The sequence below is a fragment of the Ylistrum balloti genome, unplaced genomic scaffold (assembly GCF_031769215.1).
Source record: "Ylistrum balloti isolate Yb309-2 unplaced genomic scaffold, AGI_CSIRO_Ybal_v1 Utg370120, whole genome shotgun sequence".
NCBI lineage: Eukaryota > Metazoa > Mollusca > Bivalvia > Pectinida > Pectinidae > Ylistrum > Ylistrum balloti.
Genome location: NW_026782137.1, coordinates 528,432 through 672,610, shown reverse-complemented (window position 1 = coordinate 672,610; position 144,179 = coordinate 528,432). Strand labels below are relative to the sequence as shown.

General features: G+C 34.2%; 7 protein-coding genes and 1 long non-coding RNA gene across 8 annotated transcripts; 2 read left to right on the top strand and 6 right to left on the bottom strand.

The window, feature by feature from the left end:
- The first annotated feature begins 38,587 nt into the window (after nt 1-38,587).
- On the top strand, nt 38,588-54,578 carry LOC132550360 (uncharacterized). Its single transcript, XM_060214410.1, has 6 exons — nt 38,588-38,665; nt 42,087-42,131; nt 49,481-49,638; nt 50,979-51,219; nt 51,793-51,863; nt 52,120-54,578. The coding sequence occupies exons 2-6, from the start codon at nt 42,092-42,094 to the stop codon at nt 52,345-52,347; spliced, it is 738 nt and encodes a 245-aa protein (XP_060070393.1). The 5' UTR covers nt 38,588-38,665; nt 42,087-42,091; the 3' UTR covers nt 52,348-54,578.
- Nucleotides 54,579-56,919: 2,341 nt separating this feature from the next.
- On the bottom strand, nt 56,920-59,468 carry LOC132550316 (uncharacterized). The gene is made up of 5 exons (XM_060214361.1): nt 59,444-59,468; nt 58,651-58,793; nt 58,037-58,274; nt 57,680-57,750; nt 56,920-57,189 (listed from the first exon to the last, which is right to left on the bottom strand). The coding sequence occupies exons 1-5, from the start codon at nt 59,466-59,468 to the stop codon at nt 56,920-56,922; spliced, it is 747 nt and encodes a 248-aa protein (XP_060070344.1).
- Nucleotides 59,469-66,157: 6,689 nt separating this feature from the next.
- Nucleotides 66,158-66,519, bottom strand: LOC132550356 (uncharacterized). Its single transcript, XR_009554216.1, has 2 exons — nt 66,486-66,519; nt 66,158-66,216 (listed from the first exon to the last, which is right to left on the bottom strand). It is a non-coding gene; the product is annotated as an uncharacterized LOC132550356 (long non-coding RNA).
- Nucleotides 66,520-69,131: 2,612 nt separating this feature from the next.
- Nucleotides 69,132-75,595, top strand: LOC132550354 (NADH dehydrogenase [ubiquinone] 1 alpha subcomplex subunit 7-like). Its single transcript, XM_060214405.1, has 5 exons — nt 69,132-69,183; nt 69,634-69,783; nt 73,901-73,950; nt 74,692-74,856; nt 75,409-75,595. The coding sequence occupies exons 1-5, from the start codon at nt 69,157-69,159 to the stop codon at nt 75,515-75,517; spliced, it is 501 nt and encodes a 166-aa protein (XP_060070388.1). The 5' UTR covers nt 69,132-69,156; the 3' UTR covers nt 75,518-75,595.
- A 1,217-nt stretch (nt 75,596-76,812) lies between these two features.
- On the bottom strand, nt 76,813-89,924 carry LOC132550362 (cysteine-rich protein 2-binding protein-like). The gene is made up of 18 exons (XM_060214412.1): nt 89,857-89,924; nt 88,733-88,836; nt 88,225-88,339; nt 87,590-87,724; nt 86,647-86,789; nt 86,324-86,481; nt 85,589-86,045; nt 85,119-85,289; nt 84,186-84,588; nt 83,672-83,792; nt 83,052-83,138; nt 82,535-82,615; nt 81,859-81,971; nt 79,289-79,375; nt 79,036-79,154; nt 78,585-78,633; nt 78,161-78,293; nt 76,813-77,224 (listed from the first exon to the last, which is right to left on the bottom strand). The coding sequence occupies exons 2-18, from the start codon at nt 88,833-88,835 to the stop codon at nt 77,051-77,053; spliced, it is 2,649 nt and encodes an 882-aa protein (XP_060070395.1). The 5' UTR covers nt 88,836; nt 89,857-89,924; the 3' UTR covers nt 76,813-77,050.
- Nucleotides 89,925-92,787: 2,863 nt separating this feature from the next.
- On the bottom strand, nt 92,788-93,852 carry LOC132550315 (galactose-3-O-sulfotransferase 3-like). The gene has a single exon (XM_060214360.1). It carries the CDS (start codon nt 93,850-93,852, stop codon nt 92,788-92,790), a length of 1,065 nt encoding a protein of 354 aa, XP_060070343.1.
- A 3,956-nt stretch (nt 93,853-97,808) lies between these two features.
- LOC132550313 (receptor-type tyrosine-protein phosphatase gamma-like) lies at nt 97,809-122,576 on the bottom strand. Its single transcript, XM_060214359.1, has 23 exons — nt 122,492-122,576; nt 121,487-121,561; nt 112,776-112,985; nt 110,314-110,577; nt 109,802-109,936; nt 109,141-109,275; nt 108,003-108,137; nt 107,641-107,775; nt 106,286-106,300; nt 104,648-104,895; nt 104,322-104,409; nt 103,999-104,072; nt 103,770-103,806; nt 103,486-103,583; nt 102,446-102,577; nt 101,759-101,914; nt 101,102-101,233; nt 100,553-100,646; nt 100,169-100,233; nt 99,404-99,538; nt 98,941-99,092; nt 98,180-98,315; nt 97,809-97,880 (listed from the first exon to the last, which is right to left on the bottom strand). Exons 1-23 carry the CDS (start codon nt 122,574-122,576, stop codon nt 97,809-97,811), a joined length of 2,808 nt encoding a protein of 935 aa, XP_060070342.1.
- Nucleotides 122,577-126,310: 3,734 nt separating this feature from the next.
- On the bottom strand, nt 126,311-143,578 carry LOC132550312 (multiple epidermal growth factor-like domains protein 10). Its single transcript, XM_060214358.1, has 13 exons — nt 143,491-143,578; nt 139,166-139,384; nt 134,983-135,246; nt 133,374-133,508; nt 132,999-133,133; nt 130,222-130,356; nt 129,175-129,309; nt 128,393-128,527; nt 128,032-128,166; nt 127,842-127,867; nt 127,486-127,583; nt 126,646-126,701; nt 126,311-126,396 (listed from the first exon to the last, which is right to left on the bottom strand). Exons 1-13 carry the CDS (start codon nt 143,576-143,578, stop codon nt 126,311-126,313), a joined length of 1,647 nt encoding a protein of 548 aa, XP_060070341.1.
- Nucleotides 143,579-144,179: the final 601 nt, after the last annotated feature.

The following is a 144,179-nucleotide window of genomic DNA, read 5'->3' as shown; positions in this document are numbered from 1 at the left end:
ACTCCCCATGTTACGTGGTGAGCCGTGAGGACAGACTCACGGAAGCACAAAACCATTACCGGTAAAAACAGGAGTCTGCCGTCTTAACCACCCTGGTTTATGGACATTACATCTCTTAAACCTGTTTTAAAACACAAAATCATTTTCTGGTGATGATCAATCAATTTTCTGATTATTTTAAAGGAACAGGCATTCACATGGCCTTTCGGCCCCTAATTTGGTTAATTCTTTATTTGGAGATTTAATATTTCAATTTCACTTTTCTGACAATAATTATAATCTTTCACCTTTAAACAGGATTACTGAAAAAGGAATTTTGTTAGACTTGTTTTAAAAATCTAATTATATCATTTAAAAAAACTACTAAGACTTGAATTACTATTACTGAAATACTGTCAGTATCTGGTAGTACTATTAAGTTACCTAGCAATAAACCCTAGGGGCCATGGCAACACATGACCTTGGAGTTGAGCTTAATACAGAACATTGAAAGAATATTTTTTACAAATTTTACTGAATTGCAAAACTATGAGTGAGCTTATTGCTGAGCTTGAGCTAATTACTGAAGGAGTATAGTTTTACAAATTAATAAAAAAAATGTTACTCTTTCTAAATTACATTTTCTTTTTACCATGATATCAGAGGCCTTTTGCATCTTGAGGAAATTGCTCCCTTGAATACAGTGGATGAATTTATAAGCCTATACCACATAAAATGTGTCTGATAGTGAATTAATATCACAGTCCAAGACAAGCCAGACTCTTTGGTCAGTCTCACCTCATCTGGAGGGACCAGTCAATCAGACTTACTTAATGTCAGTTTTCTGAAGCAATCTGTTTTCACAGCAGCATTTGATCCATTCAGGGTGATATTGATTAGACCGTGGTCTCCAGAGTTTAAAACCTACGATTAGTTAAAAGGAAACATAGGCTCATAAGAAAGACTAATGTCAATCCATTAATATGTCGATACCTTTGGGACAGCTCCGGGTCAACACGCAGACCATCACATGTCAGGTACATTATATTCTTGCAGATAAATTACCACCACCGGACAAAATTTATATTACAGGTGTGATGACGTGACGTCTATTTCCGTAACAAAATATTGCCTCCATAATAAATTGTGTTTTCAGTTTTAATGGTGAAGAAGTTAAAGTGTTGACAGTCTCCTTGACTCTCGAGTATTGACCAATAGAGTTTTGTTTGTCGTTTCATTATTGTTCCCGTTGGTGCAAACTTTTGTAGGATATGAGGAGAGAATTCACAGTATTGTATTGTAGACAGCACTGTTAGCTAACTTCCAAGCCCACGCTTACAATTTCCTTATCAGAGTGTAAAAACATATATCGACCAAATGCAAAGTTTAGGATCAGTGCTTACAAGGTTAAACAAAAGCTGCAAATTTTCTTACAAATAGTCAATTTTTTATAACATAGAGTGCAAATATTGTTCTCTGTGCTTTAAGGTATGCTTACTAGGCACTAAATAAACCATTCTTGTCAAACACAATGAATTAACAATCTACTCAAGCCATACACTTCATGTTGTGGCTTTGGCTGATAATTATTGATCAGAAATTAGATTCCATTACTGGATTTTTTTCGGAATGAATACATTCAGATATCTTGTATGGAAAGTCAATAGATATCTGACAATTCATTTATAATAATATTTATCTCCTGTTTTATTTCTGTTTACTGAAAGAATGATGATTACCACAGAACATCCATCACAGATTCCATATATTGTTACTATGACAATGATGTGGACAATTATTGCAGACGAAATGTCTGAAGTTTTCCACAGCACTTCTATAACAGTTCCAGAAACGTATTCTTAGAAAACTGACAATAATTATTTCGAGGGCATAGATATATGATAAAAAACATTGATGCTAGTCAAACAGGGTATGATATAATGAACTCTACTAATCCTTACTGTCCCTTTAATTCAAGGCAGTTCATTATTTCCAAAGTCATTTACAGAGAAGTTTCTTTAATCCAACCAAATAACCTGTATTATGCAGTTTCCTTGCTAACAAAGGTATTTTTGTAAGGAAAGAATTGTCCTTTTTGTACAAAACTCCCCGAGTAAATCCTTCCATATTTCAATCTCAAAGGCTCCTGTTGTTGCATTTGAAATAGAAGTTTAAGAAATCCCTTCAGTTGTTTTTACATTAGACACAAAGCAACAGAACCATGAACCATCTTACACATGAATCTCGTCATGTTCTTTAACAGCATTCAAGAGTCAATTATTTAATAGAGTGTAGAAGCTTAAACCAACCTCACATCTGATTGACTGATTAGCTTGATTTTCTCCATGAAGGTGTTCCTAAAGTTAATTCTACAACAAAAGATATTTCAGTTTTTAGACAAACACATTTGTAGAAACTTCCTTAGCAGCAAGATCAGGGAGAAGTGGGGACAAATTCATTAGGGAACAGTTATCCTATTGATTCTTTTTTTCCAAATCATTTCATTCTCCATTTGGCAAGTTTGAATTAGTGATAATAGAAGTCAGTATGGTGTCAAAATTTTCAGCCAAGAAAACCTCATGTACATATTTCTGTTTAAATTTTTTGAATATCTGGTCTACGATATTCCTACCCTTGATATAGCCTGCTCTTGACATACTTGTGCAAAGTATTAAGAATGTCATATAAAAATGCAAATTTGGATTTTCAACCGATCATTTCCATTCTCTATGGTACGATCATTACCAATGAAAATGTGAAATTCTTGACTGACCTATTTTCAGAAGCTGAAACCTTCATTATACTGCCGGTAAACAACTGAGACCTGTATCCTGGAGTAATCAGAGCTCCCAGGGGACTCTTGTTTTACATGCCTATCAAAATGGAATAGCTACAATTCTAAGAGTAATGTCAAAGCATTTCAACAGTCTAGATGCCAGTATGGTAAATAATTAATGAATCGCCAGATCATAGAAAAAAACGATCGATCTCTCTTGAATACTGTTTCGCAAAGTTAATGTACTGTATGGCTTCTTTGTAATATGGTAGGCGTGATTGTGTTACATTTATTGGGCGTACATTTTACACTTGCCTTCTCTCACCCAACATGCCTAGTATTAATGTAATGACAGTATGCTAACGCCAGGGAGCAGTGCAGCAGAATATTAGAATTTAAGGCCAAATAAATAAGATCTGCCACTATAATGATGTCTATGGAAATGCCGGAGTACAACATTTTGCCATTTAAAGTCAATGAATTGGATACCGTCAGCATCAGGCCAAATCTAAACAATTCTTGGTGTCCGTAGATATGGCCATGTGACTGGTAGTGTTACATAAGTAAAACTTCAAGTAAAATGCTTATTACCATAGTGACAGAATATTAAAACTGAAAGCAAAGGACAATTAACATAAGATGGGTAATGGATTGTAAAATGAATTTTTTCCACAAAAAATTCTGAAGATTTTAGATGACATGGGCGGAGAACAAGGAGAAATAAATTGAAAATCACAGTTTGTACCACTTAATATAAAACAAATCTAAAGAAAATTCTGTACAGGTGCTTCGGTAGAGCACACCATTTTGTAGATCTTTCTCATTAAACTTGGAGAATTTTTCTCCATCAAAGAAAAACGAAAAAATGATAAATTCTTAAATATTCAAAAATAATAATAATGAAAATGACACAGATGAAGTTTTATGTTTAATATCTCATCAAGACATTATACCTATAATATATTATTATACTTCTAATTTATCTGCCGTCAAAAATCCAGGACTGGTGATAAAAAATTAATCTGTTTGTCCTGGTGATTGGTACATTTTGAAACAGATCCTACCTGTTTGTTGTTAATTAGTGATGAGTGGTATCATTGTTCATCTCCACCATGACTCGGGTGATTGATTTGTACCTGGTGATCTTGACTGTCTACCCTGGTACAAAGTGTAGGGGGTATTGTTATCAAAACACCACTACACTCTATAACCTTCCTTCACAACTTCCTCATTAAAAATGTATTTAATAGCTCTTCTCTCACCTATCTTCCCTAAAGTAATAATTTACAAAAAAAAAAAAAAAAAAAAGAACTGACTAGGCTTATATTGGGTTATCTATAGGTGTTTTCCATAGGTAATAACAATTTCCAATAAACAGACATGCAAATATTGTCAATACTACATCGCTATAATCAAAAATTTCAAATTATGATTATGAATGCTCCCTGAAAACAGCTTTTTAAATATAAAATTTTAAAAACAAAGGGCAATAACTCTGTTTGTGGGCCCTGGATGTGGTACACTGCTCATTGTCTTTGTATGACTAAAGTATAAGCTTAATTATTCAAATTTAGAAAGCAAGCAAAGTTATGCTCTGGACATGAAATGACAATAACTCTGTAATCATGGAGTTGTGGGCCATGGATTTAGTACACCATGCATTGTCCAATGACCAATTAACACACTAAGACAAAGTGGCAACTATATGCTCCCAAAACAATTTAGGGAACATAATAACAATCTACATATGATGATTTCATTCTAAAATCATCAAAAATTTGAAATAAGCATGCAAGCATATAACAGTGACAAATATATGAAAGTTTTAAAATTTCAACTGATGGCATTTCCAAAAAAATACTTCTATCAATAATAATTTATTAGGGCTTTTCACTAACTAGTGAAAAGACCTATTGTTTTTGTTCGGTTTCTTATTATTAGGGCTTTTCACTAACTGGTGAAAAGACCTATTGTTTTTGTTCGGTTTCTTATTATTAGGGCTTTTCACTAACTGGTGAAAAGACCTATTGTTTTTGTTCGGTTTCTTATTATTAGGGCTTTTCACTAAGTGGTGAAAAGACCTATTGTTTTTGTTCGGTTTCTTATTATTCTTATTATTATTCTTCTTCCAATATTGTGGGTTCGTAATCTTTTAAATTGTAAATGCTAGACATACAGTCTATTTACCTATTTGTAGATACATATATGAAGTTGTTGATGTCATTTGTTTCAGTAGGTCAAAAACCCAATATGGCCGCCATGACGTCATAAGTTAAAAACTTCAAAATGGCAATATCTCGAAAACCATTGATTATACAGAGTTTGTGCAATAATATTATTTGTAGAGAATTTCCTTATCTAAATTTTTGTCATGACATGTTATCAGAAAATATGTCGAATAAAAAAGCTCGCTGTTGGGTAAAGTCTGTCCGATATCCAAGATTGTCCCCAAAGAAGTGAAAAGCCCGCAAAATTGTTAGCAACAATTTCTAGTATTAATTATCAGATTGACTGAAGTATCCCAGTAGGGGATTTGGTTATTCACAGAGAAAAGTAACATTACCCTTAAATGATAATGTTGCTAGTAATGCCAGTCTATGTAGATCTAGCAGCATGATGTGGCTGGACATCTCTTTATAGGTATTTCTTTTGAAAACAGTAACCATTTAGATTAATAACTAAAGACACCTATATCAGTATTCTATAAGATTCTGTTTGTGTTATACTCTGGTTCCTATGCACTAGAGAACTCATGAAATATATTTAACAAAATATAATACAGCATCTAAGTACATTTAAGTACTTTAGTCCTGAAAACTGTACTTGTCTATAGGAAATTACAGACAAGTTTTAGAAATTTTACATCAATGTACTTAGTTCATTTTCAGTGTACATTTATGGAGTATTGTTATTTATTGAGTTTTAAAAAACAATGTTAGTGAAATGAGCCATTTACCTTTAACCTAAATACAAAGGATACAGAATACAAAGTTGATTAGACATATCAGAATATACTGAAAAACCTTTTTTGAAATTAAAGTCCAAATTTAGATAAATACATTATTAGCCAAAATCAACCTGCATGTCACCAATGCATCACTTTAAAGAAAACCCACTAGAATGTTAAATCAGTAATGAGACTGTTTCAAACAAAAAAGACACTTGTGTTGTTTCAGGAACTGAATGCAGATATTGATATTGATAACTTGTAAAACAAAATGGAATTTAATTATGTATGGCAATTACCTGACAGTGTTTTTCAATTAAACTTTAATGTATAATGTTTAATACAATAAAACTACAATGAAAACGTACAACATTATAAACATGTGACAGTACTGTTGTGTAATGGTGCAATGTCACTTTTTCTCTTATTAAATTACACTTTACCAAATATCAAACATATGGAAATAAGCTGAACAAAAATCTATTTAACATAATCTGCTAAAGTCACATTGAAAGGTGTTACATATCATTAGTTTGATTTAATGTTATAATATACTTAAACATCTTACATTTGTCCTTGACTTAATCTCATATAACGACTAGTAATTATTATTATAATCTCTACAACAATTCAGCAATTAACAATAAAAGTTTCAATATAATCTGCCTAGGTTTCCAAGACGCTGACTTCCGCAACTATTATGATATAGAAAGCATACCTCTGTGTACTTAACGTCTCACACAGAAGTAAGTGTCAACAGAATTTATCACATAAGTAGCTAACATGCTTATACATCGAACACATGATGAAATTTTCCTGGTAGAGTTCAGACAGCGTTGAACTTGTAACTTCACAGATGTGGGCTACCCGTATCAAGGTGATCACCACTGAGTCAAAGATGTGCATTTCAGATAAATTACAATATCTGGGAAATGGAATTAACCACGACATTTGCACTTTCTTCGCCTTTATTGTATAATATGAAGTCTTTTATAGCTAAATATAGCAAAATGTTCAGGGTGCACTTTAAGTGTTAAATGTCAATTAATTAATTTAAATGTCAATAATGTTCACAATTCACAATTATTGACTAATCAGATTTTAGGAAAATTAAGGAATTCATATGTCAGGAACATCGTATTCATTCACAGGGGGCAGGAATGGTTTTGATTATCACAAAGTATATATTCATCTCATTTTTTTGGTACAGATCTCGAGGGAAATGAAAACAGCTATGATATCTCTTTTATCCAAGAACCTCTCGCCAAAGGAATGTAAATAATTCAACTGATCAGAAAATCAATATAAAAGATAATCAGCCTTATGTAATGTAGATATCAGACAAAGTCCACTTTACAACTACACCAGATTATGAATCCTCATTCTTACCACACGGAAGGAAAGCCGCTAATACATGGCTTTCATCATGTAGCATGAAATCTCCATTAAACTCTCAGACATAATTAGCAAACCAAATTTTCCCATCCTCAAAAGTGTATACTTTCAGAAATATGTTATTCTTTCCCTAGACAGAATAATCCACAATATGATACATCAATTACCTCAATAGTAAAATTCTGATCTATTATTGCAAGTTTCTTCAATAGATATTGTAACAGCCAGTGCTCAACAATACACCATTTCCTCTATTTTATAAATTTAATTCAATGGGTTTTATTTTCAACAATTAGCTCCACAGACAATTTTTAATGAACAATTAAAGGGCATTGAAGCATACAATGAATGGTTAGTTATCACTCATTGGAAACCACATTCCAAAGCTATCGCTACATTAGCAATCTGCCCTGTGTGAAATGTTTTCCATTCTGTGTATTGATCTGCCCTGAAATCTTGCTATGAAAATCATCTCTTGCTAATGTTGTTTCACCTGCTATAAACTCATTCATTAGCTGACTATAGCTTGCCTCCATTTTCAGAAGTTTGTTATATCGACCTTGAATGACGGGAAGATCAAACACAGAGAGAATGGAATCTATTGGTTATTGCTGCTTCCAAGGGTAATGTTATCAAATTGAACTAAAAAATAAAAGAAAAATGGATCAAATCAGTATCATGCTGATTTCCTATATGGCCATAAAAACCACTGACCTTCCATTAAATGTTTTTTCTGATCTTTACTAGAACTGACATATGATAAACATATCAACAACTATGCAAGCTGTGAAACAACTTAATGCTCTGAATGACATTGTCCTGTTGTCATTTTATCATTGTTACAAAGAATCTTTATTGTATCTAATTCTGCAACAAACCTGATTTTTTTTCATTTTACATTCTGTATACGCTTAAAAAATATCACAATTCAGAAATGTGGAAAAAAAATCAAGAAATATTACCAAATTTAAAAACAATTTTATTCAATATTTCAAAAAATCTCTTAAAAGTACACGAATTCCTATTTGTAACATATGTTGTGAAGCCCATAATCCTATGAGAAAATGTACTTGTATTATGTACAAAAACAGGAACTATATATTACTACTCTCACGAGGATGTCTTCTTATCTGAAACTGTTTGGGGCATTCTGACAGTATTTCTGCACAATAAGCCCTTGCCTGGTTATAAACCCATCCCATATCTAATGCAGTTCAGCAGAAAAAAAGGAAAGATTGCATCATTAACCCATATTACATTTCTGCCCATGTGTACCTTTGAGTTAGATATTATTTGTTGGTTCCCTGAGCTTGCAGGATTTAATAAGTAATGCTACACGTCAGTATAAATATCTATATATGATCAATGCACTGGAAAAAAATCTGCATTTCAATCCATACACATAGAATATACCGATAATGAATTCCAATCCGAGATGATTGCACAAGGCATCATTTTAGAGACAGCGAGTAGGTGCCAAAGGCAATTTCAAAATCTCAAATTCTCATTGAAAATTCAATGAAGCCTGAACAGTTTCTCTTTCTTGGGGATACTACATTTGGCATTCTGTGACTTGATATTTCAGATTTAATTATTCAAACCGTCTACCCTTCAAACACATAACAGACTCTTCCATCTTTTCTTCTGAACGATACCAGAGAGTCTGGTGGGGATAAAAGGTTGAATGGTTCATGGCAATGCACGTCTAACATTTGTAAATATGTATAAATCTAAATCATGTGAGGTACATGCAATGCTGTGGCTGGAATTCATTTTAAAACCCGCTAAAATGAAACAGACTGTGTATTGACATAATACTCATGAATAGGAAACATATTGCTTTAATTCTATCAATTTCATTAATGTGATTTAATTCACAGTCTTTCTGTAATGATGACATTCAGAATATATCATTTAACATTAGCATTAATTGCTTTTAACATTTTATATTGCAGTGATCTATCTATTAGCTGTATCATTTGATTCATTAATGTTTTGTACTTCATTCTATACTTCCTGCAGAATGTGATCATAGGGAGGAGTTCAGTATTGACCATGTTCTGCACTACTGTCATTGATTTTAAGAATATTGTTGTGATTGACAAACTTGTTGTATCCATGCATGTCCACTGTAGCATTAGGGTACTATGTCATCAAAATATGATCAGTATCAGTTTTGGTGTATTACACATAGCCTTTAATATCAGGATAACAAGTAAGGGCATTAACTCTTTGTATACATATCGATATTGGGTACTCAAAGAAGTTTATAAAGGTCTGACTTTGATTAGCGCAAAGACAAAAATGACAGACGTATACTTATCCAATCAGGATAGCAACACAAAAGGCTAAAACTGATATTAAGCAGATTTCCACAATTATAGAATATCCCTTTTCAGTTTTATACAGTTTTATGGACTCTTGAACTTTTATTTTCATACTCATCCTTGCCAGAGTATAAATGCTTGCATGTAAATGTGGTGTTGGAAATTATGACTAGGCATGTTATCATATCTTGATAAACACTGTAAACCCTGAATTTCCAGTGACCGATAAATGGAGGATTGCATTTCCACGGTAATATAACTAAACCTGGCACCAATAAAACTGAAACCTTTAAATCATTGTTTTCTGAAAAATGCCATAAGTCCTGCACTTTAATTCTCCAAATGTTGACAACAGTAAACAGTTTCCTGACAGACAATTAGGTTGTAAAGCAGGTGATGACTAATAACCTGTGTTAATCAAATAAGGTTTCTAGACATCTCCTGTTCTAAAAGATCCTCACAGGTTCTGTGTGATAGTGCAATTGTACCATAATGTGAAAAAGCTTTGCGGTCATATAACCTGCACTACATGTGACAGCTTATAGCATTGCTGTGACTGATCTGTAACAATCTGATTTAGTGTTTAGCATGATTAAAGAAACATTAACATCAGTGTTATCAGAGGTTGATAGTTAGGTCTGTGAAGAAGACAAGATATCAAGACATGGTCAACATTAGTCTGGTAAAGTATATTTAAATCAAGTAGTCTTCCATAAAACTGATGATTCTTTCAATTTATGAAAGTATCTTATCTGTTGCACTTTTTAAATATTTCAATGCTTAGGCAAAATGCTGAAACAGAATAAATGTGTCAAGCCGCCATTTTGAAATAGAGTAGGATATTGATAAAGAACTGAAATTGAACAGGTACTTCAGTCATTATGTCATAGTTATCATTCCTCCTCCCCTGAAACAATTTCCGTATATATCCTATAGTAAGTATTGCCTGGTAATAAGCCCACCTACAGCTGTTCTATGCAGCCCTGGGCAGATGCTTACCATCATGGTGAAGGGAAATTCCCACCAGCAGAGACTGGTGAGGGGACTTGTACTTTCAACTTCTACACACCAATCAATACTTGATTAATATTCTTTCTTGGTTAGATTTTTTCATCCTTTTTTCAGCAGAAAATTGCCAGCTGGTAGAGAAATATCTGGTACAACTATAGCAACATGCTTGGAGTAAGTCAATATCTATTACGTATCGTCGACCAGGTTTCACCCAGAATTGTGAGCTTCATCACAATGTATGTTTGCCCACATTTTGAGTACTTCAGGGGAAAATTTTCTACCTTGAGTATGCTGATGAAGCCCACAGTTCTGGAGGAAACCTGTTGACAGTATAAGTAGTAACTTACTCCAAGCTTGCTGCAATTGTCATCCTAGTAAGCTTGTCCCTGTTTTCCAATTGCCCTGCATACCATGTAGGTATCCAAGCGAGGAGTAACAAGAACGTCCTGAACCAGTATGATAGCAACAGCATTGTCTCCATTTCTTGGGTTGTATGGTACTATAGACATACAAATGAAAGCCTAATAGATATATTTCTGTAGTTTCCTGTAGAAGTTTCCTGAAAACATTTGTAGTTGAGATTACTTAGCGTTGAAGTACTGGTTGAATATAAATACTTATTGTTATTGATCTTTAGTAATGAATAAATTATACGTTTTGAATAGAATGCAGTTTAATTCACAAAAAAGAAACAAGGCTAGTTCTGCGTTGAGCCGTTGGGATCAGGAAATTTGTCAGTCGATCGTAACACGGCATATTCTGGTTTTGTTGGATGCTAATGCTTTGTTGGGCATGATGACATAATCGTCACTACTGACACATAATAAATGAGAGATCAGTGATTCAGCCAGCAGACGCAGGACATGATGAGATTGAATGACAATACAAAGAAAATGGAAATCTTCCAGTCATAAAAAATACAGCATTTTGAATCACCATCCTGTCCCTAATGAGTTAAAGACTCTATTATGAAACAAGTCTGACAAAGCGAAATTAGAAAACTTCACAAAGAACCCTAACCTTGGTCCTTCATTTATATCTATGATACCTCTCCTAAAACTTCAATTTCTTTTTTATGTGTCATTCAAAATACTTTTGGTAAGAAAGTTAAATTTCCTGTATGTCATTAAATAATAAACAAGAGTGAAAGACTCACAATGCTATTGCCTTTTTTTTTTGTTCTATTCACATTCTGTGTTTCTGTTCCTGAATATTAATTGGTGAACATAACTTACCTCCCTTTTGATGAATATTTATTTACATTGGAAAATTAAACCTGTGTCAGTAATCTATATCAATCTACTGTCCTTCCTCTCCTGGGTACAACAAGCAACCCCTCTAAAACAAACATGTCTCTTCATCATCATTATTTTTCAGCTGCTACAGACAGTGTTTCAGCAGTAGTCTTCCAAGTCCTTTGTTATACAACGCAACAGGACATTTATCTAAAACCGTCCTCTGATATATAACATACAGGACATTTATCTCAAATCTTAGCCATGATTTACAGACCAGTTCCATCTGCGCCCCTAGTTACGGTCCAGGCCCTATATCGTCTGGTATCAGCTGCTATCAGAAATGTATCGCAAACAGCAGCCATAGTGACCCATGATTGGATGAATGTTTGGTCGGCCATTACCATGATAAGAAAACAGATGTGTTGGTCTTCTTTTCCTAATCTATCAGAAAGATAGCGATCCCCTTTCCATATCACAGACGGAAGGTGTCACTAGATACTTGAAGAGTGTCCATGAGGTCTTTCCAAGAACTTATAGTACCATTTTTACAGACATTCTTACATTATTTGAACGGCAATATCACCCAGACGTCAGAATGATGTAACAGAAGTGTCAGATGTATAGCCAATGGATTCAAACATTACATATCTTTTTAGCTCATAGATATCTGTAGTGAACCATAAATCATTAACCAAATATGGTAATACCGCATAAGGCTCAATAGAATGTTTATAAAACATACTGGTATGACCAAACTCCTGCTTTGATGCAAGAAGGGCTACATGCATACTGCCTTAATCAAAACTTCTGCCTGGAGATTTGGCTCTAAAGGGTTCAGTTTTCTATACCAAAACCTAAAAGCTGTAAACTATCAACAGAGCTGAGAACCAAGCTGAATACAAAGTCTATTACCAGTTGAGTGATTGGGCCTGTCATGGGAATAGCCAAGGCACAATTTTGTCATCCATTGCAAAGTTTAACTGACGTTATAATAACAGAATCCTTGCTGTGGACACATACAATAAAACTTATAACTAAAACATTATCAGGTATAAGCATGACTGACAAAATGAAAGATGGCTAAAAGTGTTTGATACTGATAATGTTTTCTCACTGATATTGTATAGTCTACATTCTTGTAAATCCTTGATCCTAGTTCAGACCGACATTCCTGATTTCTGAATGCAACTTCAAGTTATATAATGACAAGCAGAACATATAATCAGTCAGAATAAAGAATCTATTTATTCTATTCTTAAGAACAACTTAAATGTTTTATTTTATGATACAAGAGATTCCAATGCGATCTTAATTCAGGTTACCATCATCAACTGATCTTTACTCTTTTTTCCCCAGTTTTTGATCTTCGATACAAGAAATTTAAAAATCCTAAACTGTCAAATACAAGATAGATGCTACTGACCATTTTATTTTTTGGATCAGGCCCAATATCAAAGGGGCACAACTAGGTCTAAGGGGAAACCTACATTCTAAATTTGAGGCAGCCCCATCCAGCAAAAGAAATAGTGATACCAAACTTTCATAGTCAAAATCCAAGAAGGCCACTTGCAAGCCATTTTGTTTTTCTGATCAATCTGATAATCAAAAGGGTCCAACTAAGGACCAATACTACTCATGAAACAGAGAATACAACCTTACATTGTCAAAATTCAAGATGGCTGCCTGTCTGCCATCTTGTTTTTTAATCAGTCCAAAATTGGCATGGCATATCTACAGACAAAGGCAAACTTATATTTCAAATTTGAAAATGATCCATCCAGTGCTTCTCCAGGAATAACAATAACATAAAATACATAAGGATGAAAAGGTGATGGCAAAGGGCGATCTCATCAGCCCTCTATCTGATCATGGTGGGCTAATAAATATAAAAAATGCATCATCAAGAAAATTAAGCAATAAATGTAGATGACCAATATCATAGCAGATTTTCATTTAGCAGCTCAATACCCCCAAAACTTTACTTATGATATAAAAAGTGCACAATTATTTTTGTGTGTTTTAAGGGAAAAACAGTATGAAGTAAACTCTTATGAATTGAGTTCAGTTCCCTGCACAAATAATACAAAAAATATCATATTTTAAGGAATAAACTTGGGACATACAAAAAGCTCCTGACCAGATGTGCAATTGTATCTTCATTGATAAGACAGCACAGTTGTTTAAGTATGGCTAGTACACCTATATATGGTACACATTATGTACAATAAACAAAGATTTATGTGTTAAGTATGGATTTTTAGGTAAGAACGAGAGAAAACTGAGATGAGATATTGATATTCATTGACAATGAATTTCTGAGTACAAGTGTGTAAGACATGTGACCCCATACACAATGGAACATTTGTGTACCAAGCTATACCACACATTCAATATATTCTGTGGTATACTTTCATATATAAATACATTTTTATTTTTCCAAAGTCCTCCCGATCAATTTTTGTAACATGTGTATGTATAATCTTCCCATCAATCTGTTAAAGAAAACATGACACATGTATAAAATATTGAATGTCCATGAAAGTCTTTGTGACATTTAATATGAATTTTTGCTCTATTTTTCATAAAAAGGGTAAGATTTACTATATTCCGTTCTATCAAATAGTATAACATAATCCTTGGATTTGAAGTATATACACAAAGCTTTTGCTGATTTGAGACAAAGAAGTAGCTGATGTCCTGATGAAATGAGGAAACGCGATGGTCACTTTTGAAATTTGTAAGGGGTCCATGGACACTATATAGATAACTATGCAACAGTTCTCCTAATCTCGACATGCTTGCCTGTACAACATAATGTTACTCTGAAGGTCAAATTCTGACAAGTTGTAGTCAGGGCATGAAAAAGGAAGAGCTGCGACTCCACAAATAAGGAGGCAAGGGGCACTGCTTTTTATATGCAATGTGAACAAACTTAGTAATAGTGAGTCATGAACTGATACAGTTATTAATTTCATGACCCAATCAAAACGGGAACCATAACTGTTAAACTGATCTAGTAAGGTTTGTAACTGCCTTATAATAAACAAGTACATGATTCTATCTACCAAAATTATCAGTAGTCCTATCATAGATAGATATTTAAGAATGAGACTAAAAATGAGTTCAGCAAGTATTGAAGACAAGGGCCAGTCAAAATAATTTCAAAATTAGCCATTTTTTATTTAATTCAAATTTGCACTGGGTACAAAAATAAAGTCAAACTGAATATCACCAATTACTTGTTTCTGTTGTCTCAAAGCTATTTCAATTTCCTGTTCTGAGCTGGTAAGTCTATATATGTATGTAGCATGGAAAATACTATTTTTTTAAAGCTTGTAATATTATCTAGGATATCATTTTTTCTGTGGATATTTTATTCTCCTATAAAGATCAACACTTCACAAATATAATTTCAATTTTGAGGCAAAATTAAAAGCAACTTACAAAAACAGTAGTTGCAGCATTGTTGTCTGCATAGAGAAATCCAAACCTTACCAACAGTTTTATATTCCAAAATAATCCACAATTAAAATAACATTAAAACTTGAATAATGACACTCAAATCTAGACCAAACATCAATGCATCATAACAATAACAAAAACCGATCCTAAAGAATTTAAACCATTCAAAATATTTTAATAACGATAATGATGAAACACAAATCTGTCTCTCTATAACATATAACTCAATTTGTCTCTATCCTTTTAATGTTAATAAATAAATTCCTTTCATCTTTTGCAAGCATCAGCTGAGTGGTAACTGATTGAGAGAGATGGAAATGCTGTTTTATGATTTTGCGTCTGATAAAATATTGATGTGGTTAAAACAGAGAGGGTCATATAAATTGCACTGTTAATTTTAATTTCAAGGAAAGCCAATTTAATTACAGTGTACACAGTACAAAAGAATTATATCAAATAAAAAGATGGACTATACCTAACTGAAAAAAGATCATCGTCAAGTGACAAACATAAATACTGAATGCACCACGTTGAATGAAAAGGAGATTAAACTTAATCTTAAATTATTGATCAATGTTAACTTTATACATACTGGTATCTATGAGAGATAACTCTAATATAAAATGTGCAATACCAGAAAAAGCACACATACACCCTTTATAATTAAAAATATTTAAGACAATAGTTTAATGTATTGATGGAATGGACTACAATGGTTTACACTGACTGTGTTGATGGAATGGACTACAATGGTTTACACTGACTGTGTTGATGGAATGGACGACAATGGTTTACACTGACTGTGCTGATGGAATGGACTACAATGGTTTACACTGACTGTGTTGATGGAATGGACTACAATGGTTTACACTGACTGTGTTGATGGAATGGACTACAATGGTTTACACTGACTGTGTTGATGGAATGGACTACAATGGTTTACACTGACTGTGTTGATGGAATGGACTACAATGGTTTACACTGACTGTGTTGATGGAATGGACTACAATGGTTTACACTGACTGTGTTGATGGAATGGACTACAATGGTTTACACTGACTGTGTTGATGGAATGGACTACAATGGTTTACACTGACAGTGTTGATAGAATGGACTACAATGGTTTACACTGACTGTGCTGATGGAATGGACTACAATGGTTTACACTGACTGTGTTGATGGAATGGACTACAATGGTTTACACTGACTGTGTTGATGGAATGGACTACAATGGTTTACACTGACTGTGTTGATGGAATGGACAACAATGGTTTACACTGACTGTGCTGATGGAATGGATTACAATGGTTTACACTGACTGTGTTGATGGAATGGACTACAATGGTTTACACTGACTGTGTTGATGGAATGGACTACAATGGTTTACACTGACTGTGTTGATGGAATGGACTACAATGGTTTACACTGACTGTGTTGATGGAATGGACGACAATGATATACACTGACTGTGTTGATGGAATGGACTACAATGGTTTACACTGACTGTGTTGATGGAATGGACTACAATGGTTTACACTGACTGTGTTGATGGAATGGACTACAATGGTTTACACTGACTGTGTTGATGGAATGGACTACAATGGTTTACACTGACTGTGCTGATGGAATGGACTACAATGGTTTACACTGACAGTGTTGATGGAATGGACTACAATGATTTACACTGACTGTGTTGATGGAATGGACTACAATGGTTTACACTGACTGTGTTGATGGAATGGACTACAATGGTTTACACTGACTGTGTTGATGGAATGGACTACAATGGTTTACACTGACTGTGTTGATGGAATGGACTACAATGGTTTACACTGACAGTGTTGATGGAATGGATTACAATGGTTTACACTGACTGTGTTGATGGAATGGACAACAATGGTTTACACTGACTGTGTTGATGGAATGGACTACAATGGTTTACACTGACTGTGCTGATGGAATGGACTACAATGGTTTACACTGACAGTGTTGATGGAATGGATTACAATGGTTTACACTGACTGTGTTGATGGAATGGACAACAATGGTTTACACTGACTGTGTTGATGGAATGGACTACAATGGTTTACACTGACTGTGCTGATGGAATGGACTACAATGGTTTACACTGACTGTGTTAATGGAATGGACTACAATGGTTTACACTGACTGTGTTGATGGAATGGACTACAAAGGTAAAAGGGCATATTCCCAAGGTCCAAAGTTAAATTGGTGACTTGGTGTACAGCAGCAGACATCCTGACATTTTGAAAGATTAAGATGGATCCAGAGGAGGACCAGACATTGTATTGACCAACTTATAGTAGGTTTGTTTTTATCATTCTAGGCATTAGCTTTTCATAAATCAGCCTGACCTCAGATACAGGCCACTCAAACATACACCATCTGTAACATTTTTAATGATCTATACTGTTGCAAAAGGAAGTTGGAGTATAGCAGTGTGTTTTTCTGAAGCTCACAATCATCCTTTTGGTGACATAGGCATGGTTTGTTCATAACCATATTTACACAAATAGAAATGTTAATTCCTTCCAGGATAACATCAGTTGGTGAAACATAGTAGTTTAACCAATGAATTTAATGCCATGCTCAATATATGACTGATGAGAATTATGAAATATTTCAAATTATTGCTTAATAACTGGCAAGATCATTTCCTGTCATGTGATTTCCATAACAAAAAACAAAAACACCAAAAGTTTGAATTGAAAAAATAAGAATACATTATGTCCAAGAGTTTTAGCAAGTAGGGGTTGTACTAAGTATAGTAGCATGTCAGTCTCTGATTTGAGACACCAGACCATTGGAATTAACATTGTACAGATGTTTTAGAAAATCGTTAAATTCAAATATATAGTATGTTTTATTTGAATAGATTTCCTTTATCATAACCTTAACCTTAAGACATTGAGAAAGCTGAATCATTCTCGCTGAATTCTTCTTTATAATAATGAAACAAAAAATAATCAATTTGATGATTTTTAGAGTAAAATAACACATTCATGTGATATGAAGGATGATGATGTATATATTGTTTATAATATGAAGTATAAGATCTAACAAAGGATCTTTAAATATTCCCATCTGACAGACAAACATGTCTGATACATACCTCCAACTCCTGCACTCTTCAGGTGTAAGCAAATTTCGCTGCCACTTTAAATTAATCAGATCTTAATCCATATACAGGGCAAGTGTCCAGTCTCACTGAAATAGTCACATTCAGTGTTTCCCTATTCGATCAGTGATGTCTGATCATCAAGCCGCTTTCCTTTGAAAGATATCCTCCTTAAACAGCCATTAACTGTCCACTGCCTCCACAAAGAAAATTAAGTGACACGGCAGTAGTTTCATCCACTTAGTCCACCGTGTACAGCTGAAACACAAAACCTAGATTAAGGATTGGGTGTCACAATCTAGCAGTTACAATCAGTCTATAGTACAGAGCTTGTATGCATTCCATTTGACTTGACTACCAAAGTCGAACATTCCATCAAAACAGCAAAAGTCAATGCAAATTATTTACATGTATCAAATATGTAGGTGTATACTTGTCCATAGGCGCTAATTAATATCTGTGTTAGGAATATACAACAGAAATCAGCTATCAAAAATTGTCTGGTCTTCAGCAGAATATAAAAAAGTGTCAGTTGAATACAAAAAGTAACGGATGATTTCTACATGTTACAGAGTGTATAGTTACTACAATAGGATACACACAAGCTTGCTACATGCTTTACAAACAACTTCTGTCCATGAATAGCCAATACCAGTTTGTCAATACAGATTACTGCAGACAAGTCCGAGTCAGCGAGTTTGAATAAAGCGACCCCCTTTAGTAACTAGACCATGTGAGAAGCACTGTCTCTGTGGCTGATCGCTTGTCACTGTTGTTGTAGATCATGACAGTTTCTATACAGGCTCACCAGAAACATGGAATAATCTTTACTACCCTAAATTTACTGAAAAATTTTGTTTGAATTCTTAAACCTCAACCCCAACTATATGATTTTTCTTGATGTAATGTTAGACTGATCTGCAATAATATGAACAGTTTTAATTTTTAATTATTTCAAACATACCATAGGTTTCCTACAGCTATAACAAAACCATCAGGCATGTAATTGGCAAAAGACATAAATAAATACATATTACATCAAAGCAATTGATCTTTCCTTCATTTATCTAGCTTTTCAATCAGTAGTTAATCTCTAAATCCACTGAACACATTTCAGGGATGAATTATTAGAACTACTATTAAACCACTGATACAGCAAGATAAGACTGTAAATCAACTCACAAACCCTTATCCCAGTAAAAGGTAGAAATCTGTATAATCCAGACCTATATTCTAATAGAAATCCAGAAACCTGTATAATACAACCTTACCCCAGTACAAATTCCGGAACCTGTATAAGCCAGACCTTTTTCCTAGTACAAACCTGTATAAGCCAGACCTTTTTCCTAATACAAACCTGTATAATCCAGACCTTTTTCCTAATACAAACCTGTATAATCCAGACCTTTTCCCTAATACAAACCTGTATAATCCAGACCTTTTCCCTAATACAAACCTGTATAATCCAGACCTTTTCCCTAATACAAACCTGTATAATCCAGACCTTTTTCCTAATACAAACCTGTGTAATCCAGACCTTTTTCCTAATACAAACCTGTGTAATCTAGACCTTTTTCCTAATACAAACCTGTGTAATCCAGACCTTTTTCCTAATACAAACCTGTGTAATCCAGACCTTTTTCCTAGTACAAACCTGTATAAGCCAGACCTTTTTCCTAATACAAACCTGTGTAATCCAGACCTTTTCCCTAATACAAACCTGTATAATCCAGACCTTTTCCCTAATACAAACCTGTGTAATCCAGACCTTTTTCCTAATACAAACCTGTGTAATCCAGACCTTTTCCCTAATACAAACCTGTATAAGCCAGACCTTTTTCCTAATACAAACCTGTGTAATCCAGACCTTTTCCCTAATACAAACCTGTATAAGCCAGACCTTTTTCCTAATACAAACCTGTGTAATCCAGACCTTTTTACTAATACAAACCTGTATAAGTCAGGCCAGACCTTTATCCTAATACAAACCTGTATAAGCCAGACCTTTTTCCTAATACAAACCTGTGTAATCCAGACCTTTTTCCTAATACAAACCTGTATAATCTAGACCTTTTTCCTAATACAAACCTGTATAATCCAGACCTTTTTCCTAATACAAACCTGTATAAGCCAGACCTTTTTCCTAGTACAAACCTGTATAATCCAGACCTTTTTCCTAATACAAACCTGTATAATCCAGACCTTTTTCCTAATACAAACCTGTGTAATCCAGACCTTTTTCCTAGTACAAACCTGTATAATCCAGACCTTTTTCCTAATACAAACCTGTATAATCTAGACCTTTTTCCTAATACAAACCTGTATAATCCAGACCTTTTTCCTAATACAAACCTGTATAATCTAGACCTTTTTCCTAGTACAAACCTGTGTAATCCAGGCCTTTTTACTAATACAAACCTGTGTAATCCAGACCTTTTTCCTAATATAAACCTGTATAATCCAGACCTTTTTCCTAATACAAACCTGTGTAATCCAGACCTTTTTCCTAGTACAAACCTGTGTAATCCAGACCTTTTTCCTAGTACAAACCTGTGTAATCTAGACCTTTTTCCTAATACAAACCTGACCTTTTTCCTAATACAAACCTGTATAATCCAGACCTTTTTCCTAGTACAAACCTGTATAATCTAGACCTTTTTCCTAATACAAACCTGTATAATCCAGACCTTTTTCCTAATACAAACCTGTATAATCTAGACCTTTTTCCTAGTACAAACCTGTGTAATCTAGACCTTTTTCCTAATACAAACCTGTGTAATCCAGACCTTTTTCCTAGTACAAACCTGTGTAATCCAGACCTTTTTCCTAGTACAAACCTGTATAATCCAGACCTTTTTCCTAATACAAACCTGTATAATCCAGACCTTCAACTTTGCGTGAACCCAGGAACCTATATAAACTTTCAATATGACATAACCATAGAAATCGCATACTCTGAAAATTGAATAAAAAAAGTAAAATATTATAATATTCAGGGATTAACATACCTAAGATCACCATAAAGAACAACATTTGATATTTCACAGTAACTCATCCATTTCATTGGAAGAGATCTCTTATATTAAGGCAATTTATGAACACTAAAATCCTACAGTGGCGACAGTTGACCGAGATTTGACAGCCACTTTTGTGATGAAAATCATATCTCACCTACAATACACCCACCTGTGGTTTGAAGTGACCACAACAGCTTTTGTGATTCTGATGTTAACTTGTCTTTATTTCTATCAACAAAAGGGGTTACATTTCACTAACCTAGCCAATGCCTTTAGTTTGCTAAATGGACAGTCATGTCCAGCATGTGGACAATGATGTTGGTCAGTCTGAATACATTATTCTGATCATTATCATAAATTAATACACACACATCAACAATATATTCATGAAAACATGAAAACAGTCAAGGTTGAATGAATATAATTTACAACATCAGTAAACACCAGTTGACCATGACCAGTAGATCGATGCCTGTAAAAGTACATGTACCTGGTCACGTTTGATTGGAACCTAAGTGCCTAGCTGAATCTTAGGTAAATTACCCTTACATTCACCTACTGAATAAACTACCAGGCTATATACTAAGCCTTACATGTACTAACTGGTGTCATATCCCTGTCCTATTGATAGATACTGTTAGTATTAAATGCTATACATGTATGTAAGTGCTGTATTCTTGTCTTCCTGTTTTTCATCACCCAACAAACCCCAATGATAACTGTTTATTTAAATGGCAAAACAGGATGTGTTTTTGATACATAGTTTTGAATCCAATCAACAGTTGAGGACAGTAAGTCAATGAGTATATGTTGTTATTTGGCTCACTTATAATTAATGGGAACAAAATATATTGAATATATATGTAGATTTTTTGTAAATATATGTATACATGCAGGGTATGCAGCTTCATCGACGGCAATTCATTTATTTTATTTTTTTATTTTTTAAATCTCCTAATAGAGTGGGAAAGAACCAATGTCTGGTTGTCTTCAGTGGTAGATTGGATCATGAAGGAATATTTCTTTTTTTTTGTTTTCGTTTCAACATCTTTGCTACAGCAAATCATCTGGGATGACCTGTACATCATTTGACCTGGGAGATATTTTGGTCACCTTAACTCTACAACTGTCCTCTAGGATATGTTGTCTTTGATCATCTGGAATGTATAGATCAACTTTTCGCTAAATACGTGAATTTTCTAGACCCCAAGATATATGGATTATCTGTCCTTCATAATGTGTGCAGGTTTTTTTTCTACTTATTTGGAAAAGGGCCTTTTTATCTCATTTTTGGAAGAAATTTGATAAATTAAGAAGAAAATTTGGAGTGAACCATATATTTTGGGAATGTGACCATTTTATAGATAAATAGGGCCCCCAGTCAGTCCCTCAGAACCTTCAGAAAAGTCCTGATGCGGAGACATCTGCCCAATAGGATTTGTGAATAATCTGTTTCTTATGACATGTGGATTATTGTCAGTCTCTTGAGATCTCTGATGTAAACAATTTTTCAGAAATCTCTATCTCCTCAATAGAGATGCTTTCACTCGAGATATATGGTTTATCTGTGATCTGACACTACTGTCCTCCACCAACATTACTGTACATACAGAAATTACAATCATCAATGCTCCATACATCACCAGGGATCTACCAATGTTTGCTACAAAGATGGCAGCTGATATAAACATATTGATGCTTTCCTGTCTACCTAACAATCCACTCCTACTTGATCAGGTATATAATTAAAAGCCTACCTGTACCATATGTTACCTGACAATTTAAATTCCATCGACCTATACTTATAGAAAAGGCAAATCCTATGACCTCTCTCCTGGTATTAACAGGAAACCTTTGATATTTCAGGTCTATTAATGGTATTCTAGCACAAATGGTTTATATCTTTTAGCAAAAAATGATATCAATCAGACATTCAAAGTTCCCTGAATATACAAATATGTTGATTCAACCTACTGTTTAGTTGAAGATTAACCAAATTTTGCAAAGTACTGGTAAAGAGACAACTTCTATGAACAGAAAATCATGATGTTAAACAACAGAATAGCCAACAGGCTGTCAACATGCAGAAAGGAAAGTGTCTCTGGACATCAACATAGGATTTTATTCCCCTCAACAAGAACGATCATTTTCTTATCAAGTAAATCATCTAATCAGATTGAAAAGGACAAAAAAAAATGTTAATAAGTTATCGACATGGATAGAAATGCATAGAAAATTGAGGGTATTGACCAGGGGGAAATCAACAAGAGAAAAACCTGTGTGGGGACAGGAATTATTATCAAAACCAAAGATACCTTATCTGGCAGTAAGCCCATACCTTACATGCAAACTGGTATCAGAGTTGGTGTTCAGATGTGAATCTATCATCCTGTTATCAATCTTTGTTCCAGTTTGAATCAGAGAAACAATACTTTCCTCTCGGCTAATTACTGGATAGATAAGGAAATCCTAACCAACCTACCTAAATGATACAGGCAGAACTTAATACTGACAATGGGTCAGCATCAGTTTGAATAAGTATTGGCATGTAATTGAAATTTTTAACACAGATATTTCTCGGTTAGCCAACCTCATTTGTAATGTGAAAATATGCAAAAACTTAGGTTACACAAAGGAAAACCCATTGAACCCATGCATTAGGGATCCCAAAATAAAGTATATGAAAATACAGTATAGATAAATAGATATTTACCCACTTTACATCCATATTAGATGTAAGTTTAACTGAAAAGGATAGAGTCTGTACATTAGCTGAATGATAATTATGTAAATTACACGGTGACACTAAGCATATGGAAGTCAGTTCTAAATATTAAGCCATGACATGTTTGGGACAGCTGTCCATCCTTTGTCATGTATGTAGATACAGATGTGCACATTATGTAATATTTCCCTTTTTGTGTATAAAATCAAGCTTAAGCAATGTTGTTTAGTAAAACTAACAGCAATTTTTATTTTAAAAAGCAATAAGCCCAGTGCCTAGTAAAAAGCATAAATATTTATTGATGTTTAGTAGAATTAATAACATTTATTATCTTACTTAAAGTTAGGGGTTGGGCTTATCATTGGATTTTGAAGGGAGATAAATATAAGATAAAGGATGGAGTCACCAGATCAACATTGTACGTATAAGTAAGATCTACTGTATCATGTGTAATCAGAACAGAACATTAATTTACAGTTTCTCACAAATACCAGGTACAACAAACACAAAAGTTTGTACAACATATCTAATCATGGAAAAAGGCACAGGGCAAGTGTGCAGAAAAATATGGAAATATGCAAATGCCTATATATCATTTAAAATGTCTTCAAAATATTTTACAATTCAACGTATTCTATTTTGTTTAAGATATATCATTTTAAAATCACATTTGTTAACATGAGAAAAAAAATTACAATTATACAGAACAGGCTTTAAAAGGTAAGTTTTGAATTAAACATATATAAGGTAGTTATAAATGCAAATAATCATATGACACAATATTCTAAGAACTGTTTACCACATTATATATTAACTCACCAACAAGACAGTGGCAACCATCAATACAAATAACAATTTTGTTCATGAAATCATTTAGACATCAATTTATTTGCAGGAGAGATTTTTTTATTGACCAATTAAAACACCCATTACACCTTTCCATTAACTTCTGCTTCAATTTATCTCTACTACCTAATGTTACACATGAATGATATTGTCATATCAGTCATTTAGTTATTTGAATATCCCAGTTAATACATTCATTTGATATACTTTGTACCTTTATATGTCTATTTTTATTTAATCCAAGCATGGTTAGTTTCTTGAACTATCTGTAATTACTCAATATGTCATTAATATTTAATCTAAAGCATCTTTTTCCTCAAATCAGTGAATAGTTTCAATATAAAAGTAAACTATTTGAGACTTATTTCTAAATGAAAAATTTCATAATTAAGGTATCATTTAGCTAATAAAGCAGTGACTGTTCACTTAGTTGATATTTTGATGTTGTTGATAAAATCTCATTTACTTACTCCCACAAATTTATACATTTAAATGATGATGGAACAAGAGGCCCAATGTGCATGCATTGCTCACCTGGCATTCAATGTCAATCAAAAATAAAAATTGATGTTAAGTACATACAAATATGTTAACATTTATACTATTCAATTTAGGTACATCCAATCAATTTTAACCAAGAAACAACTTTTCTTCCATATCCCGCCATATTGGATAGAGTTTGCCCATGTAAGATAGCTATGTAAGAAAATTCTATCTTACATGGGCAAACACGTGCGCAGAGTAATCTGTGTTCAGGGGAGACAACTCTTACAGCGTCCGAAAATCCCTTGTACAAAAAATGACCGACAACCATGTACCCGATACCTTGCAGGTTTATGTCACGGGTCATAAAAACACACAGTCGCTGAATAATTACAGGACACTGAATGACAGACAGAAGTACATGATTTCCAATATGTTGTCGAACACAAAAAGCTCCAAATCAATTCCATCAAACCGAACACCATCCTCTGCCACCATTTCATCAACTTCAACAGTTACTAGGTCTACATCTGATGTCACAGTGTGTTTACCATCGTCATCACAACAAGAAAACACGGTTAACACCTACAATCCTGTATCACAAAAACAATCCGAAACTCGCATTGAATCCTTGTTTGCTGGTTCTCACATTGAAAATTGCCAAATCACCGTAAATATCACCATAAATGTTCCACCACCCAAATGTCGTCGAATCATGGTGATCGACAGCGACTCGGAATAGGAGATCGTGTGACATCACGCCTTGAAATTATGAATGGAATTTCTTTGACTATGGTGACGTCATGTCAGCATCACAGTATTTTGAAAAAATGTTAAAACAGTAGAAAGATACATTGATATATTTCTTAAAATGATCAAATATGTGATTTTGATGATAAAACTATATATTGAATTATAAAAATCCGTTCCTTGTTGATTTCTTTGAAGTATTTGATGGAACAATTTCTTTTCGCGGATGTTTACTTACACATACTATATGATCACTCAGAGATCATTTTTGGTTTTTTTCATCTGTGAAAAAAAAAAATAAAAATAATAACCTCGGATTAAAAAAATGCAAAAAATGAAGATAATTTCTGACCGACTGTCCTTTTCCCAAAATTTTGGTAAAGATATGTGAGAAAAAGACTCTTTCATTAGGTGTGTATGTAGGATAGGGATATTCTACCCTCCGGGTTACAAAATATGGTAAAACCCTTGGCAGAGCCTCGGGTTTCACCATATTTTGTGACCTTCGGGTGGAATATCCCTATCCTACATACACGCATATGAAAGAGTCTTATACTAATCTAAGCTCTAAACATTTATGACCTGTATTATAGGTAAATGCCATTTCTTTTTTCTACAAATTTGTTATCTTTAACCTAGAAACACCTTTCCACCAAATATCCTTCTTCTTGGACTCCTGGTGTACAGGATTAAGTCTTTAACAGGTTTCAATTAATTTGATCCTTATGACCTACAATGTAGGTTAAGGTTATTTCTTTTCACAAAGTTTATCAGGTGTCATCCTCAGAAGCTATCAGTTACATACCATGTTTCTATATCTTTTGGTTAGAAGTTTTGAAGTTTTAACAAATTTGACCCCTGTGACCTTGAATAAGGTCAAGGTAATATCTTTTTTTGACCGGCTTTATCCTTGGAATATATTACCCAAATACCATGCTTCAGTGCCTTTTAATTTGTCAGAAGAAGTGGTTTTAAGATTTTAACAAATTTGACCGCTGTGACCTTAAGAAAGTTTATTTCTTTTCAAAAACTTTGTCTAGAAACACATCACCCAGATACCTTGCTTTAGAAGAAATCATTTCACGGTTTTAATAAATTTGCCCCCTGTGACTGTGACTTCATCCCAACAACACACCAGCCAAATATCATGACATTTGGCTGCTGGTTATTGAGAAGAAGTTGTTTCATTGGAAAAGTTGACGCCAGCTGGACGGACGACAGACAGACACCACACCAAGGCATGATCTCACTTGGGCTTTCGGCCCAGGTGAGCTAAATGTTAGCAATTTTATCAAAAGAAATGATTGATTTTATTAATTAATAATGTTTGCTCCTGTTTTCAAGCAAACCTATTTCAGCTAATGGCAGCCACTGATAGTTAATTGGACTATACCACAAGACAGGAGTGGAGGGAGTTGGGCTTTTATAGCGCCATCACAGTGGAATAGAATGTGAATGACATCCCATCTGATCCCAAATTACAAATATCTTGGTTAAGCTTCAACTCAGGCAGAAATCAATAAGTATACATGTTGACTTTTTAACTTTTCCTAGGGAGAGAACCCATACCTTTTCTCGATTTTAGGGCAGACGTTGAAAATTAACAGAGAAGACAAAATTTTAAAAAAAGTCTATATGGATATAAAGTGAACAAAGAATAATACATTTCCAGAAATGCAAAGAATTACACAAGGAGAAAAAGATTCCTGTTATAGAGGATCTGTAGTTCAAGAAAGGAAGTTATGCCAGCCGAAAAAAAAGACATTGAAGATCGGTTCAAATTAACACAGAAATTCTGGAAGCTACCACATGAAAAGATTTTGAGAGCTGTGAGTAATTATGGACCATTTAAGTTGAATTAGCTAGTTTTTTGGCCTTTTGAATTCATGTTTCAGTTTCTTCCCATCACTTTACCTCAGCAAGTAATAATATGACAGTGGTGAATATATCAAGGAACTGAAGTGTTGATTCCTCCTGTATCACTGTGAACAATACTATAAGGGTTTACAAGCATACAGTTAGGGTTGTATGCAACACTCTTCCCCTGGCGTTAATTAAATTTTTAAGCAACATAGACCTTGATAGCATAAAACAGACGTCTCATTCTAATATTTGAAAGTCTTCCCTCCAAAAAACCAGCGTCTTGAAAGGAAGGACACAAAGAATCAGAAAATTACCCCCTAAAAAACTTTATATGCAATCCCATGTGCTTAATACTGTATGAAGTTTTTATGAAGTTTGTCATCCTTTATTCAATTAAGTGCTTATCTGTAAAACAAACTAAAACACTGACATGTCACAAAGGACCTAGTTTTATGTCTGACATTTAAGGATAAATTGAACCGTTCTAGTAACATTGTCAGCATACACATGAAAAGATGTAAAATTTGACCTTGACCTTTTGACATGGTGACCTTGAACATTGGTCAGTTGACTACTGGTGCTATTCGGACAAACTGCTTCCCATACCTTTGATGCAGGGCCCTAAAAGTTGTAATAAATGCCTATTGTAATAAGCGACCTCCACAGAATTCAGTCGACCTTTTGACCCCTTATTTCATCCCACCCTATATATTTTCAAATAATATTAGATTGCATCAGGTTTCAATACAATCAGTTAATCCTATCACAAGTTATCATCTCGAAGCCAACATATGACAATAAAAGTCTATTTTTAGTAACAGTGACCTTTACAGTTGACCTTTTGACCCTACAAATATTTCCACTTTGATTTACCTTATAAGCTAACACTGTATGAAGTTTCAACTAAATCCATACATCTGCTCTGAAGTTTTTATCTGGTACCAAAAATTGATGAAAAATATCTATTTTTAGCAAGAGTGACCTTTGCAGTTGACCTTTTGATCCCAAACTCTATCCCACTCTGTATTGCCTCATAAGCTAACATTGTATGAAGTTTCAAACAAATCAACCCATCCTTTCTCAAGTTATTATCTGGAAACCAACATCTGGGCAGACAGACAGACAGAAGACAGATGGACGGACAATCAGACAGATAAACACTACAGACCCATCTGGTTTCACTGGCAGGGAACTAACAACCATTGGAGTCATGAATGGAAGGTTGGAGTATGTTAACTGGCAAGTAATGCTATCAAGAAAAGATATAACCCACCAAGAGAAGTGCAACAAGCATGAAGAGATCCCAGTGGGATCTTGGCTATTTCCTTATTCTCTGGAGTCACACCTCTCTCCTCCTTTTTTTCTGCTTTCCTTTTGAGAATTTCTCTAAGAAATCAGCTGCAGTTATTTTTCAATGTCAAATCCAAGATGGTTGTTTGCTAGCCATTTCATGTTTATGATCAGTTCTAAAGAAGATATTACTTATACACAACCAAACAAAGGAACAAGCAGAATCTACAAATAAGATTTTCATATGATTCATCCACTGCTTCTCAAAAAAAGATGATCAATATTAACAGTCAAAATCAAAGTTAGAAGCCCATCAGCCACTTTTATATAGGTATCAAAATCGACAAGGTGATACAAGGGTGCCTTCATATGAAATTTAATAAAGATCCATCTACTACTTCTCAGACATACTGACAAAAATCTCCAATCATCAAATTATAACATGGACATGACCATGTATCTATATGGCAAAAGTGACTTGAACAGCCCACCATCTGATGATACTGGGCTAAAAATATCATATCAGTAATGCATGTCATGAAGCATTTAATCAAGCTGATGAAGATGACATCCTAGCTCAATATGTTTCCTATTTTGTCTTCTCGGGTTACAATTGTACTAACACTCAATTTGTTTCCTTATTTTGGACCCAATTTGACATCAAGGGAAAGCAAACTACCTATCTATGGTGCTATTAATATGCAAAAACATTTCGAATTAAATAAGAATTTCATGAAAGTCACCTGCTTATAAAGGGCACTTTACTCAGCTCCCTTGAATGACCTTTATAAAAGTCACCTGCCTATAAAGGTACTCTACTCAGCTCCCTTGAATGAAATTTATAAAAGTCACCTGCCTATAAAGGGCACTCTACTCAGCTCCCTTGAATGACCTTTATAAAAGTCACCTGCCTATAAAGGGCACTCTTCTCAGTTCCCTTGAACGACCTTTATAAATGTAACTTGTCTATAATGGGTACTTTGCTAAACAACTCTGTTTGAATTTTATAAAAGTTTCCTGCCTGTAAGGTCACTCATCACTGCTCACTTAAATTGCCCTTATCAGAGAGTTCTACTTAATTTCATGAAGAAGCATTGTAGAACTTAGTCCCTTACATCTGACCGGTTGATAAGGTTTTTAATCTCCAGGTTTTAGTATAGTAAAGTATTAACATTTCAAAGAGATATTATTTTTACTCCTTATTCAATATATCAGTCTTCATATGATCTACATTCAGCCAAAAGTGGAGGAATAGGAAGGTCAACAGGTCAGATGGACTTATTCACTTTGATGGTTTAAGTATTCTGATTCATTCAACAATTCAGTGAACTTAGAACATTAATTGTAATTAAATTCTAAAAAAATTGTTATTAGGAGTGTATCAAGAGAATACATCTTTAATACCCACTACAATATACATTACATGTAAGAAGATATCACCAAGTGATTTCATGTAGATTAGGCATTACCATTAATCTGGTTGCCATAGTAACATGACAGAGAAAATCCTTTCACTTCTTGGCGCAAAGTCTCCAGTACTTTTCGAAGAATTCATTTGTCAATATCGGAGATGAACTTGTCATAACCTAACAAGGATGAGAAACCACAAGATGTCTGATAGAATCATGAGTCTGGCATCACGACAGTAATTTCCCTGTGTCATCTTGTCTTTCATGTAAAATAATCTCTGATATGACGGTATTGCTTGCTTTGTCAAAGGTATCCATGGAAACATCATAACAATATACTATCTATATTCCTTTTGCAAATTAAAATCATTGTCTTTTCTTCCTATGACAACTAGCCCAGATCAAGCTGACTTCAATTAATCAGATTCACATATAAAGCCATTTTATACCGGCATATGTGTCCAACAAATAAACAACATCTAGGCCTTTTCCTTTGTTCCTCAAATATCTTTACAAATGCTGACATATTTGAAATACAGACCTGCATGTCATTATGTTCCAGTGCCTCCTGACAGACAATGTGCATACAAATCAAAATTCATTTAAAGTACATTTGTATCTATAAAGGAGATCTGCTTGCCCTGATCATTGTCGGTAACATTAAATAAGCTACTTAGTTCTCACTCAAATAATATCCGACAGCAATTTTTAATTTGTTCAATTTCTGTTCCCGTCAATAGTGAATGGTTCTACATTTCCTAAGACTGTTTTCACTGTTAACATTTCACAAATAGTCCTAAGATGGAATTGCTGGTCTAAGCAAATTTTAGCTATAGTTAAAGGTTTGAATCAATTAAGAGATTCCAGGTAAAAACATTTTTTACACAAATGTCAGGGTCAACACAGCTGCAGAAATGGGTATCAATGGAGTAAACCTGTGAAAGAATGGTGTTTTTCAGCAGGTACCCATTTTGACCTTCATTAGAGATCTTTATCAGAGTATACACTGACTAAAAAGTTAACTAAGCTTTCAATCATTGATGAAATCAAATATACAAGACAAGAGAAACAGAATTGTTCATACCTGGTAGGTCACATATCAGCTTGTCCATTACATTTCATTTTTCATTTACAAAACTCATTATGACTCCTCAAAATGTCAGCTGACATTGTTATCATTCAGAAGTTGTATCTTAAATACTTCCATCTTTCCCAATCATCCAAATAAAAAAAAAAAAAAATACTGAAAAAAAAGAAAATTGAAATATTAGTATTTTAAGTGATCTATCAATAAATGGTGGAGTTCAGGTATCAATACAGGGAGATGAAGTTCCATTTTGTCAGCAGGGATCATTCTACAATGGATTTATTAGTCAACAGTTATCATCAAAGAAGAATGATGAAAATATAAGTCAAAATTCACTAATCATTATTGGAAAATGATAGCTATAACCATGCATGTACGTTTTGCGAAAGAAAAAAAGCCTTCAGATTCATTCCTTACCAGATTTAATTGTATTTCAGATAGTGATCGTGTTTGTGGACTTGCAATAGATGTCCTCTTTTCGTACAGCAAACTCCCTTAATCATCTGGGTTCATGTTAAGAAAACAGATAATGTCAGTCAAGTTAAACCTCAAAATAATCTTTAAATACTGTGACAAAAAATATCCCAACAAATGAGATTTAAACTGCAATCCTTATAAAATATCAACAATCTTAAAATTTATTAGTCAAAAACAGTTTTGTCATTCCATGTTTAGAATGGTATGAGTCATGATAAATGTGTCAGTCTAAATTTTCAGTAATTAGGATTAGAGCTGTGTGGTTATCTGTTAGATAGCAGGGCCAACATTCTCCAGTCCTGCTTCCTAATCCCAGGGAGGAAATGGACCGTCAAACAAGAGAGGGAGCAAAGTTTGGAGAACATCTGTCGGCTCCACATCCATCACTAATTGCTACAGAGAAGATATTGATTGTGGACTTGCATTTTAGTGCAGAGTAGGACTAGAATTTCTTGAGACACACCGCTATTTCTTCTGGTTGACATCAATGATGTGACAACCTTATACATGCAAGATTCATCAATGACGCATGCTGTTCCTTTCAAATTTTCTATTATGATACACAATGGGATTGCTGGGTGCATCCTATTTATCCATTAGGTCAGCACAACTTTACACACAAAAGACAACTGGAAGGCTCTTTTCTAATCTCTGCAATTCTCAAAGAAAATTCTGAGCTAAATTGATATTACCATATTTGGGCAGGAAATTAAGACAGTGTTTTCATTCATTACACAATGCAAGGTTCTTCAGTAGGCATGAACAGGAAATTAACAGGAAGGTGTTTTTGTATCTGGATATAAAAAACAGCTAATTCAGACAGGAACTCAACTATTACATTATTTCTTTTTTAATAGGTCAATTATTTTTCTTTGTAAAACAAAAATATTAATGCTGCTTTAACATTTCAATTGCAGTAATATCACATAAATAAGAGAAACATAGATATATTCAGTCACAAACAAAATATGATTTCAATACTCAGTCACAAAGCAGTCAAGCCCATCAGAATTACAGGTAGCAATCACTGGATTTAATTGGTGATATATGTTCCTATATTGAATTGAATCATTTCTACAGTGCTTTTTCACCAAATATGGTAAATATAAAACAGTCAAAACACCATATATAGCAGCTTTTGTTTTTTAAATACTAGAATTTAATTATTGAAATCAACTGGATTTGAGATAATAAATGCTCACAATGTTCATTACGTGACAATCTAAATGATAAGATTTTTGATTTCACAAAATATTTATTACTTGTTGTATGTTCATTGTCCATACCTGGTTTTGTCAACAACAGACTAATGATTGGTATTGAGAAAAATGCTCTTATGACTGAAACTGACCTCTTGTAACTTCTAATACAAAACTGTATGATATTCCTGTAGAGTGACGATTGATTTTTATAGCGGGGTTTCATTAAATCATAAAGAAATTAATCCTGTCACAAAAAGACTTAAAGAGAATACTTAAGTCTTTTCATGGCTTCTGTGAAACAAAAATACACCCTTTTTGGTTCCAGATTGTGTAAAACCATGGTAACCCTTAATTACATGTATAGCATCCTTCACAATAATCTGTGTACAAATCAACACAGAAAAAAACAGAAAATCAGTTTGTGTGTAAATTAATCATCACATTTCTTGATTCTGATATAGATTAATTCATAGATGCATGTTTTTAATAAATGGCCCAGGCACCCTTAACAGGGTGACATAGTCCATTTTCAACCTACATGTATCTGTAATAATTTGGTCTACTTATTTACACAACAAACAGTTACATGTATTAATTACTACGTATAAACAGATAACTTGTACTGAACACAATTTACAATAAAACTCAGTGAAAGCTTATAACTAGATAAAAGATTGAATTCAAGTTCAAAATAAATTTACAATGTAGTTGAAATGTTGACCACCTGGTTTTTTTTTTTTTTTTTTAAAAAAAAGCAAATCAAAAGAATTTGTGTCCATGCTCAAAATAAAACAATTTCAAAATTCCAAAGATTCTGCTTTAATGACTGTGTATTTATTTGGTTTTCGAAATTGAGATGTTGGATGTTGGTTGATGCAAACATCTTAACGAGATGCTTCTAACTTTGTGCTGATAATGATAATATAATTTTACAAATATCTACTGATACAAGTATTGTGAAAATAATGAAATATACTGCATCATACAATTTTTTTGTTTTTCACACAGGACTTATTGATGATGCCTGATGGAAATGGCTTTTTATAATATACAATGTACAGAAATAAACTCACCCAGTAATTTAATGTTCCGTGAAATAAGAGATCCTGAGAGGAAGGGAAACGACTCTTACTGCTGAGGCATGGTATTTACTTTAGAGAGATGGTGTATTTCTCTAACGCTGGACAGGTAAAATCCATGCTTCTTCCCTGTGTGAGATTTCTTGGTCTTGCCCTGAGTTGAGACAAGTTACACATTCTGAAAATACTTTAAGTGATGTCTTCTCGAAGATTATTAAGCTGTCAAATATAAGGCTTGCCAAGTGTTTGACAACCTTATCATATTCCCCCTCATGTTGTGATCCCCTATCCCTGAAAGAAGAGAAATATTCTATAAATGATAATTAATTTTCACTGTTAGAAAAAAGCTCAAAAGGTTTAAAAAGTTTTGTTCCTATTTATCTGCTGTATTTGTTTGATGCCCACAGTTTGATTTTCTACTAATCCTGTTTTGTGTGTTAGCACTATGATAAATCTGTTTTGTGTGTTGGCACTATGATAAATCTGTTTTGTGTGTTAGCACTATGATAAATCTGTTTTGTGTGTTAGCACTATGATAAATCTGTTTTGTGTGTTAGCACTATGATAAATCTGTTTTGTATGTTAGCACTGTGATAAATCTGTTTTGTGTGTTAGCACTGTGATAAATCTGTTTTGTGTGTTAGCACTATGATAAATCTGTTTTGTGTGTTAGCATTATGATAAATCTGTTTTGTGTGTTAGCACTGTGATAAATCTGTTTTGTGTGTTAGCACTGTGATAAATCTGTTTTGTGTGTTAGCACTATGATAAATCTGTTTTGTGTGTTAGCACTATGATAAATCTGTTTTGTGTGTTAGCACTATGATAAATCTGTTTTGTGTGTTAGCACTGTGATAAATCTGTTTTGTGTGTTAGCACTATGATAAATCTGTTTTGTGTGTTAGCACTATGATAAATCTGTTTTGTGTGTTAGCATTATGATAAATCTGTTTTGTGTGTTAGCACTATGATAAATCTGTTTTGTGTGTTAGCACTGTGATAAATCTGTTTTGTGTGTTAGCACTATGATAAATCTGTTTTGTGTGTTTTAGCACTATGATAAATCTGTTTTGTGTGTTAGCATTATGATAAATCTGTTTTGTGTGTTAGCACTATGATAAATCTGTTTTGTGTGTTAGCATTATGATAAATCTGTTTTGTGTGTTAGCACTGTGATAAATCTGTTTTGTGTGTTAGCACTGTGATAAATCTGTTTTGTGTGTTAGCACTATGGTAAATCTGTTTTGTGTGTTAGCACTATGATAAATCTGTTTTGTGTTTTAGCACTATGATAAATCTGTTTTGTGTGTTAGCACTGTGATAAATCTGTTTTGTGTGTTAGCACTATGATAAATCTGTTTTGTGTGTTAGCACTGTGATAAATCTGTTTTGTGTGTTAGCGCTGTGATAAATCTGTTTTGTGTGTTAGCACTATGATAAATCTGTTTTGTGTTTTAGCACTATGGTATTCCATTTGTGGATTTGGATTTTCTCATCTTCTTTTTTAACACATACATACAAGGTAATAAACAATTACACAAACTTGGTTTTGGTCTGTGATATTTATCTTAATTTCAACATTCAGTATTCATGGAAAAATAGAAAACAAGTCAAGATATGCAAATATGAAGTTTTCACACCAAGCACAAGAACAAAACTGAAGTAATTTCTAGCTTACTTTTGATGGTCGGTGATGACTAGCTTTGTATAAATATACATGTAAATCATCTCAGTAGATTTGCCTCTGAGTACTGGTACTTCTGGATATTGTCAGCAAACATACCAATACCATCACTGAAATTTTTTGGGTAATTCTCTTTTCGGAAAAATTAGGGTCTGCAGCAAAAATAATGTTGCCTCCATGTCCCTATTAATATAACTATTTACCATTCCCATTTACTGTTTAGTTTACAACAAATGTGAAACAAACTGTCAATGTATAATTATCTCTCTCTGGATGAAAGTGTGTGAGGGGTCTTACTGAGAGAGGAATGAACCGGTGTCATCATGAAAAATGTGTCTAGAAGTGTAGACAGGACACACATTATTAAATTCAAATCCCTCAACTTCATTTTGTAAATCTATAACACATGAAATTCAGCATTCCATGAATTTATAGAACAAAATATCTCATACTAAATTTATGGCAAGAATGTTTCAATACTATTTGTACTTACCAATCAAACTGTATCAGATGAAACACAAATCCACAATGGTGGTCACCTGGCTTACACAAACCTCTAATTACAGCAAACAGCTTAAACTTGTGCAACTGGAGATTTTTAAAATTATTAACATTGCAGAATTCTTTCCAAAGAAGTAATTACATTTGGATATTAGGTCTCCTGAAATTAGAAAAAAAGAAAATGAACACAGGATAGGAATATCTTATCATAAAATACTCTTTACAATAAGTTAAACAGAAACAAGACTGTTCCGAATTCTTTTGAAACACTGGGTGAGTAGGTGTATGTGTCTACACTGGGCTTTATCACAGCCAAAGTTCATATAGCATCGGCCTCGATAATAACAAATAAGAGAGAATAGCTATGACTTAGGATGTCAATGGACAGCACACATACTTAATAGCACGCTCAGCTTTTGCAAGTGAAGCAGTAACGTAAATATTTTCCCGCTCCACGTGTTTTGGAAGGCGGGAAAACTCGAACATATAGTACAGAAAGGGACATAACTCTTATCAAGCATCGCCACATACAAATATTGGGGTGATGAGATTTACCAGATATTTTAAAACTCAAATATGTGTGTTTGACTATGATATAATGAAATTATTGACGCTGCCATCAAACATTTTTCCTCGCGATGCATACAGTATTATTTTATCAAACGATTACGATAACGCTTGCGGATTATGTCATATTTTAATGAAACAATATTCTAATTGGAATTTCTTTTTATGTTAAAACCCAATAACATTTAAAATAGAAATAAGATTAAAATCAATCCAATTCGTATTGTTGCATTTCATTAGTCAATACGGCGGTGTAAGAAATTATTAAAGAAAAAAGACCAGAATAAATGTCAGTACTCTATAAGTAAACGTTCAACATTTCGCAATAGTACAACAAATATCAACTTTATTGCTGTCAAACAAATATCAAGTTGATAATTTAAAGAAATGATTATTTGGAAATAACACAGATTATTTTTTACCTTTATTGTATTGCCCTTTGATATCCCGATTGATTAAAATATTGATGCACACTGAGTGTTTAACCCCCCCCCCCCTTTTTTTTTTTAAAATAACAACGTGTTTGTAATCATCCGATATTGAAATGAGGTTAGTACTCCTTCACTCTATATTTTCACATTTGTTTTGTGTGTAGATTCATTGACGTGTTACATGTGTATGTTACAGTGACATTTTATTTGGGATATACTGTAATTTTCATCGATGGTTTGTCATTAGTACGATCACAAGGATAATATAAAAATTTGACGAAGTTTAATTAGGTTTCTCCGTATATGCTTTCATCTAAAAAATACTCTGCTTAACTAAATCTCTTTAGAAAAACATTTCGTTTCGTGGCATTCTGTTTTGCAAAGTAAGTACATTGTGCGTTTACTTTTGTTTCGAGAAGAGGCCAATCGGGGGTACTTTTGTATTTTCTATATCTAAATAAAGGTAACCCAAATCACATAAACTGTGATGTTTGATGGCTCGTCTTCTCTTCATCAGACACACCATTGAACAGATGTACAACGTATACTCTAATAATTCTGACAGGGAAATATCTGTGATTGTGTACGTATCTAGCTCCATTGTGTAACATAAACGATACTCGCGGTGTCGTTCACATTATTTCTGTAGGTCAAATTTACCTGTAATATTAACAGTCTCAAGTGTCAAGCGACGAGTAAGCATGTGAACATATTTACGAATAACATGAAGAATATATGTACAAAAAAGGTCGTTTGTTCAAAACTAACTCTACCCATGTTACCGATGTGATAACCTATATTTTCAGGTTATAGGAAAAGAAGGGGAGTCCCCGTCTACGTCCAATTGAGGCCATTCGAAGGGGACATTTTGCAAGTAATTATTCTTTGTGGTTTTCGTTGTGGAATTATAATGAATTTTGTGCTAAATCAGCGTATTTCAGATGCATGACCTTTGGGCATTGACGCTCTTCATCAACCAGGTATATATATTGCAAATAATGCAAGCAGAATTTTCTATAACTATAAATTGCTGCAAATTACACAGATGTTGACCTCTACCCCCTTGCTTTGGTTTGGATTTCTTTGACGATGTTTTCTTTCAGCACGTTCTACACTGCTTATATATAATGATTTATATAATAAAATAAAGTGTACTTTATCTAAAAGTATCTTATACAGTAAAAACTTAGCATTCCGATGTCAAAATTTAATATTGGTTTGAATAGTCAGATATTAGATTTGACATTCACATTTCTGAGTGGAGACAGTGTTCATACGGAACAAACTGTTGATTAAGAATGATTTTATTTATTCTGATTACAAAGAAACTTTATACCTAATCGTGTTGACCATTATATTGCTCCATAAAGTGTTTCTGCTTATACATTCAGTAGTGTTTATATCATAAAAAAAAAGTTCATCGTTAATACTTTTCATTAAAAAAAACACTTACAACATAAGGGTTATAATACCAAAATTAAAAATATTTGCAGAATTAAAGTTTTGACGATACATATATGCATGTGTATTGATTCCTAATTTCTTACTTAATTCTTGTTACACAAACAACTGCCAACAGTTCCGATTTTTTTCAACACCAATTGTGAATCATAAATTAATATGTATCCATGTATATAAGATCGTGTATGTGCATAAGGCAATCTCGGTTGTGTCTGTCTTGCCTGATATGATAAATATTATTTTTAGTTCAGAACAACTGCTAAAACATAGAAGTCGCAGCATGTTACTTTAAAAAAGTTCAAAAGTTTGACCCAACTGAAAATGTGTTAATGACGTGTTTTTTATAGGTTTATATTTAGAACCGATAACGATCGTCGATAGCTGCCATTAGCCAGGATTAATGATATGCTATTGCAACTGTATATCTAACCTTCATAATTACCCTTATGTGGATAATAACCATTTGTGTATCAAAATGTGTACCGGACAGTTAGCAGAGGATTATCGTGTATCACGAAAGGATTCACAAGTAAAGAATATAAAAGTGAGTGTGCATGTAGCAGTGTATGTGATCTATAATCACGTTGTTAGTGCATGTGTTTGTCTCAATCTTTCATTTATAATTTTGTCTCGTGATAAACAAGCCTTTTACTAGATTTGAAATGTTCATTTGGTGGCAATAAGGACACTTGAATCAGCTGTCTTATTCTGTGTCATTTTTCTTTTGTTCACATTTTGCCCCGGTTTCGTTAGATTAGAGTTTGGATTAAGATTCTGTGAACATGTCTGTATTTTCTTTTTTTTTTTTTTTTTTTCTCGACTCTTCACTGATTCGTAAAGTATTATCTATGGAAGGGAAGTGAAACAAAATCAAAATAAATTAGTAAATCTTAAAATATTGAATAAGTAAGAAAATATTTGTTTTTTTAATGAAATATATATTTTTCCTCCAACTGGCGTCGCCATTGTCGGAGTACACATGCCACATATATTTTTGCTGTATTCGGCAGTGACGGAAAACGACTCATATTTTAGCACGTGCGGTAATTCGACAGAAATACTCCCTGAATTTACTTCAATATTACGTTTGGAAGCATAAATAGTTGTTGAAATAAGCGATTTCACATGTTGTAACAAGTTGATTTAATGAAAATTCATAAAATCGCTGTTATATACCGATGAAGTTTGGAACTAAGTTTCCGCGCGGAGCAATTATTTTGGCGTTCGTCATCAGGCAAAATACAGCGTAGCGTCAATGTCAGGTAGACACAGATTGAACAACAAATCTGTTTAAGTTTCAATTGCCTGATTTTCAATCAATGTAGCAGGATGAATAGATTATATGGTCAGCGTCTTCAAATATAAGCTATGTTTTGTCTCGCCACCGTTGTCTTTCTTCACTCTCGCCAAAATACAGCTTATATTTTAAGACACTGACCATGCATTCCCATCCCCGCTCGCCATCTCTCTGTATATCGGTAGTTCCATTGTTGTGTTTGTAAATGTTAATCATCCAGCAGCAGAGCAGTCGCGGTTGGTGTTGAATTGACACACGTGTTCAATCCTCAGATTAATTAGCAGACTTTTATATAATGGTCGTGTCTGGAAGTATTTCACATTGGAACATGCCATTGTTATAATGGAATAACATCGTATATGTAGGCTATATACATTTATTTTCTGGACGTATTCCGTCCAAATAAATCTGTCGTATTGTAAGTTACAGGGATACAAACTGACATAAAATTTATTTAAAATCTATAAATTCTCTTTTTCTCTTCGCTCTCCCCTTCCTTCTCATCTTTTCCTCATTTCGACAAAATGATTTAAACTTGCAATTGTATGTCTACAAATCACATATCTTCATATTTATAATATAAATATGCCATGTGCCATATAGTAATAATATGTCATTTTATTTATGGAGAAGAGTTCATAAGTTGCTAGAACTTGTCTGATCTGTTTATCTGCTATTAAAATATGTTTAAGTCAGTGATACAATATCCAAAATATACTATTCATAGAGCTGCGTAATTGCAGTTCAATTCATTGTTTGGCATATACAATGCACTTAAAATTTAAACGTGCGATTCACTGTGTGTCTTTGTGCAAGCCTAACACTATTATAATATTGATGTCCCGTTTTCTGAACAGAATTCATCCGGAAATAATAAAGAAACACTCACAAATACAATAGCGAATTATTATTTAAAGCACTTTATGTTGTATATTTATAGCAGCAACTCAAGCATTGGTTTTGTTGACATATTTTTTTAGATGAATTGATTCCAAACTGTTTGATGATTAATATACTTAAACTACTTACAAATTCATTTAAATCATCCTACACAAAAAGTAATTATTTTACAGTACAACGTGTCAGGAAACAGTCACTGACACACATTTCGATTTGTTGACCAAATATATTTTACTCTGCCAAGTTTTTCATTCCGACGTACTAAGTCTAGTTTTATTCCCAAGAAGAATGTCAAAATCAAATTCTAGGAGAGAAATCTTAATAGGAAAATCACAAAATATTTGAAAGCTATCTTAAGTATATTACAAATATCTTTTAATGAAATATGTTTGTCTTTAAACAAACATATCTATTTCTATAAAAAAAAATATGTATAAAAATCGAGATCACATGTTGAAATATATACAACAAAAAGAGATTGAGAGAATTTCTATTTCAAGGAAAGGAAATTGGTTTTTTTATGAAATTATACTCAATATCTGTGAAAGAAATAGATATTACATATACTTAGCGTCAATCCAAACTGAAAAATATATGTTACTGATTATAAGATAGTTTACGAAACAAAGATATATAAATAATATAACATGAACTTTTTTTTCTTTCGAATAATAAATGATGAATCGTTTGCCATATGTTGTGTTTTAATGTCCTGTCTCTTAACACGTTTCTTCCTGTTTCAGGGTAAATGTGTGTGTGTAAGCAGATGGCAGATGGTGGGGCGATAGGTAAACTAACGGATACGATTAATATCAATCATATATTTACTGATTTTGAAGCAGTCTTTTCCATGTAAGATATTTAAATATCTGGTATATAAAAATATATCTGTATATGTAATTCATGTATGACTTTCAACATAAAAGTTGAGCATCATTGTTATTTCACGTCTGAAATATGAAACGTTGTTAAAATTTATATGAATTAATATGTTTATGATGTGAACACTTGAGTTTATTCTGGAAATGAGCTGTCTTCTCAGTTGTTGTCAACGAGGTATCTTTTGAAAAAGGGAATTAGGAGTACCCTGGTGGTTTAAGTTTCTCTTGGTGGGTTAGTCAAACCTTTCCAACTAATACTCATTGATGGAACAAACGAAAGAGACAGAACACAAGGGTCATGACCATCAGACAATCGATGAATGGATGAACAAATCACAGAATTTGCAGATGGTGGTCTGAACAATCTGAATTCCCACGATGATATTTCAGACCACATTTGGTATAAATTCATTCCAGCGGTTAGTAAGAATTACGTTTTGAAGCAAAATCATTGGCTAACTTTCCCATTTGGAGCCTACTGCCAGATCCCTAGGGATAGAATAAATTTTCTGAATTTAAGAAATGATAACCCACCTGCAAAAATGATTCAGATCAAATTTGGTTGAAATCTACCAAGACATTAAGAAGTAGTACCGTTTTGAAGCAATCTATTGACTGACTTCCACATATGGAGCCCCGTCCCTAAGTCCCTTGAAGTTGAATCAACTTTCTGCATTAAAGAAATGATTCTCCACTCCCAATGAAGTCTCAGATCATATTTGGTTGAAATCCACCAAGGAGTTAAGCAGGAGTTGTGTTTAAAAGGAAAAGTTTGTGAACGGCGCAAGGCGCACGACGATGGACGCTGCACGATAGCAATAGGTCATCTTGACCTTTAGGGTCAGATGATCTAAAAACTTAATCTGATCAATTGATTCAGTCATGAACTTGATACAAATATTCGGTATCACCCGTGTCACGGAAGAAATATTGTCATACATGTTTGGATAATTAATAGGATAATATCTAATTAAAATCAATGATAATCATAATATTTTATTAATTGTTGCTACACGGACTTAAAAAAATCAATTTTATTGCAATAAAAGACAATAGGATTGGACAAAAGTTATAACTTACTTTAGTCCTTTCCATCACATATCGAAAAGAAATTAAGAAGGTACAATTGTGCAAGAAATCAGAAGTATTTCAGTTTTATTTGGATTAACGCTCCTGAGGCATTTCTGCGACCAAAGGTGAAGTTGTTCCACGGTTCCATGGTTGATTACTTGTTTAATATCATGTAAGGTTTTAGAAGAATGAGCCAGTGTGGTGTCGTCAGCAGAAGGTTTAGAGATTGATAGAAGTGAATTATAAATATCGTTAATATACACAAGAAGAAGAAGAAGTAGTGTCCTAAATCTGAGCCTTTAGGAACTCCGGCTTTGATAGACACTTCTGAAGATATAATGTTTTTAGTTCGACTGACTGACGTCTATTACTTAAGTCGTTTTTAATCTATGTTAAAAGTGTCCCTTTCATTCCGTATTTTTCTTACTTAATTATTAAACCTTTATGCCAGACACGATCTAAAGCTCTAGAAAAGTAACAGAAAACAAGGGCTGTATATTTACGATCTTCTAGTACTGTTAGTATACTATGATAGAGTTCAATTAGTTGGTGAGTTGTAGAGTGGTTAGGTAGAAAGTCAGACTGTAAATGATATAGAAGTATGTTGCCGAAAAAGTAGTTGTAAATGTGTTAATAATAACTCAATAGATTTGTAATTATTTGTTAATTCGGGGCCCCCTTTTTTGACAATAGGTGTGACATGGGCTAGATTCCATGGGTCAAGAAATACAGAAGACAGCATGGATTAATTGAATAGAAGTATTAGAGTTGCCGATATTTCACTGGATAGAAATTTCGATATTTTATAACTGATACCATCAGGACTAGCGGTTTTATGAGTCTCTAAAATATGAATTGTGTAAATTACTGTAAATTACACCAGTTTGGCAGGTAAAGTGGGAAGAATTGACACTTTTGACGAGGGTATTGAAAGGTGGGAGGCATATAAGGAGCGGCTAGACCAATATTTCATTGTAAACTCTATTGACGAAGATAAAAAAGTCCCCGCTCCTCAGCTTAATCGGCGGAAGGACATATGCGTGATTTGACCGCCCCTGAGCCCCCAGCCACCAAAACATACGCCGTGTTGACCAAGGTATTACAAGAACATTATTCTCCAAAACCGCTAGTGATAGCAGATAGGTTCAGATTTCACAAACGGGACCAGCGGGATGGGGAGAATATTAGGAATTACAACGCAGCCCTGAGAAAACTTTGTGAAAATTGTGCGTTTGGGGATAACCTCAATGATGCTCTGAGGGACCGGTTAGTTTGTGGACTGAAGGCAGAACACATACAGAAAAAGTTGTTAACCGAGTCTGATTTAACGTGCCAGAATGCGTTAGAGGTTGCTATCGCCACGGAAACAGCAACAAGGGATGCGGTAGAGCTACAGAAACAGCACGTGAAGGTCCCTGTTCATAAAATACGGAAAAGTAAGCCACAGACTGCAAGGAAACCATTTGTTCATAAAAATAATGGGACAGAGTGTTACCGTTGTGAGGGTGCACACAAAGCAGATGATTGTCGCTTCAAGGACGAATTTGTCACGCGTGTAATAAAAAGGGACATATCAAGAAGGCTTGCAGGTCTGGTAAGCCTAGAAATAGAAGTGCTCCTGTACACAAAGTGCGAGATGATAATGGGTCTGAGTCCGAACTTATCAGTTCACTGGAAATATTTAACATTTCTGACAGATCGGGTGGCTCAGATGTCATCTGGTTATACCCAAAGATAGACCAGGTGGAACTTGCCATGGAGTTAGACACTGGGTCAGCAGTGTCCGTCATCAGCAAATCTGCATTTGACAAGTACTTTCCCAAGAGAAAGCATGACCTCAAGGATACCTCAGTAATTCTTAAAACTTATGGTGGTGAGAAGTTGAGTCCAATTGGAATATGTAAAGTGGAAGTTGATCTAAATAATCAGCATAAGTGTCTGGACATGTATGTAGTGAATAGAGACTGGTTGCGCGAGATAAAATTGGATTGGCACGAGATAAAGTCTGTCGCAGTGGCCAGTGGTTCGAAACCCCCTCTGAGTGTGGCTCAGCAACTTCAGAAATTTCCAAGTGTATTTAAGGTTGAATTAGGCACTCTAAGAAACATCACTGCCAGGATCAAGGTTAAGGAGGGAGCCAATCCAAAATTCTGTAAACCACGGACCGTACCCTTTGCGATGAAAGAGAGGGTTGAGGCAGAACTAGACCGCCTAGTGAGCGCTGTCATATTGACCCAAGTTCAACATTCCGAATGGGCAACCCCCATTGTTCCCATACCAAAGCGGGATGGAAGCATCCGCATATGTGGGGATTTCAAGGTCACAATAAATCCGGTTCTGGATGTAGACCAGTACCCACTGCCCAAGATTGACGACATTTTCGCAACACTTGCTGGAGGCCAACATTTCACGAAGATTGATCTCAGGAATGCTTATCTGCAAATGGTTGTACGCGAAGAGGACCGACATTACCTGACAATCAACACACATCGTGGGTTATTTCAGTGCAATCGGTTGGTATTTGGAATTGCGTCGGCGCCAGCTATTTGGCAGAGATCCATTGACCAAGTTCTTCAAAGCATTCCGCGCGTGCAGTGTATCCTGGATGACATGATCATTACGGGCACGACCGACGAAGATCATTTGGCAAATCTAGAAACAGTACTTGAGCGTTTAGATCGTTTCGGCTTGCGCGTTAACAAGGTAAAGTGTGAGTTTTTCAAAGATTCTGTGGGCACATCATTGACAAAGATGGACTACACAAGATGCCTAGCAAGGTGGAAGCTGTTGTTAACGCACTGCGCCCAGAAAACGTCAACCAACTCAGATCATTTCTGGGACTAGTGAATTACTATGCAAAGTTCATTAAAAACTTGTCATCGATGGTAAACCCATTGAACTAGCTTCTGGAGGCAAACCGGAAGTGGGGGTGATCGGCAGAGTGCGATACTGCATTTCAGCGCGTAAAGGAAGCTGTGGCATCAGAACAAGTACTGACTCATTTTGATCCAGGCAAGAAAGTGCAATTGGCAACAGACGCATCTCCATACGGCATAGGCGCGGTAATATCGCATGTTATGGAAGACGGATCTGAGAGGCCGATAGCCTTCGCGTCACGCTCGCTCTCAAAATCTGAACACAACTATGCGCAGATTGACAAGGAAGCGCTTGCAATTGTCTAGGGTGTGAAGAAATTTTACCAATACTTCTATGGGCGTCATTTCATTTTACTGACGGATCATCAGCCCCTGACATTGATCTTTCACACAGAGAAAGGTATTCCAGTGACAACCGCGGCAAGACTCCAGCGTTATGCACTGTATTTAGCAGGCTTCCAATACGACATCAAGTACAAAAGTACAGCAAAACATACAAACACCGATGTATTATCGCGTCTACCCCTAGACATAAGGCCAGTACTGGAAGAAGATACTGTTGATGCCTTTATGGTGTCTTACATGAACACTCTCCCTGTGACCAGTAAGGAAATCGCACATGCAACGTTGAAGGACCAAACCTTATCAAGGGTGTACACCACCGTACATTAAGGGTGGACCGAGGGTGAAGACAAATGCCACGGTGTTTTCTACAATAAACGCACTGAAATAAGCATTCATCAGCATTGTTTGTTCTGGGGAATACGTGTTATCGTCCTCGAGGCGCTTAGAAGGAGAGTGTTAGACGAACTACATGAAGGGCATTTGGGCGTGGTTAAGATGAAGAGCCACGCCAGAAGCTACGTTTGGTGGCCTGGCATTGATGCTGACATCGAGCATGTTTGTAAGTCTTGTGTAGGATGCTAAGACATCAAGAATTCACCGCCAGCCGCACCTATCCATCCTTGGGAATGGCCATCCATTCCGTGGCAACGCATTCACATCGACTTTGCGGGACCATTTCTCGTACGTAGCTTTAGATGCTCATTCAAAGTGGCCGGAAGTGGTTGCTATGACTTCGACAACGGCAGAGCGAACTGTAGAGGTTCTGAGAGAAATATTCTGCAGGAACGGAGTTCCAGCTCAGGTTGTGAGTGATAACGGCCCACAGTTCAAATCTGAACATTTTGCCAATTTTATGAACCCTAACGGGATTAAACACACAACATCCGCCCCGTACCATCCGAGTACGAACGGTCTGGCGGAGCGCTTTGTCCAATCTTTCAAAAGCGCAATGAAAGCAAGTAAGAAAGACTCTGGGTCGATCCAGAAACGCTTGGCTAACTTCCTATTGGCATATAGGAACAGCAAACATATGGCTACAAATGAGAGCCCGGCAAAACCCTTCATGGGACGCAACTTACCGTCACGGCTGGATTTGATCAAACCTGATGTCCGACGACGCGTTAATGAACAACAATGGAAACAAGAGTCGAAACGACGAGTTCTCTGCAGGTCATTCTCCGTGGGAGAAAAGGTAGCTGTCCGTGATTGTAGAGACTCACAAAAATGGTGAAATCGCGGAAAAGACTGGACCCGTTTCTTATCGTGTTGAAATTGCTCCTGGTGTTCTCTGGCGCAGACACTTGGACCAGATTCGTTCCACCGAAGTAGACGAGAACACATTGGAAGTCTGTTCGTCCGTCATCTCCAAATGTCACTGAGTCAGGAAAGGTGTCAACACCTGAGCGTCGTTATCTGCGTCGCAACATTGTTCCTCCAAAGAGACTTCAAGATTTTGTTAGGATCTAAGGTTCTGTGTTTAGTAGCAGACTTTTAAGACATCTTGAGTTATAATGGTGAGCACACGGTCACAAGGGGCACAATAATCCCTGTGTGTATCACAGGAACCACTTAGGTTCCTTAGTTGTTTTATTTGTAATTAAGTATCAGGCAGATGCTTTGTCAGTCAACTTTTAAGCATTCACGGTGCTACTACTGTTAGTGAATTATATATGTTACACTAGTTTTGTTGTTATGTTAAAGTTCATACAAAACGCTGTTTTCAATTCAAAAGTGCCTTTACCATAATTTGGCATATATCTAAACTAAAAATATCGGTGAATTTAATTAATTAAAACTGATTTTGATGGACATGATTAAATCACTTCAAAATTGGTAAAGGAGAGATGTGATGTATTTTACTATATCATGCATGTAAATCCGGAATTCCCTTGTCCGGCTCCTGAAAATAGTCCCGCCCAGCGCAATAATAAAAAGTAGTTGTTTGTACCGCCATGATGTGTGATGTTTAGTTTGTTCTGTGAAAACCGTTTTGGGTCAAGACACGACAAATTGTATCTTTAACTTCTTGTTCAGTTATTACAACTATAGAAAGGGATTTGTCTGTTTGGTTGCGCACCAGTTTCCAGTATACTTTTGGGTTAGCTTGGCTGTCATTGATGAATTCATCTACATGTGCGTAGAAATGTGATCTTGCGTGTTTAAGCATATTATTAACCTTGTCGTGTGCCCGTTAGTTTCAGAGATTGGTGTTTTCACTCCAATGAAATGTTTTGTTAATCTGTTTCTACGTCTTATATCTCCGTTTACCCATGGTCATTCATTTCTATTTACAGTTTTTCTGGGAATGAGTTTTTCCAAAATAGAAATAAGATTATCGGTAAACAATTTACTGTTTTTGCTTACATCCATCGCACAAGAAAACCTGGCCAATTTACCTGCCCTAACTATGTTTTAAAACTTAAAATATCTGCTCTATTATATAACCAAATATTGGATTTTAGTAGACAGGTTGATAATAACAACAATATCCCTTATAGTTTCAAAAACCAGTACAACAATGGATAATTCGGAGGATATAGTATCATTGATGTAAAAAGGGTTCATAAGGGATTGTGTAGTGTTTGTTACTCTAATTGGATTTGTGATAAGGTTAGTTAGATCGTATTGTTGTTGTTGTTTCCTGTCAGGAAGTCTATGTTAGTATCTCCGTATACCTAGCATTGCACTATATATTTAAAATCATTTTTAAAATAAATGCTGTACAAAGTCCATATCAAAATATTTCAAGGGGCATATTAACTTAATATGAACATTTTAGCTCCCCAATTTTTACAATTAAAAGTTGAGATATAGTTATATATAGATATTTTCAAAACATTTAAGAGAGTTCATATGAGATAAATGTACGAGCTAAATGCATCTAGACGATTACATAGCTGTAGTAACTGTATCATTAATGCTTTAACATAACATGTATCTTCTCTTTAACCCTTGTTTGTCTAGAGGATACAGACCCCCCACCGGCCACACCCACAGACTGTATAAATTGTATGCTACAGAAGACACAGGTCCGCTATTGGAGAAAAGGACTATTTGGCATGTTGAGGTCTCATCAGGAACAACGTTCTTTGCGGGCGGATATTTCTTTCCTCATTTCTAATGTAATTAAGATACTTCGATTAGAGATTCATTGGAATGCAATCATGCTTTTGAAGCAATATATGAAACATGCATTGTTTTGTATCAGTTATAATCCCACCATCATCAGACGGTGAGCTATTTAAATCGCCCAGCGTCAGTGGTCCGTCTGTTCGTCCGTAAACATTTTTTGTTATTTTTTGATGGAACTTTCTCAGATTTCGTATGTAGGTACAATCTGATCTCTAATTGTTACCGTTTGATTTTGGGACTTACCAGAAAAACAAAATGGCTCATAGGTGGCCATCTTAGATTTTGACGGCAAGTTTGTTATCTCTGTTTCTTGAGAAATACTGCATATATCTTTCTCAAATTGCATGCATAGGTTCCTCTTGATTTTTCGTTGTGCATGTTTGAGTTGGGAGTGATCAGAAAAACAATATGGCCGACAGGCAGCCATCTTGGATTTAGCCAAGTAAAGATTATTATCCCTATTTTTTAAGAAGTACTGAATGGATCTCTAAAATTTCATACCTATGTTCCCTTTGGTCTCCACTTGTGTCCGTTTTATTTTGGGACTGATCAGAAAAAAACAAAATGGCTTCTGGGTGACCATTTTGGATTTGGCTGGTAAAGATAATCATTGCTATTTCTACAAAGGAATATTAAAATTACTTATCGTTAAAAGTAAAAACAGAGAGGAGGAGAACAGAAAAGAACAGGGAATGATCCAACTTTCAAAGTGCAAATAAAGATAAACCAATGGAGGACGCCAAGATCCCTCTTGGATCTCTTGTTGTCAATTGCTTCTGTCGTAATATTCAACTTCACTGCTAATGTACATCACAGACATGATATTTAGTTCGTAAAACAAGAGAAAGTATTGAAATCAAAAGTAATTATATACTATATGATAAAAAAACCCATTACAAATCATCTCATATTATGTATATAATCTATCGAGTTAAAGGGTCACTGCACCAAACGAACCAAATTTTGATAACACTTTCTACCCATTTCAGTCGCCTTATAGGTATCAGGATGTATGATGTAGTTACATTTGTTATTTCTATAACCAATTATCAATTTTGTTTCAAAGGGTTCTAATGTATCAATTTTTGTTACTTTCCATGATCATAGTTAATTTTTGTTGTACAATACATTTTGTTCAATACAAATATAATAGCAAATTCCAATGATGTATATCTTAAAAGAACTTCGATTTTGTGTAACGTTGTCGCACGTTTGGAATGGAATGAGTTGCATGTCCTTATGTAGTGGTAATATCTTGCAAATGTAATTATCTTGTGTTGCATTCCACAAGTGAGGCAAACTAATCATGAGAAAATATGTTTACTGGCAGATCCGAAACGCTATCACAACATATCAACGAGGAGGGAATCACTCTGTCATACCCATTAACTACGACCTCAAACCAGACAACATTGACCTTGTGAATTGGCGACGAGTTTTAGTGGGAATGACACTTGTTTTAGAGGAACCGGATACGAATTTTGAAATCCGGAGTATATCTGTCAGTATAGGAGAAACTACGGATTCTCAGTGCTTACATGGTATGCTGATTTTCCTAAAAGCATTACACGGTAAGTAAAAGCGAAGAATGAAACATGAGCTCTAAACAACAATACTTAATTTAAATGTTTGATACTGAATGTTAGTAACAAAAGCAACGGGGATTACAAATTCAATGATGCACATGTTAAGAAATCATCATTAGCAGGTTGCAAGTTTTCCAACATAGGTGCCTATTACCCTAAATTTGTCTGTTAACTCGCAACATACTGGTACCGCCATAGGTCGCTGTTAAAGATAGATGTGTTTAAGGTAGCTTTAATTAAAATGATTGACAAATTTGTTTTTTCGCTATATACATTACAAAACAAAAAGTGTTAAGCACATACATTGAACCTTTTTTTGAATTATGAAAAGTGTGAATGTTAATTTTAAACTTTAGTAGTTGAACGTCTTATACTCAACCTTACTCTATTGATATTAAATGTGATGGGTATTTAATTTATTATATTCAACCTGCCCGTACGAACTAACGAAACATAAACTTAAGCTGTGATACTGAAACATGACTTGAGTGTTCAGATTTGATATAGATGTAATTGTTATCTCGGTTAAAACTACATTTTAGTGACTTGATCTTTCAGAACTTCCATTGAACCTTGTACATTTGGTGCTAAATATTGATCAAACAAAGGGCAGCATTCTGTTCGAAACAGTACGTTATTTGTTTTTCTATTTTTATCCTTTAATACATTTGTCAAAAATGGTCGCTGTATGTAATCAATCATATAATTCTTCAGTATGTTAAACTCGATCGATTTTCGCTCTTAAATGTTTTTTTAGTAGTGGACGATATGTCCTGATCTCGTTCATTCTGTTCGTAACAAGACATTTGCATGAGATATATTGAGTTACTGAATTCGGTGCATTATTAAATCATTTCAGCGTTTGTTTCAATGTCTTCGTTTCAGCTAACTGACACTTCCATGAATTTTCCTATATCGTTGATGTATGTTCGGCATATTCGTGAACTGTATCAAGCAAACATGGAGATAATGCGAGCAATAGGATTTTATAGACGCTCTGAAGTAGAGGAAATAACATGGACGCGACCAGAACGTCGAGACTATACCAAGTCACTGCTGTATGTATTACGTGGACTTCTGAGGGGCCCATCAGGGGTGCAACCAACCAGTTAACAATCTTATCTAACATTTTTAGGGTATTTCTTATAGTAGCATATATAGATAGATATATTTTTTATATTTCCAAAATTTTCGTCACTTCTAATCCTTTAAATTTCATAAACATCGACATTTTTCAATTGTTGAAAGCTTTTTCAATTTAACATGTAATATTACGCAATATCGTCAGGCTATTGGTGATTTTGTGCTGTCTTGAACGAGTACAAGTCATCGCTTTGTATCGGAAATATGGGACAGTGCCATACCGAAACCTCCTTCTAGGATGCCGCAATAGTGAAATGCTTTTATCTGCAGGTTTACCTTTATCATATAACTAGGGAGGACTTCCCTAACACTGTCTTTCGTGCAGGATTGTGAAATTAACAAATATTCAATTTTATGTCATAACATCAGCATACCCTAGTACGACATGTCCTCCGTCATGTAAAACAACGATGCCATTTTACAGCAAACAGAAGTTTTTCAGTCAGGATTTGTTCTGACATTGCTAGTCATCAAAGGGCAGCAAAATATTGATATATAGTTATACATTATACATTTTATTGAAAGAAATGCATACATTATCAAGACGTCTATTGAGCTTGCATGTGCATTGCGTGTTCTTTTGAATGCCTCGAGGCCAGATAGATGTTCAGCAATTTATATTCTTATTAAATCTGTCAGTAAAATCCATACAAGAAGATCAAGATGATATATTAAAGGCACGTGTGTTTTAATCGTGAGTGTAAATGAGTTAACATGAAGTAAATTATTTGGAATGTTAAAAAAACAAAAACAAAAACAAAAAAAAACAGTTCAGTAAAGATGTTTATTTACCTCTTCCTAAATTGCTACCTTATTGTCTTTAACATCTCAAATGACGTTTCATTTCATATGGAATTTCATGATTCCTAGAAGTTAAATTTAATGTGAAATAAAAACATATTGAAGGTACTTTTTATCACATAAGACATTGTTCAGAATACGCTCGTGGTGTATGCGCAAAAACACTACATGGATAACAGCGGCTGATGTGATGAAATATTTCATTACAATTCTTAGAAAATTTAATGCCAAATGATCGATTCTCGATGCAATGTACTAATTAGATTGAAGCAATCTAATACGTATTTATTTATTAAATTATTTCAAAAATTCAGAGCAGACACAAAAAAGCAAAAATGATTGTTAGCAAATCAGGTATTGCTACAGACCAAGAAGAGAGTGAACTGGTTCGGGATCAATATCACATGTATTTGATTCCAATATGGAAACTGTTAATTTAGATAAGTTATGATCGAAACCATTACATTCTATTTACTCATGTACATTAATACGTGGTAAGGATATCTGCGGTATGTAAAGAGGTCTTAAAGAATAATGGTCTTTAGCTCACAGTAGCTTAGTTCCACATCATTTTTATTAGAATATTGTTAATATAAATATTGATATTTATTATATGGCTGTGACTATAATACACTTATACACTGAAAATAATGACATTCCTGAAAATCTCTACAAAGCAACCACTGCCTTTTAGCATTTTTCAGATTGTATTGTAAATGTACACCTGTTAACGATGAGAAAATATTTATAGAAATGACAGTATATATGCTATATTATGACGTATAAATGGTTTGGTATCACCAGCATTGACATAAATGATCACGAATGCTACATATCTTTTTCGTCGACATTAACCATGTAAAATATAACTTAATTAAGTTATGACAAATTTTCTACGAGCACACCTAAAATACATATGTTTATTGTTAATTTACCTACATCATTATACAAAACGTATTTTTATACAGTATATGGATAAAATTTCTCATATCATAATGATTTCTTCAACCAAACCCACCTATAACACGACGACACATCTGACTGTTCATTATTCAGGATCCTTATTTCACTTCCTTAGTATCTATGGCGCCAGTCCCGTGGAAGCGGGAACCGCAAGGTCGTTTAAACCAGAAGTGAGTTAATAGCAGTGTTCGTCGGTAACTATATAAATAATCCTATCATAGATAATACTGTATCATTTTAAATAAACACTAAATACGTCCATGTATAAGTTTTAGATAAGTAGTAGCATAACCTTCTGCATATAAATGGTATAAACGTTTTTCATGATTGTTTCCCCGAGTGTGCATATGAAATTTGCGGTATGCACCTTAATGTAATGATGCGTTGTCCGATTGTGTAATTTATGTATGAGGAAAGTGTATTAATATTATGAAATATACAAAGACAATTTGAAGAACTGCTTTGTTTTTGTTTTCTTTTTGTTTTTAGCTAACCAGGCCAGATGGTTTTTGGCCAAATTAGGTCTGAAGTATTATTGGTTAAGAGGAATCAGTTTTGCATAAAAGGTAGGTCTCGACCACCGTTGGTGGGAGGGGCAGGGTCTAATATTAGCAAATTGTTTGAAATCCTATTTCTTCTGTAGGAATGAGTTTGTCTGAAGTAGGAATGGTTTGGCTGACCCCTTAATGACACATGGTTGGTATCCAATAAGAAAAAATCAGTTTTCTGTTGTGTGCTTGGATATTTAGAATCCCTTTGCCTTTAGTTTTGATGAAGCGATTTCAGCTAAGCAATGCCAGGTGAGCGGTACAGGCCCTACGAGCCTCTTGTTTTTCACTAGTATATTTGTGACAGTTGAAACTCATACCGTACGGCGTTTCATAAAAATCCTTCTGTTGTATGGGATTATTACGGGTAAACTTTAGATGGCAATTATTACGAAAGACAGAAACGACCGAAGGAAGCAAACGTAACTCTAAACGAGGCTTTGTGACTGTTATTTAATAGTGTTTGGTCATAAAGTATGTAGAGTTTTATTGCTAAAAGCACACATTTTAACGGATAATCTTTTCGAAAAAGTGACAAAATTATAACATTTGTCATCATTGTAATCCTTGCGCTGGTATTCTTCACGTTTGAGAGCATGCAGAATAAAAAGCCTAAAACAAACGATTCTCACAGACAAGCTTATGATGTAGAATTGCGTTTTGTACATACGGCGTTTACATGTTGCAGTTCATTAGAAATTAAAGGTCCCGTTCCGATTATCAGGTTGTCAAATGGCGGTCAAACTCAGAAGACAGGGTTTCGAAAGATGCAGGTTGATGAAATTAATGGGAAAGTTTTATGACCGTAATACTACAGTGATCTCATTGAGAAATATTCTGTTTCTTTGTGCGATATGAAGTTGGATTTATTTGATGATCGTCAGTTTGCCTGTTGGTTCCGTTGTTTTATACTTTGTTCTCATCTGAGAACGTGGCATTACCCACTTGAATCGACCAAGATGTACATGGCGGGTGTCGTCGATGAAGCAGAAGACACCTCCTCTTTCGAAACACCTGGTCTTACTATCCCTGTACTTTTTCAGGATTATCCGTGTAAAGCTTCCTTTTGTTCATATTTTGCCCTAGTTTTATCGACTTTGAGTTTGGATTATGTTGACATGCTGGAGTTTTCTTGACGTCGTTTGTTAGGTTGTCGTAAATTTTAATTAAACTACATAGAACATAGCAATCTTGCTATCACTTCATATAATTAAAAGTGAATTTCCGCATACGTTTTTCACATTTTCTAGTTAAAATGTAAAGGCATTATCGTATCATTGGCTTTTCAAGGATATGGGTGATTCTGTTGACATGTTGGTAATTTCTTTGTTTTGTTGCCAACAATATACACCGCCAAACGAAATTTGTTGATATAATCGATAACCAATTTCTTTCTTTTTACATAATACGTATAAAGTTGAAGCAATCTTGTGGTTTTGTGCCTAAACAAATATTTAGAAATGCTCGGGAATCCAACCTTGAAATAATTAATGAAATTATGATAAAAAAAAACTTTGCTCTATCAAATAGTTTTTTTTTCAAATATCATTCTCATATACATTGATATACATGTACCTACAATGTATATAAATATCAAATTGAAGCAATGATGTATATACACAATATTAAATATGACATCTTTACAGAAATACAAAACACCTCTAAAATACACATTCATTAACAGTAATTCTTACTCTAGATAAATAAATATATGAAACACCTTTTATACGTGCGAGTTATCTCTCATCAAGTCGGCGGTACATGTAACACGTGAATAAGAATATAACAAGACGTTACAAACTAATGTCGATGTTCGTTGTAGGACTACAGTTATTTCAATACTTCAGCTAAAATGTCATCACTTTACATAAAAATAAATCAAAGGGAAATATTGCACTTATCCCTTAATATACACGTATAAACTTATATAAATATCAGCATATGAACGGAGATTTGTAAATAGATTTAAAAAAAACAAAATATCTTGAAATAGAATTGAAATATAATTCCTAATTGTATTGCATCCTTGAATAAATCAGGAGTTTCCTGTGCAATGTTATAACTGGAAACTGAGTCACAAGCCGAAAGTCTACGTATGAATTATATCAGAATGCACCCGGGTGAGGAACATGTTAATATATCGCACATCATCGCCAGGTTCGAGCAGCCATTACAACCAGGACGAAAACATATCCTATTTCACAGTATACTGTATATGAATAGCTTGTACCTATAAGTCGTAAGACTTTTGGTGAAATAAAGAACTTGAACTTGAACTACTACTTTCTTGCACACCAGACAGAGGTTTGCACAGGCCTTGTATAACCCCTATTACCGCTTGCATAGAGCCTCGTTGTGGTTGTGTCCATGTGATAAGCTCTCCTAATGATCTTCTATAAAACCCTAAACTCCTCATTTCAGACATATGGCATTCATACAATTTCGTTAGTGCTTTATAATACCAAGCCGGTATGGGAAATCCATTCACGGTGTCGGTCAGCTGAAATAGATAAAATACTTTTCTAATTTCATAAAATATTATATTAATTGTTAAATACTTGAGAACACTGATATCACATAGATCTGTCCAGTCATTTTTTTTCCTTATACGAAAGTTTTTATAAATTTGTTTCCTTTTTTATTGAGAAATGAAATTTCTTTTTTTCTGTTTAGTGGCGTGCATTTTTTTTTTACATAACTTTAAGTGTTTCTTTTATTTTCTATCTGACCGTTTTGTTTTTTTTAATATACGCTGTGACGAAACAGTCCGACAACTGCTGGAATAGTAATGCAGCTGATTTCGATTTGGCGGGAAATGTTGTCAGACGTGAAGATCTGTTTTATTGGCAAGGCCAATTACAGAATACACACCGGAAACATAAATATTTTAATATAAACAGAAGAGCTCTTATCGGTTCGTAATACAATGCGTTGAAAGTGTTCATTGATCATATACTTATATGTTTGTTATTATGTGCGAATTATCTTACCGTTTCATACAGTGTAGATGCGTCATGTTTACCAACACTGGCAAGGAATTCCACTATGTTCCAGGATAACACTGAAACACATTCAAAAAATTTCAACATGTAATGAAATAAAAGATTAATACAAAGCGGTGAAGTTTATTGATTCTATTTCAAAAGAAAGAAGTCACTCGGAAACGAACTTCGCTAGAAATGCAGTAGAGTGCATACAAAAGTCTTTGGTTGTTTTCTTTGAAATTCAAGTCAACCTTCGCTCGCAACTCATATTTTCTTTTACTTGATATAGATGCACCCTTTGCTTATTTTACTTTATATACGAGATCCGTTACACAAAACATGTAAAACGGTAGTAATGCTTACTTTTAACGAAATTCAATACTTCGATAAATCCTTGAAGACTGAGTACTTCCGTACTGTTTGTCACGCTTACACCAATCGAACGGAGGTTACGATTGGTATCCGGTTCTTCCAGTACAAGGTTCAGACCAATCATGATTCTTCTCCAGTTTACAAGATCGAGGTCATCAGGTACTTCCTGATAGTTAATTCTAACTAAGGTCTTCGTTCCAATTTTCCTTGCGGAGATAGCATTCGTTACCTGAAATAAAAAATACAGATTTCTTATTCGATTTGAACGCGCAAAAATACGTCTGGTATAGAAAATATATGAAAAAAAAAACTGATTAACATCTGGACACTACATGTTACTGGTTAACCTTAATTAAAAGTATTATATTGTTTAGAAAGAATGATTATCATCCCATGAATAAAGTTCTATCAAATAAAGTGAAAATCCTTAAATTATATCAGCCATATTGATTGTTAGTCTAAAACATCGGAGTAGTGTGCATACCTTCGCGGTATCTCTGTAAGAGCATCTAAATAATGTAATCAAGTCTATACTTGAATAGTGGCAAAGGAAAAGGTCAAAGACAAATATTATACCAAATTCAAAGTGGTTTTAAAACACATACGTTCGAAATCAGGAAAGTTATTAATTGCTCTTGGTTATCTCCCTTGGTTTGACTTCGTAACATCTCCACTAAACCTCTTCTCCAGTACTTCACATCAGTCCTTAGTAACAAGTAGTTGATACACTGTCGAGGCGAGGCTTCCTCTAGAGAGAAGATTTATAGACTAATTATACCAATAATTTAGACATTTACCACCATATGTGCTATTGGAAATAAAACCAATTAGAATGACATGCATGGAAGAGTCAGGAAAACCATTGCCAACAATGCAGGTTTTTGTCATAAAAAAATCTGCCATCATTGAATGAAAATTTTAAAAAATATTTGACTCATGTTAAGTATTTTCGGGGTAAAAAATGAATAATTAAAAGTTATTCTTACTATATCCAGAAGTATCCATCCGATATATTTTGGAAAGAAATAGAACCAATATCACATTAGACTAGAAATGAAAGTAGGTATTGTTTGATCTAAGGTCTTTGTTGACATTCAGGAGATTTTCTGTTCACATCAAATCCAATACGGCCTATGTGCGTTTCTACATAAATAATGTTTTATAACATTTTGTTTTATATTTTCAGAACATTATGAAAACAAAATTTTATTATAACATTAACAATAGTATATATATATATATATATATATATATATATATATCAAATCCCTTCTTAAACAAGTAAATATATTGACCAGAACAATCATTTCAGAATGATATTTAAAGCATTGAAAAAAAAAGATATATATTCTAACATTTCAAAAAAATGTAAAATATCTTATTGAAAAATAAGCTTACCATTACCACTTGTGAATTCGGGCATTTTGTGGTAATAAATTCGGGTCAGTAATAAGCAGTTGTATGCGTTATACATGTCATGGGAGTGTGTTTTATATTCTTGAATGACGAGTAAATACCAGTCTATTTATAGAAATTTCAATAGGGCTGTTCCTTTCTCCACTCAAATGATTTCATACAAACTGCAATTTCCGGCGGGACATTATGAAGTTAAATTTAATGTACACGTCACGAAAAACTTATTACTCATTTATCTGAATATACATTACGTACGCATGATAATGATATGATCACGTGGTTTATTCACTGGTGTATAAGTGACTTGGATCAGAACCAATTTATGTAGGATCAACATTGATGATTAATATGATCACCTGACTACAGATCAATACCATGGGGGGACACAAGATAAACTTATTTTATATTCTCCCTCACTTTGTTCGTCCGAATATAAAACGATAATTATCTAATAAAAAAAAACGACCCAAACACAGAAATGGAATAAGTACCACTTCATATCGAAATAAGAAGCAAATATTAATATAGATCGCATGTGAATACTATAACCGCATTAAATCACACTCCAGGTACAAGGCTACATGAAAATAAATATCGTTTAAACAAGCCTCAAATATCAAATATAAATCACGCGACCGCTTCTAGAAAAAAAATTATTTGAAATATTTATCAGTTGTACCTTTACGAAATTTGCAACTAAAACTTAGCTAACCCATAACATACACCCTGTACACCGAGACCTCGAATTACTCCATACCCGTGTACCACCCGTGATGATGTCACGAAACCGCCCAGCACATGTATCCTCGCCTTTACCTGGAAACGCCTGTACGGGCCATAATACACACGAAAATAATCTTATGTCTAAAATACCGAAAACACCTAACCTACGGATCGAGTCGGAAATCATATTATATACACCCACTATCTGGTCCTAAAATCATATTGTATACACCTACTGTCTGTTTTGGTCATAACTGATTCTTAGTCAACCTTTACCTGAGAAAATTACTACCCTACATGTGTATCGCAAAAAACAACTTAGTACATGGAACTGTTTATTAAGAAATATACAGCAGACTACAACTCTACAGACACGTCTGTCAATCTGGTTTTCTTGAGGAACCCGGATACTGACTAGACCAGTTGACCTGTTTGTGAACAATTATTTGTCCGAATTTTTTTTTTTTACAATTTTACGGTAGGTATGATTTTTTAAAATAATCCCCTACAAGTATGGAAATTACCAGTATGTAATGGAAATCCCATTATGAAAATAGTGTACACAACACGTAATAGCTGATATCAATTAAATAAAGGATGTATATACCAGTACTGTACTTCTATCCTCCTTCAATTAAAACAATTTGATACATTTTCCATTTCTTCATGACGATAATCAACACTTACATAGCTAACTCTGTCTCTGTTTACATTCTTCACCCCTGTAAATTTCCCATGTATTACCTGTTCTGTTTACCTTATGTTATTATCATTTATGGAATTTTACTTCCTGGTAATTTGTTTTCCTTCGTGATTTTAACGATGGAAAAATAGTTTGTCATTTGTGTGAATTACTTATTTTGAATGATTAATATATACTATATGTGTGAATTTCCCAAGGACCAACAAACTTACTGTCAACAGATCTCTTATAGTCGGCACAAGGTTCCCAAGTACTTGCTACCTGTACAAAGTTACTGTCAACAAATCTGTGATAGTCGGTACAAGGTTCCCAAATATTTCCCGTCTGTACAAACTTACTGTCAACAAATCTCTTATAGTCGGCACAAGGTTCCCAAATACTTGCTATCTGTACAAAGTTACTATCAACAAATCTCGGACAGTCGACACAAGGTTCCCAAATACTTGCTACCTATACAAAGTTACTATCAACAAATCTCGGACAGTCGACACAAGGTTCCCAAATACTTGCTATCTGTACAAACTTACTGTCAACAAATCTCAGACAGTTGGCACAAGATCCCCCAAATCTTTATGTCTGATAGTCGGCACAAGGTTCCCAAATATTTGCTGTCTGTACCAAGTAACTGTCAACAAATCTCTGATGGTTGGCATAAGATCCCCCAAATCTTTGTCTGATAATTGGCACAAGGTTCTCAAATCTTCATGCCTGATAGCTAGCACGATGTCCACAAATCTTTATGTCTGTACAATATTATCGTCCACAAATATTCGATAGATGGCACAAGGCCCACAAATCTTTGTCTGTACAACGTTATTTTCTTAACAAATCTACGACAGCTGGCACAAAGTCTTCAATTGTTTGATAGTCTGTGCGTTGTCTTTAAAAATCACAGGTAGTCGGTACAAGGTCTCTAAATCGTTGATAATCTGTACAAGGTGTACAAACCTTTGATAGTTTTCATTAAGTCTGCAAAAGTTTTCTGAAGTCTTTGACAGTCAATACAAGTCTTGATGTGCAAGGTGTCTCCAAATAAGACAGCCTCTACATTGTTTTAAAAAATGGGGCAAAGCCGACATTGGCCGGGTTGTGGGATGAGTGCAACGTTATATGGTATTTATAAGACAGTTAAGGGTGTTTCATTTGTTGAGTATGTAGAACATTTGTTATAAGAGAGAAAGTTTGGTTGTATTTTATGATTTGGGCATTTAAAGAAAGAAGTTTAAGCCATTTTTTTATTCGGAAATGTTAAAAAAATGAACCCATATTAGGTGCACATCTTCAACATATATATAAACATCCTACAACGTTTCAAGAGTCTACATCAAAACCTCTGGGAGGACTTGATGTTATATACAGGTAGTAGTAGTTTTCACCGTTATATACAGGTAGTAGTAGTTTTCGTGTTATATACAGGTAGTAGTAGTTTTCATGTTATATACAGGTAGTAGTAGTTTTCATGTTATATACAGGTAGTAGTAGAGGTTTCGTGTTATATACAGGTAGTAGTAGTTTTCGTGTTATATACAGGTAGTAGTAGTTTTCGTGTTATATACAGGTAGTAGTAGTTTTCGTGTTATATACAGGTAGTAGTAGTTTTCGTGTTATATACAGGTAGTAGTAGTTTTCATGTTATATACAGGTAGTAGTAGTTTTCATGTTATATACAGGTAGTAGTAGTGTTTTCGTGTTATATACAGGTAGTAGTAGTTTTCGTGTTATATACAGGTAGTAATAGTTTTCGTGTTATATACAGGTAGTAGTAGAGGTTTCGTGTTATATACAGGTAGTAGTAGTTTTATACAGGTGTTATATATATACAGGTAGTAGTAGTTTTCGTGTTATATACAGGTAGTAGTAGTTTTCGTGTTATATACAGGTAGTAGTATATATATACAGGTAGTAGCAGTTTTCGTGTTATATACAGGTAGTAGTAGTTTTCGTGTTATATACAGGTAGTAGTAGTTTTCGTGTTATATACAGGTAGTAGTAGTTTTCGTGTTATATACAGGTAGTAGTAGTTTTCGTGTTATATACAGGTAGTAGTAGTTTTCATGTTATATACAGGTAGTAGTAGTTTTCGTGTTATATACAGGTAGTAGTAGAGTTTTTATACAGGTAGTAGTAGTTTTCGTGTTATATACAGGTAGTAGTAGTATATACAGGTAGTAGTTTTTATATACGTGTTATATACAGGTAGTAGTAGTTTTCATGTTATATACAGGTAGTAGTAGTTTTCGTGTTATATACAGGTAGTAGTAGTTTTCGTGTTATATACAGGTAGTAGTAGTTTTCGTGTTATATACAGGTAGTAGTAGTTTTCATGTTATATACAGGTAGTAGTAGTTTTTATACAGATAGTAGTTTTCGTGTTATATACAGGTAGTAGAAGAGGTTTCGTGTTATATACAGATAGTAGTAGTGTTCATTTTATATACATGTAGTAGTATATGTATCGTGTTATATACAGGTAGTATATATATACAGGTAGTAGTTTATATACAGGTAGTTATTATATACAGGTAGTATACAGGTAGTAGTAGTTTTCGTGTTATATACAGGTAGTAGTAGAGGTTTCGTGTTATATACAGGTAGTAGTAGTTTTCATGTTATATACAGGTAGTAGTAGAGTTTTTATACAGGTAGTAGTAGTTTTCGTGTTATATACAGGTAGTAGTAGTTTTCGTGTTATATACAGGTAGTAGTAGAGGTTTCGTGTTATATACAGATAGTAGTAGTTTTCATGTTATATACAGGTAGTAGTAGAGGTTTCGTGTTATATACAGGTAGTAGTAGTTTTCGTGTTATATACAGGTAGTAGTAGTTTTCGTGTTATATACAGGTAGTAGTAGTTTTAGTGTTATATACAGGTAGTAGTAGTGTTTTCGTGTTATATACAGGTAGTAGTAGTTTTAGTGTTATATACAGGTAGTAGTAGAGGTTTCGCGTTATATACAGGTAGTAGTAGAGGTTTCGTGTTATATACAGGTAGTAGTAGTTTTCGTGTTATATACAGGTAGTAGTAGTTTTCGTGTTATATACAGGTAGTAGTAATTTTCGTGTTATATACAGGTAGTAGTAGTTTTCGTGTTATATACAGGTAGTAGTAGTTTTCGTGTTATATACACGGTAGTAGTAGTTATTAGTGTTATATACAGGTATATACAGGTAGTAGTAGTTTTCGTGTTATATACAGGTAGTAGTAGTTTTCGTGTTATATACAGGTAGTAGTAGTTTTCGTGTTATATACAGGTAGTAGTAGTTTTCATGTTATATACAGGTAGTAGTAGTTTTCATGTTATATACAGGTAGTAGTAGTTTTCATGTTATATACAGGTAGTAGTAGTTTTCGTGTTATATACAGGTAGTAGTAGTTTTCGTGTTATATACAGGTAGTAGTAGAGGTTTCGTGTTATATACAGGTAGTAGTAGTTTTCGTGTTATATACAGGTAGTAGTAGTTTTCATGTTATATACAGGTAGTAGTAGAGGTTTCGTGTTATATACAGGTAGTAGTAGTTTTCGTGTTATATACAGGTAGTAGTAGTTTTCATGTTATATACAGGTAGTAGTAGTTTTCGTGTTATATACAGGTAGTAGTAGTTTTCGTGTTATATACAGGTAGTAGTAGTTTTCGTGTTATATACAGGTAGTAGTAGTTTTCATGTTATATACAGGTAGTAGTAGAGTTTTTATACAGGTAGTAGTAGTTTTCATGTTATATACAGGTAGTGATAGTATTAGAAAACTAAACAGGTACAGTAAGAGTTTTGGATATATATACAGGTAGTAGTAGTTTTCGTGTTATATACAGGTAGTAGTAGTGTTTTCGTGTTATATACAGGTAGTAGTAGTTTTCATGTTATATACAGGTAGTAGTAGTGTTTTCGTGTTATATACAGGTAGTAGTAGTTTTCGTGTTATATACAGGTAGTAGTAGTTTTCATGTTAGTTTTCATGTTATATACAGGTAGTAGTAGTTTTCGTATTATATACAGGTAGTAGTAGTTTTCGTGTTATATACAGGTAGTAGTAGTTTTCGTGTTATATACAGGTAGTAGTAGTTTTCGTGTAGTAGTTTTCGTGTTATATACAGGTAGTAGTAGTTTTCGTGTTATATACAGGTAGTAGTAGTTTTCGTGTTATATACAGGTAGTAGTAGTTTTCGTGTTATATACAGGTAGTAGTAGTTTTCGTGTTATATACAGGTAGTAGTAGTTTTCATGTTATATACAGGTAGTAGTAGAGTTTTTATACAGGTAGTAGTAGTTTTCATGTTATATACAGGTAGTAGTTTTCGTGTTATATACAGGTAGTAGTAGTTTTCGTGTTATATACAGGTAGTAGTAGTGTGTTATATACAGGTAGTAGTAGTGTTTTCGTGTTATATACAGGTAGTAGTAGTTTTCGTGTTATATACAGGTAGTAGTAGAGGTTTCGTGTTATATACAGGTAGTAGCAGAGTTTTTATACAGGTAGTAGTAGTTTTCGTGTTATATACAGGTAGTAGTAGTTTTCGTGTTATATACAGGTAGTAGTAGAGTTATCGTGTTATATACAGGAAGAAGTAGAGTTTTTACAGGTAGTAGTAGTTTTCGTGTTATATACAGGTAGTAGCAGTTTTAGTGTTATATACAGGTAGTAGTAGAGGTTTCGTGTTATATACAGGTAGTAGTAGTTTTCATGTTATATACAGGTAGTAGTAGAGGTTTCGTGTTATATACAGGTAGTAGTAGTTTTCATGTTATATACAGGTAGTAGTAGAGGTTTCGTGTTATATACAGGTAGTAGTAGTTTTCATGTTATATACAGGTAGTAGTAGTTTTCATACAGGTAGTAGTAGTTTTCAAACAACAGAATATATACAGGTAGTAGTAGTTTTCGTGTTATATACAGGTAGTAGTAGTGTTTTCGTGTTATATACAGGTAGTAGTAGTTTTAAGACATGTTATATACAGGAATTGATTTGTCAGCAGTAGTTCCAAAGCACAATGACCAGATATGAATAATAATTAGACATCAGATCCATTATTATTCAGTATCAAGTATTTGACAGATGTTTTCAATAATTGGGCCTGAATCATAAGTACTTGTGAAATAGAAGATACTATAATGTATAGGAACAAGCATATTGAGTATTACATGAATAAATGTAGATGGAAATTCATACCATTGAAAATATTTGTCATGGTGATAATTTAATAGTGAAGTTTATGATTAGGAACTAAAACTGCACAAGCAATACAGACAAATGAAGCTTCAAGACAAATATTTGGAAGGAAAGGGTTTTATTCAAGTTTTCTTGTTATCTCCCTATTTCTTCCAGGTCCCTGAAAATAAAAAAAAATACATAGTTACTACATTTGGCAGATGTCAAAATTGAAAAAATAACACACAGTTATCCATAAGCAATAAATCCATGTGTGTTCATTTGTTGAGGTATTTAGAGAGTATCGACATACCATGCTTTGGAAAAAGTTTAAAGACGTAAAAATTAGCAAATGCTTGATTTTTCATCTCTTCTGTATATCGAATGGATATGCAGTGTAAATTGAATAACATTTTCCATTCTGAAATGACATTTTATTAAATATCTTACCTAAGTCATTTATTAAAAGTTGACTTAGCGTAATCTTCTAGCCTCTCTCTCGGACTCTAGCAGTGTCAGGATGTCTCCCTCACGCACTGGGCCTTTCACGTTCCTGATGATGGAACGGTTACTGTCATCTAGAAATTCCACACGCACCTGCATCAAAATCATTATCCAACTGATAATACATCATAATCAGATTTCATACATTCAGTTTTTAATAAGACAATTTTAGACAGTAATTTAAAGAATCACATATTATTGGCTAACTATGAAGGATGTGAATTTTGTGAGATTTTTGGTACATGTACTGAGGTAACTATTATGTATGGTATATTTTTTGAATAATCTGGAATTTACAGTTTGCTGAAATAGTGAAATATGGCAAACAAGAAGATATCAAGAAATATGTGCAATTATGAGTCTCATAGCACCCACTACATTCAACCTATCATTCAACAACAAATTCTATGATAAAATCTGTCCATACTAATACTAATACTGAAGTTTCTCAGAAGCTAAACTTAACACCAACTTCTAAATCATAATGCTGATGTGGACATTACACATAAGCAATAGCAAAACCCTGGTAAAATACTAGATGCAATACACTGCTCAGCTAAAGAGAACTTCTATTAAGACCAATCTGTTGATTGGAAGACTGTAAACAAAAGGTCTTGGGTTGAATCCCAGTGAAGGCACTGAATAGATAATGACCTCTGTCACACTGCTAACCTTGACTCTGCTTCCCTACTGAGGACAACAACAGCAGTAATTTGACTGATTATCAGATGACTGAATTCAGAAATTAATTTGAACCTATTGCGTCAAGAATCCACTTATTGTACACATACAAATTTTAGGAGGAGTATTCCTTTAAGTGTGTTTCTCAATGAATGAATTGCACTAGAATATGATTTGTGCCAATTGAAAATTCTGTATATGTGTGTTCCCAATTACAATATAACAAATATCATGGATGCACAAATTCTTCGTTATACTTATTTGCGAAAAATGTGATTATGCGATATAATATCATTCTACCCATTTTAGAATTTTTTCTAGAACATTTTTTTCTTGTATGTAACTATACTTTAATGTGATAAAGCTTGTTAGTAAATGTTAGTAACACAATTTATACATTTTTTTATCTGAGCACCTGGTACATGTTTTCTTCGTCAAAATTTTAATGATTTGGATGTTGATACTGTTTTTTTCCCCTGATGACATAGACCTTGATTGTTAAGAAAAGGTTAATGTTTTGTAATATCTTTCATTTGGATTTGACATTTAGAAAGATCAACATTATCATTACCACTAAAATTACCAATAGAGTCAATTAAATCCCACATTTACCTGTGTACATTGTCCCTGTGATCCTGTGCGTCCAAGCACCTTGGTAACCTGTAATAAAAGAATTCACTATGTATAAAAATGTTTAAAAAATGAATATTTCATCATCAATATTTTTTAACGAAAGATTGTAGAGAAGACACAAAACTATGAGTGAATACAAATTAATCACTACAAAAAAAGGATGGATATTATTACTATCATTCAGAATAAGTAACGAATCAAAAATGTTTCAACAACTAGACAATTAAGTTAAGGGCCAAAAGTTTAGAATTTTTCTAAATCTAGAGGTTGACATCTGCAAATTAGAATTGGCTGAAACAAGTTTAAGTGTTATATTACAGATTAGGAGGTGCATTTATCAAGGCCATTATCACCATGACACAATTTGAATACCATTATCAATAACTTCATGAAAGAATAAAAAGTATATGACATACGTGTAATATGTTCTAAAAAAAATCAGTGCCACTTTTGTTAGAATCTGTACCAGTAACCCTTTTAATAAATTTGAACATTGCTGGATTAATGGAAATAATATGTGAACAATGCTAGTAAAAAGTTGTTCTAAATACAGAACGATAGGGAAATGGTCTCTCGAAACATTATTCTAATAACTTGTTCATATTTTTTATCATTTTTTCATGATTTGCCAACATATAAAACACCTCTTAAACAAGATTTATTGTGTAACTTTTATCATCCTATTTTTATACTCCTTCCTTTGTCTAAAATAAGATGTACATGACACATTCAGAGACAATACCATGCATTGGTAATAAATACTTCAGTTTAAACTACAACAAATCACTATGTACCAGTAATATTGTTGAATAAGTGCTATTTCTCACTTGATTATACAGCAACTTATGCTTTCATAAATTTAGATATTATTTGATTTTCGAAAAAAAAAGGTTTATTTGTGCCTTAAACTCGGGATCTACAGTACCAAATCTCCTAGGCAAGAAATTACAAACCAGTTTAACCATTGCACAATCATCCCCTATAAGGATGTTAGAAAATGTAGTAAACAGACAGCTAGAAATCCTCTACACGACCATAGTTTAAAATTGAGTATGACGTGATACGAACACCTATATTTCATAATGCTCGTGTTTGGCCTATATTGTGTGCGAGTTGTTTCCCTTTACAGAGGAAATTCTCTTAATTGTAATTCAATCCATTTCCAGGCATTTCATATTTTCTGTAATCATATGAACATTATTGTAAAGCTACCGTCATTATCAACATAAAAATAAAAAAATCACACGTTTTATGAGATATTCATTCCTTGCAGAATACTGGAAAATCACAAAATGGCGATGACATGCAGAGAGAAGCCACGTGCTACAAAGTATGTCCTGTAAATCTAAATTGGCAGGCCTATTTTTATTCTGGATTAGTGATCCTTCTTAAGAAACATCTTATGAATACAATTTAATCACTTTAAGAACTATAACTTGAGCTAAACATTGATAGAAATGCATACTTTTGCTAACTTGACTGGCTGTAATTTGTCCATGATGGAGGCGCAATTGAAAAGAAAGAAAACGGATTCCGGACGGATATCACAGCGTTCGTTAATGATATTAATACCTGGCCCTTCAGTTGATCTTGGTTTCTTTTTCATATTTAAATGATTTTTTAACACTTGTTTGTTTTTTTTTTATATTTATCTATTGTTTTTATCATGGCTATTAAAATGTTCTATCGCAAAAATTATGGTTGACGGTAAATTTTCCGGATGTACTCGTTTTCACGTTTAGATGTACAAATAAGTCAGTCTTACGGTGACGCTTGACAGTTCGTCTTTGGTGGAGCAAAGGAGGGATTGTTTGGCAGGGCGTTAAGAAAAAAAGCTGTCAGCATGAGTGCAGTAAAGAAGATGGCAGTTGATACTGTCAACAGGACACCGTCTAGCATTATTGGTTGGATTAGAACCACATTAACAAGGGTATGAATAGACGTAATATAATGTTGTTACCAATGTTATAGCTTGCATCTCATTTGCACTCGGGTCAAAATCTTTTCTACTGCAGGTTGAAATTCTCTACAAGTCAAACATGACTGATTTAGCTAAACAATGACAGTTGTCAAATCGCTGTCATTGACTGAATTATACAGCCATAAATTAAAGTCATTATCAGCTATAAAATTTGACATTTATGAGCAGAGGTCATTATTTTTATTTTCTGAACGACAGGATTTGAGAAGATGCACTGGAATTCCAAATCCTTTCATTATACCGATAGATAAAAAAATCGAACCCGGAATATAATAACATAAAACTACAGAATATGGCTAGACTATACACTAATTACAGGTCACATATATATATTGATTATCAAGATAATGATACCCATTTAATTATGTAGAAGTTGAGGGTATAGATAACCTTACTAGTATTGGCTTGTAAAAATCGTGGAAATTTCCCTTTAGGCAAGTGGTAACTTGAGACCGAAAGGTCACTAGTTCAAACTCCATTAATGGCAGAGGTAGCAGTAAACAGTTAATTTGCATTTTTCCTGAAATTATTTGTCATGTTTGAGATATACAGGTATAGCAGATTGGTTATGAAAAATACATCATTACATGTATATATATTTATAAACTGTATAACAATTACATTAACAGTAGAGAGATGAAATTTGTGTAAAAAATAAAATTCCTCTGATATCTGACATTTGATTGTCATGGTTACCTACTGAAAAAATGCTAAAAATGCAAAAATACTGCTAATTCCAATCCAACACTACAACTTTCTAGGAGAAATTTAATTCTAATCACCTATCTTACAATCAACAACACTGTCGTGGTAACAAAGTACTTACATTTCAGCAAATTCCAACTCGGAAATTCTTCATAACATGACCACATGTAAACACTATGAAAATTTCACTTCCTGTAAAGCTAGTTTTTGGTGCGTAGACACAGATTCGAGACTGCCCAAATAGTAATCTCCAACACAAAGCTAAAATATTATCCTGAAAAAAATGAAACCCCACATTGTCCACTTTAACATGACAGGACCAATTTTAGCAAGGATTTTTTTTTTCATTTTTAATTAAAACCTTTATAATGGGGTAATCTAATGAGCAAAAAAATCACCCATGGCCACACCGAGAAACTGTGTACTGCTACCTTATACATCACAATTAGTTTTTTTAATTTCATTAAAATCCCTCTGAGTGTCTAGAAAATGATCACACGAACAAAACAATATATCGCTTTACTGTGTATCTTGAATAGCTATCGAGTAATATGGATTTTCCCGCATGGTGTGTTTTGACCAATTCTGCTCTCAAATTAGGAAGAAAGGGAGGTAATTTGAAAAATTAAAACCTCAATAAGTCTTAAATTTACTTGAATAAAGTTGCAATTGAAACTGAATCAAGTAGTTTGTGCTTCTGTGAATTTAGATAACTGAAAAGCAAATTGATACTACATATATAAAGTCTTATGTTATGACGTCATGGTAACAGCTGATGTCATCAGTACTATGACGTCATCAATTGCTAATGATGGCTTCACCAATGCACTGTGATGTCATAGTGAAGGCTAGAAATCCAACAAAAACTTCAAATTAGCATCTGACACATTTCTCGAAAGTAATTAACAGTGATATGACATAAGATATTCTTAAATGTCATGTGTATGACATCACAAACACCTATGCTTACTGCCCCCCACCCTTCTTCAAGTGTAATATTAGAAACCCTATTACATTGCAATATTGTTCGAAAAATAGTCTTTTTTACAGCAGTAACTATGGAAATGTAATTTTATGACAATATTAACATGATTGTATGCCCAATCTATGAGAAATACACACACATTATTGAGTAAAAATCATCAAAACAGAGAATTTATCCAAAATTCAAAAACTCATACTTTCCTTCTTAGTTACCATGGATACCACACCTTAAACTATTGGAATTGCCCTATAATGCAGTCTAAATACATTCTAAGGTTGTTACTGACTTATTTCATACCTGTTACCTACCGTAGAACAGTTTTCAAACTGATACCAAGCCTTTTGAAAACAGCTGAAATTCTCACCCACAAGAGCACCCAAATTACCTCCCTTTATGCACCCCTGATGAAATTAAAATAAAATCATTATGAACAAGTTTCAGTGTGTTTTTTATGTATTTATAGCAATTATGGAAAGGATTAAACTTAATTAAACATAGTAAAGCACATTTTAAATAGATTAATTTTTTTTAATGTGCTATAAGGTAGCAGTAAACAGTTAATTTGCATTTTTCCTGAAATTATTTGTCATGTTTGAGATATACAGGTATAGCAGATTGGTTATGAAAAATACATCATTACATGTATATATATTTATAAACTGTATAACAATTACATTAACAGTAGAGAGATGAAATTTGTGTAAAAAATAAAATTCCTCTGATTTCTGACATTTGATTGTCATGGTTACCTACTGAAAAAATGCTAAAAATGCAAAAATACTGCTAATTCCAATCCAACACTACAACTTTCTAGGAGAAATTTAATTCTAATCACCTATCTTACAATCAACAACACTGTCGTGGTAACAAAGTACTTACATTTCAGCAAATTCCAACTCGGAAATTCTTCATAACATGACCACATGTAAACACTATGAAAATTTCACTTCCTGTAAAGCTAGTTTTTGGTGCGTAGACACAGATTCGAGACTGCCCAAATAGTAATCTCCAACACAAAGCTAAAATATTATCCTGAAAAAAATGAAACCCCACATTGTCCACTTTAACATGACAGGACCAATTTTAGCAAGGATTTTTTTTTTCATTTTTAATTAAAACCTTTATAATGGGGTAATCTAATGAGCAAAAAAATCACCCATGGCCACACCGAGAAACTGTGTACTGCTACCAGAGTGTTTTTCAGTGTTCCTGCCTGTTATAGGAGGTATCATACATGAGTTGTTGTTGTCTTTGTAAAGGAAAGTCTAGGTACATCTTTTCTGAGATATACAACAATTGTGAAACAAATTTTGAGCTAATATCTTATCGATCAATCAGTCTTGTTGGCTTGGATGGAAATGTGTGGGTCTTACTGAAGTACACAGGGAAAACCTACCTTTGTGGTCGACAGGTAACCCCTGCATATTTTCATGGCTGCTCAGGGAATCAAACCTTGGACAGCTTGGTGAAAGGCAAGTGTGTTACCAATGTCTGACCACCCTTTCTGAGTGAATTGCGTTCTTCAATTTTTGAAAGATTTAAAGCAGTGAAAAAAAATTCATCATCTAACTGTCATTCTGAATGCTTCAGATCAAGCAAGGTAGAGCAGCAAGCTAGGCATTTACACTTTTCTTGGCAAATTTGTACCAACAAGGCTACATAAGTAATGCAGCTTTGAAAGCATTTTTTTTTTGTGATTTCTAACATTGCCCAACTTTACTGTTTGGCAAACGTTTGAAACCGTTCAATTACATTAGTGCCAGTATGAGATGTGATTTGGAAATATGCCTTACCAATAATCTCAGTTGACGAGTGTCAAGAAAAGAGAGCAAGGCAATGATACACCTGTTTTCATTCCCCACAAAACACATGTTACATGTTGTTGGGATATTCATGTATACATGTTTATAGTTTCATGAACATATCTCTGAAACCATCTGAATATCCATTAACATACAGTTTCATTCTCAATTAAAATTTGATGACCGGGACTGCTACAAAATTGCCTTCTTGACAAATTATGGGTTATTTACATGAACACCCCAGAAATTACTGCAATAAAAAATGTATGATTGTTTTTATAGGTAGTTTTTAAATTCAGTTATTGTATTATTTCTTATGTCTTATACAAAGTGTTATGTTTTAGGAAGAGAAACAAAATTTATGATGGATATTTATACAATGTTGTTTTATTATCTTTCTTTTTATTTATGCTGATTCAAAAAAATCGTTTCAGAAGTCAAACTAGGAAATCTTATCACTGTATTTTCAAAAGATAAAATAATCCACTGACAAACCATGGACAGTGCAGAAACTGCAAATCAGAATCTTCTGGATTTTTATGTATTAATACTTTTCAATGTCTTTTATTTACAGAATATAATTTACAAAGATGCAAACAGATACCCTAATTCGGAGTCCTCTAGGTTGGTACATTATATTACTCATGTTTCCATTTTCTGAAGAATGTCAACCTCAGGTGTAGATCATATGTTTGTGGTTTAAGCCACACTCTGGGGAAAGTTTGTGTTCCTCAGGCATATGAGATCAGGCATTGTCCTGTTCTCTAGTGGCAGGACCCTGCATGTCCTTCACTGAGGTAACCACCATATACTACAGGGAGACTCTGTCTCACAATTTTCCCTAGTTGATCAAAGTGATGGTATAAACTCCCTTCCAAAACGAGAATATACATGATCATTTTTATGCTTTTAAGGTTGACTGTTATTAAATTAGTATATTATAGATCTGATACATTGTGCTTGTTTAATGTAATAATATGTTTTATATAGATTATGATGCTGTATGGTTAAATCCTATTAAAATTATGCAAATATTACAATATGTTTTATCATAACTGAAGTGATCATTGTTTTTTGTTTATTTAAGATACAATAGATTTAATATTTTTGTATTGTTTGATGTGCAATTGATGTTGCTATATAAAGTACCAGTGTCAGGATATATCTGTAATTCTTGGTGGTATGGAAGGAATGATATGTATTGTCAGATTTGCAGTCAAACTATAATTCTCCTAAAAATTGTGCTGTTTGAAGAGTTTATCAATAAGTACACTTTGAAATAGAACTGAATTTTATTTGAACGTTATTTTCAGGTCAGTGATATCAGGTGGTGTAGACTAATGAGACCTGAATTGTTTGTTACAGAGAGCAGCCACCTCCAAATCTTCCCGATGGTCCATCAGCCCTTCTCTCTGATAACTATTACTACACGAGGGATGCTCGGTGTTTGGTGGAACCGGCTGAAGCTTTGTACACAGCTACCCCAAAATATCAGACCCTTGCAGCTGGCAATGAGACCGAAAAAGCAAGGTATGCTCATGCAGCAAAACTTCAATTGTATAATTCTCAGACATTGGTCAGAGGGTACCAATTGATTTTGATTTGTAAAAAGAATTTTCAATTGATAATTATACACTTCCTACAATCATGTTTGAACATTTTAGGAAATTAAGTCCTCACTGACCTCCTTATTATTTAATGGAATTTAAAGGAAGTTAATAGTTTTGAAAGTATTTTTTCAATTCTCCTTTACAAGTGAAGTATTTGGGAAAAAATTGTCTCTTTTAATTTCCTCATGAACTTAAAAATATTTTGTCAATGTTGTCAAGGTTTTTTGGGAGGCAGTGCATGTGTTATTGGAAAGATTTAATCCTCTTATTCCTGATGTCAAAATAAATTGCTTGTCCATCTTGATATAACATTCATTCTAAATGAGGTTCCTTCAACATTTCAATCTTCATTGTGATGCCAACATGCTTATCTAGTGATTGTTGTGGAAATCAATATTGTCAGTAGGTACATATTTTCTATGTTATACCGGCGCATGTGAATGAAAGTATACATGTTATTTATACTTGACAGTTCTGACACTGGATCTGTAGCTCAAAAGAAAAGACTTGGACCTACTCCTCCAGGCTTCCGTCCCCAGGCAGAGATGACCCCTAAAACTTTCAACCCTAAATTGGTGTGAAACGGATAGTTGATCTAGATTTACAAGACATTTTGATTTGATTATATTTCATGTGTAAATAAAAATTCTTAATATGTATTTCATGTGTTGATATTTATCTCTAGCCCATCATCATCAGTTATTGTTATTCAAATAACCATATGTCTGTCTGGTCCGCCTGTAAATAAATTTATATTGCTGTTTCTTATGAAGTATTGGATGGATCTTTCTCTCAAATTTCTGGTGTTGGTCATTAGTCGTGCCACCTTGATTTTGTGACTGACTATAAGAAGACAGGCAGCCATATTGGATTTTGACAATGAAAGTTTGATATTGCTATTTTGTGACAAACACTGGATTGATCTTTCTGGAGTTTTTTTACGTTGGTTCCTCTTGGTCCAAAGTTTTGCCCTTTTGACTCTCAGGCTGATCAGAAAAAATTGCATAACAGGTAATATCTAATTAAGAGCAAGAATGGATGAAAGAATAGAAGAGGAAAAGATCCAACTTCAGTTAAGACCAGACATTGTTGGGTGTAAAGATCCTTGTAGGATCTCTTTGTTATTTGAGAGTTAGAAGGAGAATCTGGAGATGTCATTAGCCCACCATCATCAGATGGTGGACTTTTCAATTTTTCTACATCTGTGGTCTGTCCAGCCCACCTTTCATAACAATGTGATCAAAAGTTGTGCCCACTGGATTAATTTTGAGACTTCAGGAAAACAATATGGCTGACAGATGGCCAGATTGTATTTTGACAGTTGAAGTTTTAATGTCAATTTCTTGGAAAGCAATGAAAGGATATTTCTGAAACTTGGGTAGGTTCCCTTTGACCCCTAATTGTGTCCACGTTATTTAGAGGCAGGTCAGGAAAACAATGGTCATTGGGCAGGCAAACCTATTGGATTTTGACAAAGAAATTTTGCTATCACTATTTATTGAGAAGTACGGGATGGATCTTTGTCAAATTTCATATGTTGTTTCTGACTTGTCCCTGTTTTAAGGACTGGAGAGAAAAACCAAAAAAGCATTGTTGGTGATCTTTATGTTGTTTGTGGAATCGAGACTGAAATGGTATCTATATAAATGTGCAAGAGATTTTGGTGTCTGTGTTTAAATGATATCAGTTGAAAACATTTAAACTGTTTAACAGTTGGTAGAAGGCAGTGATGAAAAAAAGCAACCTGTGACTAATCTCGTGTTGAGACTTGCTAGATTCAACAGCTTTATATACAAATATTAACACTCCAACAATCATATATTGTACTTCTTAACTGGTGTTTCCATGAAACCAATGATAACAAAGTCAGTATAAGTATTTTATGAAGATTGTTTAATGTGATTTTCCAACCAATATATTTCATATTAACACAAGATTATTTCTTGACCAGCTACTCCCTCCCATGTCTGCAGTTCATTAATATGTATATAGTGATGTGTATATAGTGACCACAGCCCATGTTTGTGGTAAGTAAAGAGTGAAGTATTTATGCTTCTTCCAACTCCCTATGTATATGCATTATATTTGTATTAAAGTAAGTGTTTAGCCTTTTCCTACCTCCTCAGTCTGAGGTAGAAGGCATGTTTACACTCGCGTGAGTCCTCGGGGTAATATTTATCATAAAAATCCAATATAAATTCCTCTGGTTTGAAGCCATAATGTTGGTATAGTAACATGGCTGAGTTAGTGGCTGACACATGGAGGTTAACATCCTTACCCAGACAAGTCTGTAACAAACATACATTACAGTCAGGCATTGGGGTGATATACAGAACAATATCCAACAAAACATCATTTTACCAAGAAATCAAATCATCACAATCATATTTCAATGTAATCGATGTATCATCTAATAAGCTCTTAATCTACAACTGAATGATACTTTAAAAACCATCACTTTGTGATATTTTATAAAGGCACTTTCTGAGGAAAAAACGAAAACCACAATTTCTTCAACTCTTTCTCTTCATGAAGAGACTACTGGTAACCTTTGGCTTATAGAAATCAAGAAATACCAAATCGATAAGCAAAACACTGTTTATTGTTATTACAATCAAACTATTTATTTCATACGTTCGAACTGAAATCTAAGAAGTTGCTATGGCACTGCTCTGGAGTATAACTCTGAAAGTCTAGGTAGATTTGAACTAAATTTTCCATTAATTATCACCGCTAATTGCCAATTTTGACCACTTTCCTTGAATTTTAGGACATGAAAACAAATATTTAGGGTTGTTTCTTGTTCTTGACTATTAATGTAAAAAATGCAAATATTAAAGCACAGCAACCCCCTTTCTTTTGATCATCATAAATATCCTCCAAATTTTCTCTATCTAAGCATCTAAGAAAGAGGAAGGTTTTCCAAGAACTTTCTATATACCTGGTCAGTATAATGCTTATTTATTTGAGACCCATCATTTATGTAAATGTTGTATGGCTGCACTAGTCCTTTGGACTATCCATGAACTAAAAATATATTTGTTATTGCTATTTCATACATGTTTATCAAAATTCTAATAAAAACTGGAAAAAATCAATCTAAAACTGGGTACAGTAACCATAGCTACTCTAAAAGAAGTAAAACCAGGATCTAACTGTTGAAAATTCATTTTGTAAAATATATTCAACAATTACTATCTGTATTCAAATACTTCACAACTCACCTGGATGAGATGGTATAGCATGAACTTGGCAATGCCAGCCCGTCTCCACTCTGGATGTGTAAAGAGGAAAGATATATAGGCTTCATTGTACTTCACATCTGGCACCATGAAGGCAAACCCTATCACTATTTTCCTGTAACATAATCAAATCTTGAAAATGTGTAGTTTAAGTTACTAAAATACTGACAACATTAATTTAAACGAGAAAAAAAAAGATCTGTTCATGACTTTATTTTATTTCTAAATAGTCAATCAGGTACCTGATATATATACAAATTAATGTGAAAACAAAATAACAAAGCATATTAGGCTGTGAAACTGTGATCAAGATTTTAATAGATATAAACCTTATCCACCAGACAATTTGAAAAAAAACTGATGTTTTCATAGTGACAGCTTCTTCCAGATATTCAATGTTTCTTACCTGAACAATACCACACAACTGAAGTCTGGATACTGTAAACACTCGGACACTGTAAAAGAGATAAATAATTACAGTTTAAAAATTTCTTTGCTATAAATGTGCAGTGAAGGTAATTATCTCAAATCAGGCTGCAAAAATGTTTTGAACTTGTCATGAGATTTGTCACATAAATATTATAATAAAGCTACAGAATAATAAACATAAACAGCCTCGAATTACACTACTTTGATGTATTGTTAAAAGGCTTGTCAGCTATATATCCTTCATCAAATAACTTTTATAATGAAACTTCTTTAACTGAACATTAATCATACATGCATAACAACATCAATCAAGTAGTGATTTGAAAAGATATTATCAGTATCACCACCCCTTGGTTAGATATTTTCTGACATTTTGTGCCATAGAAAATAAAATAAACTTCCTCTTTCCATAACATACATATACTTACAGTCAATGCCAGGCCAGAAGAACTCGCGACAAAGAGTATTAACAGAGGGGATGTGCTGAGGTCTCACATAGCAATAGTCTATGGATGGTGGGGGAGTTGCTTTCCAGGTCTTGTCATTTCTGTTGAAACACACACACATATACATATATATAAAGCAGAAGAAATAAGGGACATAATTATAACACCAATCTTCACACAATCTGATCCAATTTCATCATAACCTACCTGTAACATGTTTAAGAAGCTTGCTTACCTGTGTGGATAGGCTTTGATTTCTTCAAGTAGTCTCATCTTCAGAGGTCGGGATTCATAATCACGTCGTATGAATGGCTTGAGAATTCTGTAACAAGGAGAGCACAATTGATAAGTTAACGTGATTTCTAAATAGGTTGGGAAGTTTGACCAAATGAAATAAACATACACTCAATTTTATATTGCTACTCATTTTATTGACATTATGCAGGTCTCTCCACAGTATTGAAAGCTACATCTAATTTGCCACATATCACCACTTACTTTTACTGATTTCTCTCAAGTAAATAAGTATTTGAAAAAGGTAATTCTCGATATCCCAAAGGGATCTTCATTCTCCAAAATCAGTCAAGCACAACTAGAGACCAAGAGAAGCAAACATATGAAATTTGAGAACCATCTTTCCAGAACTTTTCATGAAATAATGATAACAAACTATAATCCAAGAAAGCTATCTAATAGCCATTTTTAATAAGTTTTCCAGTTTAGACCAAAGATAGACTTTGTACAACTTGATATCAAAGGAAACAATATTATTTTCTATGAAATTTGAGAAAAATCCATCAGTACTTCTCAAGAAACCTCAATAATAATCTGTAAATGTCAAAATCCAAGATGGCAGTCTGACAGTCATTTTGTTCTTCCAATCTGTCTCCCAACTGACAATGCACAACAAGAGGCCAAGGGAAACCTACATACACAATTTGAGATTTAACAATAGTGCATTTCAAAGAGACGCAAAATAAAAGGGAATTTACAGAGGAATTACTAGAGACAAGCAGACTAAGGACAAAGGATGACTTTGAACAACCAAAATCTGATGATAATGATGCACTAACAAGAGATCCAAGAGGGATCTTGGCGCCCACCATTTGAGGATCTGTTTTCAGTTCTTGAAGATTTGTGTATTTTTTTTTTTTACAGGTTTTGTAAATGTTCATGAACTGGTTTTCATTGAATGTACTCAGTGATGGCACAAGATATTTTTATTAAGCACCTATTAGCAAATATCATTTGAAAAAGATCCCAAAGTATTATTAGATAGCAGTCAGTTACAGGTGGATAATGGACATGGTCTTGAATCAATATGATAGAATATCGAAGAAAATATGCTTGTGCTGTATTACTGTCGACGTCCAAGATGGCTGCCTGTGGGCCAACTTGATTTCAAATCAGTCAAAAAAAAGTACAATGCACAACTAGGGACCAAGGGAAACCAATACCTATGAAATATCAGAAGTATCCATCCAGTACTACCTCAGAAATAGCAGTAACAGGATTTTACTCTCAAAATCCAAGATGGCTGCCTGTCAGCCATCTTGATTTCAGATCAGTCCAAAAAGGTACAATGCACAACTAGGGGCCATGGGGAACCTGCATATGAAATTTGAGAAAGATCCATCCAGTATTTTCCCAGAAATAGTGATAACAACCTTTTACTTCCAAAATCCAAGATGGCCGTCTGTCAGCCATCTTGAATTCGAATCAGTCCAAAAAAAGGTACAATGCAAAACTAGGGACCAAGGGGAACCTGCATATGAAATTTGAGAAAGATCCATCCAGTACTTTCCCAGAAATAGCGGTAACAAACTTTTACTTCCAAAATCCAAGATGGCTGCCTGTCGGCCATCTTGAATTCAAATCAGTCCAAAAAAGGTACAGTGCACAACTAAGGACCAAGGGGAAACTGCATATGAAATTTGAGAAAGATCCATCCAGTACTTTCCCAGAAATAGCAGTAACAAGAATTGTTTACGGACGGACCACGGACACAGGGCGATTTGAATATCCCACCATCTGATGATGGTGGGCTAAAAATAGAAGGATCCTATCACACTATCAGTCTTTTTTATTTACAAAAATAGCTCCGCAAACGTGGGCAAGGCCCCACAGCCTTATCATAAAATTGGAAATGTGTAGTTGGGGTGAGTGGAAAGTTATCTCAAGAATGAGATCCCCAGAGATCACCATTTTCACTGAGCACTTTGGCTCTATGGACGTAAATAAGCCTGTAGATTTTTGTTGGCATTTGCTTTCTGCTCATTATGTCACAACATCACTGCGAATTTCCATTTTCATTGGAGATGTTGGGCCTATGGACCTATCGAAGTTTCAGTTCTTGTTCTCATCCGACATTCTTGAGATAATGAGCGGAATGCAAATTCAAGATGGTGGCCGTAACCGCCATATTGGATATCGGGCGACGACGAAAAACAATAGGGTTGTGTAGGTCCATAGACCCAACATCCTCAGTGAAAATGGTGGTCACCTTTGATGTCGTTCTTGAGATAATGAGTAGAATGCAAATTCAAGATGGTGGCCATAACCGCCATATTGGATATCAGGCGTAACATGCCCAGCGAAAATGGTGATGACCAGTGATGTAGTTTTTGAGATATTAAGCGGTATGCATTTGTGGAGGGACAGACAGACAGCTAGACAGACGGACACTGTGCATGATCGCAATACCCCACACCCTTTCGGAAAGAGCAATACAAATACTACATGGAACTTTTAAGCCATGGTCTATCCTGACATTGATTAAGTTGACTCAAATAGACTGCAGCTTACCTAGCAGTATAAGGACTACTGATACACTGTAGCTGGTCGTCCTCTGTACCAACAAGACGATTGAGGAAGGAAGGCTGTTGTTGGTGCCATGCCTGGTGTGCCTGGACTGTAGTCTGCAAAGGAAATATAGACCATTACCCAAATATCTATCAAAGGTGTCATTTTCATGGATTAAGAATATCAATCCAAGTGAAATACATTTGTACGTCTGTATTAGGATATTGTTTCAAACACAATAACATTCTGTATATCAGATATAAAATATCATAGCTGATGCAATGATTATACATCTACACATAACAAAACGGTAAAATTTAATCTAATCTTATCTTATCAGAATAATTGATTTACTGGGATAGTGAACTTTACAATCTAGGTTTTGACATTTCTTTCAATCACTTTGGATTTTCCTTAGTCATATTATAGTCTTCAAAATTTCAGCCCTTAGCATCACTTACGAGTCCTTGAGGACAAAACAGCTGTATGATGCAGTTTAATTCAATGTTTAACTCTTGGAATGCAAACTGTTGAGATACATTATATTATCTATGGAAAAGTTTTAATAATTGTTTCGAAACAGTGAGTTCAGTATGCATATGTAAAACTGGCAGCAATTAAACCAACATTTAGCTTTGAGCCTATATGAAATACCCTTCAACCTGTCCAAACTATTTACCTGGAATCTGTCCAGAATTCTGACATCCCCTCGTTGTAGTCGGTGGGAAGGCAGGCCATGATGGTTCAGATCTTTGTGTTCCTGTTAACAAGGTAATAAATAAGCAACCTTTTAGTATTGTGCATTGAGTTACCTCCCTTATGTTGAGGTACATATGGGATCATGCACGTGTGAGTCAGCCACGTTGTGAATTAACAGAGCCAATCCTAAAAACCTGCTTTTCAGTTAAAACAAACAAAGCCAATATTTTGGCCAGGGCAGGGTGAAAAAAGAAAAAAAGTAGTGAGCCCCTTGGGCCTTTCTATCCCGAGCCAAAATACAATTTATATATTTACACTGACCATGTAATATATTCATCCAGCAACATTGATTGAAAATCAGTCTATTGAAATATAAACAGTTTTTTGTTCAATCTGTATTTACCTGTCATTAACATTACCCTGAATTTTGCGTGACAACAGATACCAAAAGAAATGCACAGCACCAAAATCTTGTTCCAACTTTATGGGATACTTACCTCCCAGTCTCCTCCCCAACATGTACGAGCCAATCTATTCATCTCCACATCAATATCAAATATGGGCACGCCTCTTTCACGTTTTAGCTGCAATTATCATTCATATTTCATGGTTGAATTAATTATTGTATTTATTTGAACAATCATTGCAAAGGTTCTCATTCATAGTATTGTCGCACAAGAAAAAGTGTGAGATAAATGAGGGGCATTGCTCCAATGTTTACCAGTGAGAATTAAATAAAGAATACATTACTATTTGACAAAAATCATGCATTGTTGTCTGTGATACCTACCTATCTGACAAAAAACTTGTGTCCTAGTCTGTGATACAAAACTATCTGACAATAAGCTTGTGTCCTAGTCTGTGATACAAAACTATCTGACAATAAGCTTGTGTCCTAGTCTGTGATACAAAACTATCTGACAATAAGCTTGTGTCGCAGTCTGTGATACAAAACTATCTGACAATAAGCTTCAGTCGTAGTCTGTGATACAAAACTATCTGACAATAAACATGTGTCGCAGTCTGAGACAAATACCTATCTGGCTGTAAATGTGTGCGAAGTCTGTGATACAGTCCTGTCTGATTCAAAACCTGTGTCATAATCTGTGATACATACCTGCCGGACTATAAGCTTGCGTCGTAATCTTTTTAACTTTGGTTCCAGTTCTACACCATCTGCCACACTGTTGATCTTTTTCAACAATTGTCGCTCCTCATACAAACTCATCAAGACCACGCTGGAAATAAACAGGTACAATACTCACAAACATGCATATAGACATAGTATCGCTGTCTCCTTTCAGCTCTTTATATTGTTGCAACACGTACAAGTTCCGAAAATGCAACATGACTGTTCTATGAGCAAGTAAATACCTACAGAAGGGTCTATCTGGACATGTTCTTTATAGAAATATCTGAATAATGAAGGACAACTTTCTTTCAAAGACTTTTATACATGTTTCAGATGACAAAGATGTTTATATGAATTTGAGGAAGCATATTATTGCTATTTTGACATTTTCATTGACTCATGTTTGTCAGCTGAAGTGCTCATTTGGGTATAAATACTTTATACCACAAATAAAATGTTTTAGGTAGATTGTCTGTGCAGTATTAAATCTGTCACTTACTTATTTGTGGGTGAAGTTTCTTCCTCTTTCACATCATCAACTGCTTTTGTCTTTCTTCGCTTTCGTTTATGTTTGCTTTCATTCTGCAAAGCAGTCCCTGAATCTGAACCTTCGGAAGAGCTGCTTTCACTTTCACTTTCTTTTTCACTCTCAGAGTCCACTACAGATTGGTCATCCTCTTGTTTGACTGCACAGCTGACAGCATTGTCTGTCTGACCACCATGTATGTCCATGTTTGCATCACTCAAAGATTCAAGCTGGCCCACACCCCGATTTTCTTCGGACTCCACTTCTTTGTTACTATGACTACTGTTAGATATGTCTTCCTTATATCCTTGACAACTGAGAGAATCTTCAGAGGGATTTCCAAAGTTGGCACTACAATCCAGGTCCATATCTGTATCTAGCGTGATGAAATTTACTATATCAATTTATGGTATGCTTCTACTTTTATCATTCCTTCGAAGGTTTTGATTATTTATCAAGAAATTGTTCTAAAACTTCTTCCCATCCCTTTTTCATTTTTACAAAATATTTGTACCTGAGTAAAAAACAAGCATTTTCCTTGTAATCAATACATGAATTGCTTTTGTCTACAAAAGACAAATCTTTGTAAGTAAAATTTTGACCAACAATTATTTTCACAGATCACAAGGAACCATTAAACTGATTTATTGAACACATTGCCTGACAGGGATCTCCATTAGACCTATGTGTACAGAGTTTTCTCCCTTGAAAATTTGCACTGACATGGCTCCAAGAGCTGATTTTGATGATAATTCAAATTTTCAACACAGAGATACAGTCTGCAAAAATAATTAAGAATCGACAGGACAGATAAGTAACATGATTACCATCAGTATACAGGTTCTAAAGGAAAAGTTTCAAAATGAGCAAAGAATGTTCTTATTTCTCTACATGCATGAGTCTTACCATCCCTGGAGCTTATGGACATTAGGATATCCTGGAGAGTTGGCGAGTCTGGTTGAATCTGATTAGATGGTGACCCAGGAGGTGGAGTGATTGTTCCAGGATCAATCTCGAGGTCACTGTCTGAGTCAACATTATCCATATCATCCGTCATGAACAAATTAGGAAGGCTGGCTGTGAATCATTTTAAAAGTGTCATTACTATAGTCTTTTTAAAGTATAGTTGAAAAGACACAATATCTCTATCATACACAAATATAAGATAGAGTTTACACATAATTGAGTCATATAAGTTTTTTTGCCTATGTTGAATAGAACATTGTGGAAGTGGAAAGAATCGTCAATAAGAATGACTGGATTTGATTTAAACATTAACATAGCAGAATTTCAGTTCTGTTAATTAACCACAATCAAATTTTTAATGAATAAGTTTCACATTCCCTTCCCTGTTAACCCTGTGAGTATGAACTTACAATCAGCTTTGAGGTCATGTTCCGTCAACCACATGTCATTCTTGCTGCTGCTGTGAGAGAACTGGCTATCCTCATCAATGTCTCCCTTAAATGACCCGCTTACTGATCCAGATGATGATATGTTACTAAGGCTTGTGCTCTGGGTCAAAGAAAGGTTTGACACCTGAGAAGATCCAGGTGAGAATGTGAAAGAATTCTGACTTTGTGATGAATTAGGCCTTTGTGTTGACAAGAAGATTGGATCAGCAGGCTCCTGTTTGATGCCCTGAGCAAAGACTGGCTGGAAACTTGGGCCAGCCACTGGCCCTGAAGGAGTCAACATACCAAGAGTACTTTCCAGAGGGATAAACTTTCCAGACCCCTCCCCTCCTAGCTCCTGTTTGATATCCACATGAATGAGATGACCAGTGTGACTCTGTATGGGGGACTGCTTGGCCTTTCTGATTTCCTTAGCTTCCTATGGAGTGCATAACAATAATAATCTTTATATTTCGAACATTTTTCATAACAAAAAAGATCTATTTTCCTTGAGAAAGACTGATTTATGTAAAGAGATTAAACTTGAATTTCATTATGAAAGTTGTTTCGAGTTTCAAAGAAGTTCAAAATTAGAAAATATTTCTTGATTTGATATGCAGTGTTCAGATGGAGAACAGGTTCAGCATACAATTTTAGCTTCATATTGGTACATATCCCCTTATCCCAAACTTGACAGATGTATGGTGCATAACTGACCAAAAGTGTTTCTCTCTTGGCCTTCAACTCCATGGCAGCCTCAATGGACGTTTTGCCTCTTCTGTTTCGAAGTCCCTCTACCTTCATCATGGTTGAGTGATCTTGTGGAGGTAAAGGGTGACTCACACGACGTCGCCCCGTCTTGCTGGAAGATGTCACTGTAGTGAAAAGATATTAATAAACGACCAACTAAGAAGAGTTCAATCATTTTATTTTTCTTCTCTATTCTAGTCTTCTCAGTTTGTTTCATTTTTTAAAAAATGTCATTTAAATATGACTTTTGAATTTTGAATAGTCATTTCAATAAGTAACAAAATGATTACTCAGTTTGTGATTAGGTGGTTTCATCTCAGCAAGCCTCCACCATCCAGATTCTCCCAACTCTTTGGCTCCTGACACAAAGTGATGAGGGCATCCTGATGACAGAGTTCCAGCCACAGTACCATGCCACAAGTTTGTCTTCTTTCTGAGAAGATAAACACAACACTCTTTTAATCAATATCATAACAGAAGTAACTTTATTATAAAAACACACCATGGAAAGACAGACTAAGAAAATACATGTGAATATTTGATCTCCGGAATGGAGGAACCAAAATTTCACAATGCGACAAGGAAACAGTGTCCTAGGAAATTTTCTAGGGAAAGACTTTGCAATGACATCTTTCTTTCTGTAAATAATTGATGAACTTTCTGTTGAATAAATAAAAGAAACAAATAATTTTCTTTTCCTCCAAAATCACAGCTCAAATCCACTTGGCTGTAAATGGGGTGTACCCTTGCAATTTCAAAAATAACATTTTGATAAAATTGGATGAAACGTTTATCCACAGATTAAGTCTCCAAGGGTTGATAACTAGGGGCAATCATGGCAGCATAAATGTAAGTGTGTTTGGGCTTCACTTTCGTGTCATTATTGATTGCCTTTATGTTGTCAGCTGTACACCAAAATCTCTACCAGTGAAGACACGGAGTGGGGGCACACTTCATTCAAGGTCAAGTTTCCTTGAATATATGTTACTAACAAGCCTACATCTTCTAAGGTCTACATACTTTACTGGAAATTAAAGTAACTGATGAATAGATAAAGGACAGCCAAGTTATGTTTTTAAATAGGATCTAACTTAGGCAAAATGAGTGAACGACTTGCATGCAATACCGAGTGGGTAAACCTTAAAATGAAAGATTCTTGCAATTGGTTATTAATTGTCCAGAAACAGATACTTTACTGTGATATTTTCTGCAAGTCTGTAAATTCATTGTTACCTGTGATTCCCAAATAGAACCAGCCAATACTTGTCTATGAAGGCACAGATATGTTCCTTCCATCTGTAGTAGCCAAATTTCCCCACCTTACCACTCAGCTGTAGGTTGTACAGTGCAAGGAGTACCACTTGTGTCCTGTAAACAACAAATACATCTCATGGAAATCTGAAATACAATCATTGTCCCATCTAACGAGAGATAACCAACTGAAATACTACCGTACCATCACATAGTCAACACATCTAATTGGAAATGCATAGTATCTAAAATACTCCCATCTGCCAGCCAGCACATCCAACAGGAAACAAAGAAATGAGATAATTCTGTTCCATCACCTAGTCAAGATATCTCACAGGAATTACTCACTGTCAAAATAACTACATGTACTATTACCAATAAATTTTAATATCATCTAACAACTTAATTTAAATTATATAAAAAAATTAACCAGAACAGCTAGCAACTAGCCACTAGCTAATTATAAATGTTTCTGGATATCAATTTAGCTATAAACTTTAACAGACAATAACACTATGTGTGTCATTTTCTTATTTAAGTATGTAACAACTTTACAACTGATCTTGGCATTAAACAAAACAAAATGTAATGTAATTTATTGACATTCTAGAACTTACCATTGCATTTTCATCCGTTCCACCACTTCTTCATGTTTCTCACCACAATTTGAACATGTGAAATCAAAGAATACATCTCCAACCAGTGAAGAAGGAGAACCTGACTTCAGGCACTCTGAGGGTGAAAAATTCCATATTGCCATTAACAACGTTATTAACTTTAATATAGATGGGCAAGTGAAAGAGTTGCGTTCAGTTGATAATATATGGTACTTGTACCTGTAGTTACTTTTTTCCACATCAACTTATAGTTTAATTTCCTTTATAAACTACACGCTATATGAATTTATTATGTTTTCCTGATTTTGAGGTTTGAGGTTTCTCAAAAAAAAAACACTCTTTTCAAAATTTTACATATATTATTGATGATTTATTTCAAAATCCATATTTTATTGGTTAAGATTATCAGCTAGTACATGCACATTTGTTTTGTTTACATGTATGTGACAGTAAGTACATTTTGTATGTTTTTGTATTGCTTATTGTAAATGTTGATATTTTGACCAACCTAAATGGAAGTTTCCTCGACATCGGGCACAGACCAGTGTTGGTGTGTCAGCTTCAATGTCTTTTTCACCACAATAACAAACACCTTTCTCTTCCTTTGCCATTCTGTCAAAATTAATGCCATGATGTTTCAGTGTATGTGACTGTCAAATATATAGAAAGAAATTGGGAACTTTAAGTGGCAAAAGAGAAGATGCAGAACATATTACATGTTCAAGACTGCTGGATTTTGTGCCCTCATATAAAAAAATTGATAAGGCTTTTAATTTTGATGGTTTTCATACATAACAGGTCCAAAGTAAAATCTTGTTTACAAACTACTGCTGTTACAGATCTAGACGTTCAATATCTGTATTGACATACCAGTATCTAAAATAGCTCTGTTAGACTATATTTCAGAACTAGTTTTGTTAGATTAAATAAGTTGAAACAAAATTGCGTAAAACAGACTTTCTGTGGAAATACATGATATAGTTAAATATTTGTTTTTTTTATTTTTCAAAACTGAAAATGTTCGATACTTTTAACTAATGTTCATTAACATTGTTTAAAAGAAAAACATCTGTCAGTAATTTGGCAGCTTAAGTGCCATTAACATAATGATAAAAAAAATCAGTCGATATAACATTTCCGAAAATAGATCTGAATACAGCTACTTGAGATTGAGAGAAGTTGTTACAGAGGCAGATCGCCATATTATACTGGACCACATGAACTAGTCCTAGTGACTAGTCATGCACTAAGGGGAATGGTGCAAAATTCCGACCCAAAGATGTACATTATGTATACACTGGATCTATACGTCCTAGATTTCCAACTAGGCTATATAAATGGAAAATGTAGCTTATTGCATCGAGCTTAATATAAAACCTACAATATGAGAAAAATATTCCTAAAATATTATCGGTTATAAAGTCATACAGTTAAAAACGTACTGGGCCTAAGCTTTTCTTTTATACCACATGATCGTCAAAACTGGTGATGCATGTGACATAAATCCATGTGTTTACGTATTAGGTAGCAGTAATAAGGACGATAAATCACAAGATTATATCGTATCTACGGAATGTTTGTTCATATTTGTCAACGCAAAATGGACAATATTAAGCACTATCAATACTTTACCCCACTAAATGTATCCAATTTCTGATTGTTGCACACACTTTTTACTTTCACTGTTTTCGTTTTTTTTTTGCAGGGAAGTGTTTGTACGATGCAGATGCGCGCGGGGAATACTGATTATAAGTGGGAAAAGGAGCCGGGCATAGTTTCCGGATTACTTTAAAAGACAGCATAGAAAAAAAAATGTGAAAACAAAATGCACTAATGTATTATAAGAATTATCTATAAGATTATCAGAATTTAGATATGATTCATCTAAAAAAAAACCCCACATTTTCCCGTTTTATCGTTGGTCAGAACTATACCTCTCTATGTATGTCCTGTTACTAGAAAGGGACCTATTTCAGATAAACATAAACAAGAAGTAACACAAGTGCGCGAGAGAACGTTTAATACAGTTACCTGTACACTGACATGGGGCTTTGTTGTAACTTTATGTACACCCAAATGTACTTATTTTAGTGTGGTGCCTTGTATCAAGGTTTCAAGGTTTTATTTAGTCACTCTGACACTTATGTGTGTAACAAGAGGTCTGATACATATACTTTATATGGTACATGGCGTGTGATAACAAGTACAAAATTACAACATTTTCTGTAAATAATGATAATTCAGTTTTGCCTAATTACATACAGAAAGATCACAACCGGGTACGGAAATTAACTCAATTTATCAAGTTTTTCTATAAATCTACAATTTTTTGTGAAGATTTTTACATTGAATATTTCAAACAAACCTTGCGTTTTAATTTCACTTGAATAAATGAAATAATATTTTGGTAAATATTTCTCTCTTAATTTCAACTTTAGAAAAGGAACATGTAAATTGATAGTACCAAACATAATTCAGGCCAGTTAGGAATAGAATTTCTTTAATATTTGTGAGTCATTTAAATGACGTGGTTCCATTTTCTTGTAACGTATACATGAACTTATAGATAATACTTGATTACTTATTAGCGGTAATCAACTTATACCAGAATACTATTACTCTACATCTGATTTCAGTGTCTGGTGGGTATCTTCCCAGTTCACCACGAACAAAGAAATACGTTAAGTATATTTTTACAAAATTGCACATGGATTTTTTCTGTAATATTGATATTTTCAAGCTCCCATATAATGAATACAGGAGAACTGGCATGATTACTGAATCATATATTTTCAAGAAGATGGTTTGTTATAGTGACTACCACAGAGGATTCTGAGGCTGAGGGATTTGCACGCACAAACTAATACACAGTGATATAGAACTGCAGCCAAAATCAGAACAGAGTCCATCTTTCTACCACAATAGGTGGAAGTTATTGAACTCCCAAGGCACCAATTAATCATTCCAACTGTGGTATTAACATACATTATATATATGTACCACATGTCGTGTTTGTTCAATAATTTGATTTTTATTTGAATTTTCGTCTGTTTTAGGTTGAAGGTAACAATGGACGCCTACTAGTACCGGAGTGGTTGTCACTTGTTTATATGGCTGCCACTAAAGAATTTCCGCCAGATTAATTAAGTGGCGACCGCTACATCAGATATTTTCACTAGTGGTACTTACAGGCTTCCGAAGGTAACAATCCAATTCATGTCACCTTATCTGTAATGAGTGATATTACTTTTGCATATTTATTAGCGGCATTTTAGTAGTCATCTCATTACTTACCAACTGATAACATGAACAAAGCACACGTAGGTACAGTAAAATTAACAATTACAGAAATAAAAGGAGACGATATGAAATAAGCACTGAATCACTATACACAATACCATAAAGCGCTTACTATTATCATGGAATGCAGATATATGATAATTTTCTTCCCTCTCGGAAGTTAATTTCCAAAAGTTACATAACATCCGCTAGTGCTATTTTTTAAGTTCTGAAAAATAGCTAACTCGAGCGAATTGTCTGGAGACGCTATTTCTTTGATAAGATTATTCATGGTGTTGGAGTGGAGTGTGTGAGGGCGTGTGCGTGTATGAGAGGGGTGAGGGGTGGGGGTGGGGGTGGGGGGCGTTGGTGGGGGGGAGGGTGTCACACAATGGCTATCTTAAAGAACAATGATTAATAAGCAAGAGACCAGTCGCACGCTATCCTAAGGTAAAATGTTATGCCCAATGACAGGTCATATATTTTCAAATAAAGGTGAAGCGCATGTGATGATAACGTGTTAATGCATTCGGCGTGAAGCTTTTCACGGGCTCCTCGAATCTTAACTGTGTTTCATTGTGGGAGGTTTGTCTTTTTAGTGGATGTAATGTACAATATATGTAAATATTGTTCTGGCTTTTATTAGTTGATCGATTGATGTTGTATTTTTATTGCCGCCGTGTATAGTGATTGTGATTGCCTCTTTGTGTGTAAAACCACAGAGACATATAACAGTATTTACTAGGGAAAGGGTTGTGTAGTGTGCGCAGTAGAACATGTAAAACATTATTTACGTACGTCTGTCCCATAATAAATTCATATGTATTTTAGTTTAGAACCCAATGACGTGACGTAACGTTTGCCTAAAGCTTTGACTTTTTTATGGCAGTGGTACGCATTGACGATACAAAATTTGCTGTTTTAGGTGTGAACACCTTTCAATATAAATCTAGAATTTGGTATAGCAGAGCCAAATAATGAATTAGACTGCATCATACAGCTGATTCGTTCCTCTTAGACTCGTCAGTGATGCTAAGGGCATAAATTGTAAATCCATGGAGGCGATTGAGGAAAACCTTAATCTCTATGGCGAGATACACTAGCTCGATAAATGAATATATCGTAATATTCATATATCTGATAATAACAACAGAACCTCAAGTACATGTGTATATACTCCATCTACGAAAATAACGAAAGTAGAACCCCTTGACAACAATAACCTTTACAGAATAATAATTTGTTTTTGCACCGAATTGTCTTGTTTGGCGGACATTTATTTATCTATCTAAAACTCCCGACACTGGACTTGAAGGCCGTTTCCAGTCCCCTCACAGGTAAGATATTCCTGAAATACCCATACTGTTTCAGTCTTAATTCGTTTATGTAAGATATTTCTGGTATGGTCATATAATGACAATCCTTCCCAGTAACAACAAAAGCGTCATTCCATCTCGATGCCGTTACAGTATATGTTGAATCTTTTCCTGGAATTTGTTGACAAAAGAACGCAATGTCTCGTCGTAAACGTCTGAAATACAGAACCTCCTCGTAAATATCTGGGCCTTGTTCACGTAACTGAAACTGAATTCTTTTAAAGAAATGGTCATAAAGTGAATAATCTAACTCATCCCAACGACTGTGTCGATAGCCGTCGCCAGGGCTGAACAAAAAGTCCCCTGAGCCTTTTCTTCTCACGTTGTGCTTCATATACAACACGTCTTTGATTTTCCAATTTAGGAGTCTGCGCATCAGAATCATAGATTCATCAAAACGTTCTACAACAATGATTAACTGGAACTCCTTCTCTAATTTCATTATGTATTGTTGAATTTCAGTTTTATTTCGAGTTTTGAACAGGTTAGGTGGAAATCCGTATTCGAATGCCATACTGTTGTCCAGAAAACTTGATAACGATCCATTGTTGTAAAATTCCGGATCTTGCAAGAATCTCGACTCTGGAAATGCGTCATCAATTTCGAAAACTTGTTTTGGTCGAAAATAATTAAGTATAGACTTAAAGTGATCAAATGGATCTCTCACGATTCCGATATAGACGGTGTCCTGTGGCATGATCCGTTCAAAAGCTGTCCTATTGTAGAGAACATGACAGCACAGTATTTCGTATGATCTATTCCTGGGCGCGGGAAGTATGTTTCTGTTCGTCACTGTATTATAGGTGCTTATAACATTTGGGTAGAAAAAATTAGGAACGTGAGGCATAACCACCAGTAGGTCTTTCTGCATAGCGAACCTCAAGAAGATATTCTGCACGGTTGTACTGGCAGCCTTGTGTACTTTCACGAAAGCAATATGACGTTTCTCAGCCCGTCCATTTAAACGTTTCATCTTCATAAATATTTGCTCCGTGGACACTCCGCCATGACGTCGTACTCGTAAGGTGTGTAAAACATAAGACGACCATATGATGTACAGGGTCAGCATCAACAGAAACAGGAAGTACCACCTATTAGAGAGAAAAAGAAAATCTTAATACATTCAGCTAATATTTTCTACCCCATCGGACAGAAACTTCCACATTTCCGGCGAGGGTAAGATATCTGCACGCACAGAACATAAACACGTGCTAAACCGGAAGGTGAAAATTTGAGACGTGACTGATTGATGTTGACAGTTTAATATAAGATTAATATTATTGGATGACAGTATCTGATCCTCTTTGATTACTAGTATTAAGATCAGTCTTTTGACAATAAGTTTCCTTTACAAATGTCTTGTACAATGTGTAATATAAATTACAAAATGGTCAAAATAAAAACATTAGTCGTTATTTGCCTGATGTTGTTGCCATATTTGTCATCATATATTTGTCTCGTTATTCTGCTTATAGCATGTTGGAGATTAGGAGTAGAAAAAGTATCATTCCCTAGTATGAGAAATCTCTACCATCATAGTAGATTTCCGTCAGTCTAACCTATCGACAAAGACTCGGGTTAGATAGTCGTGAATCTTCTCCTCGGGTAGAGTTTCTCCTGTGCTACCCTCAATATTCTATTTGTCTGATAGGCTGAGAAAAACACAAATAAAAACATTCCTTTTGTTTTCCTTTATAGAAGTAGTGCAGTAAAAAGTTCATGTTAGTTTTAGTAAAGACTTGATGGTCAGATGTCTTTTATGTATTTTATAGCATATGGACGTGTCAAACGTTTAGGATCTAAATATTTATTCTTGAATATAGTTTACTGAACATGTATGGGGAACTTGCAGGAATATTTCTTAATCATGAACAAGCGTTAGCTATTGTTTATAGTCAGCCATCTTCCAACCCAGTTAAGCTTATATAGAATGAATGTATAATCAGTCATAAGAGAAAATGAAGTAAGGGATCTCATCTTTGGCGATAATTATCATATTTCTATATATAGGAGTATCAGTCTAATAATAGCAGTTAAATTTGTTATTTGTCTCTAATATTTATAAGTATATAATAAAAGGGACCTTTTACTTGTGTTTCATTTGTATGTATAAAGTGTATTTGTATGTATAAAGGTCAGAAGGCCTCCCATTGATATGGAAATACAAATATAGCTTCTCAAAGATCAAGTGAAGAATGACAGAAACACTCCTATTTAGAGTAACCGATATGGAGGACAACCTTAATGGAAGTGTCCGATTAGGATACAGTACAGAGGAGGGATGCTGATTTGGGCCATTCTGCGACTATTCATGAATATTTTGTTACAGGAAGATGCTCTACAATCAGCTACATAAAGTCTGCTATTCAAAACATCACATTTGTATGTAAGCTCTTAAAATATGTAAGGTAGGAAATCAAAATTTTGATATTTAAATTTTTTATAAACTCAGTGTTTGAGTGCAAGTTGTAAATGTAATATTTTCTGTTGAATAAGTTCAAGGTTTTAAGAATGGAGCTAAGAACAAACGTGAAGTATGCTTATGAAAAATACTTCTAAGTAAGAGAAGAAATATACGGAAGAAAGAATTGTCTAAACGATTCCGTGTTGACAATATTTTCGTCGAGTTTGGCGGTAAGAACTTCCAACATAGAAGTTTGTGGTTGTTTACTTTGTTCTCATTTTGGAAAGCGACAGTATCTACTTGGATCAATTTATATTTACATGGGTGTGGGTAATTGATGAAGCAGAAGATGCTTATACTTTCTGAACAAATGGTCCTATTTTCTTTGTACATTTTCAGGAGTCTTCTTGTTACTCTCTCTTTTGTTTATTGAATATAAGTTTCGACTATGAATAAGTTCATTTGTTGGTATTTTATATTTGTTGTTTTCATCACTGGTTTATTTTCACAAATCTTTGAAAATTGTCTAAAATTTCCGTTTTATAGACCTCGAAATAAGTGAACTTTTTATCTATATGCTGTGTTTTCTAATTCCCAACGTTTACCATGTTTTCATTCTTTTTTTATCATCATTTAATACCTGACATCGTTTACATAGTGTTTCAACTCAAACGTAAATTTAAAAGTCTTTAAGTTGAACCATATTTTCATTTTAAGATCTCATATTAATGTATAATCATAGTGTAAAATGTAGTCTATTGAACTAACTACAACTAGAATACTAGTTTCAACTTTCTATGTACACTGTATAACGATGGATTTTCCTATAATTTTTGTTAATCGAAATATCAATTAATAAGACTTTCTGTTAAGTTTTGTTTATTCGAAATTAGGTACAAAAATTATTTATTGATCTAGCATAAAGTATATATACTTTTATAACGATATTTACACTGAATACATTGCAACATAATGATATACAATGAAATGAAAGACCTTGATAAATGAATACTTATATAAAACATAACATAGTGTACATCGTGAAATAGTGACACATGATTCAAAACTTTTAATACTATAGCACTGTAGAATAATGTAATACTGTAATGTTGATATATCATAACATTGTTACAATTGTCCTGAGACATTCTAGCATTATGAAATACAATATAGCACAATATGTATTTAATATAGTACAATAAGGAAGCAACATAATACAATATTGATACATTACAGTACGATAAGTATACAACAGAGTACACATGTATAATGACCTGTAAACTATTAGAATACTGATGAGTTATAAGCTAAACCTGATATCAATGGCAAATTAGGCAAATTTAATACTTCGTGTAAATTAAGTATTTTTTTTTTATATTTACTACCGTTCAAGTCAAACAGACATTTCAAAAGTTTGTAACCCTGAAGAAGTGATTGTAATGGAATAAACTTTGGTCTAGTAGTGTACCTACCTTACTTTCTTCATTGTCTCGGAATTGTTTTCCCGGATTCCAATTGGCTGTGACAGAGTTTACTAAATACACTATGGTAACCAACTGAATGAATTTTTGTTCTAGAAAGTATATGTGGTTTAAACTTTAAAAAGCACAAATACTGAACGAAGCTATACAAATGTTATCTTGACAAGTCAAAGCAATATCTGTTGTAAAGTGTACATATCTTTCATTTAAACACCACACCACTACCAACACTAGTAAGGGAGCGTTCTGTGTATATTTTAACTGTATCACATTATCCTCAATGGATGATACCATTTCCTGCGAGACATTTTCCGGTCACAATATAAGTCGGGAAATAGACTTTGTTGAATTGTTGTAAACCTCACACATTAATAGAGATCCAGCATTTAACTACCTTGACGAACTATAACTTTTGAATGGACTCTGGGGTATAAATTTTATACCTACAATGAGTCATTGTAATTGATAGCGGTATAGTATATACTGGGCATAATGACATATTGGGCACAATGAAGAGTACTCTTTATTGACAGGTTCATCAAAACTGAAAACACAATAAACTTCTTCAAGGTCTTCACACTGTAACAAGACGTACATGTATTGTAATTTTTTTTCTATTCCTTCAAAACAAATGGTTTTAGAATCCGCATTTGATGCAATACGCATGTGTTGTTCGTAATGTCACGGTTACTTGTGTCATGATAAATGCTGATAGCTATAAATTTTCAACATAATAACCTGTTTGTTTTTATACAAAGTACAATATTTATAAAAATATCTAATATTATGACAACGGCTTTCGAATAACGTCATTAATATAATACTATCATAACAAAACGTATATCAGTCATACATATATTTTTCACTTTTACAGACACAACTAGACTAAACACGTAATCATGACGTAACACTCGGTTAAGTACACAACATATCCACCATCTTTGGTTGCCAAGGTTGGTCTGCTGGATTAGATACCGGTATCTTATAATGTAAATCAGCACGAATTTCATTGTTAATGTTTTACCGGAAGCGAATAATCCGCCATCAATCGTTAGCGTAAATGCTTGCTGTTTCCATATGTTCTTTCATCACATTGTAGCAAAACTGGTACTGTTCCTAGTAAATAGAAAACGTATTTAGATATGTCATTTCATATCTTGACAAGATGTTAGCCAATATATTTCAAAGCATAAAAGAGCATATGAACATTTACAATTGTAAACAGGGATTGTAAAGCTATATTGACAGCTTAATGATATGAAACATAGTACTTTTTATAATGTTACAATTTTATAGAAAATTGCATTCAATAATATCATGAAACGAAACTATTTTTAACTAGTTGTTGCATTAGGATAACATGGTGTTTTCAGATCTGTACAATGTTACGTATATATTTTAAAGAGAGAAATCACCTTATCAGACAGACACTGCGGTCTTCGTATCTGAATTTGTCGGACCGCCGCCATGATGTCTATGTCACCGTCAACCTCCAGACGTTCCATCACGTTACACAGAACACACAACAGACCACTGTCTGTGGCGCCATCACTATAGGAATAAGTATAAGGATGAAATTACATAGTCATATATTACGTAAGAATACTGTAAACGTTATGACGAAACAATGATAAATCGTTAGGGCTTTACCTTAAGTGTAAATGGTATTGAAAAAAGGACTAGTTTCAGAGATGTCATGACTAGACAAGTGATTTTAGGAACTATTGAAACGGATGTGCCGTAGATGACAGATGAATTAAATTGTGTATGCCGTATGAAATATAGATATGTGTTGAAGGAACAGAGCATGTTTCCGAAGCACCATATTCGGAGTTATTCTTAAATTCTATCGACAATTTTTTTATATTGATTCGGATAGAGAGCTATCCAGAAAGAGGATGGGGTGGGTGAGGGAAAGGCGGATTTCAGCATTCAAACTTCAAATATAAATGATGATTGTGAAAAACATTGTCATTTTCACATGCAGTACAGGATTTATTAAACTGACACATGTTACAGTGCATGCTTTGTAAAACATGCATTTGTAAGCAGAGTTCCCTTAACAGATTATAAATGCATACATAAGTGTATATATTCTGAAAATTTAACTGACTACGTGGTCTGAGACCTATGTTATAGCCTCACAGAATCTTTTGTTCCTGTATAAAATACTCACGGACAGGCTAGGACAATTGTTGATGACACACTGCTTTTTAAGGTAAGGACATGTTGAATTAATTCCAACATCGACTTCATAGAGGGAAGTGAACCTTTGCCCTTCCAAGATGATGTTTCGTGAACGGTTACAACAGTTTCGGTCGTAGTTCTCTGTAAAAAGGTGGGATACAGATAATAAAATGTAGATAGTAATTAAATGATGCATCAAGGTTTACAAATATGTACTTAAATATAGACAATTGCTGACAATTTTGACCCGATGGACATTTTTTTTTTTTTTTACAATTTTCTTCTCGAAATAACAGAGACTTTATACTACACGACTAGTACTTTAACAATTACTACTATGATACCAATATATTTAGCGTTTTACACAGTAACGATTTGTTTTACATCTACAGTCAATGTAAGAGAAGAATTATCTTCTTTTTCAGTGAATATTCAAATATTGTAAAAATCACCTTGTCATGAAGTGAAAGCTTCCGTTCCACCAAAAGATCTGAATCCAATGCTTTGGACTGACTTTTGTCATACTGAACAGTGAAGTCCCCAAACGTTTCAAGATGTGTTGTATCCGTAGGCCAGGGTTTGCCATCCTTTAACACATTAAACACCATGTTCAACAAACTAACTGTTGTATTGGTAGAGTGTCAGAAATGAATGGATCTCAATGGATTCGACTCATTTTATTTCAAAATATCATTGATTGTTGAATTCAAACTAGGCATCAACATAAAGTATGTTAGAATGTTTTTAAGACTTTTTTTTTTATTGTAATTTTGTTAAATACGAAATCAGATGCATAATTTGTACTTGTGGTGTGCCAATGGACACTACAACCTCAGCTGACTGCTGTGACACCATGGACCAGAAGTCACCGACTGTGTTGCTTAGAGGGTGTTGTGTCAGGATATATCCATGCGGATCTCTATAACTCTGAGGGACCATGAAAATGTTTTAAAAATTACCGATGATCTTTAAACATGTATGCGACTAATCAATCAAAGACTAATGTAATGTAATGTGATAATCTTATTCTTCGTCAGTTTTCGGTCTGTTATTTATAAGAAAACAATATGGAATTTTTAATACATTATGTTTTACATTTGTACTTTACTTTAACATCTTCGCCTTCATCAATATTTTTTTTTCATTTATTTGTATGATGTTGAACAATCGAACAATATTGAATAACCATAATTTGCCAAATGTGTCAATGACATTACCGGTATATTAACAGCGTTGATATAGTTCGATTCAGCAGATGTTAGATATATTCGGTATTTCTCCACTGTAAAAGCAAACCATATAGTCATCCATAATATATCTATTACTGAAATACAATAGATAATCTTATTTGGTGCTTATATTCATGTATCCATGCAGCTTACTCAATTGCAGTTGATCGTTACTCCCCCAGCTTCTCTACTATATGCATGAAGGTTTGTTGCAAACCTCGATGACTAAAATCGACTAGTAGAGTTTTCCCCTTTAAATTTAACGATTGTGCAAAACAATACAAAGCGTATCACATTTGATTAAAATTAGAATAAGATACAGTATGATTAATGAAGTAAGATTTGTCATTAGTCTATCATAAAATACCTTACCTGCTGGTATAGCTATGTCCTTGTTCTTCTGTTTGTTACTTCTGGAAAGGGCAGTCTCTTTTACCTTATAATTAGGTTTGTTTTTCTCCAAAACCTGTATGTTTATAAGTCTTAATGACTGACTGTGCATACAAGGAAATACATGGTATCAAGTGATTAAAAGGACATTGCTGGCTATTTTAAAGAGTTAATCATTTACTAGGTTTTCTATTGATACTCAGAAACACAAACGAATTTTAATCAGATTACTAAAACTCAGACTTTCACTGATATCACCGAGTCATTGTCTGTCCGGTTCAAAATTTGGTTGTGAATTTCGGTATAAAAAATTAGGGGTCATTCAAAAGTTGTTAACATTGCATATCTGCAGCCAAATTTCTGTAAATATGATGTCATTCATTATATTTGAATTTTGAACTAAAATATTACTGTTACAAATACATCTACATGTTCAGTTCTCACATTTAACAAATTTCGAATTATATATATAATACTATTGCAGAATTACCTAATCTTGTCCATCCTTTTCCTGTTCATAATAACACTTACTTTGAACTGTGCTTCGACTTTGCCTTCAGCAAAAAGACTGAGGACTTTCTTGCTGAATTTAGAACCTGTCATACTCTCAGATACAACTGTAAGGCCCTCGGCGAGAACTTCGTGCAGGACTTTGTACTGATTCTGTAATTCATGTAACGATTTACTGTGATATCATACTTTCTAAAATTTTGTACTTGTTCTGTAATTGATGAAATGCTTTCATTTGATATTTTATAACTAAGCCATTTTTACTTTTTACAAATTGTGTTATGCAGCTTACCTAAAACTAGTTAGTTATTGATACTCTTGATGCCAGTGTGACTATATATATATATATATATATATATACAAGATCTTCAGTTAGCATTTCAAACGAGATTTTATAAAATGAGCCATGCCCAGAAAAAATCGAGAAGAGATTAAAAACAAAATCAGATATAATGAAAACTAATTTAGGATACAATTGTTAAATTAAGGTACATTCTGACAAGCTTACAAATCAGAGGCGGTGATTTGGTTGAGCTTTTGTGAATTCATTATGTCACGCCATTGTTCATAACATCACAATCAATTTCTGAATGGCGTAGCCATTGAGGAATGCTCCAGGGTATAGTACACTGGTGACATGCAAATGTAGTAAATGTTTAAGTCCTATTTCTTATTTACCAATGTTTGAATCATGTTCATTCTATCCTTCCGCATTCTGTTAGTGTAAGCAAACACGTCGATTTTGTCGTTGTTTTCCCCTTCCTTCAACAAGGCGTCTAGTCCTATGTATGTTCCTGTTCTGCCGATGCCAGCACTGTGAAAATTTAGACTAAACTGGTAATAAAGGTTTACACAGAGGATTAAACGAATGTCGCTATAGTTATGTTATATTTCACATTTGCAAGATATGACACTGAATAACAAGGCTGTCATGTGATATAAAGACTATAGAAATATATTGATCTGATTTATCACTAAATGCTATTGCTTGTTACCTGCAGTGTACAATTATTGGCCCAGTTAGGTCTGTTTGACCAGATTGTACCCATCTGTGGAACTGAAGTAATTCGAATGCTTCCGGCACACCGTGGTCGGGCCATTTGGTAAAGTGGTATTGTGTTATCTGTCTCCTTGCATTGGTCTTGAGAAAAAGTATGAAAGGCTGCTTTACGATTCAGAAAATTAATAATACTTGTATTTCCGGTTTAAATACCACTACATGATATAACTTGTGGTAATTTTAAAATGAAGCTCTATTTAATGTACCTATGCATTCTATGTATACATTTTTTATATAATATAAAGTATTTTTACTCTGAACTGATGTTTTGAAATGTTTTTCTGATGGATTTCCTTATAAATTACCTGTTTGTTCTTCACCGAGAGATTTCTGATAGTATGGAATGCGTATGTCACTTCCTCCTGTAACGTCACTTGATAGAGTCCGAGCTGTAGAGCTTCTCCGTCATTTCTAGCCCAGTAGTTACAGCACTTTTTCTAATGAAAATAGAATTCTTTGAATTAGAATTAAAATGTCTAAAATGACATAGCAATACCTTATCATTTTGTATTGCGTTAGGGGATTTTATGCTGAAAATCTGAGCGCTGTCGGTAAAGTTCGGACACACTTTCGTTATAGACTTTCGTGAACCGTCATTCGCCATAAATATAGATTCCAACTTCCTTCCTGAATTATAGAACTTTATTTCTTGCCCTGTGTTACCTGCCTAAAACAATTCGTACAATTTAACTGTTCAATATTGGAAATGTAAATATTTACAAAATAGGACCAAATAATATAGCAATCACATAACATCAAGTGAGTTAAGAACATGTTCCTACGTTACTGCAAAAAGACATTGTGATTGGTTCGTTTCTCCATATGGAAACATTGTATAGAGATCAGCTCTGGTAGGACACATTTTTGACATGCATTGGATTTATGACTAACTTTCATGTGAAATCACATTTATTTGAAATAATTATGTTTTATTATCTCGTGTGTCAATTAAACCATTGGGAGATTATAAAAAATCTCTGACAGCAATTTTTCTCCCTTTTTCAGGAATTCTTATTTCTAAAACGATTTTTTAACGAATCCGAAGAAGATGGCGATAACACAAATAACTGGAAAAGATGAAACTAAGTACGCAGATTCAGAAGTCTTATTTTTCTTTTGTGGATCCCTAATATCGCTCTGATTTACTTCTTTTTACAAAAGCATTTTCGTTGTTTTTATCCACTTGCGCAGTCATGATTGTTTTGGATAGATGTGCGCTGTAAATTTGTGTCCCTAATGTGAAATAATACCGGCATATTAGAAGTAAAGCCACGAGGTTGACAAAATGACCTCTTAATGGTTTGCGATGCCAATTCCAAAGCACCACTCTACTACTGTTATTTACCTTTCCAAGTTCTACAAGATTTGCTAACATGACAATCTTTCCAGATTCATTCTGCCATGCCATTCTCCAGAAATCCTCCAAAGTCGTCTCTTTTGGACCTATTCATTACAATATACAAGGTAATCGATCAAATTTTGTTTCGATAAAAAAGTTGTTTGTTTTCGAAATGAAAATATATTCATATCGCAAACTAATTGAAAAGGACGTAGATAACACAATTTCAAAGTTTTTTAAAAATGAAAATAGCACGTAACTATGGATATATAATTAGGAAAATGTCTTACCTTGAGTTGCGATGTATGCCTTCACACCCTTTGTATCCTGTAATATAATTAAGTCATCGATTCAAAGTAATGAGAATTTCAAACAATTACAAAATCGACACTATTTGCCCCGAGATGAAAAACAAATACTGTTATTATATTGATCCAGTGCAGATACACGTATAGCATTACATTTCAGCGGTAAATTATTTATGTCTTAAACTTATAGCAGGTTTTTACAGCTGTCTACCTCTATGTAGTTAGCATTGATGTAGTCACTGCAGCTTTCCTTTTCTTTACGTAGGATTACTCTCGAGTGGTCATCTGAAATGATACAAAAATCTTCTCTTATTTTGAAAATGTTAATAACATTGTTATACTTTTGAACATATTCATTGATGTTTCAACTAAAACAATCTTAGCAGTATTTTGACATCATATTCTTTTTCTCTTTACTTCCTGATGCCTTTGTTGTTGCATTTGGTATGTTTATTAAAACAAATTAATTACACAGTCCACTTGATGATATTTTTCACGAGATAATACGGTAACGGATTTAAAAGATATACTCACATGCAAACGTCGTTTTGAATCTGTTCATGATAACATTTTCAGGCGCCTTGGAAGTATCGTGTGGATGGACCAAACCGTGTGGTAAATTCTGTAAAAAGAATATTAGAACATTTCGTTTTATTAATTCTTATCATTAAACCACAGAGGACTGTTGTATTGTCAATTCATTTTGTTTACAATATGGAGAGTGGCCTTGACACATCAATTTCACGTGGTTTGCCAGATAATTTGATATTAATTGTATCGTTATTAACCTAATTGACACGTGTTTGATTGATATTTAGTGATAAATGTATCTTTAATTTACTTATTGGGCACGTGTTTACCTGATATTCAGTATCAAATGCGTCGTCATTTTGCTTTTTCGCAATGATTTTATGTAAATCTGTCACTTTCAGCTTTGTATCTTCAATGACAGGACTCCGTGTCGGATTGTTGACGTAAATGACCTCATCGTCTTCTCCATCCACTTCCTGTGTATCATCCTGTTGTTTATGTTGCACTTTATGTTGGTTTTCACTATCACATGCCAGCTCCACACCCAAAGACGCAGTATTGACGTATATACTTTCGTCTGTGTGAACCAGTTATAAAGTAATTTTAAATAAGATTAAAAATGCAAAATGTTTTTTTAAATCCTGTCAAAGTTGTTCTAATAGTCAAGAAAATTTTAGCAATAACATCATACGGTTACTATTCCTGCTGCTCACTCATATATTCCTTGTACTATTTTATCCACCCTCGTACAGACTCGTAAGGTATGTTCAGACAAATGATTCCATAAATGATAATTGTATAATGATAACAAAATGATATATATAAAGATATCTTATTTATGCTATACCACTGTAAAAAGGCCTTTGTACATGAGAAGAAACAAGATGTATTTAATAGATATTCAACTATACGTTGTACAAAAGTGTTAAAACCTAGCTAATCTAACGAATCATCAATCAACAGAAAACATTTAATATAATAAAGACGACATATTTATGTTTCGTACTTTAAAACACAATTCAATAGTGTACGTCATGATGTACAAATTGTGTATCTAACTGAGCATATTACATACAAACCTTTCTTTTTATCGATTATAAGAGTTTCTGGCCTTTTTCTTTTTGACATGAAATCGTTTCCCTTGGATAAGGTCTGCCGCCTTCTCCTTTCACAGGCAATGATGTCATATTACAATACAACATATTATTTTTTTTGTTATATGATTGCTATACATGCATTAAGATAAAATATAAAACTAAACATATATGTCCATTCGATTAATCTACAGTTTAGTATTGATACACAAAGGGAACAAAATTTCTTACTAATGGCTATTCAAAGCTATGTCAATCTATCAAACAACCTGGTGTACATCAAAAGTATTTCAATTTTAAGGTTGTGAGTCAAACTGTGTTAACAATGAACAAAGCGGCAAGTGAGGATAATCTTTAATATTTCCAACAGAGATTTGATTTACCGCAACCCATTGAGAAGTGCATGCACATAAGTATGATCGGAAAGTACTTTTAATAATAAAGGACATTTATATTTATGTAAAATGTAAATTGTAAATAGCTTACTTAATCAGTATCAGTGTGACGATAATAGTTATGATGATTATAGCGACAGCTGCACACACTCCACCAATAATGCCAGCCAACTGTGAATCGACTTAGCGGCGAAAGATAACAAAATATTTCTTAAAACGATCAAAATATCACTTCTTATATGATATCCTTAAACAATACAGATGAATCTATACATGCTAGATAATATTGGAAAATGCGAGAAATAAGTTACATACAAGATACAATGGCACAAGCCGATGTCATTTATTGAAATATTAAACATCGTATCTTGATAGAAAATGATATCATGTCAAGTACAAATAAAAATGGAATATAAACGAATACTATCATGCAATTTTTAAAGTTGTGTGCTAAAATGTGCCTATTGTATTGACTCACCTCCGTTATCATCCACTGAAAAAGTATGTAAATGTATTAAATTACAAACGTCAATGAAATAACGATATAAAAGTCTTAATGGCAGTCTGAAAAGGGTTGTTCATAATGCCATTTATTAATACCATTATTGTCAACACATATTATGAAGTTAATATATATATTGAAATAGTTTTGTTTTGAAGAACAAGGACACAGTTTTATCAAACCCTAAGTTATCAATTACATTCAGAAAATGATAAAGTGTGCGTTAAGATAAATTTATTTTAGTAATAAATCATAAATACATGACAGCTACTAGCTTGAAGCAGCATTTACATTTTTCCAACTCGCACAGCAAAGTAATATTTTAATCATTTTTCATGTTTACCAAAAATGATTGCAAGGTAAGACAATACCTTGAGCACATGTCGGCCCTGTCCAGCCAACGTCACATCCTGTCACGTTACATAACCCGGTAAATCTGTTACATCCTGGTATTGTACAGTGACATATCTGATCACAGTTACTGCCAAATGTGCTGATGTTGCACGCTGATTGGGTAAATAAAACTCCATTATAAACAACTTCTCCAGTAAAATGCTACAGAGAAAATAACATCAGAACAGAATAGAAGTTGTCTTATATATACATATTTGGCTAATGAAATTATGTGAGCGGCTTCCTGAATTAAAACTAAAAAAAAATAAAATTAGAATTAAACACCTTATTAGAAATGACACATTATTATCTACCTTTGTTACAAGTTGAACTTTGCCATCCGACTTCACATCCGGATACGATACAGTTACCGTTCATAGCGTCACATCCGGGAGTTGCGCAGTTGCAGGTATATCTACAGTCTTTGCCATATTTACCGACGCCGCATGCTATTATTCAAAAGTGATGAATGATGTATACATGCTAAAATATTTATTTTTGTATAGCATTACTATGGTGTAACCTCACTGAATTTAGTTGTGTATTAAAAGCTCATGAGCTGACAACGGAGTAGAAGTAGGGTAAGTACTGTAAACCAATAGGCGAAATAAAAATTGAAAATAATAGATATAACTACTTAATGACATAAAGTTTGCGTTCTGAATTTAAATACGCTTTCAGTTTGAATTACGTTTAACGTTATGTATCTTAAACTGTTAACGGCAATACAAACGTTAGCACAAAACTATATGTAGGACGGATCAAAACATTCCGCTTACACTTACACATCTTGTTAACATTGGAGAAATGGAATATTGGAATACAGCATATAGTCGAATTAAGCTTCAATGTAAATGTAAATTTGGTATTTTATACGATAATAAGCTTTTGAGTCTTATACAGTGACGAATTTCAGATTGCAAGGAATGCAGTATTACCTCGATCACAAGATGGCCCATTCCATCCAGCGATACAACCTGGATAGGTACATATTCCATAAAATCTGTCACACCCAGGAAAAGCACAATGGCATGTATGTTTACAATCCATACCAAAGTGTTCTCCTGAACAAGCTGAAATGGAGCAATAGTAAGCCTGTAAATAGTGAATGAGGAAAATACTGGTTTTCCCAATGGAAATACCTAACATAGATGATAAAAGGAAAACTACATATAATGAAAATGTTTATTTAATATACTTATCGACATATTTGTTTAAGGTATTAATGAGCTATTCCTGTTTGTTAAGAGTGGTCTTTCCCCATGGCTTTACCATGGCTATCTGGTGCTAAACAATTTACCGTGATTACAAGCCAACCCTGTCCATCCGGCTGCACATCCTGGCTCATTACAGATGCCATGGACATGGTTACATCCCAATTTAGCGCAGTGACATGTCTGTAAGCAGTTCCTGCCAAATGTGCCAGGCCCGCATGCTAAATTACAATTAAAGAAAATTATGAATATGATTAAATATCATAATTCTATCAATATGTAATAGCTTTTAAATGTCAGTAAGGATACAGTAGGTATCATTCAATGATTGACCAAAAGACACACAAGTAAGAGAAGCATTAGTTTAGTACCTTATTCTTCTAAAAATAGAAACTCTCATATCCTTCTCATCAATGTTAATCAGCTTGATAACAGGTCCACTCAGTAGCTTTCACTTGTCTTAAATCAGTCCGAAATGTTCACTCAGTTGAAAGTTTCACATCAATGTCTATCACTTACGTACACACGTGATTATGTTAAGGTGTAACGTACTCACTATAGGATTTGAATGCAGCATGTCTATGGTAGGAAAGGTCAAACTCATGTTTTACATAATTTGAGTTGTATATTTACATCAAAGAACGATGTAGAGGAATGTATCAGAAATACCTGCATTGTTACACATCATAACTATATTTCCTATTTTATCCAAAATAAATAATCTCTCAGAGACTTAATCTTGTGTAAAATGCTGCCGATATCAATGCACTTAAAGATGAAGAGTAAGATAATAATGATAATAGTCGTTGTGGAAGATATAACAACACTGATTACAAAGAAAATATATCTACGAATGGTTAAAATATGAGGTTATGGATTGGCCTATTCTGGTGCTGATTGGTGTTCCTGGCAAAACCAATATGAATACCATTCGAATAATAAATTAATGAATGAATGGATTAATACATATGTAGATAATTTATAATAATTCAACATTCATAGTTTACGTTATATGAACTTTCATATTAGCCTCGAAACCATTGTTCATGTCTTAACATGTATACTGTCCTTAACCCCGAGCTGCAGGACCCAAACCGGACAATGTACACTACGGTGCGTAATTAAAATATTTTTAAAAAAATCTAAACATCATCAAACGACAAGAAGAAATAAGATTAGTTTTCACGTCATCCACAGGGCAGTGAAAAATATGATATATTTTACCAGAATCACAGGCATTCCCTTTCCAACCTGCTTTACATCCTGGTACTGTACAAGTTCCTGATGTTTTATTACACCCTGGTATTAAGCAATGACACGTATATCTGCAGTCAACTCCAAATAAGCCAGGCCCACATTCTGATTCATGAAAGAAAAATAAAAACAAATTTTCAGTAATTCAAACAAATGTTTGATTCTGTTGATTGCTGCCTAACAATTTTGTTATCGATCACTTTGTTTGACATCGGCATGCTGTAAAATAGATTAATGCCAAAGATCAAAATACATGTTAAAACTAGCATCATTCCAAGATTGTACAGACGGCTGACAAGTGAACAACGTCTTTCAATACAAACCTAGAATAAGATAGAGTTAAACAAGGAAGGAAACTGGATCATACGTCTACTTCGTCCTTCTAGGACTCGTCAGTGATGCTTAGGGCTTATATTTTGAAAGCTTTGAAGCGACTAAAAAGTAAATTTGATCAAAGAAAATGTCAGAATTCAGGCGGAGAGATGCATTGGCTCCAGGATTCGATAAATTTTGTAATATTCAGATATGTGATAATTAAAAAAAACGATAAGTTGATAAGAATATTATGAATCCTGTGATTTCTTCATGTTTAATCAACACATGTTTGTAACAAAATCATTATTAAATTCACCGTCAGAGCAGGTTTGTCCGGTCCATCCACTCTGACATCCAGTGACGTCACACAGGCCGGTGTCCGGATCACATCCACCCACACCACAGTAACATCTTTTATCACAGCCAAGTCCAAACCTATTTATTGGACATCCTAATAAAGTAAAGAAGTAGATACATTCATCTTTAATAAATGCTTTTAGGCAGGCTATTTTTCATTGCTCTGATTTTCATTTTCATCGGTACATAAACGTGACATATATTTTCTTTAACTATATGCAATATAAATGTATTCAACAACGACATATACCCCATCTGGTTAACTTACATTCGAGTCCAAACCTATTTATTGGACATCCTAGTAAAAAAGCATTAAAGTTTTTTGTTTAAAAATATCCAACTACAGATGTCTTTCATTTCATTTCAGATTGGAAGGTTTTATTTCTGTATTGTTATTCAAGACACATGATGTCTTACTACATGCTTACCGACAATAAAACAAAATAAGGTCTGTAAGAGTTGAATAATTACCAAACACCTGCACCTCACACAGCTCTACAACAGCATTTGTTGACGAGTAGTATCTATGGTTCTTGGGTTCGTTATCTGCGGGACGTTTGTTGAAGAATATGACATATCGTCCGTCAACGATACAGGGACGAGATTGGTTAAAGGATGGAAGAAGATCAGGATCCTTGATGTCGTCATGGTAACAAAGATGCCATGTATCTCGTTGATCGTGTAAAACAGTCGTGTTGGAAACATAGATATAGAATCCAGACAGCCGAAAGGGATCTGAAAGGTATTTATTTCACACAAGTAAAAATTTATGAGCAGCGTGAAAAAATATCATAACTGAACTGTAATGAAGTACTTCATTGTGATATCATCTATTTCCATACGACAACAATAGATATACAGTATACGTAGGAATCATCCTATAACGAAAGTGTAGCAATGTAACGGTCAGCTGATATATACACATGCATGAATGTTTTACCTAAAATATACACTTATCTCTAAATCAAAATTTCCTAATAGTCCAACGATATGTCTAATGATATTCCGACACAGTTGATGGCATAAATGAATCTATTTAATTTTCCGTCTGTAGCTTTTGAAAAGGAACTCGTTTTGAGAAATTTTCAAGGCCTTTAGATTGGTATGAGAGGGAAAGTATGACTCGATATCTGTACGATTTTTTTTATTTGAATGGATATCTTGTACAACTAGGTATAGCGATACATGCGAGGCAGTGACAAGTGTTTTGGCGTGTATTTTAAGGGGGCACCGGACATATGCACCCAGGCCGAATGATTAGAAAAAGACATCTGTTTTGATGAATGTCACATTCCCTTGACCAGAGGTACAGTTGGAATCTCACTACATGCTAACTAAGGTAAGGGTTAAGGTATTAAACATAAAGCACTTTCATATTGAAATATGTATGTACAATTATCTATATTGTCAACATAAATAACAAACATTTGATGACCATCACTTATATACTACAGACGGAGGTGGTAATAACTGGACGTAGCAAGGTCTAGACATCGGACGGTACACATATCGTCATAAACAGTAATCACCAGGAGAACATAGAAAGAAAGATACAGCTTGAGGTGGTGAAGAGGGTAGAAACGTAACAATTGAGTGGAATGTTCCCTCCTGTCCCTCTAGATTTTATTTACATTGCTCTGGCATATTTCCCTGGTGCTACTGGCACGACACAGTCAATCCTATCAACATCGAAAAGCAAGGAAAAACTTGAACTCGACAATAACAGAAAAAGAAAAAAAAACCTTTATAGCAACGACATAGAAAATATGTATTATCGGAATTCAGGGGGCCTTTAAATATTTCATTTTCACAAACTAACAAAGATGTTTCCAGCCATAATTTCAGTGGTATAACTATGCAACAGACCATGGAGAGGACAGGCGAGTGCTCTAATTTGGAGTACTGTCCATCTGGAGGACTCGTGGGGCAGGCAGAAATTGAATTGAGCAAAAGGGTTGCGGGGCTTGGATTGCCACCACTCTGTATGCACGGAGGACTTATAGTCTATCTCTTAGATACCAGGAGTTTAAAACATTCGGTCAGGTAGTATGTGATGGAAACGGAGAACCCCTTGTGGTCATATTATTGCAATTTTTTTAGATAATAGTTTTAGACTATATCAGTTTAAAACTATGAATGATTTAAACCAATCTCTTTATATTGTTAAAAATAAAAGATACACAAAAACTATTATTATTCAAAATTAAGGAACTGTTATTAAGATTGTTAATTAATTTTAATACGAAAAAAAGAGAAAACGACACGCAGTAAATACACGTACACAAGAGACGTATCAATAATCAAATATATTTCCGCTTGCATATTTATTATTTTACATTCACATACAAGGCCTACACAACAATTCTGCTTAATTTGACGAGTTCCTATCAGAGCCTGTGCATTTCCCCCAACGACTAGTTATTCATAAAAATGATATTATATGTGAATTTATTTAAGACACTTTCTATTGTAATATTTCGGCATTTATAGGAGTTTTTACAAACATAGTGGGGAAGGAGGGTGCCATGCATGTATGCAAGAATACTTTCCTTTAATATTTCATCAAGATGATCCAATCATTACTTCAGTATGGAACGACATGTAATCTAAATTTATTATGATAAAACTATATATAAACTGACTTATTCAAGTAGGTTTCACACTATTCAAAATTGAGAATACACTACGCTACAACTGTAACAATCTACACAGGGTAAGTATTGCCTTTTTTTACTCCATTCATCGGAAAATCATTTGATACATAATTTATTTCAATTAGTACAGAAGGTAGTCTTGATATCATGCATAAATATACTTACTTATATCCGATATACAATATTTTGCAATCGCAATCGCTTCATTTTGATAATCTCTGAAGTCTTACATTGAATAGATACAAAAAATGCAACTATTCTTCCATTATCATTACTTACATAGTTCTCTGTATGTGACATTTATAGATTTTATCCTTGACATATGTTGAAGATCAACCTCCCACCAGGCCTCACGAGATCTTTTCGGGTTAGTAGAGCTACAGCTTCCTCCATCAACATCTTTCCCTATCACACCGTCTACTGCCTTGTCAGCACCCCATCCACTATAAACAGTACTTTGTGATGCTGGCTTTCCTTGGGCGATATTGTCTATCAAACCACAATAAAACAAACATAACAGTTGTTACACATAGCATTGTATATATTGTTCGTCTTCCGCGTATAAAGGGCAGCTAAAGCTACCGCAAAGAAGATGTAAATGAAAGAGATGTCTCATTATATACATTTCTGTATATTGAGGAGATCGATATTTTGTGTCCAATCTACTAACTGAAAGGTAATGTGCAAGAATAGTGAAAACATACATCCATAATTCATTCTTTACACATGTCATTGGTTATTCAATCTTTCGTTCTCTTGATTGTCTTATGGTGAAAAGGACTTAATGCTTATACTTCAGTGTTAATTATTTATACTGACCGTGTCAACCTTTCCCTTCAAAAGGACCTTGCGCTAATACGTATAACCCTTGAACGATGTTTAAACATCGAGCGATGTAATCTTTCGACTGGCAGCAGTTTATCAAACCTAATGCAATAGTATACTTCATCTTAGTTCCAACTTCATGTACATTTAGATTTTCCTTACAACACGCATTTTTCCTTTGTCTTCCTTGTATACTGAACTATCGTCTGGGATATGGTTCGGTAATGCCAGTATGTTGCCTTATTTTATTGTACCAGTTTTCCTTAAATATTTCTACCAAGTAATATCAGTGAATAAAGACTATGGTTCTGTTACTGCCGGTATTTTCAAAATTGATGTCGATCAGTCGTTTATTATTCCGAAATGAACATGGACATTGCGATTTGCAGGGACTATCGTCGTGCGTTATGAACCGGTTAAATGATACAGTTTGATTTTATTTGGCTCTTCTGTATCTAATTCTAGATTACTAAAGACAGGTGTTATTATGTGTCATTTGCTCTTTCCTTAAAGATTACATGTGGTACATAGTGCTGGTAGACTTCAGTTACAAGGGAACACCTTCTAATCTCTTAGAATTCAACAATTTAGGGCTATGGTATCACTGACCAATTCTAAAATGACGTATGATGCATTTTTATTCTGTATTTGGTTATGCTTAGACCTCCTGTTTGTTGATATCAATTTGTTTTGTTTGTTAGAGTTTTAATGTTCTCGTGAAAAAAAGATGTCCTATGGTAAAAATGCTTGGCTAGCTCACTACCGAAAGAAATATTGACATTTTCAAGAAAAATATATATGCTCATCACCGACTTAGATATTAGTACGTAAGTGGTGATATATCATGCCTTTTTATTTTTATTTTATTGTTGTCTTAACTCACATTTTTCCTTACACAATAAAAAGAGGTAGATCACAGTGGACACAGTGATACACCATCCCTATCTTTCCTTTCATTTCCTTTTACATGTCTGTCAAGTCCTTGCTATTTTTAGCGTCTGGTCTGTATTTTTAGCTAATTAAGAATATTGTGTGCAGATGAACGTGACAGTCAGCACCTATACCGCGCTATGCCAGTAATAAGTTAACTGGACGGTGAATTCACTTGGATAAGATAGCAGTTAAGAGAGAAACTGTAATCAATTATATACAAAAATATTTTCTTACTAACGCACTGCGTTAATAAATCAGTAGTTTTATTATGTGTATCTGCGCATTATTTAGCCGTCGATGTTTGCACAATACTAAAGCGTTACAACAGTCCAAATCCATTTCGGGCCTTTAATGCAGGGGCGTATATGGACAACACCTTATCTCAAACCGAATAGTGTGTTTAATGAAAGCTCTGATTGGTCGAATCTCTTGCGATCCCTATCTGTACACTGAGACAATTTTTTGCGACATTTTGTAATGTGGAAAAGCAATTTGAGTGGGGTCAGCTGACCGAGCCTCGGTCCAGAAAAAGTGATAGGGTACATTATAGGTACTGAGAGAGCAGTTACTCGGGGAGAAAAGAATGCAAATGATGGGGACATTCGAGGGGAACTTCTCATATCACCTATCAGGAAAATGTCGACAGAGGGTCGGGCCATTCAAGTGGCGTTTTTATATCGCCATATCTCTAAGAGGATGGTAATAGGCGTTCTGATACCATCGTACCAAAATATTGTCCTCATAGGACTGGGACTATGAGGAGGTGTTCTGATACCATCACACCAAAATAGTGTCCACAAAGGCTGAGTGCACTGAGGGGCTGTTTTGATACCAGCGTACCAAGGTGGTGCCCAAGGGATATTTTAATACCACCGTACCAAGATGATATCCACAGAGACGAGGGCACGGAGGGGGTTTTCTCATACAATCTTAACAATGTTGTGGCAGAGAATTGTGCACTGTGGGGTGTTATGAAACCACCGTACCACGATAAAAGATAATGATAAGGGTACTGGGAGTGTTATACCACCGTACCAAGGTTTTTTTTTCTACTAGGAGGGAGGGGCTGTATTCTTATACGGCCTTACCAAGGTGGTGCTCATATAGGATAGACCACAGGCGGGTTGTTCTGATCACATAGACATGATAAAGGTCACATTCCTCTGATGACATATACATCTACACTATTCAAATGAAAAGGGTAAATCTCTGGAATGTTATCTCAGTAGCCATACTCGACCCGTAAACAGCCGACATTGCCTATATTATTAACCCAACCAATGTAATGCTGTAAAACTCGAAATAAAGGCATTTTATTTTGACATACAACTTTGTCACAAAAATTGACGAAATGTTATTGTTCATGTACGAAACACACACAAGTGATATGCACATTCTAATAGAAATTAATATGAGTAGAGTTAATCCAAATAGAAATTTATATTTGATTACAGTTAATTCAAATAATAAATTAAGCTGAGTCGTGCAGCCGTTCTGTCCTTCTACAACGCACAATTGATGTAAAGGGTAACAAGTACTGATACCTAGAAATTAAAATATAATTGACAGAAATTGACTTCAAAATATTGATGGGAAGCTACAATAACACCATATATCAGGATCTTATTTCCGTCGAACGGCAAATACTTGCGATTCAAGATTCCTTCCATATATAACATCACCAGGTTAACGACATGATTATGACTGTAAGTTATAACAGTTATTATATTAAAAACTAATCATGTATGATATTAAATAGTTTTTATAGGATCAGATTATTGATGGTAAATTTTGATACTTACATGATGACGAAACAGAATTAGGAAGAACAGCAACACATACTATGATAGTCAAATAAATCATCCTTTGTTTGTTATTGTAGTGGTTCATGATGAACTGAAAAAAAAATTCCCCTGACTTCACTTTCCTCTACACCAGGAAGTTTGTTACCGAGGAGAGATAAGAGATTAGTTGTGTAGCGTAAATACTTGTTATCGTTGTAGAGATATACAAGAAAGGTAAAACACTAAGTCATACTGAACCTAACCGATGTAACTTTAGTACAAACTTCTATGCGACAGAGTATTGAATTAAATACATGTGTATCAATGGGTATAAAACTATATGTAAATAGATAAAACATGATTTATAACCTATGTGATTTATCGATTTGTAGGATGTGTAAATCCAGCTTGAAAGTTAAAACAAAATATTTGGTTAACAACATCACATATCTATACAAATGCTCTCTTGAAAAGCTATCAAAGTGGGATCGGTATAATATCGGAGTTGGTTATTTTACAATACACATGTACGTTGCTAACAGTATGTTATATTGTTAGTAATATATTGTTTGTTACATATCTTGTCAATCGAGATATGGTTCTACCTGCTAAAATAACCTTTTGAAATGAAATAATATGTATTGGTATGATATTCTGTATGTTGAGTTATGAATAATTGAGTGATATTATAAACCAGAAGTGTTTAAATAAAGGGGATATAAGAAACAAGAAATGGCTCTAAAACAGATTTAATAAGTTTAATACATCTTGAATATTGTTTGTTAAATAATCCCAAATACTGATAAGTATATATCCTGAACAGATGTTACTATCTATAAGAATTCAGATGCATTGCTTTCCTCGACGACAGGAATATTCCCCAAAAGAGCTGATACACCAGAACAGAAAAAAATCAAATTATAAATTGTGTGTTAAAAATTGGGTTAAAATGGAGCATAGATATTAACCTTGAGACTGCATGCCTTCAACTTTAACGTAAAGCGCACTATGTGTTTATGGTGATTAAGGGATAACATTCAATGCAAGTTGTTCGTGCTTTATTTGATATGTTTCCAGTTCGAAAAATCGCCAATAGCAAATAGTAATGTATAGTATTTATTATAAATCTGAAAAAACCTGTAGGGTTCGAAATCGTGGGGAAATAAGACTTAAACTCGGTCTTAAGTTCCGTTATCTGTAATATTTTGACCTAAGTATACCTATATAAAACATACTTTGCTATTCGCTTACCTGTTTTCTCATCCAAAATATGAACAAAACAATTATAATACCCGTGATTTATTAAAAAGCACGAAGAGTATAAGACCAGTAATAAGGTATTAAACCAGACAATAGAAAATGAACAAATTGATAAACTAAACGATATGTGAATTTGCACGAGAGTAGTATTGTTTAATGTAAACTTCATTGAATAGAATAGCAAACTTTACATTGTCAAGAAATGAATACTTGAACAATTTTCATTTTTAAGACTAATACAAATTTTAAATGGTTTCCGTGTAAATCTCTCCTTTGTTCTCAATTAGCTCTTTTGTTATAGAATTTTGGTTTCAATAAGAATTTCACTCGCTTTTTGGTATTTTCTTTTTGTTTATCAAATAATATAAAATATTACACATATGAAATTAAGATTTTTTTTAATGATTTTAATCGGTATGTGTAACAGACACTACCAGCAGACTTGTTGACATGTCAATAAATTAAGACGTCATAAGAAGATACTTATATTTATACCTAACTAAACGACGGCTATTTTCTGTCTACTTGAGTACGTAACTGCTGGTGAATGATATATACCCTTCAGGTTGATATCACTTCATTGGTAGACTTCGGTATCAGGTACAAAATCCTCGAGATGGTTTAATTAGTTTCCACAAAAACAAATATTTTATAACTATTATCATTTGCTTAAAAAAGAAACATTTAGATCGTAATCCAACTTTGGTTCGTGACTTTAAAGAAATTAGATGACAAAAAGTTTCCTTTTGAAAGTTTCTTTTTTCTATTATATCATTATATTTCCTTTAAACCTTCAAATCTTTCTTTTTCCCCATTGAGTTAATTGTAATATCCTAAAAGTTCTTTTTTAAAATATCTCTAAGTAGTGTGAAACATTTTCCTATCAAAAGTCTCTCAAGAAATATCTGGCTTTTCTCTCCACTGTATTGTTATCCCCATATCCAACCGATATTTAATGTGAAAGCGAAAGAGAAAACGAAATCTGCTTCTGAATGTTACACATTGTTTTGATGATTTCTTATGAACAGATTTCATTGAGTCTTCCCACCACGTTATCTGATAGAATTACCACAAGGGAAATAGATCATTATAAATGACATGTTTCTCTAAAGAGTTCCTAAGTAGTCGACTTTGTGCTCGGTTTGTTACCATACATAACATATCAAAGGGGTATTTTCTATCCATTAAGAAAGATGTAAGAGAGAAAGTGAGCCGAGGTTTCTTTTGACGCGTGGAATGTTGTTAACAACAGATTACTGTCATTACGATATCATTTTCCATTTTCTTTTGTGACATGCGGTTGGACATGTTCGGTGTCTGGAAGCTCCTTTGTTGTTAGCATTTTTCTCATTTGGGAATGTGACTTGATATACGTGATTGACAAGGATTTACAAGGCCCCTGGTCTCCTTGTACATTTACAGGTGTCTTTCTTTAGTAGATAGATGTTTTGCACTCGTTTGATAGGTTTTTACTCTGCATTACACTTCTGTTAATATATTGTTATCAACTGATTTGTTTTTGTACATTTATCTATCCTAACAACGTTAGGATAGTGGTTAAGTTGTTGATGTTGTTTATAGAAGTGTCGTCCAGGTGTTGACGTGTTTGACGGAACGCATATTTAGCTGTAAAATCCTTAAAACATGTTATATCACAAACATGTTTGATTCAATAAAGGACAAAAACATATAGCATATTGCTATATCAGTTGAAGCCTGAGCAAATTTAGGTTTTAGATGTTATCTTACCGGTCTCTCCACAATCACGACTTTTCTTTGGTGACTTATCAATGTGTTTAGCTGCATTTTCCACAAAGTATTTGTTTAGTGTCAATAGTTGACATTACTGTGACAAGGTAATCTGTTGTTCTTGCATTAAATTATACTTATCACTAAAAATATCCTTCTGGAGTAGAATAAGTATCGTCCAGGCAAAATCAGAAATCTGAATACTCTATTTCAAGTTTTCTCTTTACTCTTTGATATCATTCCGAAAATGATTTTATTTATTGAAGCAGAAGACACCTTATCCCTCCGTAACACCGGATCTTATTCCTTGTAATTATTCATAAGCCTGGAATCTAAGGACATGGCGGTATTTTATATTGATTTAGGAAACGGTTGTTGTTATTGAACTTGTTTTGATTTGAAGAACGTAACAATACTAACATGAAAAGACGAATATTTAAATGGCGAGTAGTGCAGTTAATGAAACAGAAGATGCTAACCCTTTCGGAACATCTGGTCTCAATCATTAGCTTTGTAGTTTCTAAATCACAACAGGTCATATGACTGTATCGTCGATGAAATGCAATATTTCTGGAAGAATATAGACCGATTCTTCAAATATTGCAAACCTATCATATGTCTATATCTAAAAGTAGAAAAAAAAGTGATCGTTCAAATTTTTGAGACAACTCCAGTAGTCAAAGTTTCATAGCTGAATAGATCTTTGAGTCTTTATCGTGTGAAATAGTAAAGGCTGTTTTGTTAATATGTATGAAGTAAGGGGATAGGTAATATATGTAGGAAACGATATCGGAACGAAAAGGAGAATGTAGATACAGCAACACATGTAATTGATGCTCTTCTGAAATTGTCGGGTGTATGAAAATCAAGAAACGTATTGAATTACGAGGTAAGTGCATCTCTCAATCGTTATTTTGTCATCACATTCGAAAGCACTTCTTATCACTTACGGGTCCTAGAAGGATAGAACAGGTGTATGATGCATTTTAAGTCATTATTAGGCTTTACCAGATTTTACATTTTTATTAAAAGGACCTATTCGTTTTTGTGTATCTTGTACAATCTTCAATTACTTTTATGAATCCTATTGAAAAATAAATAATGATAAAAATCTTAAGCATTTCATGGATTAGTTAAATGCTGAAATGGACAGAGATTAGACAACATCAGAAGAGAACGGAAACTTTTTGCTATTGAAATGATGCAAACATTTGCCTAATTTTAAAATTAAACGCCTTATCAAAAATACAAATTGATCCTAAATCACATTGTTATTAACCTGTATCACGAGCTGAACTTTCCCATCCGACATCACATCTGGGTACGATACAGTTACTGCTCGAAACGTCACATCCGGGAGTTGCGCAGTTACATGTATATCTACAGTCTCTGCCATATTTACCAACGCCGCATGCTATTATTCAAAAGTGATGAATGATGTATACTTGCTAAAATATTTTCTTTTTGTATAGCATTACTATGGTGTAACCTGACTGAATTTAGTAGTATCTTACCTGCTCATTAACTCCCAACGGAGTAGAATTATGGTAAATAATATAAACTAATTAGCGATAGTGATAGGCATTAAGTTGGCGTTATTGGCATAATGCTTTATGATAGCCTTTTGGATTTAAAGCTCCGTTTAACTTTAATTACGTTTGACATTATGTATCTAAACGACAATATCAAAATTAGCACGAAACTTAGACATCGTAGACATCCAGGGCGGATCAAAGCATTCTCTTTTAAACATCTTTTTAAAATTGGAGAACTGGAATACTAGAATACAGAATATAGTAAGCTTAAGCTTCAATATAAAAAAATGTGAATTTTGTATGTGATACGAGAATACAGTGACGGATAGACTTCATTCAGATTTACAGTATTACCTTGATCACAAGACGGCCCCTTCCATCCAGTGATACAAGCTGGATGGGTACATGTTCCATTGGATCTGTTACACTCAGCAATAGCACAGTGACATATAAGTTTACAGTCCTAACCAAAGTGTCCTTCAGAACAAGCTGAAATGGAACAACAGTACGTCTGTTATTGCCGATAGAAACATTAATAATCAGTAGCAAACTGGTTTTCCCAATGGAAATACGTAACATAGATAAAATAGATACTTGCAATGGTATTGTATTATACTGTTAGGGATATTTAGGGTTACTGTGTAGTGTTTTTGTGAAATATTAATGAGGGATTAATGTGAGTATTGTGTGGTGTTAATGTGTCATACTGATGTGATACGTGCAGTGTTATTGTGTCATATTAAAGAGATTTTTTTAACGTAATTGCTGTGCGCTGTGTGATGTATATATATATTATCCTTAATATTTGTTGAAGATCAACACCCCACCAGGTCCCATGAGATCCTTCCGTGTTAGTTGAGCTATAGCTTCCTCCAGTAATTTCTTTCCCTATCATCTATCATACCGTCTACTGCCTTGTTAGCACCCCATCTGTCATGAGTAATATTTTGTGATGCTGACTTTCCTTGGGCAATATCGTCTATGAAAAACAATAGAACAAGCATAACAATCGTTGCACATGACATTGCCTATATTGCTCGATAGGTAATGTATTTTTTAGAAAATAAGTCCTTTCCGTATATAGGATCCCATTTTTGCGAAAACACACATCCATATTTCTTACTTGAAATATGTCATTTGTTACTTACTACACCTTTCTTTACTAATTTGTTCATTAAAGATTTGTACTACCTAAAAGAATTGAACAAAAAAAAAAAAAAAACAAACAATTTGTCTGTTCGGAAACTGGGAAATGATAAAAGTACCTTCTTCAATTTTATCATTTAACTGACCGTATCAGCCAGATAACATTGATTATTTCCCTTCAAAACGATCATATGCTATCATGTACATCCCTTGAACGATGTTTAAACTTCGAGCGATGGAATCCCTAGACTAACAACAGGTTATAAAACCCCATGAAATATTACTTTTTATCTTAAAACTGTTAGCATGTAAATACACTTTTTTAATTGATGTTCTTGTATATTATTCTAGATTTACAGTCAAATTGTGGAAGTGAGTAGCAGTTGAGCACTACCTCCTTGTGAGAGCCAGCCCTCTATCAAGTGAGAAAAAGAAACCTATTTCTGACTTTTTTTCAAAAGTGATGCCGATCAGTTGACCGAAATGAAAAATATGGAGATTGAAAGAATGGTGATGGCTATATAAGAATGTAGTGCGCTATGAATGCATCATGTTATCTTGAATATATTGAAAAAAAATGCCAGGACAGCATTATAAACAAAGTGCTTAAAAAAAACAAAATAACAACTTACGGTAAACCCAGTTGGATTATGCCTGTTCAACACTTCTCAAATACTTTATCTACTTTCACTTGATGTACGATGTGTATTGTACATAAAAACAAACAACAACAAAAATACTATCATGGCAACTAAGTAAATACCTATGGCATTGCTATAATCACCTGAAGATGGCCGCAAGGCTTGAAAACGTTGGTTTTTTTGGTGATTTGGAATAGTAGTTGCCATGTTCATTTTTTGTTTTTATATTTATACATATATATATATATATTTAAAACCTCGTAGGTTTCATACAATTTAGGCCTCAATATTTACAAAATACAGGTAGTACAAACTGCTGATGAGCTAAAGTTCCAGAGGATTGCCGGAACCTTCATGACATGTTTTTATTTCTTTGAATAGTTCAGAATATACACGTGCTCGAAGACATTCCTGTGAAGCTATTTAGTGTTGAAAATTATTGAATTTTAGTGCACCTTCCAATTTTACTTCTTTTCTGGACAACATTTTTGATTTTCTACAGTCATCACTTAAATTTCAATACTCTAGCTCTAGGACTTAAACATCGATGACGAGTCCTAGAAGGGTCGAAACAGCTGCATGATGTAGTTTAAATAACTATTTGGTTATGGTTGGATCTTCGACTTATCTAATGAACATAAGAAGTTCGGTTTTAATGTCCACGTAAAGACTAAGGTCAAATCAAAACAGTGTCCTCAGATGATGGGGCCATTTAAGGGGTATTTTGATATCTTTATAGCAATGTGGTGTTCACATTGGATGGGGCCATTCAAAGGGTGTTTAGATATCAACACATAGGGAGTGGTGGTTTGGCAATCTTATTTCAAGGATTTTTCCAGTAAGTAGAATTACCAGGCTAACAACATAATTATGATTGTAAGTTATGACAATTATTATATAAAAAAAGATTATGTATGATATAAATAGAATGAAATTATATTGGTTTCATAAATGATAATACATTTTGATACTTGCATGACGAAGAAACAAAATTTGGAAGAAATGCAACACATCCTACGAAAATTAAATTAAACATCCAATATTTGTTACTGTTATGTTTCATGTTGGACTGAAAGACAAAAAAAGCCTCTGATCTCGCCCTCCTCTATAGCAGGAAGTTTGTGACCGAGGATAGTTAAGAGATCAGTTGTGTAAATATTTGCCACCACTGTAGATATAAGCACGGGCGGTGAACAGTATATCATACCTAAACAAACCGACGTTACGTAGTACAAAATTTTATGTGACAGAACAATAATGAATCTAACATTATCTATAAACGTTGTGAATAGTAAATTGATCAAGAGAATATTGATGATGCGTTGATAAAGTATGATAGTTGAAATTAAATATCCTCTGTTTACAATATCATATAAACATATTTTCTCGTGTCTTTGCAATATTATTGAAGTACGATAGGTATATCGTGGATCGTTATCTCGGCTGGACCATGGTTATTTTACAATAAAAACGTACGGATTTAACACTATGTTATATTGCTAGCAACACACCATTTGTTTAATACAGTGTATATCAAGATAGAAATGTTAAAATAACATTTTGAAATGGAATGGAATCAACAGGTATAGTTTACTATATAATGAATAATGGAGTTAAAATTAGATGTATTTAAAGAAAGAGGAGATAGGAAACTCAAAATAAAAGTTTAGATATATTATACTAAGACGTTACTATCTATAAGAATTCAAATACATAGCCATCGTTATCACTTTCTTTGGGGACAGAAATATTCTATGAAGAGCCTTACGACAAAGTTGTATCGAGATACATGAGAACATGTTTCTTCAAAACGAAATACATTGTGTACTAGATATTGCGTATACATTAACCTTATGACTAAATGTCTTCCTTGATGACTGAAAGCGCACTGTGTGTTTATGGTGATAAAGAGGTAGCATTGGATATAAATAGTCAATGTTTTATTAAAGCATACCTTCAGTCAGGTTCGTCGATATTTTATAATAATGTAACGGTATCAATATCAATCTGAGGGGGTTATAAAGTCATGAAGTTGATCTTTACACTAATGCAAATGCGATTTGAATCCGGTCTCACGTTCCGTTATGTGTAATCTGTTTATCTAAGAATATCTAAATCAAACAGACTTTGACATTGGCATATTTATTGTTCTCCTTCAAATTGCATCGGTACTTCAATGACATAATCATCACTTGCCATCTGGTTCATAAGTTAATAAAACCCCGATATACCACCAGAATCTTAACTCAAGTTTAAATTCAATAAATGTTGGGCAAACTATCAAGATGTGGATTGTGCTCATGTAAATTTTGTTTACTGTAAAGTTCAGTGAATAGAACCGCAAACATTTGCAAAGTACACAAATGAAAACTAAGATATTTTTCCAAACCAATGCAAATTTTTTGGATGGCGTCCATGTAAATAATTCCTTTGTTCTCAATTTGCCCTAATTTTGGTTTGAATGATAATTTCACTTGCTTTGTTTTGTTTTGTTTTGTTTGTTTTGTTTTTATCGGAGGATATCTGATTTATCATACATTCCTACATAAAATTTCTAACGAATTTTGGTCAGCGTGTATAACCGACATCACTAGCTGACTTTTCGACATGTGAATTAATTCAGATATCATAAGTATGCTCTTATCTATGCACCAGAGTCACCGACGACTATTATCGGTCTTCCTGAGTACGTAACTGTTGGTAAATGATATATACTCTCTCAGCTTGATAACACTTTAATGGTAGACGTCACCTTCAGATACGAAACCAGTGAGGTGGTTTATTTAGTTTCCTTGTAACACGTTCTTTTTTGTTTTTTGTTTTTTTGTATTTATAAGCTGATAAGAACGACTAATAACAACATGTTTATGCTTTTTATAGGAAGATTAAGGTCGTAATCTATTTTTGGTTTGTGACTTTGAAGAAAATAGAACCTTATATATACATTTCAACCTTCAAAACCTTGTTTTTTTCCTTGAGTTATTGCAAACGCTCTAAAATCATTTGCAAGGTATCTCCTTATTATTATACATGTGTATCAAAATAAAATCTTATGCCTGTCTTTTCTCTCCACGTTATTTGATAGGACCACCACAAGCGAAATGATCAGATCAGAAAATATCATGATCAATTACATTTTATTTTAAAGTGATTTTACGTTGTCGACCTTGGTTTGTTACCATACATAACATGTCAAAGAGGTTGCTTTGTCTGGAAAGAAATGATATAAAAAGAATAAAAATAAGCCGAGATATGTAGATGAATAGAATGTATTTCTTGAGACATGATGGTTACTGAAGATTTTTGGAGAGAAGTTTGATGGTTGTCACTAAGTTTGTTCGTATCTTAAATTTGTATTAAAATATGTTATTCGCTTTTTGTGTCTTTTGTAAACTCTGCCATCATTTTGTGATGAACATTGTCATTCCCACCGAAAAATAAAAATTTTAATGACTTTCATGCATAAGTTAAAAGCTGGAATAGGCTATCCAAGATTCAGATAACTTAGACATGCATTATTGTCATTTTACCATCCCTTCCCGACGACCGTATGAGTTTTCCTAAGTGATAGGTTTGTTTTACTTAGAAACTTCCGGTCGTGTAATTTCTGAATACGATGACTGTCTGATATGACATTTAACATATTAAAGTGTTTCATTTCACTAGCCTTTTACATGTATGTTTCTATCAATCTAGATAGTTCTTACTTGTATTGAACTTCAGATATTCATCCTATTAGCGGCAATGCTAAGTCATAACATATAGTGATTGATTCATTACACCATTCGAAAATCGTCTCTTTGCATGCTAATAAAAACCGTTTGGGTAACGTGTTCTGTTCAAAGAGAAAAACCGGAAGTCACTGATGTCAGGCACACGAATCAGCACATACGTTGGAAACGTATTGGTAAAAGGTCACATTCGTGTCGATCCTATCCATACTACTTTGCTAGGGTATCGTAAATGCTCTTTGCCTTTTCAACTTTGTTGTCTAGTTCTTCGTAGATGTTAGTGTCTTTCAGTGTATCTACAAGATAAAAACACCTTACCCTTGAAACCTTAAAGAGCACTACGTGACGTCAAATATATACCCTTTATGATGGTTTATACAAATATAAATTAATATCCTGAAAGACAAATTGAAAAAGGAACAAAACCGAAAAGAAGGGATTAAAAAAAAAATAACTGAAAACATGTTCTAAAATAAGATTAATGAATTCTGACCGCGTTTGTATATGTATTTATGTTTGTACGTAAGAGGATTTTTGATACTAACTTTGATATTGCACTTTATCGTCAACTTTTTCAGGCTGGGACTTCTTCCTTTTTGTTCTGCAATGATCATTGTATATGTTAGATATACATAGATACAAGATAGTTGAAAGTATTATCACAATGTTTCATCGTTCCCTGTATCAGTGATATACTTTTAAATGTAATCTATATCTACGCAGAATAAACCTATTTTTTCATCATTCTTTCTTAATAAAATAATTTCCATTTAGATAAGGATTCTTTTCAAGGTTTGTTTTCATATTGTCTTTAACTTGAGATAGAGAGATATTGCACTTAATAGGACGTCAATGAGCTGGAGTACAGTATCATGAGTAACTCAGTTTTATCCAAATTTCTTTCATTTGATCACAACATACTCTTGTACTTAATTTGAATATGTATATACCAAACAACTATAAACATTTATAGGAATATATTAAATTTAATTCGTGCATTCTCCATTTTCTCACATAGTCAACCACAAGAATAATGTGAATGGCTATGGTTACCGTATGGCGACTTTTATTGTATTTTCCAAACACATGTATACGTAGACATAATGATGACACTCATGAAAAAATACATCTTGGTATTTATATAGATATATGTAAAAGTATAATTATCACCGATGAAAAGCATGAGTAGGGTTGCCAAACCACAAATATATCCAATCTAATTTACTAATAGTCTTTGAAATGTTTGCGACATCATCACATTTGCTGCGTTAATTTTTTATGTGTATATGATAAATCCGAAAAGAATTGAAGACCATCGAAAATAGAATTATAACAAAATGCGTTGAAATTTTTAAAAGCCATATCATAATACACTATCGTCATACCTTAGACGGTCAATGATGAGTCCTATATTGAAAAAGATAGAAATAAACAGCAACGTTCCAAGCAATGCGTATCCGACTGAAGCACCTGTTGTCGACATCTGAAATTATATGAATTGTTTGTTTGGCAGCTGTAAGAGCTAAACCATTAAACATAAGATGTCATCCTATTACTATTCTGAGCACCTGCTTTATCAAACGTTTTCTTTAAAAGTTAGATTTTCATGCGATTTTACTTTGATTCCCGACAAAAAGTTAAGGTTAAAGATCACTGTTGGTATCTGTTAAGGTTTTCATAAAATTTCATCACATATTGCGATACACGAAGTATTTGGTGAGTATTATTTGCACGTACTTACCACAGCCTTACTGTCCGTCTGAGCCGCTTTTACGTAAAAAGAAGCAGAAAAACATTAAGAAAAATACAAGAGAAAACTTGAAAAATGATATTGATATATTTCTATCAAAGTTTTATTATTCTGGAAAAAACTTGTTCCTATTATATTAAGAGGGACAAGCAAGACTTTTGTACAATCAAAATGTAGGTACCTTTGTCACATGAAAGACCAGTCCAGCCAACGTCACACCCTGTCACGTTACATAACCCGGTAAATCTGTCACATCCTGGTATAGTACAGTGACATGTCTGATCACAATTACTGCCAAATGTGCTGATGTTGCAAGCTGATTGGGTAAGAATAATCATTATAAAAATAACTCATCCAATAAATAATTCACAGATAAACTACTCCAGACTATCACTGTTTGCTTATACGTATTTTGCTAATGAGATGGTGAGAAAACTAGCACAATTTTAGATAAATGCGGGATCAGTACACACTTGGCAATACAAAACACGTATATGCCTCTTCAACAATACAGATGGATCCTGATTCATATCATTACTTACCTATGTTACAAATTGAACCTTCCCATCCCACCTCACATTCGGGTACTATACAGTTACCGCTGATAACGTCACATCCGGGAGTTGCGCAGTTACAGGCATAGTTACAGTCTTGGCCATATTTGCCAACCCCGCATGCTATCATTAAAATTGATTAATAAGTTTTTATGCTAAAGTATTTACTATCGAATGGCAGTGATGCTATGTGACCTTACTTAAGTTAATTGTGTATTGCCTACACATGAAATGCAAGAATATTTTTGCAGGAAATGTAAACCGGTTGATTATGAATATTGATAATGATAGATATAAGATATAAGCGTTGAACGTCATTAAGATTGCGTTCGTAGATATAAGGCGAGCCGAACACTATCCAGATTAAAGGCGCATTTTTTAAAAATAAATATCATTAAAAGAATATACACAGAAAGGATCCATTTCTATCTTAATAGATTTTACGAAAGACATTCAAATAAAAATACATGTAGATTCAGCATTATCAAATAATGAATTAAATTCCATCAGATAACTGCCAATGGTTCCGTGAAGTGATTTCATGCTAATTGCAGTTACTTACATTACTTTTAATCTCAAATACATAATTTCGCAAAAATCATCTTTTTTCTTTCTTTTTCTTAATTTGAGTACAATTAATTAACATCAATTAATTAGACTTGCTTTCAATGTAAAAAGGGAAAACAATGTTTGAGATGAACAAAGTTTTGGAGCTTTATTTAACGACGGATACATATATTTCAAATTATGAAGAATAAACGATATATTACTTTGATCACAAGACAGTCCTTTCCATCCAGCGAGACAACCTGTATAGATACATTGTCCATTGAATCTGTCACATCCAGGAATAGAACAGTGGCATGTTTGCTTACAGTCTAAACCAAAGTGTCCTTCTGGACAAACTGAAACGCAGCAATGGGAAATATAGCAGAATCTATATCCAATGTTAACACAAAAGTATGTAAAAAGTACATGTAAAAAAGACACACAAGAAAATATTCCTTCAGTACAAATTTAGATAAGAATAAGATTCAGTCCATCTTTATGATGAATTGAATTGTATTATACATCTGTGGCGACCTTCTGGGATTTATCAGTGGTGTTGCATATAGTGCATCAAAAATCGAAATTGGTGAAAGTGTCAAAATCAGATGGAGATATGCACAAGCCAAAGACTTTATTAAAATTCAGAAACGTCAATATTTTATAATTTCAAAATAATATCAACTAAATGTGTATATCAACAGTTTTTACTCGCTATTAGAAAAACATCACTTTACTTGATGATAACTATGGCCGCTTTATTTTGCTTTTTAAAATTTTTATTTGAACGGCCTTACACTTTCAAAACATGAGTTGCAATGATATACATAAAAGTTAAATGAACTGGATTTACAATGCCTTAACAACAAACTGTACTTCATTTCACTTCCAATTACAATTTCAGTAATACAATTATCTGGCATATTGTATCAATTTCATCGCAGAATATTTTATAAGTAATGTTGAAACGGAAAACATACCGCATATATGTATTAATGCAAAAGCATTGTACAATTGTGCTTTTCATACCAAAATGACGAAAATAAGATCTGAGATATGATTATGCGACTTTCGTAACTCCGTTCATCAACATTGCCACGTCGTAAGTAGCATGACGTCACCAGTTTAGTAATTTGTTACATTATATATTTTGCATAAATAATGTTAATGAGAGAAGTTTTGGGGTGAATATGGACATACATGTGATTGATGATTTATTCGTCATGAATCGTTTTGATTTCATCGTTTTTCTATCTTTACCTGATACGTACCCGTGTCACAAGCCACTCCTGTCCATCCGGATGTACATCCTGGCTGAGTACAGCTGCCACTGATGGGGTTACACCCCGATTCAGCGCAGTGACAAGTCTGTGCGCATGCCCTGCCAAATGTGCCAGTGCCACATGCTGAATCAAAATTTGTCAAAATAATAAAGGTAATTAAAACCAACAATGGCTTTAAATAGCGATAAGGAAACAGTGTCCTTCAAAGATCAAAAGAGTAAACACAAGTAAAAAGCAAAATCAGATTATGTATTTAAACGGTACCTTATTTTTCTAGCTAAGTCCACTCAACTGCATTGATTTGTGATAAGCTAGTCTTAATTTGTTCCCTCACGTTGGATTTTTTTTTTTTTATAGAATTTCCATCACTTATGTCTTTATGTATTCATGTAAAGGTAATTCTGGGATCAATTAAAGTGAAAATTTCCTTGTTATATAATGTAGACGTTCTTTAACTATCGTAAATGACAGTAGAGATACAATAAAATGTAATCCAGGATTCATTTTAAGAAAAAATATCTTATGTAGCATGTCAGTGGTAGAGATTGTTAAACTCAATAAAGCTTAACACCGTATTTAAGGAATAAGTTTATGTTTCGTTTAGGTTATTGAGGAATAACTACAATTGAACTTGAGTAAATTGAATAACATAGTCAAGTAAAATCTACACGAATTCAATTGTACTTATCCCACTATAAACAACACAAAAAAGAAAGTTAATCATGTTATTCGGCAAGCACTGAACAGTCTATTGTTTCCGTCTTTCTGATACTACACCAACAAAACGAAAAATTAAAATGTATTATTTCACATATACTTACATATCATATGCTAAATACAAAATTCCAGTGTTTATTCTATCGATATTTCGTTAAAGAAAACTTTCAAAGTCTGAAATTTTGCATTAGGACCATATTTAAAACAGGTTTCATTTTGCTGAAGATTTTAAAACACCCCAAAAGTATATACATCAGTTGCATTGTTAAATATTCCAGTTAATCAATAAAAAATACTACATTTTCCAAACTGTAACATTTAATGTATTTTGTGTAATTATATGACGAACTATACATCAATATGAAATGTTGACACAACACAATGTTGCTCTGGCTTTCAAAAACACTTAGCAAGGCGTATAGCTGGTACGTTTCACTTAAACTGTGATTCTTAACGTACAGACATTAAAGGGCCTACCTCATGGTCTATACAGTCTGACATGAAAAAGGTTGTATGCGACAAATTATAATGGCTTCTATGAAAGATAAGGGGTAGTACAACACTTCCAGAAGATTGTGGAGAACCGGTAAAACACAATAGAATACCGGCACATCTCACATTGATCAAATTAAAGGCGTGAAATTATGAATGATCTCTTTCGAGGTAGACTTTAACTAAAGAAAAACATCCAGCTGGTAGAAAATCAATCTTTGGACATATATTTCAAAGAAATACATTCACTCTGGTAAGGGATTTGATGCTGCAAGATGAAAGACAAGATAAGCACACTTCGTAAAGGTAAAGAGCTAAGCAAATAATTGTTATCAGTTTTGTTATATTATGTTCAGAATGATAACATTTAAATATGTATGTTTTCACAAAGTATTAACATATGAACTGGAAATAACAGGGAATTCAACTTTATCAAGGCATCAACATATTTGCAATTTCACTATAGCTATATTTTGCTTCAACATGAATATTCTCATGATTATCTAGTCTTAGGTTAATAGCTGTGTAGTCGAATACGTCAATGCACAAATGAGTTACTAGAGATAGTCTCTAACGCACAGAATAGAAAGGTGTGTAGTGTGCCAAAACGCACAAAATCATATACATGTATTCAAAGATTGACAGGCAGACGATAGGGTATAGCTCTTCAAAAACTGGGAAACGGTTCATCAAGTATTGCCTCCATTCCCATGTGTGCTACCAACGATAATTGTCTGTGCCTTAAATAGGAATCAGTACTACACCATGTGAAAATTGTCTCGCTAAACCATCCCTTGAACATTTCATGGAGAGATAATGTGGTTTGATAATCGAAATAAGAGTTACCTCCCCTGCCATATAAGAACGAACCACAAATAATATTGTTGTACTCGAGCTGTATCCCGCGTTTACTTGATTACAACAAGTCGGGACTTCATTCATTAATACATAATACATAATTTCATTCATTTAAAGAACATTTCGCGTTTAAACTATAGTTTGCAGAATATTTGTTATTTTGGTATATTCTTGAATTTATGTAAATGACCTCAAATCAATTAATTTTATTTTGTGGTATAGTAACACGTGTCTGGAATTAGATTAATTAGTACATCCGTTTGGCCACATTTTTACCAAATAGGTTGTTCCAATGATAAAATATTATTTAAAGCACTGTTTGTATAATTCATATCCACTAGTTGGGAATGCAGGTGTAAACTGTATAAAGATGGATTTAGGCGGCCTTTCGTCTGAGATAATGTTAATGGAACTGGCAGTTAATACAAAGGAGGTCAACATTGTATATTTGTGAAGAGAACATATCTCGGCCATATCGAAACCTCGATCTGTTCTCTCTTACAAATAATTTCAGTTTTCGGCTTATCTCCATAACGTTCACCAGTAAGAAAAATAATCGCGGAAGTATTGGCAAGAGAATAGTTAAACAACGGAAAAGAAGGTGATGAAAATTGAAAAAAAATTAATGTTCTACACTGACAAGCAGGCAGACAATTTTACGTCGTACCTGCAAAACTGAAAAAATAGGGTATAATTACCAGAATCACAGGCATTTCCTTTCCACCCTACAGCACATTCTGACAGCGTACAACGCCCTGTTATTCTATCACATCCGGATGTGAAGCAATGACATGTTTGACTACAGTCAACTCCAAACAAACCAAGTCCACATTCTAATAAATGAAATTGAAAGAAACATAAGCACGTTGTTGTTTGAAACACATGTTCAGTTCTATTGATTTTTTTTTTTTTTTTGCTTTAAAATTTTGTCAGATTTCCGTTTACATTATATTAGACTACATTGAAATAATTTTTGTACTCAAGCTTAGAATTTATGCCAAATGTAACGAGAGCTCATCTAATTAAAAAAAAAAACATCAACACATGCCTACAGCATGTTTTATCAATGTCACCTTCGGAACAGCTTCGTCCGGTCCATCCTTTCTGACATCCAGTGACGTCACACCGACCTGTGTCCGGATCACATCCACCCACACCACAGTTACATCTTTTATTACAGCCAGGTCCAAACCTATTTATTGGACATCCTAGTAAAGTAAAGAAGTAGATACATTCATCTTTAATAAATGCTTTTAGGCAGGGTATTTTTCATTGCTTTGATTTTCATTTTTATCGGTACATAAACGTGACATATATTTTCTTTAACTATATGCAATATAAATGTATTCAACAACGACATATACCCCATCTGCTAACAGTTTGTTATATTTCCGTTCTCATATATCTATAAAAAAAACAAAACAAAACAAAAACAAAAATAAAAAAACGAGGACTACGTCATTTAAATTTCCCATCTAACCAAATACCGATGTCATCAAGTTTAAATCCGTGAGTAGCCGTTATAATATAGTTCCTTGTGTCATTATCAATAGAAATTGTATGAGATAGTAGTGTAACCATTTAACTGGATTATTTAAATAAAAGTGTACACCCTCGCAGTTAATATTTTACTAATATCAATTTAAATGTTTCGTTCATTTGAAATAAAAACAGTTGATTGTGAATTAGCATTTTCTTAAAAATCACAAAACAAAACGATGTGTCTAATTTTTCTTTGGGAACTTTTCTCGTTCACGTGTCGAGGATTGGATGGATGTGACTTTTCAAAAAGAATAATCGCGAAAATTATCAATTGAAGTCGATTCTGCCAGTAAGTGACAAAATTATGTTTGTAACGGATTCAACATTTGTAATTTGGACTGTCAGGTCGACGTCTACTGTAGCAGGCAAAGGTGACAAACTTGGTAATCAAGAATGTTATGAAGATAGTAATGATTTTGTGGCAAATGTATATATTTGACAATAAATTTCTTCTGTTAAAATTTGAAAACGTTATAAATTACATAATTTTTATGATAGTCTTACTAAAGTCCAACAACTTCGGACAAGTCAGGATCCTGTATATTGATACCGAATTGAAAGTGACTGTTGACCAGTTCTGTTTACTTTGGAGGCACCTAGATTTATTAATTTCAACACTGAGAAAAAAATCACAAGAAAATGTATTACATAGTCTCATACTACAATTTAGCGTATTAATGATATATGTGGGATTGCAACACAAAATGTAAGTGTTACATTTACATCCACCAGGATTACATTTTGGTGGACGTCTCGCCTTGACCACCAAATATGTATTCATACGCTTGACCAGATGGACGTTCACAACCTGATATACTCCCATCTGTTTAACATAGAATTAAATGGGAAGTTGGTGGCTGAGTGGAAATACTGATGGATGAATCCTACGAATATGTTTTAGGTGGATTAAAAATGAAAATCAACAGACAAACGAATAATTTTCATAGACTTTGTTGTGTTGTTGTTCTGACAGTTCCTATGTCGATACATTATATACGTGAATTCTCGCGAAAGGTATCGCTCTCTCTCTTTGACGTCACTCCAAATTTCAAACGTAAATTGTGGTAAATTTATACCATGTGTATACTGGTTAGGTTCGCCGATAAATTGTGGATAAATCATGATGTATAATTATATTACCAAACACCTGCACCTCACACAGCTCTACAACAGCATTTGTTGGCGAGTAGTATATATGGTTTTTGGGTTCATTATCTGCGGGACGTTTGTTGTAGAATATGACGTATTGTCCGTCTACAATACAGGGACGAGATTGGTTAAAGGATGGAAGAAGATCAGGATCCTTGATGTCGTCATGGTAACACATATGCCATGTATTTCGCTGTCCGTTCAAAACAGACGTATTGGAAACATAGAGGTAGAATCCAGAAAGTCGAAAGGGATCTGAAATGTATGATTACGAATCAAGACTATACATTAGAATGAAATTGATAAAAAAAGCGCAATTGAGATCAATCATTATGAACGTTCTGAGCTATTACGATCCCAATTTCAAGACACTGACCATGTATTCTTTTTATCTTGCAATATTGATTGAAAATCAGACAATCAAAACTTCGGTAGTTTTGTTGTTCAAGCTTTGTTTACCTGTCGGTGATGTTACGCTGAAGTTTGCCTGATGACTTACGCCAAAATAATTGCTCCGCGTAGAAATATAGTTCCAAACTTCAATTTACATGCCAGCGATTTTATGAATTTTCATAAACAAGCAAATTTATCACAACATATAAAACACTTATTTCAACAGTTATTTCAAAAGTAATATTAAAGTTCATTCAGAATGTAACTCTGTCGAATTACCACACGTGCTAAAATACAGCTGTTTTTCGCCATTGCCGAATACAGCAAAATATATGTGGCTGGCGTATTCCGACGATGGCACTGCCAGTTGCAGGAAACATTAGTCTATTTTGCTGCTTTTGTTTAGGTATATCTGACACAGAAACGAGAGCTATTTCAATTTTCACAGGGCTATTTGATTGGTTGATCTTATTGATTGACCAATCAAATATGTCATCGTTGTTTCTCTTTACTATATATAATGTTTATGTACTTACTGTAGTGACATTCCAATTCTAAAACACTTCTTGCTTAAGTCATTGCCCTAATTCAAGTGCAGCACAAACATTTATACTTCCTGTCACTGGTATGAAAAATACTACAAAAACAATACTTCGGTTCTAAAAACTGTGTAATACAAACAGTACTATTGGTCAGTTAGAACAGTCACCTCAACTGTATGGTGAAGCATATTTTATATCAAATATGGCTCCGTAATAATCTTTCCTGTCAAATGTTAAGGACACATGGAAATAAATAGGATGTATCAGAAAAATACTATTATCGCTTTTTAGAAAAAAAGGAAAATTCTTTGTCTTATTCTTTTAAAACCGCTAAAATTAATGTGCGCTAATTTAAATACAGTAACGTGGTATACTGGTATCCTGCCCCGGCCCCGGGAACATTGTTACGTGCCCGTTTAGTCATTTCATCACGAACGTATCATACAGTTATCAGTTTTTATCAGATGGCTTTCATGTAATCTTTTGTCTGATTTTTATCTTATTTTGTAGAATTGACCCAAAGAAGCAGAGATCAGAAAATGTACACGGAAAAATGCTTGTGCTAAAGGTGCCGTCCTATATTTCTCGTTCCTTCCCCCTTGGTCACTAAGAATTATCCCTCCTCACCCCCCTCCCACCCCCCCTTGTCAGTAGGTAGTGTCTCTCGTCCCCTCCCCTTTGTCAGTAAACAGTATCCCTCGTCCCCTCCCACTTGGTCAGTAAGCAGTATCCTTCGTCCCTTCCCCTTGGTCAGCAAGTAGTGTCCCTCGTCCTCCCCCCTTGGTCAGTTAGCAGAATCCCTCGTTCCCTCCCCCTTGGTCTGTAAGCAATGTCCCTCGTCCTCTCCCCATGGTCAGTAAGCAGTACCCCTTCTCCCTTAGCATTAAGAAGTATCCCTCCTCACCCCCCACCCCTTGGTCAGTATGCAGTATCCCTCGTCCCCTCCCCCTTGGTCAGTAAGCAGTATCCCTCGTCCCCTCCCCTTGGTCAGTAAGCACTACCCTCGTCCCTCCCTCTTGGTCAGTAAGCAGTATTCCTCCCCCCCCCCCCGCCCCTTGGTCAGTAAGCAGTAACCTTCGTCCCCTCCCCTTGGTCAGTAAGCAGTATCCCTCGTCCCTCCCCCTTGGTCAGTAAGCAATGTCCCTCGTCCTCTCCCCTTGGTCAGTAAGCAGTACCCCTTCCCCCTTAGCATTAAGAAGTATCACTCCTCACCCCCCACCCCTTGCCAGTATGCAGTGTCCCTCGTCCCTCCCACTTGGTCAGTAAGCAGTATCCCTCCCCCCGCCCCTTGGTCAGTAAGCAGTAACCTTCGTCCCCTCCCCTTGGTCAGTAAGCAGTATCCCTCCCTCCCTTGGTCAGTAAGCCCTCCCCCCGCCCCTTGGTCAGTAAGCAGTAACCTCCCCCTCCCCTTGTCAGTAAGCAGTATCTCTCAGTAAGCAGTTACATTCTCCCCCCCCCCTTGGTCAGTAAGCAGTATCCCTCGTCCCCTCCCCCTTGGGTCAGTAAGCAGTTACCGTCCCCTGGTCAGTAAGCAGTATCCCCCGTCCCCTCCCCTTGGTCAGTATGCAGGATCCCCGTCCCCTTCCCCTTGGTCAGTAAGCAGTATCCCTCGTCCCCTCCCCTTGGTCAGTATGCAGGATCCCTCCGTCCCCTTCCCCTTGGTCAGTAAGCAGTATCCCTCGTCCCCTCCCCTTGGTCAGTAAGCAGTATCCCTCGTCCTCTCCTCTTGGTCAGTAAGCAGTTACATTCGTCCCCTCCCCTTGGTCAGTAAGCAGTATCCCTCGTCCCCTCCCTTGGTCAGTAAGCAGTATCCCTCGTCCCCTCCCCATGGTCAGTAAGCAGTATCCCTCGTCCCCTCCCCATGGTCAGTAAGCAGTATCCCTCGTCCCCTCCCCTTGGTCAGTAAGATGTTTGTGAAGTATACATTGTTTTCAGAGATACCTGAGATAACTTATACTATATCTGATCAATATCCAGCAACTTATCATGTATAAATCATGATTTTATGATGGTGGTACAATGTACTGAATGTTCTCTTCATATTTGCAGGCTGGTTATAAATACTTCCAGTCATTTTCAAAAATGTTTGATGTGAAAATAGACCATTTATAAGTTATGTGACTTAATTTATCAATACGGAACTATTTTATATAAAAATAGACCATTTATACATTGAGGTTATGTTACCTTCTTTATCAATATTTAGCTTGAACTTCATTCAAAGGACCCCACAGTTGGATAGTTAAACAAAAATCTTTATTAACGTTTGAAAGAGTCTAAACAATAACATTTTCATAGGTAAATGCCAACATTTTGTCCATAAGATAATGTTCGAAAAGTATACTAAATGAAGCTAACCTTAAAGTGCCTTCCTGCAAAATGTTAAGCTTATCACTTAATGACTGAGGAATTGCTCCAATAGGTACCATTCTTTGAATTGAACATCTTCTGTACAATTTTTTAAATTGACTAGCTAACATAATTAACTATTCGAGATATCACAAATATAAGAACATATCTTACAATTATTAATCCCTTTATAGGAAAAATCTTTTTGATCTTTTATACGGAAAATATTTCAGATAGTACAGAGAGATATGTAGAAATAAAAAGTATATACAACATGTGAATGTAATTGTAATCCAAACTCAAAATCGATAAAACAAGGGATGAATGTAAACGTATCAAAGGTTTACACAAAGACCCGGGAAAAGGGAGAAGAGTACCCGACGTTCCGAAAGAGTAAGCGTCTTCTGCTGAAACGATGACACCAGTAAGTAGTCTATACACATGCATTTTATAAATACATGTACTTTCGTACAAGAGACGACGATATTCACTTGGAGAATCAACTGTTTCTTTCTACCTCACAAGGATATAACATCAGGAAGTGTGATTATTTTATTCATCATATTTCTAGACCATCATCAAAAACACTCTATACAATGCACTTCAAATCACTTATTTCAAAGTAAGTAAATACTTCACGTGAAACATTTTAATTATTCAATTCAGATAAGTCATGCTCTGCTAAGGATACATATGTCCTGTGAATTGTCATATGTGAGTGAACATGTCAATGTTCTTATTTTTATTCAGTTAAGATTTTTTCTTGTGTTTCCAAATATAGCCTTCATTGCCATCGTAAAACAAGATTCACTACAAAAAATCAAGTATGATTTGATTTTCTTCGACAGTGTGGCGTTGAACAACTTATGACAGGTTATATAGTTACTTACACAACTGTCTGTATGTGACTTTTATCGTTTTTATCCTTGATATATGTTGAAGATCAACACTCCACCAAGCCTCACGAGATCCTGTAGGGTTAGTAGAGCTACAGCTGCCTCCTCCGTTAGCTTCCACATCTGTTCCTATCACACCGTCTAAAGCCTTGACAGCACTCCATCCAAGATAAACAGTACTTTGTGAAGCTGGCTTTCCTTTGGCGATGTTGTCTGTCAAAACATAATAAAACAAAACATGACAATTGTTCCTCGTGGCATTGTATATGTTCAATTAGGGAATCTAATCTATCACAAAGAAGAAGGAATCGAAATTCTGACGCCGTCGATTTCTGTGTGCTTGAGACAGTGCTTTTATTCAACTCAGAAGGGATATATCTTATTTGTACAACTGAAAGCACCTTTCATTGGACAATTATGATGAAATGTAGCACAACCAACCAATGAATCAAACTGTACACACTCTTTCGTCCCATTAAATAGGACTCGTCAGTAATTGTCAAGAGCTTAAAATGTTGTCGATATTTTAAAATTATTCAATATAAGTTTTAGAGCTTTTTCCACTATCTCAATTGCCTTCCCTGACGAGTCCTGGAGCGACAAGAGAGCTATATATATTGTATAAAGGTTTTTTAATAGTAAGCTTTATAACTTACAATGATATATATCTTCCGATGACCTCTATCTTCCAAACAAAATAATGAAAATAAAAGACAAGGTTTATTCCTATTTCTAAGTATATTGGTGTTTTACTTTTTTATCAAAAAAAAAAAAAAATGGAAAATGCATTTTTCAATTTGCATTCAAATTTATGATGAAGTGCATATATACATATACAGTATATGGTCCATGGGTATTTTGAATGGTTGGGAAGTTGAACTTAAACCAAAAACAACACTTCATGCACTTTTTCACATGAACATTTTTTTATTGTATCACACTTACTGATTATTGCTAAGAGTATGTAATGAATTTGATACCTTCGAGCATTTTCGAAATTGTTGGTTTGCATTGCATAATTAGCGACATTTCACTACAGGTCATAATATACTAAAAGGATAAAGAAACGCAGGGTGAACTTTAAACCAGATATTAAGTATGATATCGGGCTTCATTTAAAACGAAATTTTGTATACTTACAGATAAATTAAAGCTAAAAAATTCCAAAGTCTGTATTTTGCATCTGACAATTGGTCTAGAGGTACTAACGATTAAATTGAATGGACCCATAGGATTTTGAAATTGAAATTGAACTGAGTCATCAATATCTTGTGTGTCCGCCGTTTGCTGTGGTCACGGCCCTTATTCTTCTGGTCATAGAGTTCATGAGAGCGTTAATCCGTCTTATGGGGATGTTGTCCCACTCTTCAATCAGAGCTCTGGTCAACTGCTCTCGAGTAGCAGGGGGTGGCTGGCGCTTTCGAATCTGTCTATCCAACTGGTCCCAAAGATGCTCGATCGGGGACAAATCAGGGCTATATGGTGGCCAATCTGGTGGTTGAATGTTGTTGTTGGCCAGAAAGACTTGGCAAATCCTTGCTACGTGGGGCCTAGCATTATCCTGCTGGAGGGTTATATTATGCTGCTGTAAGAAACGGATAACATAGGGTCGGAGGATCTCATCTCTATACTTAGCTGCTGTTAAATTGCCATCAATAACAACCAATTGTGATTTTAACCCGTGTGAGATTCCTCCCCACACCATTACTGAACCGCCCCCAAACCTATCCATCTCTACAACGCAAGCGTCCGTAAAACATTCGCCACGACGTCGGTAGACACGTTGACGGCCGTCAGATCGATAAAGACAGAATCGAGACTCGTCCGTGAAGAAAACTTGTCTCCACTGCCTCAGTGGAGCTACCCAGGCCATACGACGCTAACGTCGATCTGGGGTAAGGTGTGGACCTACGTAGGGGCGACGTGCTCTTACACCAACTTCTCGTAATCGATTCCTTACAGTTTTGAACTTATAGGACGCCCATGATTTCCACGAACATTAAGTGCACTCTCAACGGCAGTAAGGCGCTGATTACGCACATGAGAGACGACGATATAGCGATCCTGACGTCATGACGTTACGCACGGACGTCCTGACCTAGGTCGATCGGCCAATCGCCCAGTTTCCCGAAGATGTCTTACAAGACGTTCTGTGGTGGAAACATTAACACCAAAGTGCCTAGCAACCTGATTTTGCAGCTGTCCTTGCATCAGCATCTGAATGGCCTGACCCCTCTGAACTTCTGTGAGTCGTGCCATTCTTAAAACGAATCAAATTCAAAATCAAATTGGTCTGTATAAAGACTAACGAAGAGTGACTTTACCAACGCTGCATGAGACCAGAACAACACGGTGCACGAGATTCTTGTTTTTTCCTTCCTCCATTTACCAGAGCTGCGCACTGTACCGTGACTAAATTTTCGATACATGACAAGGTGTAAGTTTCACTTTATTTGGAGAACGCGTTTTCAAAATATCGGAATGAATATTACCCTGCGTTTCTTTATCCTTTCAGTATATTACGCCCCCAACTTATCTCGTAAACAAACACACGTTGGTAAATAGCAAGGCAATTTGTCCACAGAATAGTTTTAGGCATACCTAGCTATAAGCACAGCGAACAGTTCGGCAAAATCGGTGCATTGATGATAAAAGTTCTCGTTAGAGATTTTAAAGGAATATTCCGTTATGGTATAATAAGATGCTTTTGATTAATATTGTTCGAAATTATTTACTTAATATGTTTCTTATGGAAATCGTACAACTTATTTTACCATTTAAATGAACATATATTTGCGGAAATTCGATCTACAAACGTTCGCGCGGGCCTGATTGCGTCATCAAATGTTTGCTGTATAATAAACCGAACAGAATGAAATACTTGTGTAAATTATAAATAAACAGAAAATAAGTTTCATCAAGTGATATATTTGCAGCCCAATGGACATTTTAGTGAACGGCATTCAAGATGATGTGTTTACCCAATACCCTGTATAGAAATTAAGTTTTAGAAGTCGTTAGAATGAGTTCTTCAAAACAGCCAAATATTTTGCAACTGCGGAATATTCCTTCAAAATAATTATTTATTTCTGACACATACTTCAATGAAAGAGGAATGATGGGACATAAGAGCAAAAGCTTACTTTTGAAACTATATTTTACTTTAAAAGTTGTTGTCAAAAATATCCGAGCTATTTTAGAGGCGACCGATACATTTCCCACTAACACACGATCTGAACGCGTGTCGCTTTTAAACATTGTATGCAGAGACATACATGTTTCTATTAGGTGACCCACTACTAGTATCCAAATCTGTGGTAATCCCACGTGTTTCAATTGATTTACGTTTTATACACCATAGAGACAAGTAGGACGTTGAATCTCTCTGATATCAATCGATAATGTACAAATACATGTAAGCTTTCGTCGATATGTCGATATATTTGTACTGTCAGCTTAACTGGAAGAAGCATAACTTGACTTGAAACCTTCGACATGTTATTGATATGGAAGAGGAAAATACTATAGACTCTATCTGTGACTTTTGGTGACCTAAGCGTTGACTTTTGATAACTTTACATTGTTATAAAATTTGCAAATGAAGCTAATGCTATATTGATTGGAATTGGAAGATCTGTTTGGGCTATGACTTTAGGTGACTGTTATATTGACTTTTGACATAACTTAACATTGTAAAAGATGTGCAAATGAAAAGCATAAGATATTGATTGATGTTGATGACTCTTTGTGCCTGTGACCTTTGGTGACCAAAATGGATGTTTTCACCACTTTTCTGAAGGAAGGTTTTGCTGTGAGTATTTTCAGTGCTGTGATTTTTAATATCTTAGAAACAAGCTCCTGGTTGTTATATATGGTTGTTCTTTCACTCATGTTATTTATTCTTCAGAAGTTACACCTACCCGCACACATGCTCCTGTTTATTGTTACCTTTGAAAAATAACTAACTCGATTGAAAAGCTGTCATTCACAACAAATCTCCATATACCTGCCCGATGCGGGAAATCACGGCAAGACATATTTACGAATATGGACACTGCTCTTTTTAATCGATTAGAAATACTGGTATCATAAACAGCGCAAAAATGATGTAATGTATTTTTATTGCAGTGTCGCCTTCATTCGAGGGGAATGTTCGTGTTAAGTGTATCAGCACCAATATATAGGGTGTTAGATGGTAATGAATCGACAGGTATGAATAAAAATCTATCGTGAATTAAGAGAGACCATGATGTGACAATGAAATGATGGCAAATACATGTCAACCAAAACATAGACCTGAAAGAATAAATTTTACTTACATGACGAATTTACAAAGCAAGGAAGTAGTGCAATACATCCTATGGTAGTAAAATGTAGGATCCAATGGTTGTTCCAGCAGGGTTTCATGCTGAATTGAAAATAAAATTTCTTTTTCCTTCTCCACTCTAGTTTACACCCGAAAATTTATAAAATGTCTTTTCTCTTACCCCACTCTAGTTACACCAGGAAGTTTTTAGCAATGAGAGATAAGGAATGAGCTGTGTAAGTATTATCTGTTTAGTGCACAATGCTTTATCAAACTGAAACATATCGAAATTGTTACGTTTTAAATACACATCTTACATGATACATGAAAAACACAGGTAGCTTGATTATCATTTAGATATGTACAAATAAAATTGAACCGTTATAAAATCAGCAAATATATGCTATGTTTGTTGTACATAATACGTGTCAATTAGAGCGATAACATAAACATGTTTTGTTTACAGTCGTGTAATTTGGTATGATAAGCAAACGGTGAGTACAGAAACCTAGATATTTCATGTATGTAGAAGATTCTAAATAACACGATATTCTAAGACAAAAAACAGCGTCCCAGATCCACCCCGTGACATATTCGGCTGGATATACACTTTAAGTCAATTTGAACAACAGTATGACAAACACAACCACTTATTATTAGAGGTGTAACGATTCACCGATGCATCGCCCGTGCCTGAATGGT

What these genes read in the sequence shown, in the direction of transcription:
- LOC132550360 (XM_060214410.1), top strand. Translation starts at nt 42,092, where the DNA reads ATGTGTGTGTGTAAGCAGATGGCAGATGGTGGGGCGATAG. An exon ending in GGCAGATGGTGGGGCGATAG is followed by an intron (nt 42,132 to 49,480) that starts GTAAACTAACGG and finishes TTGTTTGTCTAG; the next exon opens with AGGATACAGACCCCCCACCG. An exon ending in GCAGCATTCTGTTCGAAACA is followed by an intron (nt 51,864 to 52,119) that starts GTACGTTATTTG and finishes TCTTCGTTTCAG; the next exon opens with CTAACTGACACTTCCATGAA.
- LOC132550316 (XM_060214361.1), bottom strand. Translation starts at nt 59,468, where the DNA reads ATGCCCGAATTCACAAGTGGTAATG. An exon ending in CGAATTCACAAGTGGTAATG is followed by an intron (nt 58,794 to 59,443) that starts GTAAGCTTATTT and finishes TCTTCTCTCTAG; the next exon opens with AGGAAGCCTCGCCTCGACAG. An exon ending in CATCTACACTGTATGAAACG is followed by an intron (nt 57,190 to 57,679) that starts GTAAGATAATTC and finishes TATCTATTTCAG; the next exon opens with CTGACCGACACCGTGAATGG.
- LOC132550354 (XM_060214405.1), top strand. Translation starts at nt 69,157, where the DNA reads ATGCAGAGAGAAGCCACGTGCTACAAA. An exon ending in TTAGAACCACATTAACAAGG is followed by an intron (nt 69,784 to 73,900) that starts GTATGAATAGAC and finishes TTTTATTTACAG; the next exon opens with AATATAATTTACAAAGATGC. An exon ending in AATGAGACCGAAAAAGCAAG is followed by an intron (nt 74,857 to 75,408) that starts GTATGCTCATGC and finishes TATACTTGACAG; the next exon opens with TTCTGACACTGGATCTGTAG.
- LOC132550362 (XM_060214412.1), bottom strand. Translation starts at nt 88,835, where the DNA reads ATGGCAAAGGAAGAGAAAGGTGTTTGTTATTGTGGTGAAAAAGACATT. An exon ending in GTTCTATTTGGGAATCACAG is followed by an intron (nt 86,790 to 87,589) that starts GTAACAATGAAT and finishes TTATCTTCTCAG; the next exon opens with AAAGAAGACAAACTTGTGGC. An exon ending in TGCTATACCATCTCATCCAG is followed by an intron (nt 77,225 to 78,160) that starts GTGAGTTGTGAA and finishes TGTTTGTTACAG; the next exon opens with ACTTGTCTGGGTAAGGATGT.
- LOC132550315 (XM_060214360.1), bottom strand. Translation starts at nt 93,852, where the DNA reads ATGAAACGTTTAAATGGACGGGCTGAGAAACGTCATATTGCTTTCGTG.
- LOC132550313 (XM_060214359.1), bottom strand. Translation starts at nt 122,576, where the DNA reads ATGGCAACTACTATTCCAAATCACCAAAAAAACCAACGTTTTCAAGCC. An exon ending in AGGGTTGGCTTGTAATCACG is followed by an intron (nt 107,776 to 108,002) that starts GTAAATTGTTTA and finishes GCTCCATTTCAG; the next exon opens with CTTGTTCAGGAGAACACTTT. An exon ending in TCAACGCTGTTAATATACCG is followed by an intron (nt 99,539 to 100,168) that starts GTAATGTCATTG and finishes AATGTGTTAAAG; the next exon opens with GATGGCAAACCCTGGCCTAC.
- LOC132550312 (XM_060214358.1), bottom strand. Translation starts at nt 143,578, where the DNA reads ATGAAACCCTGCTGGAACAACCATTGGATCCTACATTTTACTACCATA. An exon ending in AGGAGTGGCTTGTGACACGG is followed by an intron (nt 129,310 to 130,221) that starts GTACGTATCAGG and finishes GCTGCGTTTCAG; the next exon opens with TTTGTCCAGAAGGACACTTT. An exon ending in TGGTCTTTCATGTGACAAAG is followed by an intron (nt 127,868 to 128,031) that starts GTACCTACATTT and finishes TTTACGTAAAAG; the next exon opens with CGGCTCAGACGGACAGTAAG.